General features: G+C 42.6%; 6 protein-coding genes across 6 annotated transcripts; 2 read left to right on the top strand and 4 right to left on the bottom strand.

The window, feature by feature from the left end:
• Positions 1-8,100: 8,100 nt before the first annotated feature.
• Positions 8,101-25,137, bottom strand: foxo3a (forkhead box O3A). Its single transcript, XM_079573491.1, has 4 exons — positions 24,676-25,137; positions 22,539-22,793; positions 10,977-11,360; positions 8,101-9,122 (listed from the first exon to the last, which is right to left on the bottom strand). The coding sequence occupies exons 1-4, from the start codon at positions 24,964-24,966 to the stop codon at positions 8,271-8,273; spliced, it is 1,782 nt and encodes a 593-aa protein (XP_079429617.1). The 5' UTR covers positions 24,967-25,137; the 3' UTR covers positions 8,101-8,270.
• Positions 25,138-30,166: 5,029 nt separating this feature from the next.
• Positions 30,167-39,706, bottom strand: afg1la (AFG1 like ATPase a). Its single transcript, XM_079573524.1, has 13 exons — positions 39,535-39,706; positions 37,157-37,350; positions 37,000-37,051; positions 36,820-36,921; positions 35,657-35,787; positions 35,473-35,572; positions 35,256-35,314; positions 33,835-33,917; positions 33,681-33,751; positions 33,503-33,603; positions 32,406-32,546; positions 32,225-32,335; positions 30,167-30,952 (listed from the first exon to the last, which is right to left on the bottom strand). The coding sequence occupies exons 1-13, from the start codon at positions 39,656-39,658 to the stop codon at positions 30,821-30,823; spliced, it is 1,401 nt and encodes a 466-aa protein (XP_079429650.1). The 5' UTR covers positions 39,659-39,706; the 3' UTR covers positions 30,167-30,820.
• A 592-nt stretch (positions 39,707-40,298) lies between these two features.
• LOC306975781 (sex comb on midleg-like protein 4) lies at positions 40,299-60,527 on the top strand. The gene is made up of 8 exons (XM_079573530.1): positions 40,299-40,638; positions 49,682-49,909; positions 52,169-52,298; positions 52,428-52,628; positions 54,234-54,395; positions 56,655-56,888; positions 56,975-57,120; positions 59,980-60,527. Exons 1-8 carry the CDS (start codon positions 40,636-40,638, stop codon positions 60,103-60,105), a joined length of 1,230 nt encoding a protein of 409 aa, XP_079429656.1. The 5' UTR covers positions 40,299-40,635; the 3' UTR covers positions 60,106-60,527.
• Positions 60,528-69,974: 9,447 nt separating this feature from the next.
• On the top strand, positions 69,975-91,260 carry LOC306975823 (visinin-like protein 1). Its single transcript, XM_079573594.1, has 4 exons — positions 69,975-70,054; positions 80,268-80,434; positions 84,325-84,540; positions 90,289-91,260. Exons 2-4 carry the CDS (start codon positions 80,273-80,275, stop codon positions 90,484-90,486), a joined length of 576 nt encoding a protein of 191 aa, XP_079429720.1. The 5' UTR covers positions 69,975-70,054; positions 80,268-80,272; the 3' UTR covers positions 90,487-91,260.
• A 7,420-nt stretch (positions 91,261-98,680) lies between these two features.
• On the bottom strand, positions 98,681-101,927 carry LOC306975590 (uncharacterized protein). The gene is made up of 4 exons (XM_079573179.1): positions 101,862-101,927; positions 101,544-101,785; positions 99,987-100,042; positions 98,681-99,894 (listed from the first exon to the last, which is right to left on the bottom strand). The coding sequence occupies exons 2-4, from the start codon at positions 101,616-101,618 to the stop codon at positions 98,685-98,687; spliced, it is 1,341 nt and encodes a 446-aa protein (XP_079429305.1). The 5' UTR covers positions 101,619-101,785; positions 101,862-101,927; the 3' UTR covers positions 98,681-98,684.
• A 15,662-nt stretch (positions 101,928-117,589) lies between these two features.
• On the bottom strand, positions 117,590-142,025 carry tmem62 (transmembrane protein 62). The gene is made up of 13 exons (XM_079573469.1): positions 141,262-142,025; positions 131,820-131,931; positions 130,877-131,014; positions 128,455-128,500; positions 126,348-126,489; positions 124,454-124,578; positions 123,976-124,098; positions 122,510-122,665; positions 122,278-122,437; positions 120,528-120,726; positions 120,084-120,179; positions 119,884-120,002; positions 117,590-118,149 (listed from the first exon to the last, which is right to left on the bottom strand). The coding sequence occupies exons 1-13, from the start codon at positions 141,460-141,462 to the stop codon at positions 117,775-117,777; spliced, it is 1,992 nt and encodes a 663-aa protein (XP_079429595.1). The 5' UTR covers positions 141,463-142,025; the 3' UTR covers positions 117,590-117,774.
• Positions 142,026-144,179: the final 2,154 nt, after the last annotated feature.

Here is a 144,179-nt window from a genome sequence, read left to right as displayed (position 1 = left end):
TTACCTTCTACTCTTTCCCCTACTACTACTTCTCCTACTTCTTCTACTCCTTCCCCTACTACTCCTACTACTACTACTACTACTACTACTCCTACTCCTTCTCCTCTTTCTCCTACTTCCACAAGTTAAAACGCCAAAACAATTCAGAATCCTGTGACTCTAACTCCGTTTTTCCCACGATGTAAAACGACATTTAGTGTGAAAGTGTCCACAAAAGTAAGAGCCGGGCTTCAGAGAGTGTACTTCTGTCTGCTTTATTTACATGCATCTTTTCCCAAACAACCAATAGATTTTCATTTGATTTTTACAACTGCTGTAGGAAGGAATGGACATGAGGCGTTTATGGCAGTGATTTGTGGCGCTGAAATTCAACGTGAATGTTCTTTTTAAGAGAACGCTGCTTTGAAATGATTTTTTTTTTTTTTCTTTTTTTTTGCAGGTTAAATCTATAGTTTCAGATAATGCTTGGGGTTCATTGGATAAGACATTATATAGCAACATTTAATAAGCGATAGGGAACATTTGGACTAACGACACTGTAATACTGGACGTAGGCAGTAGAAAGAGCGGATTCTGATTGCGGCGATTTCGTTTTCTTGCGTCTTGAGGTCAGATTTAATCATATAAAATAGAGATTACTAAACATGACTAAACGTAATCAATACTGGCCTAGCTGAGGGGAGGAAAACAAAATCTTTCACTCTTTTTGGCTGTTTTTTTGTGGATTATAAACATATTTAGCACACGCCAATAATGTCAAGATCAAATCAGGTCCATAAGGATTTTGTTTCACAGCAAATTGTCCAGTAGGAGCAAAAAACGGCACTTGTTAGCAAACGTGGCATGAAGCTAACGTTAGCTTCCTGATTAGCATTGTCCATTTTTTAAGTATCTATGGGCCCACCGTGTTTTTGTATTTCTATTTAGTAGAAAAGTATCTTCATAATTGAACATTTGTTGAAGTAATGATGGAGAAGATCAGTGTTTTCTTTTTTGTTTTCCCCCTCTGGCTGCTTCAATGACCATATCATAGCAGGGTTGCCAGGTCTCGGTGGCCAAATGGAATTTTCAACATTTTTTACTCGTTAACAGAGTCCATGTGTTCCTGCGATGATGAGAAACCGCCCCTTACTCCCTCACTTATTGAAAAGTTATCGAAATAGTGATTTTGATTTAAAAAAATAACATATCAATAGCCCATTTTACATTGAAAACAACAAGGCAAAAAAAACACTGACATTTTTTTTAACCCGCAGAATGGCTTAAAGGAACAGGCCACCATTTTTCCATACTGAGATATGTTCTTACCTGAGCTTAGACAAGTTGATGTGTACCTGTCTGGTCTTGGTGCGTGCCCTCCGTCACGCAAACTAGCAAAGATGTTGTTAGCATTTCACCTCTCCCAATGTATTCCTACAGCTCCAAACGAGGGTGAAGTTGTAAAGACCAGACAGGTACGTATCAACTAGTCTAAGCTCAGGCAAGAACATATTATCACAGTATGGAAAAACGGTGGCCTGTTCCTTTAAAAAGTCGGCAACCCTGTTATATAAGATATGGGCAATTCCAAACAAGCTGTCCGTATTTGAGAAGCAGTAACCTTTGGGAATGACAAAATATCTTGCTTCTGGATTGTAGAGCTGCTAATCTATTCATGAAAAAAATCCCAACTGGACGCCATTTTGTGAAAACACTTCGCCCTAAACCGCTCAGTCTACCGTCCACATGCTACTCTTAGACATTTCACGTCTAGCACTTCTTTCAGTCCATATACCAAAGTATCTGTTTTCCGTTAATCTCTTTTTAAACATGGATAAATAATTTCACACATTCACTGCAGAAACATCTTTTTACCTATAACAAACAACTTGTAAACTCAATTTGCAATCCGCCATTTTTGAAGGACAGCATCGTGCAAAAGTTTTAAGCCTTCATTGAAATTGATTTTTTTCTTTTTTCTTTCAAGAACTGGCAAAAGGAAGAGAATTTACCATTTTCGTGTTACAAAACTGATCTAAATTTAACAATGAGTGGACTTTTCTACTCACAGGAACAACATATTAGGCGTCAATATGTTCAAATATTCAAAAATAATTGCAAATACTGTTACTCGTCTTAAGACTATTGCACCACACTGCGCTCTTCTGGCTTCCCAACATGTTACACGGCCCACGACTTGGTCAAAGCAGGCGTATTTTGGCAATATTTAACACTTGAAAGGGAAAAAATGGCTCTTAATGCTCCTCCTTTGACATAGATGGTAACGTTTTTTGTCCCGAGCACCGGCGACAGTCAGTGCTGATAAACCAAGGGAGGCCTCGTGGACAGCGGACACTCCCCGTTATCTGTAGCTTTTAATAGCACCAGGTTCTCCCCGGAAACGGTTTAGAGGCAGGATTTTTTGCAAATGTGGGTCTTGCAGATAGTTACGGTAAACCAGGGAGGAGTGGAGAGTGTGAGATTTATACTTTCAGATGCATGGTCCATATTTAAAGCAGTAAACTACCAATGATTGCTCATAAACCTGACTTGCAAAGTGATAAACATTAAAGGGCGGGTATTATACTTTTTGCTGGTATTTGGTAATAATCTCAAACATCTTACTCTTTGTTGGTTAGTTATCCATTAGTTTCTCTTCCTGATTGTCAAGCGATCTCACTGTAAGCACCTCCTCTTTTTGCTCCCCTTTGCTGTGCAGCTTGTAACATGGCAAAAAGTCGATTACGCACACCACCCGCCTTAAATATTCTGTATTTTGTGAGATTATTCTACATTCTTTTGATATAATGTGCGGTTGTGCTGCATAAATAGGCACCGATCCACAAGCCCCTTAACACAGGGGTTCCCAAAGTGGGGGTTGCGAGATGTTTTCAAGACAATATTCTTAAAATTCACAACAATCAATTTGATGTATTTTTGATTGAAAGTAGTATGTTTCAGTGAAATCAAGCCACATATCAAAACAAACGTTAAAGCAGTACTAAGTAACTTGTTTACCTTGATAAATCATATCCCTCTGGGGGGTAATACAAGTGTTAATGGGATGATTAGGGGGGTCTTTCATCTCCCCCTGGTGTCTCTGGCCAGAAAACCACAATTGCACCAATACCAATAATGGAATCATGAAGAAGAAGCTAACAGGCTAACGGGCAAAGCTAACTGCGGGCTAGCGCCACTTAAACAGTATTTACAGCCAAGTTTGAGTGAAAAAAATGATTTCCATTGTGTAATTGGATGTACAATATCCCCCTGTCTCTTTGTCTTTTCTGTCAGCGTAGTATTTACTCTCACGGACAATTAATAAGTAAAAGAAACATAACAAAAAACGTACCATGCTCTGACACCTGCAGTGGCGCTTATGGCCTCTAGGGGCATGATACGATACGGTATACTTTATTAATCCCGAAGGAAATTCACTACTGAGTTTCCTTCGGGATTAATAAAGTATATCGTATCGTATGAGTTACTTAGTACTGCTTTAATAAACCAGATTTTAAATATGCGACTGAATTCATTATAAATACTAATTATATTTGACAGAGTTGTTTGGGAACCCCTGCCTCAACATACTCCAAAAAAGTTTCCCAGACCCATCTGATTTAGGTTTTATGATACAACACTGATTAACTTTGGTCATACTTACTTGCAAGATTCAGCAGACAGAAAAAAAAAAGTCAAAAAGTGCTATAAGGCCATCAGTGCTATAGTTTGTATTTGAGCCGTTTACGTCTCCACTTCATTTATTACCTTATATCTCCAAGACCCACTTTGCCAAAAATCACTCCCCTTTCCCTTTGATTCAACATCTCTATAGTGCAGTTCATATGCTTAGTACCTTTATATTTAAATCTAAAGCTAAAACACACGTAACACTGTCCTTATGTCCGACCTAAACTCGACTAAAGTACATAATATTGCAGTTCGTGGAAGAAGGAAACACCATGTTCTTACTTTGTCCAAAATAAAACTCACAGTCACCAAATGCAACAGGGGTAAAAAAAAAAAAAAAGAAAAAGAAAAACTCACGTTGGTAATTCACAAAGTTGATCATGATGACCTACGACGGGTTTTAATGAGAAAGGAGAAAGATATACTCAGAAACACGCAAGTTTGTTTAGGCTACAATTGTTCTTTTTTTTTTGCCAAAGTAATATAGAAAACAAAAAAGCTTCTTGTCAAGTATGCTCCACTGTAATGCGACATTCTCTGCAGCGATTTTGTAAACACGCCGTTGACCGCGGAGGGTCAAAAGCTGGTTTGGCAAAAAATGTGGATGTTTTCAGGATGTGTTCGGGCTGTTTACATGAGAACGGAGGTGGAAAAGTCGAATTTACGATTAAAGCGGCCTTGTGAAGGAGTGAGAGGCCGGACTGGAAATCCCTCTGCAGGCGTTTGTGGGAATGACATGTGGAAAAGTGTGGAAAAGAGTGGGTATTATGCTTTTCGCTGGCATTTAGTGATAATTGCAAACACATCGTTATCATTATCGTACACTTTGCTGGTTAGAAAATACAATATTGATCCAAAAAGGCTATAACAAAAGTAGTTTCCCTTCCTGGTTTTCAAGAACTGTCCCCATAAGCTCCTCCCACATCCTCTTCTTGCTCCCCTTCGCTGTGCAGCTGTTTCAACAAAGAGAAAACGGGGGGAAAAAGACTTGTGTGGCTGTTGTGAAGCTATGGCAAGAGTTTTCACTTTGCGATGAAAGGATTAAGGCGAGACATGGCAGGTGAATAGGGAAACAAATTAAGAGATGCCAAATTGAAACCTTTCCTGAACATTACTGATATAAATATGAGGGAAATAATGTATTGCAAGTTTTAGAAAGTTTTAAAAATTTAAATTTTCAGTAATACAATTTAAATAATGGATGGACCCAGATTTACATTTTATTTTGTTAATATATTTGAAACAATGTTTTTTGTTGTTTTTTTCAGATGGGATTTTCGATCTTGTTTTTCAATAATCATCAATCATAAGAGAAAATTATATTTTTTGGTGGTTTCAAAGCTCACTAATTCAGGCAGGAATTAGATATTTAAAAAAAACTACCTCTGGAAAAAACCTTCAAAAAATATTGTTACGTCCAAGACTGAAACGTTTGTAGTCTGTAGGAGCGACTAAAGTGGAGAAGTTGGTGCAAGAGCGGAACGAAAACCTAGTAGCGGGTGCCTCTCACAAAGGAAATGACCATATTTGGATCACAGCGTCATTTTGAGCACCTTGTGAAAGACACGTGGATAATATAATATGTGTCAACACAAGTGGGAACCCGGCTTTTGCAGCGCAATGTGTTGGAGCTACTTCCTGGATATGTCCAGCTCCTCACGGACAAAACATCAAATAAACAGTATCATACGGGGTACGTTTTCTCCCCTATTCTGACATAAAACTAAGATGTTATGGGAGAAAACTAGCCAAAAATCTCCACAATCAATATTTCATCTGCCATGTCTCGCCTTAAAGGGGCTAGATTCAAGTTTGCCATTTTATACTCACTACTGCCACCTCTGGTCACATGCTTCTACATTAAGTGACAGTGCAGGATTTTAGAGGCAGTTGTGGTGAACAGGTCTGAGCTCATTCTACACATTAGGCCATGGCTGGAACATGTAGGGGGAGGAAAATACTTAGTTTTAACATTTTTAAACTCAGTGTAGTCCCTTTAAGCTTAGCAAGAGATGAAGAGGTGAAGTGTTTCCTGGACACATAGGACCTCAGGGGGAGCTTTTTTGGAGTTGCCACTGCCAAGAACAGCTTCTGGGTAAGATTCAGAGATGACTTAAAGATGCGCAAGTGGCTCAAAATACCAACACCAGGTCTGTTTTTGACGAGAGGTTTTTGCAAGCGGTAAAAAGCTTGATTTTGCATAACACCCACCCTTTAAGAATGTTTTGTGTTCCATTTGTGACACAAAGAAATGCAGTGAATGAAGTAGGTTTGAAGTTGATTGATGGATCGATAAAACTACTCCAGGTTAAAAGCTCCAACTCCTTAATTATTATTTTTTATCATAACTTGTGTTGTTGTTGGTGTTGTTCAGAAAGAATATTTTGGCTGATATGGAAAAATACATCGCCTTTTCCGGTAAATAAGTAAAGCCATCTGCTTCATCCGAGTGTCCACTGATTGGTTAAATCCTCCTGTCACTCACAGATCATCACAGAGGCGGATCATAAACCACTAACGTCGTCTGATCCTCATGTAAGCAGCCCGTGCATGGTTCAGGCAATCGTCGTTGGAAAATGCGGCGGTTTCCATCTGTAGACTGTGTTTATGTGATCCCTGAGACGAACGAGTCGATGCAGTTTTTTTTTCATGTAACAAAAACCGTTTGGAGTTCTTTTTTTTTTCTTCTTTCTGTACAACAAAAAGGCCTTGAACTGTTAAAAGGTTAGTCAGTTCGCCCCGCGGCGGAGACGGCTAAAATACAGTACGGTAATACAGAGTAATGCCGAACAACAGTAACAACATTAATACGAGATTCACATGTAGTTTATTTTCCCTCCCGTTCTCAGAGCAGCGGCGGCCGGGCCAGTTCAACCCCGTCTCATCAAGTATTATTAAAAATGATAAGAACTAAACTACTAATGTGGGTTTCATGCATTTTGTCTTCATTTTTGTGTTGTTTCATGTTTAGTTTCCTGTAGCCACAGCTGCCCTGGAGTCGACAGACAGAAGTAGTGTCGCCTTTAAACATAATGCTGCATTTCAGGCGACGGGGAACTCAGATTTTTCCCACACTGGAAAAAAAAATCTATCTTATCTTAAGCAAAAATGACTAAAAGTGCTTGAATGATCAGAATTAGTGCTGGTTTTGAGTTTGATGATTCTATTGCCAATAGAACGGGAAGGATTTTTCTTGTCTAACATTTTTTTTTACTAATTTAAGGTGTTTGCTTTAAAGTAGAGATGCCAAAACGGCTATTTTGTAAGTATCGATATTGGGCAAAAATATTGATACTAATTTGCATATGTAAAAAGAAGGTGTGGCAGCAATTTTAAACATAAAAGGACTTTTTACATCTTTGTTCTGAGCCAAAACAGTCCACAGCAGCAGAAGATTGAACTGAGCCACATCATTCTGGTCTAGAGTCTGTTTGCCATTAAAGTATTAATTTTAAACTTTATGTATTTAATTTCACATTAACGTTGTTTAATAAACCAGTTAAAGTAATATAATTATAATTTACCTTTTATTTATATAAAACAACCAGTTTTAGAAATGTATATTGATTGAAATACATTCACCCATATAACATTACCAATATAGGTATCGACAAAAATGACTCCAAAAGTATCGGTATCGTATCGATTCCAAAAAAAGGGGTGTCGCCCATCCCTACTTTAAAGGAGCTATACCTATTTCTTTTTGTAGGATAACATTATATTTGCTCCATAAAAGTAGTCTAAAAAGTATTTTGTGAATAATAGTAGTAATATTTAAAGATCATGTTTAGTGGCCACTCGATGTGTATCCGAGCCACAAAAGGCTGAAACTGAGGCTAAATTAGAGTTAGCATTTAGCTTAGACGACACTTTTAGAAAATCTCAAAAGATCTGTACATTCACTAATGATTTCTAACGAGGCTTTGACCAAAATGTGGTCCATGGTTGAAAACAGCAGCAGCTGAAAACATTTGGATCGTTCTTAATTCGCAGTGTTTAGTGGCAATGCTAACGGCTAAAGGAAAAACACGTTGACTCTGAAACGTATCCCGGATTAGCCTACTTGCTAATTCTCCGCATATGTTAGAACGCTGCTTCTCATTTTTATTTGTATGTTTCCACCTACATAAACACGTATGTAAACAGAACGGCTAATGCTAACGGCTAAAGGAAAAACACGTCGAGCAAGCTAACGGACTTTGAAAAGTATCCCGGATTAGCCTGCTTGCTAATTCTCCGCATACGTTAGAACGCTGCTTCTCCTTTTTATTTGTATGTTTCCACCTAGATAAACGCGTATGTAAACAATACGGATAATGCTACAACAGTTAGCTAACAAGATGCTAAAGTTACGTATTTTTGTTTCATGGAAAAACTGGCAAACTCAATTTATTTGATAAGTTAATGATTATTTTCTTACTGGTCTAAACGAAACAATTAGAAGAAGCCATTTTGAGAGCAACTTTGTACCATTTTAACTTTTTCTTACGAAAGGAGGATAATTCAGGAGGAACTGGCCCGGCTCGCTGCGTTATATCCGTTACTCCTAATGTACACGCACGCCACTCATCATCGCTAGAGATTTTTTTTGAACATGCTTCTCAGCTTGGCACCCAGCTCTGAGGCGACGTCTGCTTCGACCCCGACAGCCCCCCGGACTTCCTGTTGGGGGCGGGGTCGAAGCTCAGGTCCAGGCAGTCCGCGTCCATGAGCTCGTTGCGAATGATCGAGTCCATGTCGCACTCGTTAAACACGTCCAGCTCCAGGTCGCCGCCCGCGAACCGATCCTGGGACAGCCCCGAGATGAGCTGCAGGGGCGCGGCGGCGGAGGCCATTTTGGTGGGCGACTTCAGCCGCTGCTTGGGGTCACTTTCGGCGGAGGGCGACAAGCCAGCTTGCCAGCCCACAGGCACCGCGGAGCTTTGCGTTTGGCCTCCGTGATTCAGGTGATCTTTGCGCAGCAGCATGGCGTTGCGGCGCGAGTTCTGCAGGGCGACCGCGTTGCTGGCCTGCGACATGAGCGGGTCGGACTGGGTGAGCAGCACGTTGCCCGGGGAGTCCAGAGACGCCAGCATGTCCTGCAGGCCCTCGCCGAAGTGCGTGGAGAAGGTGGCCGGCTTGTTCTCCTGGATGGTCTGCATGGGGGACTGCCGCAGACTGGTGATGGACGTCGGGCTGAAGAGGTTCCCGGGGCCGTAGCTGCCGGACGGGCTGCCGCAGGTGAAGGTGAAGACTTGCCCCGCCCCGTTCGGACTGCCGTCTTCTTCCCCGGGAGGCGGCTGCTGCGACGCCGTCAGGCTGATGTTGTCCAGGAGGTCGTCCATGAGGTTGTCGGACAAGCCGTCGTTTAGGTTCATGGTGCCGAGGTCGGACAGCCCGGTCGGACCAGTAGAGGGCGACATGCTGCTGGGGCTGGAGTAAAGCATCGGCGATAAGGGGTCGTCATCTGGCACCTGAGGAAAGATAATCGTAATATTAAACAGAATCTAATCAATGAAGAATTTTTTTTTTTGGGGCACTTTGGGCACTGGAAGGTGGAGTTTCACATTTGAACCTCAGGTGAAGAATGGCATCAGAGCAAGAGGAGAAGGTGAAGGAGAAAGATGAAGATGAGAAGGAGCGAGAGGAGGTGGTGGGAGCGGAGTGAGCTGCGCAGGAGGAGGAAGAATGAGGAGGTGGAGGAGCTGACCAGTGCAGGACGCCACGCTCTGAAACAGGGACAAACCCAGGAGACGGTGCAGAGGAGACTGAAGGCTGGGGAGATTACTTTGAAATTGTATTAAGTTACTGAATACAGAACACGCCTTAAAATGTATTTAGTGACGTAATCCGTTACTTTGTCTCCTGAATACTGTATTCTGAATACTTTTTGAATACGATCAAATTGATTATCGTTATATTTATGTATATATATGGCGTATACCAGGGGCGGACTGGGACTAAAAAATGGCCCTGGACTCTAACAGCCCGGCCCAAGTTAGTGTAAACACACTCGTCCACAAAGACATATTTTGACATCAATTTACAATAAGCCTAATTTTTATTGCGCAATTGTGTGACCAATGAACAACAGACCAGTTAAACAAATAGAATAGAGATTTTTTTCATATTTTTTTGCTGCTTTGCTGTGCAATTGCAAGGCCGGGCAGCAGAACCCCCTTACAGGCTGATGGCCCTCAAGCCAGCAGCCCTTCTGTGCTCCTCCAGAATGGACCTATGGCCAGTCCGCCCCTGGCGTATAATGTTGGGCGATATGGAGCTAAAATTGAATGAGAGATGTATTTCCTTGATATTTAGAAAGTACTATTCTAAATACTCTCAAATGAAAACATAACTTTACCCGTTACTCAAAATTAGTATTCTAAATACATGTATTTAGTTGCTCCCCAACACTGCTTGTAGTTCTATTTTTAGATGACTGAGAAAGGGTTGTGTGAGCAAGATTGTCCTGTGTTTAGTGTTTGCCTTTTTTGTTTCTCTGTATTATGTCTATTATGTTGTGTGTTGTATTACATGTTTGTGAAATTATGTGTTGTACATGTTTTATGTTTTGGTCCCCCTTGCAAACGAGATATGTCATCTCAAGGGGTTTGCCAATAATGAATTGAATTGAATTGAAGGCAGTACTCATGGCCACACCGCCTTTGCTCTGCCCAATCCCGTCAGACCTCGGAAGCTCAGCAGGGAAGGGCCTGGCAGGACTTGGATGGGAGACCGTTTGTTAACACCAGGAAGCCTGGGCGAATGTAGTGAGTGAGTGAGTGAGTGGTTGGTGGTGGTCGGAGGGGCCGATGGCACAGACTGGTTGCCTCGCTTCCCCAGGGCAGCTGTGGCTACAATAGTAACTTACCACCACCGAGTATGGAGTGAACGAATAGTGCAATGTAAAGCGTCTTTGAGTGTCCAGAGAAGCGCTGTATAAAACCAATGCATTACTATCATTATTATTATTATTATTATTACTCGGGTTTCCCCTGCCTCCAAAAACATGCTGGTCAGGTTGGCCCACATTGGCGCCGCGTTCAGTCCCAGCGGCTCAGGATTAATCCAACACATTGACATAATTTTGTTGTACGATTGCACAATGAATTAGATGCAGGGGACACTTCTAAACTACATCCAGGAATTGCACATTAAAGCACTTCAGCAGTAAAAGAAAAGCTCAAAATGGAATAACATGGCTTTAAATTATGTCACACTGCTACAGAGTAAAAAAAGAAAATCTGAATCCTGTGTCAGTGTAAAGCTCCGTCACAATCCTCATGCTTTATCTTGATCATTATTATGTGAAAAAAGCAGACATGAACCTCGTCCAGCTCGAGGTTGGCCAGGATGGGAGACAGTCGTCCGCTGAGGGTGCTCGCGTTGGAGTTGGTCCTGGACCTGAAGTCGGTCCAGGCGTCGAGCTCGTCGCTGCTGCGGGACGTGGGGCTGCCCGTCCACTTGGACAGGCTGGAGGAGCTTTCCGAGCTGCCGTCCTGCGCCGCCTGCAGGGACGCCTTCTTCTTGGTGGCCCGGCCCCGCGCGCCCTTGATGTACTTGCTGTTGTCCATGGAGACGGCGCGGCGGCGGGGAGCTTTGCCGCCTTTGCCGCCCTCCGGGTTCACCATCCACCACGAGCTCTTCCCCGTGCCCTCGTTCTGCACTTTGACGAAGCGGCTGTGGAGCGACAGGTTGTGACGGATCGAGTTCTGCAGGAACAAAGTAAAGAGAAGAACTCAAGTCAAACTCAGTCCACCACTCTGATTTACTTTTATTGATGAAAAGATATTTGATTTTTCAGGCGGTCTGTTGATTTACCGCTGTCATACTGGGGACAACAGACGGCTTTCCATGGACTTAAAGTCAGCAGAAACTGATCAATATCAATCTCTGGAAGTTTGAAAGTACACAATAAAATCAAATTGCCTTTTTGTCCAGCAGCACCAAAATTTTACGGCCCAACCAAACTCCAAGACGGGTCAAAATACAGTAGTTTCCCGCCCAAACGGGAGACTTGACAGCTATGCAACCTCTATGCCACTCAGGCCTCTGCAGGTGGCAGTTCTCGCGAGGCTAGTGAGTTCAGTTTGGAGGAGCAGATGATAGGAGAAATGTACAGTATAAAACTAATACGGGAGGCAGGAAAGAGGGGCAAAATACAGTAGAGTTTTGCGGTCAAAACGGCACAGCTATACGTTTGTAAAGTGATGATGTCATCCCTCTACTTCCGGGTCTTAGCCTTATTCACTATGATGGGATTTAGCTGATTTTAACCTGCTGTAGAGCCGACTATAAGGCTATTTTTAAACATCTGATCACAAAGAAATATTACATTTACTCTGGATTTTCATTATGCTTTTCAATGAAGGCTTATTTTAGATGTAAAAATATCTCCATTTCACCAGGAGAAATGGTGAGTATATTGTTCGAATTAGGTGTAAAACAGTTTTTGGCCTTTTACATAAAGCTGCTTTTGTGCTGTGTTTATCAGTGTAACTCTCAGCAGTTTGGACCAGGAAGTAACTCAGTAATATATGGGTTGTGATGATGATGATGAATAACAGTAATGCTAACATGGTAATAAATTAGGCATACGAAACAAAAATCATCCACTTGTTATAAAGTGTAACATACTGTGAATGTTGACTTAAAGGGGCTGGATGCAAGTTGGCCATTTTATACTCACTACTGCCACCTCAGGTCATACGTGTAACTGCACCTTCTATATTAAGCTTGTGCATGACGGCAATTCGGACCCGAATTAACACAATTTTGAGTGACAATGCAGGATTTTAGAGGCAGTTGTGGTGAACAGGTCTGAGCTCATTCTACACAATAGGACAGGGCTGGAACATGTAGGGGGAGGAAAATACATCATTTTAACATTTCTAAACTCCCTAGTCCCTTTAATGTAAGGCATTGTTGCATTTGTTGTAAATGCGTAACCAACTTAACCTAATTGTTTAGTAAGACAATAAGAACTAAACATTGTTATTGTTTCAACCACATTATTATTTAAGTACATGAACGGGGATGGGAGTCAATAAGCTTGTCTTCTTCCCACTCCTTTTCGAGCTAGAATGTTATTTATTTTTTTATTTTTTTCCTCGCTTTTGTGTCTGTGTTGTGTAGCTCGAAATAAAATATTCAATCAATCAATATGTCTGATATCACACTGAACAAATGTATGAGCAGCACTACTTGCCACCAGCACACACACTGGAAGTTTAAAACATGTACACGCCATCTTTCAGTCGCCAGAAGACTGTATATATTTCATTATGTTAGCTAATAATCCTTAGGTTATCTGATATCATAGGTTATATATATATTAGCTGCTTTTTGTGCAGTCCTGTCCCCCATAGATACAGACGGCAACGTGTCATACAAGGGGGCGTGGCCTAGTCGAGGAGGAAGAAAACACAATTTTTCACTCTTTTTAGCCGTTTTCTATAAACTATAAACATATTTATCTCCCACAATTAAAGTCAAGCCAAAATCAGGTCCACATGGATGTTTTTTCACTGCAAATTGTTCAGTAGAAGCGAAAAACCACACTCAATGCTAACGTTAGCATATGCAGCTTGTCCATTTTCATGGGCTTTTGAACCACTTTGCTCCTCCCCACGTCTCTGCCGCTTTCTTGAGCAGAAAAATATCTTCACAATTCAGCATTTGTTATAGAAATGGTGGAGAAATGAGAGAAAGTTCAGCTTTTTCTTTTCGTTTTCCCTCTGGCTTTGAACATGACATATGGGCAATTCCAAAGATTCCGTCTGTTTCCTCTCTGTGACAGTAACAGAGTGAGAAAGGCAGGATAGATGAGCCGTTCGTAGCTTTGTGAGGTCAATTCAGGTTCAGCTTCACATTATTTGCACTAGAAACATTATCCAATACATTATCCAATACTAATCAAAGCTAAAGGCGCTACAATATTAGCGCGTGTGACCTTCTTTTGTGCAGCATTTCCGTTTGGTCAGGCAGGGTTTTTGCAAAGAGAAGTCTTGCTGAAGGACACTGGCAGCTTCTATCGCCAGAATTAGTAGCAGGGCTTGAACCAATAACCTCTGCATTATTTGGCAACATGTCAACCCCCTGAGCTCAAGGGAAAGTGTTTGGATAATCCGATGCTTTGATATCTAAAAGGATTTTGTAATTTATTTTTTTTTCCTCCGCGCATTATAATCCGAAAGACTTCCTCCGCTCCTAAAACCTCGACCTATTTCCAGAGGATTTCCCTGGAGATTCTCCCAACACTGTACGGATTTAAACAGGCTCCAAACCACAGCGCTGTCCATTAATACTTGGCCCCAGAATGTGCGGAGATCTCGGGAACATTGTGTGGGGAAAAAATGACCATCTTAAATTTGTGTGTGTGTGTGTGTGTGTAGCGGCTCTTTGTCCTGAGCAAACTTAAACTAATCCAAACATATTAATTCCACTTATGCTACGTCGAGGGCGGGCTTTAGGCAGTTCAAAGGTGCTTGACAAGTATGTAAAATGTGTCAGTGTTGGACTGTGACAGCAGGGGGCGCTTTATTAGAGGCATAGGGCTGATTTATTCAAGACCTCTTCCCCTCTTTAGCCAGAAATCCCTTCTGCAAAATGAGCAGAGCAGGAACAGAAGATTCAATGATCAAGCTCCTCCCCCTCCTCTCCTGATTGGACAGGCTGGTTCACAGGAAAAGCTCGTCTCATTGGTCAACGCTGAGATACAGGAAGGAGGGACTTTACAAAAATAATACATAACATTAAATAAATAAAGGAACAGGCCACAGTTTTTCCATACCTGAGCTTAGATGAGTTGATGCATAATATAACCTTAGGAGTCGAAGTGCTCCAATATAGTTCACTTTTTATCCGCTTAGAAAATCGACATGTTTAAATGTGTGTAACTAGACTTGGATCGTGTAGCTGCTCACGTAATTGTATTTAAATAGGGGAAATGTGAAAGAGCTTGGTCGCTTCTAACTTCACCCCCTCCATAGAGGAGATGAGGAGAGGCTAAATGCTAACAACATCTTTCATCCTTTTGCGTGACTGACTAATAATTAGTAACGTATCTCAGTATGCAAAAACCGTGGCCTGTTCCTTTAACATCAAAATGCAGGACCAGGTGGTGAATTGTGTAAAATTTGTGAAACATTTAGGGCCCGATCTTGTGCATCAAAACGGAGACGATAGCGTGACATTTTGCGCTCAGTAGGAGCACTTTGTGATCTTGCCACTCCAGACTTAGCGCATTTAAGTGGGTGGAGACACACACATTTTCCTCCAACCAGATCGACTCCGCGTCCAGGAGAGTGGTTGTGTGGGTGAACATGTGCTTTTGTTTTGCTTCGCGTTCACGCCGAACGCGGGCCGATCCGCGCCACAGTGGACGCTGTAGCTCTTTTTCTCTCGAGACGTGGACATCATTTAGCTCACGATGGGGTAAAGTTTTTAGTTTGACCTGTGAGAGCCTAAGGCTTAAGAAAGAACGCAAGACAGCGCAATGTAAACGAGGAAGTGAATGTCAGCCGTGTTTCCATCAGTGCAGTCGCCTCCTCTTGTGACGCCCCCTCACAGGTGGCGGAGGCGAATGGCACATATAGCGCCGCCACTCGGAAAATAATTCGCCAAGAGCCTGCGCCGCCCCGTGCGCCGCCACAATATCTGGCCCTTAGACTTTCAGACTCACGTTAAAGCAGTACTAAGTAACTTGTTTACCTTAATAAATCCTTTGTAGTCCCTTTGGGGGTAATACAAGTGTTAATGGGATGATTGGAGGGTCTTTCATCTCCCCCTGGTGTCTCTGGCCAGAAAACCACAGTTGCAACTTGACTGCCACCGGACCGGAGTCACCAATACACACTAATAGAATCTCGAAGAAGAAGCTAACAAGCTAACGGGCAAAGCTAACTGCGGGCTAGCGCCACTTAAACAGCATTTACAGCCAAGTTTGAATGAAAAAATCCAATCACACAATGGAAATATTTCCATTCGAAACAACAAAGCAACAAAAAAACAACATCTCCATCTCTTATGTTTCTCAAATTATAAGCAAAGGTTTGCAACACGAACTTTATGAAAGTGTAAAAATGGGTGAACAAACTTGTGACCGATTTTCACAGTGATGTTTCTCAGCTCCTCTGAGGCCTGAGAAGTTACGGTTCCACTGATATCGACATTAGATCGGCCAATAGCTGATATTGTAAAACACTCAAATGTCTCCTCGATACATCCATGTATTATTGTGACCTGGCAAATAGGGCTGCACAATATATTGCAAAAAATATTGTATTGCGATACTAGCTGAAGAAAGTAGAATATATCGCACAGGGCTGGACTGGCCATCGGGAGATTCGGGAGTTTTCCCGATGGGCCGAAGTACTTTTGGGCCGGTCAGACCGAGATAAGGCCCATTTTACCTTACACCGGCCCACAATTAACGGGAAAAGCCATCAGAAGTTCTATCATTACACTTAGGCAATTACACAACTCCTTCACTAGTGGGATGTGACGCCTTTTATACCCCTCTAGTGGCGCTTCCTTGAGTCATGGTTCCCAGATAATCTCGTATAATGAGCGATGGGCCTCTGGGACATTCCCCTCACATTGCGAATATAAGAGGAAATAGTTTATTGTAACTCCCTCCAGGACCCACAGAACCTTAGACTTCTATTTTTTGTACATTTTAGACAAATGTTTGCAAAGAAGTGCATGCTGGGAGTTGGCCAGGTGACTCCGTCTTGCCCCTCGTCGTCAGTGCGCGCAGTTTGTAAATCTTCTAGTTTCCATTGAAAGGATTTACAATGTTTGGCCTTTTTTGGACTTCTATTTTCACTCAACACCTCCATAACTCCGTGGTGAGTTTTACCGTTTCATCTTCATCTACAGTGGGATCATGTGGTTGGTTTTGAGAAGTATATTTGTGTTGCAGTCACGAGTGGAACTTCATTAACGAAATGCACATTTTAAGATTGTTAAGTAGTTTTACAAAAAATCCTTCAAGTTATAAATGACAAGATGAAAGTGTTGAGTGCTATGACGTGTTAGCTTGAATTCGGCAGAAATAATACATGCAACGATTGTCCTCGATTCGTAGCTTATACTGTTTTAGCTGCTCATTGTTTTGCTCATCACCTCGACTATTGCATTGAACATGACTGTTTTTTTTTTTAGAGGGCCGGTCTTAACCCAAAAGTCCCGGGCCGATTTTTTCTGCCAGTCCAGCCCTGATATAGCAACATCACTAAAGTCTCATCTGACTGAGATCGACACATTTTTTGCAAAGTCAGCAAACAATGCGGTGAATATAAATATGTAAAAGTTCAGTTTTAGTTCCAAGCTTGACCCTTGTTTTGGCTACTTATGATTTGTGTTTAATTACAATGGAACATATCATTCTGTTTTGTAGAATATCGCAATAACATCATTCTCTTATTTCAATATCATTCAGCCCGACTGGCAGGGGTTGCAAAGTTGGTCACACCGTTGACGTTGGTTAATTGGCTGAGCGCTGACTTCAAACCCGGGGTAAAGCCTCCGCGCAAAGACAATTAGCGGATCAGGAAAACAAAGAAAACAATGTGATTAAGTGACGAGAAACCACAGACGAATAAACGACATACGCTAAAGTCTGAGCATTAAAAACCTGGTATTTCCCATTTCACTGCATAGTTTCAAAACATTTTTATGATCCTGAAGCCATTGCAAGAGACAATAAATAAAAATAGACAGTAAAAAGTAATCGACCGATGCTTCGACAAAACTCTCCCTGCCTTCCTCTCCCCTCAGGCACAAAATACAAGGTCCCGTTCGCAAAAATAAAAATGTCTGCCTCTGCGGGGACAGACAATAAAGACGTTGCCCATTTTATCTCCTTTTCTTCTGCGCTGGCACCAGCTCAGCACATTTTACGGCACGGACCCGACCGGAGGATTAGCTTAAGCTTTTTAAAACGGTGCCCATGCTGAGACTTGAACCTTTGACTTCTGCGCCGTCTCACTGAGTCACTGACGGGGAGGCGACCGCCCGGATATTGGGACTTGGGACTTGGGGCTGGACTCAGGACGTGGGCTTGATTCCGCTCTGGACCATCGTGTGTGGACTATGACGTCTCACTCACACGTTCACTCCAATCCACTTCCTAAAATCCAATTGCCGCTTAAATATTTACTCACAGTGGACAAAGTAACAATTATTTTTACTCAAGTAAGAAACAGATCAAATGTACTGTATGGCAAAACTACTCTAAGAAGAACAATTTCTTCTCTTGGGATCAGCAGAATGGCTCTAATGTTATTATTGCTGATTGAAGAGTAACTGGAATAGGACAAAATAACTGTGTCATATCTTCTTGATTATGCAAAGTAAATGAATGTATCTGTTTCTTAAAGGGAACAGGCCACCGTTTTTCCATACTGACATATGTTCTTACCTGAGCTTAGATGAGTTGATGTGTACCTGTGCGTGCCCTCAGTCACGCACAAAGACCAAAGATGTTGCTAGCATTTGGCCTCTCCCAGTATATTCATATGGCTCCAAAGGGGGGTGACGTTAGAAGCGACCCCGCCCTTATATGGGCACGCACAAAGACCAGACAGGTACACATCAACTCATCTAAACTCAGGTAAGAACATATCTCAGTATGGAAGACCTGTGTGCCCTCAGTCACGCACAAAGACCAAAGATGTTGTCAGCATTTGGCCTCTCCCAGTATATTCCCATGGCTCCAAACGGGGGTGAAGTTGGAAGCAGCCACGCTCTTCCACGGGCACAAAGACCAGACAGGTACACATCAACTCATCTAAACTCAGGTAAGAACATATGTCAGTATGGAAAAACGGTGGCCTGTTCCCTTTAAGTACAAAAGGGAGTAGGCGCTAACAAGCTTAAGCTTCTGCCTACTCCTTTTGAGCATCATATCCACGTTATTTATTTATTTACTTATTAACCTGCGCATGCATCTTTCTTTGGTTTGATGACTGAGCTGAACTCTGTTCCTAGGTACTTTCTGGAACTCAGAAGCTCAAACATAAAAAAATGAATTGAATTGAATTCTTCTTGCAAGTGCTTGAGTAAATGTAACTGAGTATAACCCGCCTCTGCTTGCGACCCACCGAAAACGGTTCTGCGAAACACCAGTTGAAAACCACTGGTCTAGTCCTCCTATTTGGTAACACTTTATTCTACAGTACCCTTGATACATTGTACCTAACCAAATTTAGTACAATGTAATGTTTTAAGGAAGCCTAAAAAGTAAATAGGAAAAGAGACTGACAGTACTTAAAAGGGGTGGGAATAAATAAGTGTTTACTTCCCCCCACTCCTTTTCGGACAGCCTAATTTAAAATGTGCAAAAGGTAAAACAAAATTGTTTGTACTAAGATGTAAATGTATTGAGTTGCACGTCTGAAACTGAGCTCACAACTGCCACAATCATGGCAGGTTGTATTTTGAGTTCGTATGAGTTTGTGTTTTTATGTTTTGTTTATAGTCCGAATAAAGATTATTCATCATCATCATCATCATCATTAATGTGCTCTGTATCAATGTGTAATAACTTGTACCTATGGGTTAGATACACAATGGAATGATAATGTATTACATAACTGTAAGACATAATTCTAGCCCCAAACCTAACCTTAAAGGAACAGACCACCGTTTTCCATTCTGAGATATGTTCTTACCTGAGCTTAGATAAGTTTATACGCACCTGTCTGGTCTTTGTGCCTGTGGAAGAGCTTGGTAGCTTCAAACCCCCGTTTGGAGCCATAGGAATACACTGGGAGAGGCCAAATGCTAACAACACCTTTGGTAGTTTTGCGTGACTGAGGGCACACACAAAGACCAGACAGGTACGCATCAACTCGTTTAAGCTCTGGTAAGAACATATCTCAGTATGGAAAAACGGTGGCCTGTTCCTTTAAGCTCTAAAATAAAGTGATACCTTTTATTTCATTTTTTTAATGAACCACAAGTCCGTAATAAAGTTGAATTGAATTGAATATTGAAACTATACTTGCATTCATGACGAGCCTCAAGGATTCACAAAATGATAGTGTAGATGTTTAACCTCTTACTCTCTTAATTGAGCACATTTTCTCCAGTTCGGCTTTACCCAAATCTAAAAGCTTCTCAACAGGAGAGCAACAGTGTAATGCCTCTTTCGAAAGCCAAAGCTTCAAAACTGATCATAACGTTTTTTTGTTGTGATGTCACCGTGTTTTAAGAGTTTTTTGTTGTGTTTTTGTATTTTTGTAGTTGTGTATTCGTTGCTTTTCCAGCAGGTTTTTTTTAATCACATTTTTCTTGAGTTTTTGGCAATTTTTTGTGGCTTTTTCATCCGTTTTTTGGTCGTGTTTTTGTCACATTTATGTCACATTTTTGTTGTTTTTGGTAATATTTTGTGGCTTTCTCATCGCTTTTTAGTTGCGTTTTCATCCTCGTTTTCGTTGCTATTTTGACCCTTTTTTCCCCACAAAGCTTTTAGATTTGGGTAAAGCCAAACTGGAGAGAATGTGCCCTCTTCAGGTGGGGGTTAAGAGGTGGAAGGAGACTTGAATAGAGCAGAGTTGTGTAAAGCTCTGTGCTCTGGAGCCACTGGAGGAAGTGCTTCAATGGACGATAGTGCAGCCCCTGAACAAGATCATTGACTCTGTGGAGACCAATCCATCTCATGCTCCCTGATCCACTCTTTCACAATGTCAGGGAAGAAGAATCCATTGAAGGAATAACCTTATCTATCTTACTGCCCAATATAAACAATGTGCTTTTGTCATTATAATTTACAAGAGAAAATCCACACATGTTGAATCGGATCTTTTTTTCACTAATCCACCCCTGCAACAAAAAGCTGCTGCTGAGTATCAATGGACAAACGCTACAGCAGTGAATGAGACCGAGTCCAAACGTCCAAAAGAACAGTCCTGGTTCGTTTTCTCGCTGTCTCTGCGCCGCTCGCTCTCCGGCCTGTGGGATTACAAACCTATTCCGCTGCGGTTTCTCCCTGATCTAAATCCTTCGCAGATGAATTGGTTTCGAATCCTAATCCTTAAACTGGAGCGGTGCTGGGGCGAAACGGGACGGAGCCTCAGACGCGAGCAGCAGGAGGTTTGTTTGTAGAGCTCTGAACTACAGAGTCAGCAGGTTTCAGGCGTAATGAGACCCCAGGGGGACGCGGGGACAGGCTCTTTACAGTGATGCGCTACAGTCAATGGCAGTCAATGCTGCACCGTGTTGCTTGACCAGCCTTTGTGCAGGGAGTAGCAAGTCAAATGTAATGCTTTTAATGCCTCAGTAATACATGTTTAACGCCACAAATGTATTTATCATTACTGAATATTTGTGTCCATTCAAATAAACGGAGGCAGCATGGGGGAAAAGCAATGTGAAAGCAAATTGGACTCGACAGGAAAACCAGAAAACAATCCTGAGGGTTTGTACACCTTGGCTGCCAGCATTGCCAATAAGCCTCCCGGTACGGCTTCATTTGTGCACAAAGACGTATCGACCTCCAGAGGGAGCAGAGGAAGAATGGATCACAACCAAAGTGCAAGACCGTAGATATAATATACACGAGATACAATATACAGCCATTCAGCCCCATTCACTGTAATGAGCTCAAATGTTCCTTAAAAGAGCAAAAAGGCAGGAACTGAGCCACAGTGCCCTAGAGCCTGTTAATCAAACATTTAGGCTTAAACTTAGACTCTTGCTGCACAAAAACTAAAGATGCACCAATACCACTTTTTCGAAAACCAATATGAGTGCGAGTACTTTGATTTGAGTACTTTCCAGTACTGAATACTGATACGAGTACAAGGCATTTTCCTCTAAATTACTTTTTGAAGTGTATATAGATGGTCAATAGACAGACATTTTGCAGCAGATTGGTTAGTAATTAGTATTCACCTTATTCTGCCCCGCCCACTTTTGCCACTTTTTGCGTTGTCTCTGCGCTTCATTGTCCAGACACTTCCGGTCGAGCGCGAAGCCCGTTCATTTTAACGGAGAACGAGGGAAAATATTCTCCGCTCAAATCTGATGTTTAGTCGATTGATTTGTGTAAAATGGCCCATGTTCATTTGCACCGACATGTCGACACTGCAGCGTTTCTCTGTGCGGCCTGAAAACAGCTTTGTTTTCGTGTAGTGACTGATTTTATGTGGGCTTTTCCAGTCCCATGTTAACACATAGGAGAAAAGGGGCGGGCACAATTCATGGCGGCGTCCACGCGAACCTCCTGAATAAGGTGAATATTTTTTATTTATTTTAATGTAGTTGTAGTTAGGCCTCTTTTTGTCTTACTACAACTGTGTGGATATTCCCATACGTGAGTTTTGAAGAGGAACTTAACAATAGACTCATTGATTATTTTTGCTGCCGCCAAAGTAAATTCTTTGGAGCTAGTCTTTAAAGCAGTGCTAGAGAGGCCCAAAGCTACATAGGAACCCTGTTTTACCAAGGGTGTTTTGGAGTTGCCTCAGCCACCAGGGGGTGGTATTGCAGCATTGTCTGCTCGCTGCCATGAGGACCAAAGAGAAGCGCACTACTTGCTCCTGGTGCGAGACACTACCTTCATCAACTACAGAACAAGCCCCTGGCTGCCGACTGGCCCCGTCTTCACCAACCCCCTGTAGTCTCTGATAACTTACACATGTTCCTATTTCATAAGATTTGTAAACATTCCAGAGGAATTTTATTTTCCCCAACTTTTTACCTCTATTTTTTCCCAATTTCTTGACATTGGACATAAACTCGATACTGTGAATTTGCATATCTTCCAAACATCAATCCCGGTATTATCGTGTAGACGATATATCGGCCTCCTCTAGTTCACCGTCTCCATCCTCTTTATGGTGTAATGTATTGAGTCTGGAGCCGCGTGTGGTCCTTCTCACCTTCCATCCCGCCGAGCTGTTGCTGTCGCCTTTGTCCTTGAAGTAGGGCACTGAGCGCACCATCCAGTCGTAGATCTGGGACAGGGTCAGCCTCTTCTCGGGGGAGCTCTCGATGGCCTGGGTGATGAGGTCTGCGTACGAGTAGTTCCCCCAGGCGTTCCTCCGCGCCGACGACTTCCTGAGCTGCTGCGCCGCGGAGCCCTGCGCCAACGCCGAGAACTGCACCGACGAGGGCGAGCCGTCGGCCGTGTCCTCCTGAGGCAGAGAGGGAGGGGCTCAGGTCAGGGTTCACACACAAGTCAGATCTAACACTTTTTTAATGCTCAAATACAATAGTTTGCATTCACATGACGTCACAACATTGTAAACAGCCGAAAACGTAAAACTGAGTTGGTGCAGCCAAGAATTCAATTGTGGAAACTATGGTAACGGTCAAAATGCAGACTTTTGACTCTGTTTATGGTTAATATCTCTGTAACAGCTGAAACTATCCACATGATGCCCAGCCCTACTCATACATCGACCCAACGTTTTTTAATGTGATACTAATATTGTTTATCGTGACGTTTTCCTGCTTCGATATATCGAACTTCAGATTTTGTAATCGTGACAGGCCAAGACATTGTCTCTGTTTGGACATTTCTTTCCAAAACGGTGTCTCTCCCATTGAGTCGTATCGACCCCTGAACAAACTGAATACATCACATGACAGAATGCAATCTATAGGCTACTTTTTATTTCCCACAAATGCTAAATTATGTAATCAATTTGGATGTTCAAATTAAAAACTGTATATAGAGTTAATTGGACACAACAGGCTGGTTTTGAGATCAAATGTATGAAAAACGGAAAAATTAACAGAAAAATTTCAGCAACACCTCTCACTGAACTTATAGAGTAAATAAAGTTGAATTCTACTGTTGCTTGTAAAACATAACATGCTCCTTACTACCAGCTCGGAATCAGAATAGTTTTTAACACACCCTGAATTACAAAAAAATATATATCTACAGAAATCAACAACACTGGATAACTAGGAAATGGGGCCCTATGTCAAAAATCCTGAACTATCCCTTTAAGGTCGGCTTAGTTGGTTGGTGGTGGCCAGAGGGGCCGATGGCGCAGACTGGTCGCCACTCTTCTGTCAGTCTACCCCAGGGCAGCTATGGCTACTATAGTGGCATACCACCACCAAGTATGGAGTGAACAAACAGTCAGTGTTCATTTTGACAACATATTTTAGTTTAGTTTAGTTTTAGTCTTAGTCTTTTGACTAAAATGTAATTTAATTTTAGTCTAAAATGATTTTTTCAATTTTAGTCTAGTTTTAGTCGACGGAAATTGCATGTCAATTTAGTCGACTAAATTTAAGACTAATTTAGTCGACTTTGCATTTATAATATTCATTATAATCATATTCAATCAAGCCTCGACTTAATGGAGCTTCTCCCACATGAATAAAACACAGACCTGTTCATTTGGCAGTGAATTTACATGATCTGAGTCTCTTTCAGACGGTCAATAGAAGTTTGGATGATTCTAGTCTCTCCTTTTCATTTTTATTTAGTCTTATTTTAGTCGACCGAAATATCTGGACATTTTAGTCATAGTTTTAGTCTCATGAAAAACTTTTAATTTAGTTTTAGTCCAATTTTAGTCGTCAAAAATATCACTTTGACTAAATTTAAGACTAAATATTTTAGTCGACGAAATTAACACTGCAAACAGTGCAACGTAAAGCATCTTTGAGTGTCCAGAAAAGCAGTACATAAAACCAATGCATTATTATTTTGACAATGACATCATGATAAGTTAAAAGTTGCTCAAATTAAGAGTAAGTTTGATTCTCCAAGCCGGAAAAAAATCTCAGTGGAAGAAGTATTTTTGCACTTGGAGAACATGTAGGTTTGTTGTGTAACTTTAAGAGCTGTCAGATGTTTCCCCCTCATTTCAGTGCAAAAAATAGCCCACGTGTTTCTTCTACTTTCCTCAAATCAAATCCAGGACAAAGGTCAGAATATTGTACTTATGTGGGTCAATAGACCAGCTACTATTTCCCCACTTCTTAGGCACTTTTAAAAGCGCCGTGTCCCTCTGGTTCCTGAACCCCCCCCCCCCTCCCCCGCGGGCTCCTCACCTCGCTTTTCACCCGCGGCTTCACCTCCAGGGGCTGGGACGCGCCGCAGCTGGGGCCCCCCTCCCGCGGCTTGGCGGCGCGTTTCTGGGCAGAGCCTTCATCCTCTTCCTCGTCGTCCTCCTCCTCGGGGATGACGTCAGTGTCGTTGGCCCCCCCCGCCGCCGCCTTGCTCGCCCCGGACTCGGGACGGGGCAGCGGCCAGGTGCAGGAGCGCGGCCGCTTCTGGGGCTCGAAGTCCGGGTCGATCTCCAGCGGGGGCTCGGCAGCGGCGGCTCCGGGCGGCTCGGACATGGTAGTTTGTTTTTGTTTGTTGTTGCTTGTAAACTAATGCAAAGCCATGTATGTCTCTGGTCACTGTTTAGAATTGGCGTTTTGTGAATGGGCTTATGAGGAAAAGGGTTCTTGAGGCACCATTGTTGGCTTCCTACTGGTTTGGAAAACACCTATGCTGTAGTATTTTGATAATCTCACCCTCAACAGACATTAAGAGCTTCAAATGAGTGCGTTTTAGATGAATTCCAAAAAATGGCAGCCTTTATCCACTACAGTCCTTGCTATTTCGTGTGACAATATCAGTCTTACTTGGGGCCAAACGCGCAAATCTCGGCTCCTGCTTGGCTTGTGATGAACTGTCTTTCCCTCCCTCACATCCAGGCCTCATCAGACACAATAAGTGAGATATTTCAAGCGTTCACTTTCCCCCCCAAGGAAGGCCGTCCCCCCCTCCGGGCACCGTGCTCCGACACAAACCGGTCCCACTCCCCCCACACTGGTCACTCCGCGTTCTCCTTGCGCGCAAACGCCCGGGCGCATTCCGTCGATGTCCTCCCCGCCGCGAGCTGACCAGCCAGGCAGCATTAACACAACCCCGTGTCCTCTGCTGCTGCTGCTGCTGCTGCTCCTGCTGCTGCTGCTGCTCCCTCCGCGCGCACACCCTGGACAGCGGCAGCGTGCATCCTGCGCCCTAATCTCTCTCCCCCCTGCGCGATGCTCCACAAAGAAAGGCAAAAAAGCACGTCTGAATCCTTTCTAAAAATCACAAGAAATCTCGCGTGGAGCTGCCATCTTGCGCAATTCCTTTCCCCCTCCCTCCCTCCCCTCCTCTCCTCCTCCCGTGAAGTTCTTTATCATCCACGGAATCTGTCCCGACTCCCGACTGTCCGCGCTCGCCGTTCCTCCTCCTCTTCTCCCCCCGCGATTCCAGCAGCCACCTCCGAGAGAGAGAAAAAAAGGCCTCGGCGCTTCAGAGCTCTCTCCGCGGCTGCAAACGCGCGCCCGCACCGATGCGCGTACTGTATCTCCCGGCGTGCATCTCACCGCCTCCGAGTGTCCACCACCACCGCCACCACCACCACCAGCAGCGGGGATTTCATTCAGTCCGTCGCTGCTTGTGCCGCCGCCGCCGCCGCTGCTGCTGCTGCTGCTCCTGTGTGTGTGTGTGTTGGCTCCTGGCGCAAAGAAGAACCGTCCCCGTCCGAAAGCACTGCCCACTGGCCCGGGCGCTGCGCAGGATTTAAAGCGACAGCGCCGGGGTAAAAAAAAAAAAAAAAAAAAAAAAGGAGAGGGGAAAAAAAAGAAAAAAAATCACCCGCAAAAACACTGCATACGTCCACGGATACAGTGACATCATCCCTTCTAGGTCCGTGGAAATGCGAGATTTGAAGGATGTAGGGGATGGTCTTACAAAATCGTGGAGGTGTTTTGTGATAAGACGTGGCTTTAGGTGTTTTTTCTGAACCTCTGAACCAGAACGCAGAGCCCAGTGCAGAAGTCAGAGATGTTTTAATGAATGCGTAAAGGAACAAAGAGAGGGTGATTGCAACAACTGGGGAGGACCTCTTCCAAGGCCGTACGCGTCGGTTATGAGTGGAGCTTTTCTCAGAAGGTGGAGAGGATGCGAAAGAGAGGGTCAAGGGCACAGTGTACCCGGATCCTGAAATGTCCTGTTACTCACTACACACCGTCCCACACTCGTCATAAATACACCGCGGCGCTATTAGCGTTTTGCACCGTATGCCACCGCCAACATCTCACCAGTTTCGGTTACAAACAAACAGGGGCGGACTGGCCATATGTCCATTCTGGAAGAGCACAGAGGGGCCACTGGCTCTAGAGCCACCGGTCCCGCCTTAACCGAGCTTTACCCAAATCTAAAAGCTAAAAAGAAAAGCATCAAAATAGCGACAAAAACGAGGATGAAAACAAAACAGAAATGTGCCAGAAGAGCAACAAATAAAGTGACAAAAAATGTGATGAAAAGTCAACAAAAACACGACAACAAAGCAACGAAAAGGCCACAAAAGCATAAGAAAAAAAAGTGACAAAAACACAACAAAAAGTAATGAAGAAACAACAAAACTATGACAAAAAATGCGGCGACTTGACAAAACGTTACAATCACTTTGTAGGTCTCAGCTTTCAAATGAGGTGTTACACTGTTGCTCTCCAGTCGAGAAGCTTTTAGATTTGGGTAAAGCCGAACTGGAGAAAATGCGCTCCGCTAAGGCGGGTGGTAATTTGGGCCAGGCTGGTCAGAGTCCAGGGCTGTTTTTCAGTCCCAGTCCGCCCCTGCAAACAAAGTGGATTTAACTAAACGGTGCCGATCAATTGTTTCTGCAGATCCAGGTTAAGCAACATTAAAGGAACAGGCCACCGTTTTTCCATACTGAGATATGTTCTTACCTGAGCTTAGACGAGTTGATATGTACCTGTCTGGTCTTGTGCGTGCCCTCAGTCACGCAAAACGACCAAAGACGTTGTTAGCATTTGGCCTCTCCCAATGTATTCCTATAGCTCCAAACGGGGGTGATTTTGGAAGCTACCACGATCTTTCACGGGCACGCAAAGACCAGACAGGTACGTATCAACTTGTCTAAACTCAGGTAAGCCTGAGCCCTGGGTCTCTATAGCCCGTGCGTCCATGGGAGTGGATCTCTCCTTCTGTGGTTCTCCCCAAGGTTTCTCTTTTCTCCTGCCGGGTTTTTGAGTTTTTCCTTGCTGTGCTGGAGAGTCTAAGGACAGGGGACGCCCACGCCGCTCGTCGCCACCTCCTATTGGACATTATATTTGCCTGGATTCACCTGAACTTTTAATTGTCATATTTATTGCTCTGTTTTTTTTTGCCTTAATGTTTGGTGCAACCCGGTGAGGCGACTTCTGTTGTGATATTGGGCTATACAAAACCATTGAACTTGAAACTTGTAAGAACATATCTCAGTATGGAAGAACTGTGTGCCCTCGGTCATGCAAAAAGACCATAGATGTTGTTAGCATTTGGCCCCTCTCAGCATATTCTTATGGCTCCAAACGGGGGGGAAGTAAGAAGCGACCAAGCTCTTCCACGGGCAGAAAGATCAGACAGGTACAACTCGTCTAAGCTCAGGTAAGAACATATCTCAGTATGGAAAAAACGGTGGCCTGTTCCTTTAAGAGCCCAAAGAATGAGATCAGCTGAACGACCAGGTTATTCCATCAATGGCACGAGCATATTCCAAGATGACAATGGGGAAGATTGGGAAAGAGTGATTCAGGGAGCATGAGATGGATTAGCAAACGCAGAAGCCAGATCTGAACCCCATTGAGAAACTTTGGGGTGTGCTGGAGAAGGTTTTACACATTGGTCACAGTCTTCCATCATCAATACAAGATCTGGGTGAAAAATGAACACAACACTGGATCTTTTGACGTTGCAGAATCTTAATATTATTTGCCAAAGTGCCTGATTTCACCTTTTTATTCAACCACATGAGATTAACAATAGACACTTGACCTGCCCCCATCTCAAGTAAACAATACAGAACCGCTGTGTGTGATAAAGTCATCTTAAACTCAGCAGCTTAAGTTTGCTTGAACAGAACGTCTCGCCTTTGTCTGTTTATTATTATGAGCAACATTATACACTATAGCTTTCTCTTCTCACCTCCCACACTCTGCTTCTGCTTTGTGTTTTTGTAAGACAATAAGGCGCGTTTCTAAAGGGCAGCAACGTCCAGATACTTGTTTTATGCCTCATTTAGATCATCTCTACCAAGTTGATTGTTTCTGGTTCTTTTAGAAGACATTTGTTTTGGAAAAAGCTGCTAGTTTTACCTCACGTGCCTCGACATTTGCACAGCAACAACTCGGGACCCCCTTCTGTAAAATGTCATCAGCATTTATAATAATCTAAGGTGCAAAACATTGACAATTTGGTTTAATGGTGTTACTCTGGACACTGTGTTTTCATATTTGGCTTTATCACTTTATGCTGTTTTCAATCAAAAATACATCAAATTCAATGTCAGAAATAAACAATGGTCTCAAAATCATCTTGCGACCCCCACTTTGGGATCCTCTGGTAAAGATTATTTTCTTTGTTCCAATCCAGCAAAATTACAATAATGTTCCAAGCCTGACTGTAAATTAAAAATGGACTAATTGTGGCCCACTCCCTCCTGAAGCCACAAGGAAGTGGGCGCCGGCTCCGGAAGTTCCTGGCTTCAATGGACTTTCCCTTAGAACTTATTTGCCCCTATGTAAGTCATTATGATTGTGATTCATACCTCACCGTGTTTGTCTCAGCGGTAAGTACCGGCAATTACCAGTAAGTACCAGAGTTTGCATGTTCTCCCCGTGTCTGCGTAGGTTTCCTCTGGGTATTCCGGTTTAGTGATGGGCTAAATGAGCCGAGCAGCCGCCCTGTAGGCTAGTACGCAAGCACATCGTCATGCAGTTCACGTAGCTCTGTGAGGAGAGCGTCCGGTGAGTAATCACAGGGTCGTGAGTTTGAGTCAGATGATGGGCGATGATGGTTTAGTCATTTGACTTGGTATTCCCTAGTACAGTGTTTCCCAACCAGTGGTACGGGGACCCCTGGAGGTACTCGAGGACTTAGCAGGGGGTACTTGGAGCCATTTCAGATTGAAAAGAGGGGGAAATGTAACGTAATTTTTATAGGAAAAGCTTTTTTTTTCAGATGTTTTTCATGTGTTTCATGTGTTGCTTTGGGAGAATTTTAGGTTTATTTTGACTGCAACATTGTCCTTTTTCTTACAAATACCACCTTTATGTAATTACTTTCTAAATAAACTGTAACACCCTTGAGGTAGGGGGTACGCAGTTGACCACTGAAAGGCTAAAGGGCTACGAAAGACAAAAAACGTTGGGAACCACTGCCCTAGTAAACAAAACCAAGATATGTTTGGTGCCCTGTTATTACCACAAGCACTATCCTTCATTAACTCTTGGTCAGTGACTTCATTTTTAGACGGTTGCATCACTGATACTTCTCTCATTAATTATCATTCAATTGTTTCTATTTTCATTATCCAGAGCAGTTTTCCTCTCTCTAAATTCTCACTCTCAGCTCAATCCTGGTTCATATTTCTGAACGAGAATAAATGAGCGGAGTTTGCTTTTTTTCAGGCTCACTGCTGCAATGCTTTTACACCACCAGATGGCGCCTATGAGCCGACCAACACAGTGGGATACAGTGTGATGCTTTTTTGAAAGTGTGAGGCATCATTAACCCATCACTACTCCAGTTTCCCCACCACTAAAAACATGTACAATAGGTGAATCCTCCAGCCAGGTGATACTGACCATCAGCCTGGCTCTACATCTGGAAACTGCTCCTTACGAGTGGCGTCTAAGGATGGGTCAAATGCAGAGGACAAATTTCCCTACAGGGACAATAAGTATACCATAACCTTATCCTAACCTCAAAGCACAAAGTCGTCCTAATTTTATCCTTTCTCTCATTTTTATTTTCTCCATATTCTAAGTATTGGAACTGATTGCTAGCATGAACGGGCTTCAGTTAGCTCACGCACCTTTAGTCCATTCTTAATTTACACTTTAAAACAAATAAAATCCAGTTTTTCATCCATGTGCGTATTATAACAAGTCAAACATCTTGATTAAGTAAATAAATAAATGTAGACCAGTCAAAATATGCTGCAGTCAATCCCTTTTTGCAGTTTATGTTAAAAGTCTCATATAAAGTGCGGCTTAAAATTCAAGGCGATAAAATCTTCATAAATACAGTCTGTACAGCTTCAGGTTTGAGTCCCATTCAGTTCCTCTCGGAGTGATGTTCCCGGCTTGTTTTGTTGGAAGCATATTGGCGTTTACGGATGATCGAGTGTTAAAGATATAGTTCTGAGTGTCACTGGTTTAGACTGCGGTCTCCCTCGGTCCAGTACTCCTCCGTCTGCATCTCCGTGAGGCGAGACACCGTCCTCTGAAAGGCGAACATCTCCTCCTCGCCGCTGAAGATCGACAGGCTGCTGGCTTCATCCTGTTGGGGAAAAAAAACCACAATCGTCATGTAGTGTGAGTGTTTAAGCTACTGACAGGAAGTGACATAGATAGAGGTAAAGTTCCATCGCAGTTTGACTCATTTCCCATTGACATAACACGGTCGGCACGGCAACAGTTTCGCCTCTACAAATTTATGCAGTAAAAACAGTTGAGCAAAGTCATTATTGTCCAAGAAATTCAGACTTGAGGCCAGTTTGAATTCTATTTAAATATTTTTCTGTCCTCCAGTTCATCCAATAACTTTTAAAGCAGTACTAAGTAACATGTTTACCTTAATAAATCCTTTCTGCACTCCAGGGGTAGGCATGTTTGAGTCATTGGGGGGCCGATATTCTTCATTGCCAAAACACCAAGGGCCGAAACACACAATTGTAGCTTTAAAGTAAAGTATCTTTTTTCTACAAATATACGTTTTGCACATAATATATGACCTAATGGGTTGTTTTGCTGGGATTTGTGAAAAAACGGACAACATTTTCCACATTTTAGTGTCCTTTTCATGTATTTGGCCTCTGATTTATGAATAAATGTTTCTTCAAAATTCTCTTGGGGGCCAAAGGTTTTATGCTGGAGGGCCGAATTTGGCTTGCCTACCCCTGCTGTACTCCCACTGGGGGTAATACAAGTGTTAATGGGATGATTGGGGGGTCTTTCATCTCCCCCTGGTGTCTCTGGCCAGAAAATGGAATCACGAAGAAGAAGCTAACAGCTAACTGCGGGCTAGCACCACTTAAACAGTATTTACAGCCAAGTTTGAATGAAAAAAGTTATCTCCATTGTGTAATTGGATGAAGAATATCCCTCTCTCCCTTTGTCTTTTCTGTCAGAGTAGTATTTACTCTTACGAACAATTAATGAGTAAAAAACGCAATATGCTATGACACCTGCAGCGGCGCTTATGGCCTCTAGGGGCATCTTGATAATATTTTTATTTCTGTTTTATTTGTTTTTTGTGGCTGGTTTAGTCAGGATTCATTCTCTTGGTTTAGTCATAATTTTGTTTCGTCAAGATTCCGTCCTAGTTTAGTCATAATTTATTCTTAGATTATCCTGATATAGTCATAATTTAATCCAGGCTTCAATACAAGTTTAGTCATTATTTAGTGCTGGTAGATGTTAAAAGTACATAAAAAACGTGGTTAAAATGTGAGGAGATTGTTGAAATTTCCAGCACCTTATCTACAGAATATGACAAGCTTGAAAGTAGATTTTATTTTATTTAGTTGGTTGTGCAGGGGCAAAGACTCACCCTCTTCAGCCCCAAATCGTCCATGAGAATGTGGCTCTCGTCGTGGCCGTGGTCCCCGGCGTGAACAAAGATCTCCTCCAGTGGGTATTGGGCCAGAATCACCACCCGAACCTGAGCGAACACAGGATTCAATACGTGAGACACGAATAAAGACAGAAAACGCCGGTGTGTCCGGTGGTACCTTGTGGTCGTAGAGAGCGTCCACCAGTGTGATGAGCCGCCGCGCCTGGGTTTTCTTGTTCAGCGTCAGCAGAGGAATGTGTCGGATAAAGATTGTGTCAAACAGCACCGACATCTCCAGGTAATCGCTGGCCCCTAAAGGCTGCGAGAAAACATGGGATTAGGAAGCACCTTTCTGTTAAAAGCTTTTCTGACTCACAAGGAAGAGGCTACAGAGGGTGAAGTGCAGTTCTTGTGTTTTTGAAGCTGCAAATACATCAGTCCTTTCACTTGAGAAATAATATGTCAGAGCAACTTTTACTTTTGACCTATACCTGTCCAGTAGTATCAAGTAGGGCTGGGTGATACTGACAAAAATTAATTTCAACATTTTTTAGGGAAACCATAATAAGTATGCGAAAGGTGCTGCTCTTGAAATTGTTTTCCTTATTTTCCCTAATTTTATCTTTTTAATTTTTCAAAATTTTCGCCCTATTTTTTTTTTTACATTTTCCCCTATTTTTCCTCATTTTCCCCACATTTTCCTAATTTTACCCTATTTTTATCCACATTTTTTCTCGTTTTATCTTTTTAATTTTTCCCAATTTTTTCTTATTTTTTCCTAATTTTCTCTTTTTAATTTTTCCACAATTTTCTCCTAATTTTTTCCCTAATTTTTCCTTATTTTGCCCTCATTTCCTTAAAAATGTTCCCCTATTTTTTCCTCACTTTTACCCCTAATTTTTTCATTATTTTTCTCATTTCATCTTTTTCCAAATTTTCCCAATTTTTTTACCACTTTTTCCTCATTTCCCCATATTTTTCCCCTCTTTTTTTCTCCCACTTTTCCCTCAAATTTTCACCTATTTTTTCCCATTTCTTTCCTCATTTCTCCCCACATTTTTCTCAATTCTCCCCCATTTTTTCCACTCTTTTCCCCACATTTCTTGATGTTGGAGACAAACTCAATAGCGATTTCGATATCAACATATATCATCAATATGTTTCCCACCTCAAGTATCACCTACTTTTACCACCACGATGTTATAATGAGTGAATAATGAGACGAGCCTCTGCCAACCATCAGCACTGTTTGTAAATCCGTAACGTTTGACTCACTCGGTCGCACAGCTCCTCAAACGTACAGTCGGCGATGGTCCCGCACGCTTTCTCCAGACGCACTTTTCTGTTGTTTACGTTCAGGATCCTCGGACGAGTGACTGCGATGAGAAAGCTTTAAAAAACAACTCCAATTCTGCTCGTAAGGGAAAGAAATAAACGTAAAGGTTTGTCTTACTGTCGTTCTGCTTGAAGGCCAACTCGTCGAACATCTTGTCCAGCGTGGCTTCTGCGTCTGGTTCACTGGTGCTGCGGAAAAGAAAACAAAGCACAGATTAAAAAAGCGGAACTACAATCATTGGAATATTAAAGTGTTGTGACTATTTTCATACAGGAAGTAGAGTTTCCCCGCTGACGGCCTGTTCCTTTTCCTGTAGTCGATCCCAGAGTCCAACCGCAGAGTTTGGCAATATTTCTGCAGATAACAGACAATATTAAAAAAATATATATATAACCATATACAACGAGAAATACAATGAAGACATGCTTGCCGATATAAATGACAAAATATGTGCTAAAGCTATTTTATTCTTTTTAAAATGTCTGTAAAAAGAAGGCATTTTAAAAAGAAAAAAAGGATAGCATAGCAAAATGCCACGGCAACCAAGAGCACGCGGTTACGCACACACGCAGAAGAAGAGAGTGAGGAAGAGGAGTTCATCTTCAGACTTACGTGAGAGCGGGATGAAGACGCCGCAGATGAAAGGGATATTAGCTTTAACCACTTTTATATATTGGTTTTGTTTACCGCGTTGTTGCTAGCGCCGCGCTAAGGATTGATAATAGGCTAAGCTACAACATCCAAGACGCAAAGCCCGAGCCTTTTCATGGAAAGATGATCTACTCATTAGCCTATAGAGATAATTTGGTTCATTTTGTGAAGTTAATTTGTGTCGCGAGAGGAACATCCTTAACGGAAAGCGCACTTTAAGATTAAGTAATTTAACAAATGTTCCATAAAGTTGTAAGCCACAAGATTAAAGTGGTGAATGCTATGAGGTGTTAGCTTGAATTCGGCACAAGATTCGAGATTCAAGATTTTTATTTGTCAACCCATGTGACTGATTTGAAATGATCTTTCTCTCATCCTTGATTGTGGAGCGGCGGGTGGGGGAAGAGGGGAGGGAGGGCATGGAGTTCAGCTTGCCAATGGCCTTGTGTTTGAAACTGTTCTTCAGTCGATTGGAACTGGCCCGTAGATTCCACAGTCTCCTCCCTGAAGGCGTTACCTTGAAGAGACGGAGTGTGATGGGTGCGAAGTGTCCCTGCGGGTGAGACGGGTGGAGTAAATGTCCTTAATAGAGGGGAGAGGGGCTCCGCAGATGTTCTCCGCTGCTGGAGGCTCCTTCAGCAGGAGGCAGTGCTGGCGCCGTGCCACACAGTGATGGAGCTGGTCAGGATACTCTCTATAGTCCCTCTGTAGAAGTTGCTCATTACGGAGGCTGGGACTCTCATGGGTCATGGGTCAGCAGAGTGAACAGGAGGGGGCTCAGCACACAGCCTTGGAGAGCCCCTGTGTTCAGTGTGATGAACGTGTGATGGTTCTGGAGGACTTGCCGCCGACACGTACAGCTATTGTCCTCGGTTTTGTAGCTTATACTGTTTTAGTTCAAGGGCTTATTGTATTGCTAATGGCCTCGTCTATTGCATTGAATATGGCGGATTTTTTAGAGGGCCAGTTGACCCAGAAGTACCGGGACGATATTATCAGTCATTATCTGCCCTATTCAGAATTTCCAGACCCATTTCTTACCTGTAACACGGCAATAAACGGTACAAAGTTGACCCGCTGCAGGCCGTTCTTATACAAATCTAAAAGAAACACACACAAAAGACATCGATTATTGGCCAAATCCATGACAATGTCTGGAAAGTTGGTCAACAAAAAAGCAGAACGATTTATTTCAGCCCATACCTAGAGTGTATAAACAAAAGATACATTTTTATTTACGTTAGGAGTCGATGCTGACCTTCTGGAGGACGATTGGAAGTGGCCACGACGACGACACCGTGAATGAACAGGTTTTCAAAAAGCTGCTTGAGGATCATGGCGTCAGCGATGTCTGTCACCTGAACGACATGAGTAAAGGGTAATTACTTTGTAGTGGTGATTGTAGGGACTGTTCGATTAGCCGTAAAAGTTATCATAGAAACCTGGAACTCGTCGAAGCAGAGCAGACAGGCCTCCTCGCTGATCTCCTCTGCGACTGGAGCGATGGGGTCGTACGATTTGGCCATTTTCCCGGCTTTTCTCTTCGGCATGCTCTGCTTTAACCGGTGAATTCCTGCAAATACGCACTTTATTAGAGCGATTCACAGTGTACTTCCTGTTACAGCTGATTAACTTTGATGAAGGAGGGACGTCTGCAAGAGCAAAGATGGAAGGCAGAACTCCCCCCACCTTAACCGAGGGCTTCATCCAAATCTAAAAGCTTCTTGATTGGAGTTTACAGCCTACAGGCCAGTGTCGTGCCTCATTTGAAAGCTAAGACCTGCAAAACTCATCAACATCGTTGTTTGTGTTATCTGGTTTAAGTCGTTGTTCTTGAGTTGCTTTTTTTGCCACATTTTTGCCACATTTTCTTTGCTGTTTTGTCACATTTTTGTCACATTTTCTTTGCTTTTTTGTCACATTTTTGTCACATTTTCTTTGCTTTTTTTGTCACATTTTTGTCACATTTTCTTTGCTTTTTTTTTGTCACTTTTTGCCACATTTTCTTTGGGGGTTTTTTGTCACATTTTTGTAGCATTTCATTTCCACATCACAAAAATGTGACCAAAACATAAAAAAGCAACAAAACGTGACGAAAACACAACCAAAAGGTCAAGAACATGTCAATCATAATGAGGATGAAGCCTAGATGAGCTTTGTGGTTCTTAGCTTTCAAATGAGGCGTTACACCTACAGGCTGTAAGCACAAGTCAAGAACCTTTTAGATTTGAGTAAAGCCAAACTGGAGAAAATATGCTCGGTTTAGGTGGGCGTTGCTTTTTTGTTGTGTAATTCTTGCTTTATTATCACTTTTGTGTCACCTGTTTAGTTGCTTTTTGTTGCGTTTGCCGTTTTTTGTTGCTTTTTTGTTGGGTTTTTTTGTCATTTTTTGTTGCATTCTTGTCTTTTTTTTTTTTTTTACATTTTTTGTTGCTTTCCCATTGTGTTTTCTGTTGCTCTTCAGATGCTTTTTTTTTTTACTGTTTTCATCACGTCTCCTTTTTGTCACTATTTTGAAGCTTTTAGATTTGGGTCAAGCCGAGAAGTAAAACCCTAACATGCATTTTTCACTGTTTTGTAACGTAACTCATCATGACAAACGTACTTTTATGGACGTCCAACATAAAGCCGTGAAAGTGGACCCTCTTTTTCTTCTCCGTCTCGACATAAGAATAAAACATGTCCATCACCATCGTTTTCCCAGTGCCTGAAACGAAGATCAGAACAAATTACAAACCCCAGAGTATAAAGTATCTTACAAGTGTGTATGTTTTGTGTGACTCACCCACGTCACCGAAGATGTAGTAACCATTTGGAGGCTTTGGTTTAGAAAAGAACTGTCAAGATACAAATATAAAAGGCTGTTAAAGAAACTGAGACACGTGCAGAAGATTTGCCTTTGTCTCTGGTCCAGCTACTTATCAAAGTATTGTACCCTGCACCTTGGAGAAAATGGATGTCGGGGTGTTGCTGTAGCCCCGCAGTCTTTTGTGGAGCTGGTCGAGCGTCTGTAACACTGCCCTCTGGTGGTCGTCCTCCCGCAGTGTCCCGTCTCTGATCAGGCCGTTGTAGTGATCCATGGGCCCGATAAACCTGGGGCTCTCCTCCGGCACCGGCGCCGCTGTCACCGCGTACTCTGAGAAAAGACCATTTCAAAAAGGTGAACAACAATGTCAATCTAATTTTTAAGATTGTATCTAACTATGGATCTACCTGATTAGTGGAAATCCTTGACATAATCCTAAGAGGAGAGACGAGCCACAAACCATGATAGTAGCTAAGAATTAGAATGGCTTAATATTGACGGTTTCTAAAGGTTATCTGTGATTAAGTGAACAATAAAAAGATAATGTTACTTAAAGGGACTATACAGAGTTAAAAATTGTTCAAATGAAAGCCACACCGCGTAGAATTTTATCCAAAAAATAAAATTGAAATACAAGCTTTTATTTTTTAACAGATATTTTCAGCATCGAAAAATACCTCAAATAAACATGTGATTTTGCTGTGAGCGGCTCAGCTCTCCTAAGACATGACATAACTCCAGCTCGTCTCCATGGAGATGTCGACTAACGTCAGCAGAATTTGAGATTTAAACAGGTTAGGTTCCCATCCAAATCCATTCTTTGATTTCTCACTGCAGTAATAGCATTTTCTGTGTGGAGCTGGTCATTAGGAGCATGTTTTGTATTGATGGCAACAGTATAGTCCAAAATGTTACGCAGTGTACCTTTAAGTATTTTCCTCCCCCTACATGTTCCAACCATGTCCTAATGTGTAGAATGAGCCCAGACCTAAAACTGCCTCTAAAATCCTGCACTGTCACTAAAAAAGGTGTTACTTTTGGTTTGAAGTGCCGTCATTTACGAGCTTAATATAGGAGGTGCAGTTACACGTATGACCTGAGGTGGCAGTAGTGAGTATAAAATGGCTAACTTGCATCTAGCCACTTTAACAATGACAAGTGGTTTGGGCTTTGAACTAACAACATATAAACCAGTAATAACTAGGGCTGGGACGATCCGATACTGCGATACACTAAGTAATTATGATTAGTGATGTGTTTACCTTAAAATGTGTACAAGAAAACAGTCCAAGGTTTATAAACCAAATGCCATTTGATATTTATTGAAGTGTTAACATTGAAAAGTGCTTTAAAAGGGACTGTACGGAGTTGAAAAATGTTGAAATTAAGTATTGTCCTCCCCTACATGTTACAGCCATGTCCTAATGTGTAGAATGAGCTCAAGCCTGTTCACCACAACTGCCTCTAAAATCCTGCCCCGTCACTCAAAAAGGTGTTAATTCAGGTCCTAAGCACCCATGCACGAGCTTAATATAGAACCTGTAGTTGCACGTAAGACCTGAGGTGGCAGTAGTGAGGATAAAATGACCAACTTACATCTAGTCCTTTTAACACAAAACGTCACAAACAAAACTGTTACCGGAAAAACAAAGCAGTGCATGATAAAAATGCCTCTAAACACAAGTATTGAAAGGCAAGGCAAGGCAAGTTTATTTGTAGAGCACAATTCATACACAAGGCAATTCAAAGTGCTTCACAGTTGAAAACAAATAGAATCAATAAAAACATCAACATAAAATTAATCAATTACAGTAAAAGGCGAGAGTGCAGATAAAATACTTTCAGTCATATGCATTGGTAAAAAGAACTGTTTTTAGCCTGGATTTGAACATTGTCAGAGTTGAGGCCTGTCTCACATCCTCGTGAAGACTGTTCCAGATTTTAGCTGCATGAAACTGAAACGCAATGAAATTGAAAGTATTGCGATACTTGATAAAGTGGTATTGCGATCCAAATCCGATCCGATATTTTGTCGCAGCCCTTGTAATAACGTGTTTTAACGGAAACTGACAGAAAATATAATAATCAATAGCACTTGCATAAAGATAGTGGATCAGCAGCTTTTGCCTAACTCAGAACATTATCTCTACGTTATGGTAAAACTGTACATTAACTACTGAATGTAAATTAATCTAACGTAATTATGAAGTTGATTTACAGGCTATGTTGAGGATCATGAGAGTGTCCAGGGAAAGACCAAAGGTGAGACTTCTAGTCCGTAAACTGTCTGTCTGTCAGGGGAAAACCGAACCAAAGGCGCGCTCAGCAGAAACATGGATGGGAATTACGAATCTAAAATGTTGTCTTTGGTTTTCCAGACAGATGAACGCTGGAAAACAGAAGTGTTTAAAACAGGGAGAGGTCGGCTAATGCTAGCCCCCTGTTAGCTTTCAGACGAAACAAACGTCTCAGGACTCCTAAAATAAAGAAATGCAAATGAACAAGTGGCCTCACCTCGTCTGCACTGCTGCGTCACAGATCGTAGCAGTTTTTCGGGAGAATACTTCTCTGTTAAAAGCCTGAAACGGGGTAAAGTTGAGGGTGACATCTTCACACCCAGCGGTATGCACGCCGCCATCTTGCTTTAAATGACGTCAGCGTAACTTTATTGACAACAGAAAAACAGACACAATCAGTTTGACTTCAGCACCAGAGGGAGACATTTACTTAATTAATTTTAATAAATACGTTTTTTTTTGTATTTATTGTTTGTGCATTTCTTTCTTTTTCTTTCTTTCAAGACAATTTATTTATAGTGTTTTTAAATCTTACGAAAATGTACAATGAAATCAAATTTTAAATCATTAGGCTATATAAAATATATATTATTATTATTATTATTATTGTATTATTATTATTATTATTATTATTATTATTATTATTATTATTATTATTATTATTATTAGTAGTAGTAGTAGTAGTAGTAGTAGTAGTAGTAGTAGTAGTAGTAGTAGTAGTAGTAGTAGTAGTAGTAGTAGTAGTAGTAGTAGTAAATATAAAATAATAATAGTAAGAATAATAATAGAAACGACCCCACGGTATTTCCAGCAGAGCTCTGGTTTGCGTGCCCAGCTTCGGTTTCTAAATTTATCCCGGTGCCGCAGACAAAACACGGCCCCGTGCACAGACAGAGGAGGGCAGCTTACGGGCTTGTTACCATGACAACAGCGGAGCCCTTCTCTTCCCTCCTTCCGCTGTCTCCATAAAAAAAAAAAAACGCACCGCACTCACACCGCTGCCCTGCGCTACTACACACCGCACGGGCGACGCGCGCACGCCGCTGTCTGCGCGCTTCGACCCACAGCAGCGCGCCGCTCACACACCGCCGTCTCACCGCTGTCTGCCGCGCGCCTCCACGTTCATACGGGGACTCGACAGCAGCAGCAGCGGCAGCGGCAGCAGCGGCGGCGGCGAGGATTGCCGACGATTGCCTTGACATCTCTTACATCTGGAGGCTGTGCCAAAAAAACAGACGAGGGGGAGGAAAACAGGGCACGGATATCCCAGCGGCAGAAGCGGCAGCAGGGATACCGCTCCTGTCCCTATTTGTTTTGGATGGTGAGTCGCGTTATTAATGCTCCTCCGCGGTGTTAGCTTACAGTGCGCGTACAATAATATCCAATACGCGCTTGCCTTGCATTTTTCTGCATCTGGAAGGATTCTGAATAAATAAACGCGCGCGTGCTTTTCCGCATATTGTGGATGTTTCCCACCCCCCCACACCAACCGCGTATTCTTCATGTTAAATTTTCTATCTTAAATCATGTGAAGGATGCTATGTTTTGTGACGTTAGCATTGTATATGTGCGTTAGCTCCGCGTCTGGCCGCCGCTTTACATCTGTCTCGTTTTTATGCAATTTTTTTTATTTTTTTTTTATTTTTTTCTTTTGGGGGGGAAAAGATCGGCGTGTGGAGGAAAAGGATGAAACTCTGTCATCGCCATAGTTATTCATGCAGCTGTACAGTGTAGCCATGGTGAAGTCGATTCTCCCCCCCCCCCCCCCCCCATCTGCCTCCACGCGCCGCTGAATGCATTAGGTTAATGAGATACGTCTGCAGACTGTGTGGTAGCAATATTGCAAGGAGTGGTTTCTATGTATATATATCCGAAATAGCCATACAGATTTCCTTTATCTACCAGCTATTCCGCCACCTTTTACTCACCTTTTAGACTCCAGGGATTTAAAACAATAGCAGGGCGTGCACAGTTTAAGATCAGACAGGTAATTATTAGAGCTTCCCCTTGTCCTGTGTAGAGATGCTTTTATTCCCGTGCTGTTTTTTTTTTTTATTACCAGTGTGTTCATGTGTGTTGTTAGAGCTGCTGCCTGCTCTATAGGTCAGAACACCGCATTGCACAGAACAGCACGCTGCAGTCCATTTTAGTGTCAGGATGTTGCCAAGCCATTGTTTCCAACACATGATTGACACAACTAATACTGTACGAACCGTTTACTCGTCTCACAGGGTTTGTCACACATCATTTTGCAGGTGGCGCATCCAGTAATTTGATTGTCATTCTCATAAAATGGTTGATCACATTTATGTTTAGTAAAAATGATTGTATTCAGTTTCCTGCTATTGTCATCCGATATATAAACTAGGAATCTTCTGTTATTTAGTTGAGCCTTGGTTATGTCCTTGTCTTAGTTCTGATTTGGCTTTGGTGGTTTGAACCCGAGCTTTCTGGTTTAAAATACAAAATTATACTTTCAATACTTGTGTTTGGAGGCATTTTTTATTATCCTGCGCTCCTTTGTTTTCCAGTACATTTTGTGTTGATGCACTTTTCAATCTTAAAGCTGCACTATGCAACTTTTTATGGGAGAAAAAAAGTTGATAATTTTGCGTGTTTGACCTTGTAGTGACCCGGCAGCTGTGTGGGTGGAAAGCATAGACACAGACGGCATCTCTGGAATCGCCCATATATGGTCATTTTTGAAAACAGTTAAGGGGGAAAACAATTAGGCCTATTCAAAAACTACTTTAAAGCAGTACTAAGTAACGTGTTTACCTTAATAAATCCTTTCCTAGTCCCTGTGGGGGTAATACAAGTGTTAATGGGATGATTGGAGGGTCTTTCATCTCCCCCTGGTGTCTCTGACCAGAAAACCATGTTTGCAACTTGTCTGCCACCGGTGCGGAGAAAGCAATACACACTAATGGAATCACGAAGAAGAAGCTAACAGGCTAACGGGCAAAGCTAACTGCGGGCTAACGTCACTTTAAACAGTATTTACAGCCAGGTTTGAGTGAAAAAAATATTTCCATTGTATAATTGGATGCACAGTAACCCTCTCTCCCTTCACCTTTCCTGTAGTATTTACTCTCCAAGAAAATTAATAAAAATCGTAACTTGCTACTTCACCTGCAGTTGCGCTTATGGCCTCTAGGGGGAAGAGTTACTTAGTACTGCTTTAACAAATGCTGAATTATGAATATAGTTTTCTACTAAATAATGATACAAAGACATGGGGAGGAGCAAAGTGGTTCAACAGCCCATAAATACATGAATAACGGAGGATGCTAACTTGATGCTACATGTTAGCATCGGGCTAATGCTAACGGTTAGCTAGCGCTGGCTACAACTGCCGTTTTTTCACTTCTACTGAACAATCTATCCATCCATCCATCCATCCATCCATTTTCTTCCGCTTTATCCGGGGCCGGGTCGCGGGGGCAGCAGTCTCAGCAGAGATGCCCAAACTTCCCGATCCACACACACCTCCTCCAGCTGTTCTGGGGGGACCCCGAGGCGACACCAGGCCAGCTCGGAGACATAGTCCCACCACCGTGTCCTGGGCCTTCCACGAGGCCTTGTCCCACTAGGACATGCCTGGAACACCTCCCGCGGGAGGCGACCAGGAGGCATCCGAAACAGATGCCCGAGCCACCTCAGCTGGCTCCTTTCGACGTGAAGGAGCAGCGACTCTACTCTGAGCTCCTCCCGGGTAACTGAGCTCCTCACCCGATCTCGGAGGGTGCGCCCAGCCACCCTGCGAAGGAAACTCATTTCGGCCGCTTGTATTCGCGATCTTGTCCTTTCGGTCATGACCCAAATCTCATGACCATAGGTGAGGGTGGGAACGTAGATCGATCGGTAAATCGAGAGCTTTGCCCCGACTCCGCTCCCTCTTCACCACGACAGACCGATACAGCGACCGCATCACTGCTGACGCCGCACCGATCCGTCTATCGATCTCACGCTCCATCCGTCCCCCACTCGTGAACAAGACCCCGAGATACTTGAACTCCTCCACTTGAGGCAAGGACTCCCCACCGACCTGAAGAGGGGAAGCCACCTTTTTCCGGTGGAGAACCATGGCCTCGGATTTGGAGGTGCTGATCCTCATCCCGGCCGCTACACACTCGGCTGCAAACCGCCCCAGTGCGTGCTGAAGGTCCTGGTTCGTTGAAGCCATCAGAACAACATCGTCCGCAAACAGCAGAGATGAGACCCTGAGGCTCCCAAACCGGACACCCTCCGGCCCCTGGCTGCGCCTAGAAATTCTGTCCATAAAAGTAATGAACAGAACCGGTGACAAAGGGCAGCCCTGGCGGAGACCAACACGCACCGGGAACAGGTCTGACTTACTGCCGGCAATGCGAACCAAGCTCCTGCTGCGGTCATACAGGGAACGGACAGCCCTTAGCAGAGGGCCCCGGACCCCATACTCCCGGAGCACCCCCCACAGGGCACCACGAGGGACGCGGTCGAACGCTTTCTCCAGATCCACAAAACACATGTGGACTGGTTGGGCGAACTCCCACGAACCCTCGAGTACCCGATGAAGGGTATAGAGTTGGTCCAGTGTGCCACGACCAGGACGAAAACCGCATTGTTCCTCCTGGATCCGAGGTTCAACTATCGGCCGGATCCTCCTCTCCAGCACCCCGGAATAGACCTTACCGGGGAGGCTAAGGAGGGTGATTCCTCTGTAATTGGAACACACCCTCCGATCCCCCTTTTTAAAGAGAGGGACCACCACCCCGGTCTGCCAATCCAGGGGCACTGTCCCCGACCGCCACGCGATGTTGCAGAGACGTGTCAGCCAAGACAGTCCTACAACATCCAGAGACTTAAGGTACTCAGGGCGAATCTCATCCACCCCCGGAGCCCCGCCACCAAGGAGCTTTCTCACCACCTTGGTGACTTCAGCCCCGGTGATGGGCGAGCCCACCTCCGAGTCCTCAGCCTCTGCTTCCTCATTGGAAGACGTGACGACGGGATTGAGGAGGTCCTCGAAGTACTCCTTCCACCGCCCGACGACATCCCCAGTCGAGGTCAGCAGCCCCCCACCCGCACTGTACACAGTGTTGGTGAAGCACTGCTTCCCCCTCCTGAGGCGCCGGATGGTTTGCCAGAATCTCTTCGAGGCCGACCGATAGTCTTCCTCCATGGCCTCCCCGAACTCCTCCCAGACCCGAGTTTTTGCCTCTGCGACCGCACGAGCTGCAGCACGCTTGGCCTGCCGGTACCTCTCAGCTGCCTCAGGAGTCCCACAAGCCAACAAGGCCAGGTAGGACTCCTTCTTCAGCTTGACGGCATCCCTTACTTCCGGGCGCCACCACCGGGTTCGGGGATTGCCGCCGCGACAGGCACCAGAGACCTTACGGCCACAACTACGAGCAGCCGCATCGACAATGGAGGAGGAGAACAGAGTCCACTCTGACTCCATGTCCCCCGCCTCCCCCGGAATCTGGGTGAAGCTCTTCCGGAGGTGGGAGTTGAAGACCCCACTGACAGAGGGATCCGCCAGACGTTCCCAGCAGACCCTCACAACACGCTTGGGCCTGCCAGGTCTGACCGGCTTCCTCCCCTGCCAGCGGATCCAGCTCACCACCAGGTGGTGATCGGTTGACAGCTCCGCCCCTCTCTTCACCCGAGTGTCCGAGACACGCGGCCGGAGGTCAGACGACACAACTACAAAGTCGATCATCGACCTCCTGCCTAGGGCGTCCTGGTGCCACGTGCACTTATGGACACCCTTGTGCTCGAACATGGTGTTCATTATGGACAAACTGTGACTAGCACAGAAGTCCAACAACAGAACACCACTCGGGTTCAGATCGGGGAGGCCGTTCTTCCCAATCACCCCCTCCCAGGTCTCACTGTCGTTGCCCACATGGGCGTTGAAGTCCCCCAGCAGAACAATGGAGTCCCCAGTCGGAGCACTATCTAGTACCCCTCCCAGGGACTCCAAGAAGGCCGGGTACTCTGCACCGATGTTGGGCCCGTAGGCCGAAACAACGGTGAGAGACCTGTCCCCGACCCGAAGGCGTAGGGACGCGACCCTCTCGTCCACCGGGGTGAACTCCAACACGTGGCGGCTGAGCTGGGGGGATATGAGCAAACCCACCCCAGCCCGCCGCCTCTCCCCGCGGGCAACTCCAGAAAAATGGAGAGTCCAGCCTCTCTCCAGGAGTTGGGATCCGGAACCCAAGCTGTGCGTGGAGGTGAGCCCGACTATATCTAGTCGGTATCTCTCCACCTCCCGCACAAGCTCAGGCTCCTTCCCCCCCAGTGAGGTGACGTTCCATGTCCCGAACGCCAGAAGCTGTGCATGTGGACCAGGTCGTCGAGGCACCTGCCTCTGACTGCCACCCAGTCCTCTCCGCACCCGACCCCTACGGATCCCTCTGCGGGTGGTGGGTCCACAGGAGGGCGGGCCCACGTCGTCCCTTCGGGCTGGGCCCGGCCGGGCCCCGTGGGCAGAGACCCGGCCACCAGACGCTCGCGTTCGGGCCCCAACCCCAGGTCTGGCTCCAGGGTGGGGCCCCGGCTGCGCCATGCCGGGCGACGTCACGGTCCTTGTATAGTGTACGTCCATGGGGGTCTTCTGAACTGCTCTTCGTCTGACCCGTCACCTCGGACCTGTTTGCCATGGGAGACCCTACCAGGGGCATAAAGCCCCAGACAACATAGCTCCTCGGATCATTCGGGCACTCAAACAACCCCACCACGTTAAGGTAGCAGTTCATGGGGTTGACTGAACAATCTGCTGAGAAAATATCCATATGGGCCCGATTTACACTTGACTTTATTTATGTGATAAATAAGTTGATATTCCACCAGAAAATGGCTGAAAATTGTGTTTTTTTAAAGATTCTATTTTCCCCCTCGGCGAAGCCACGCCCCCTTCTATGACGAGATGCCGTCTGTATCTATGGCGCCTTTCCTTTTGATCACGGTGGTCTTGTTTGGAAGGTTTTCTCTGCTGACGTACCCTCTTACTAGAAAACCTACAAAACAATTGATCCTGGACTCTTGTAGAGGCCACCGTGATCGAAAGTAAAGGCGTCATGCTGATCACACACTAGGTCGCTGGGTCACTACAAGGTCAAATACGCACAAATATCAACTTTTGTTCCTCACATAAAAAGTTGCATAATGCACCTGTAAAGGGAAATCACAGGGTTTTTGACATAGGGCCTCATTTCCTAGTTATCCAGAGTGTTGCTGATTTCTGGAGATATTTATTTTTTGTACTTCATGCAGTTCCTATATTTGAAGAGTTTCGTGGCGCTAGGCTAATGCAAGGCTAGTGCATGTCTATGGTATCAGCTAGCCTGCATTAAAAACAGTCTGACCCGCTCCACAGTGCACCTGAGGAAAATCACTTATAACACCAGACTAACCATATAATTGTCTGTGTCGATAGAGTAATTTTAACCATTTTGCATTTAAAATAACTTATATTTGAGCAGCATCAGCTTCGTGGTTGTATAAGCTACGCAGCGGCGGAGTGATCTGCTAGAAAATAGTCCCTCAAAATGCGATCATTCATGTGACGCAACTTGGAAATGAGGTCCTATGTCAAAAATCCTGAAATATCCCTTTAATGCATTTGGTTTACACATTTTTGGACTCATGACTGTTTTCTTTTTACACTCAAGGTAAACATATCACCTTCATAATTAGTTACTGTATCGTGATATGTATCGGATCGTGACAAAAGTGTATCGTCCCAGCCCTACAAAATACTATAGTCAGTGTCTAGTTGAGGGTTGGGTGCACATTGGGTATCGCTGGTATTTCTGCTAATGATTTAACGGAACAGGCCACCGTTTTTCCATACTGAGATATGTTCTCACCTGAGAGCGTGGCAGCTTCCAACTTCACTCCCGTTTGGAGCCATAGGAATACATTGGGAGAGGCCAAATGCTAACAACATCTTTGATCTTTTTGCGTGACTGAGGGCACACACAAATATCAGACAGGTACGCATCAACTCGTCTAAGCTCAGGCAAGAACATATCTCAGTATGGAAAAATGGTGGCCTGTTCCTTTAAGTTCAGTTATAGTTATCTTTGGTCCACAGTGTGGCTTTAAATGATATAACAGGGTTTCCAAGAGTCTAAAAAAAAGACATTAAATGAATTGTGCCTGAAATGTCATTGAACGCACCAAGTCTTGATCTCAGTTCTGCCCCTCAGGCCTTTCCCTCCGTTTTGCTCATGACAGACAAAGGGGTGTCCCAGTTCTGTTTTGCAGCGAGGGGTCGGGCTACGGGGAAGGGGTATAAAAGAGAACTGGGATTCGGCCTAGATCAGATTCAAGCTGGAAATCTGCTTTCTTTAAAAAATAAGAATACTGCTCAAATATTTTCCAAAGCATAAGTTCATCAAAAATACAAAAAAGAAGGGTCTAAAACACTGAAACTTTATACACACTTTGCCTCAAAAGTTGCCCGTCGTATCCTATGGACTTTTGAATATGAAAAATATCTTCTCATTTCTCTATAGCAGTGGTTCTCAACTGTCACCAGCCTTTCTAAGAGAGCATTTATTTCAATATTTTCCTTCTGAAAAAGCATAAGCACGATCTGAGTCTGATAAAGTTATTGTGCTGGGTTCTTTTGATCATAATTTCAGCTTTAAAGGCTCAGCTAATGCTTGTTCAATAAATGATAGTGTGGATAATACTGTATTATACTGTATTCGGGTTATGGGTCATCCGAGGGAAAGGATGGTCCCGAAGCCAAAACACTTGAGAACCACTGCTCGATATGATGAAATAAACAAGAAGCTGCTCATCCTGGCCTGTTGGAGGGGAGAGTGGGGTAGGATGAGCCACTTTCTTGCTTTGGCTGTTGTTGTTGTTGTGTAAAAACAGTACACAATAGATGCGAAATTGTGCTATTTCTACACATTTTGGGATGTTTTCTATTCTTTTGCATCCTCAAAAATGATATGTAAAGTATACGTTTTTTAAGTCTTCAAAAAATACTTACGTCTTATGGCTCATTTTACCCCCAGAGTGGGGTAAGTTGAACCAGATCTTGGGGTAAATTGAACCACCAGATTTAAAGTTGAAATGAATAAAGTCTATTTTTTTTACAATTCAGTCTTTCCCATTAGCAATTTTATTCCCAAAACATATTATAACAATGTTTTTCTTTTCATACTGTTTGCTCCTTCTGCAGATTATGTAATATCTCATTTTAATTTGCTTGTCTCTACTAGACCCAGAATCACTAATAAACAAGGAAAAAACTATAGAATTGTACATTAAAAAAATCTTTCTTATGGAGTTTCTTAATTGTTTCAAGTTACCCCAATGTTTTTGGGTCAATTTACCCCATTATTTCTTCTTTGAGAATACCAAGAGAGTTGTGTTTATTTAAGAAGAAATCTTCCTAAATCATTAATCTGCTTTTATATCGAATTTAATGACCAACTAACATCAGGAAAAATCATTGACCTGCATGTTTTTGTTTGTTTGTGACGTTTTGTTATCGTTTTTTGTGATCAGGCCAAAAATGTATTAACCTCTTACCACCCGCCTAATCCAAATGCATTCTGTCCTCTTTTGGCTGTGTAACACCTCATTTGAAAGCTAAGACCCACAAAACTGATCTTTTTGTTTTGTGACATTTTTGTTGAATTTTTGTCACTTTTTGGTTGAGTTTTTTGTCACTTTTTGTTGAATTTTTGTCACATTTTTGTTGAATTTTTGTCACATTTTTGTTGAATATTTGTCACTTTTTGGTTGAGTTTTTTTTGTCACTTTTTGTTGAATTTTTGTCATTTTTTGGTTGAATTTTTGTGACATTTTTGTTGAGTTTTTGTCACATTTTTGTTGAATTTTTGTCACATTTTTGTTGAGTTTTTGTGACTTTTTGTTGAATTTTTGTCACATTTTTGTTGAATTTTTGTCATTTTTTTGTTGAATTTTTGTTGAATTTTTGTCACATTTTTGTCACATTTTTTTTTGAATTTTTGTCACTTTTTGGTTGAGTTTTTTGTCACTTTTTGTTGAATTTTTGTCATTTTTTTGTTGAATTTTTGTCACATTTATGTCACATTTTTGTCACATTTTTGTCACATTTTTGTCTCATTTATGTTGCGTTTACATCCTTGCTTTCTTCTTGTTTTTTGTGGCTATTTTGGTGTTTTTTCCCAAGAAGCTTTTTGACCAGGGTAAAGCCAAACTGGAGAAAATGGGATCCGTTCAGGTGGGAGTTAAGAGGTTAGAAAGCATTCAACTTGGCTTTCTTCTATAATCTCAGAAGAACCTTCTATACTCTCAGATCTACCTGTATAAGCCTGAATAATTAATTCAGTGCTAAAAGTCTGATCCACTGCCTTTCCCCTCAGCTCCAGATGAGTGTGTCTGCCTCGGCTCAGAAGGACAGTAGTGAGATGCAGTCTGCCGTGGCGCCCTCCTCCTTCCTGCCCGCTCAGTCCGGAAAGATCCCGGGACGAAAGAGGGGCCGGCCTCCGCTCCTCCGAAACCTGGTCAAGATGGACTTCGCCAACCGCTACCCGGACTCCCTGCCCCCCATCAAAGTGCCCAAGAAGAGGGGCCGCAAGCCGGGGTTCAAGGTCAGGCCTGTGGAAGAAATCGACTTCATAACGAGAGCTTTAAGCAGAGCCAAGAGTGTGTGTTTAAAAATGCATGCGACGTGGAGACTCCGCGGCCGTCAGAGTTTTGTGGGACCCCAGTGTAACGCCGCAGAGAGCCTTAACATCTGCTGCTGCTGCACATTATGTTGAAATACTGTTATGTCTTCGGCAGTTCAGGAAGGACCCAGCTGTACAGAAAGACAGGCGCTTAAAAACTATTGACAACGTCCTTAATCATTCCAGATACTCCAGATTGTCATGAATAACTCACATTAATCAGATTGTTTACTTGGTTTAGTCATGGCAGAGACCTGGGGTGGACATATTTGAAGGGAATCCTCGGTTAATCCGCTCTGTACGTGCAGCTCGTGAACCCGTACTGCAGAATGTCACATCTTGATGAGTTAAAATGAGTAGAATTAAGAATATTTTATAATTATTAGACAAATTCTGCCAATGGAATCAGTTTTATTGTCCAAGTTGAAGTGCAATATGTATTATTAGCCAAAATACTTGTTCCATTAGCAGATCATTTTACTTTCCTACTCATTATGGGCAAATATATTTATTTCTTGAAACATCTACTTACATTAGATTACATTAAATTTGCCTGACACTGGATTGTACCAAGTCTTAACAAACAAACTACTGTTCATTTTTACTACTGTTAATTTTAAGGCTTTTAAATAAACAAATGGACAAATTTCCATTTTTACTTTGGAGCCATAAAGCTGCTCTTAAGTGATCTCGTTGTGCCGGTCCGGCACCGATGCATTACCGATAAGCTCCTCTAGATGTGCCACCTTGTGCTCCACACACGCACACAGCAGAAGGAGACCAGCGCTGCACCTGCACTTCCCTCACCTGTTTATTATAATAGATTCAGGCCCTCACCTCACAGCACCCCCCCAACACACGCCTCACCCCCCACGCACCATGAACAAGAGATGTTCGAAGCAGAAGACGCAGCAACAGCTAGTGGCTAACAGTTTAGCATGATGACAGAAGTTTACAAAAAGATGGCGAACTGACAAACATGACACCGACCTGCTCTGATGCAGCTGAAATCCTCCTGAAATGTCAGTTTGTTTATTAATCCAATATCTACAGGAGCTGTCAGGTTTTTTTCCTCCTTTTTTTCTTTTTTCCTCACAAAGCAAGTAGGCACGTTCAAGGGTTGCGGGGGGGAAAAGTACTGCACTGTAAACTTAGTTTTAAATAGAACTATTATGTTCTAAATGTCCAAAAAGTTTTCATGAAAGTTTCAGTTTAGCAAATGAATCTCTAAATATTTACTTTGTACATATCTTATTTATGTGGATGAATGTGTGTTTCACACAAGATTGATGAGATTTCCGTAGCTCATTGAATGCAATGAGAGCAGCGTCTAAACAGTGTGACGGGGAGTGAGGGGCGTGGGCGACGGGGAGAGCCAGGTGAGGGGAGGGGGGTGGAGCAGAGCAGAGTTCACTACTCCACCTACTGATGAAAAAAATTCAAAAAGACATCGCTTAAGGCAGCTTTAATAGAAGAAGTAAAAGTAGTCAGTTCTCAAGAAAAACATAAAGTTACTTTGTTACCAACCACCTCTATACTGTACCAATGGGCTACGAGCTAACCTATTTTCCATGTCACTATCTGTCACATAGTGAGAGGGTCTAGAACATAAAATGTGTCACTTTTCTCAATGTTTCTTCACCAAATTGCACTTCACTGGTGTAAAAATAGTTAATTCTCACCACAGTTATGCTCCCATCAAAATAAGTTATATTCGTAGAACTGTCACTTAAAGGCACACTGTGTAACATTTTGGACTATACTGTTGCCATCAACACAAAACATGCTCGTAATGACCAGCTCATCACAGACAATGCTATTACTGCAGTGGGTGATCAAAGAATGAATCTGGATGAGAAGCTATAACCTGTTTACATCTCAAATTCTACTGACTTTTATCACATCTCCATGGAGACGAACTAGAAACATCCCCACTCCCAGTAAAGTTACAGTCATGTCTTAGGTAAACTGAGCCGCTCTCAATTTTATCTATTGAGTCAAATTGTATGCGGTGTAGCTTTAAGTATGGAAACAGCTTTGAGCGTGTTCAATATTATATCAGGACGATGCAAATCTCTTCCTCAAAACCTGGCGGATCGTTTGGCCTCAGTGCTCGAGACTCTTCTGTGTAAACATCTAAAGTCTGTGCAGCTGAGGAGGATCTCGTGTGTGTTTCTGCAGCTCAAGCCGCGGATGGTGATGACGCCATTGGCCATCTCTCCCCCGAGCAGCACCCCGGAGCCCGACATGAGCTCCATCCCACAGGACGCGGCCACGGTGCCCCACTCCGCCACGCCGCAGGTCCTCACAGGTGCGCCCCACACTTCAGGACAAATAAATCAATAAAAGTGATGCTTGTGAAGTTAAAAAGACTGAATGAACCACCTGTTTTTTTTAATGCTTCTGTTCGTAAATCTGTCCCTGTGTGGCGTCCCTGCAGTTTGCATCTACATCAACAAACAGGCGAACACCGGGCCCAACCTGGACCGTAAGAAGATCCAGCAGCTGCCGGACCACTTCGGCCCGGACCGGCCCTCCGTGGTGCTGCAGCAGGCCGTGCAGGGCTGCATCGACTGCGCCTTCCAGCAGAAAACGGTCTTCACGCTCCTCACGCAGGGCTACGGGGGAGAGAAGATATCAGGTCTGAGTCACACAGTCTGTACTCACACAGCTTCATACAAAAATGCAGAGTAACTTAAAAAGGTGCCGTTTTAGTCACGATTTTACTCATTTAGCTCCATCTTAGCCTAGTTTTGGTACTTCTTATTATGAGGATCCTGGATCAAAATGAATATGAATGAATATGAGCAATGAAGCAAGGGGAAGATTAAATTGTCTCAAAATAATATAAAAAGGAAAAGAGTCCAGAGCAAATGTTTGAATATTTTCCAAGGGAATTAACGGTAATAAATAGTTATATAATAAACACAACTGAAGATTACTTCTTTACAGAGAGATACAAACTGAAGCATAAAAAATGTATCACAGCAGAGATGAAAAGCCACAAATAAATCATCTTCATTGTCAGTGACTGCAGGGTTTAAAGCAGTATTAAGTAACTCATGCCCCTATAAGTGCAACTGCAGGTGTCGTAGCAAGTTGCAATTTTTTTACTTATTAATTGTCCGTTAGAGTAAATACTACGCTGACAGAAAAGATAAAGGGAGAGAGGGATATTGTTGATATTCTCACTAAAAACTTGGCTGTAAATACTGTTTAAAGTGACGCTATCCCACAGTTAGCCTAGCCCATTAGCCTGTTAGCTTCTTCTTCGTGATTCTATGATTCTATTAGCGAAGTTGCAAGGGTGGTTTTCTGGCCAGACACACCAGGGGGAGATGAAAGACCCTCCAATCATCCCATTGACACTTGTATTACCCCCAGAGGGACTACGGAAGGGATTTATGAAGGTAAAAAAGTTACTTAGTTCTGCTTTAAAGAGGACAGTGTTTTAGATGGTGGTCAATACAAAGAAGAGCTTTTGGAAATGGAATCGACTCATTCCATGTTTATGTCCATGTTACATACTGTATATTCATCAAGTGTCTGCAGCATTACAGTATTATATTGTTTTAATGTCCTGTCCTGTTTAATGCCCCGCCCACTCCCCCTATTGGTCAACGTTTGTGATGATCTGAGTGAGTTTGAGGTTAATTTAACCAATCACAGTGTGATTAAACAAAATCATGATTTAAAACTATGCCGTTTGTCCCTACGCTTATAAGGAGAATCAAGCAGAATGTAGGTTTAGGAAAGTTGTGTTATGTTTTGGACGACATGGCCCTCACACTCTTGTACAGGTTGATCATTTCATCTTTCCCTTGAGTCATCGTTAACAATAATAGACATTTTGATCTGGCGTGCCTAAACTTTCAAAACCAACCATTATTGTATGCAATGGATAAAACACTTAGAGGGGAAGGAAAATTATAAATAAATCATATAATAGAATAGAAGAATAGAAGTTGGCAGTGCAAAGAAATAAGATTGTTGATGTGATCGCCATAGTGCAATCAGGAAAGTCAAGAAAATCCAGTTGTTTTGATTGATTTCACTTATTTTAACACGCTCAAATGTTGGATCTCACTGTTCAAGATAGTCATGTGAGCGAATATCACAAGAATGTACAGGTCTAATAGCATTGTTGCTCTTCCCTGCAGTGACAGTAAAAGCATTAGTGTGAGCCTTGTTAAAGTGTGATCTCGGGGGCTAACGGGGCTAATGTGTCCCTGTCGTTCTCCTGAAGCTACGTTCGATGGGAAGCAGCACCTGCTCAGCCTCCCTGTGGTCAACAGCATCGACTACGTGCTGCGCTTCCTCAAGAAACTGTGCCGGAGCCTGCACTGCGAGAACCTCTTCAGCGACCAGCCCATCGGCCAGCACAGCGCGGGGCAGTACCAGTCCGACGGTACGTTCTCTGTGAGCCACGGTAAAGCCACGGTAAAGCCACGGTAAAGCGGGACTTTCCAGGTCAAGGAGAGACACTGCAGGAGGAGGTGGAACAGAGATGTCACTTATGCTGTAGATTACGGACAAATATACAGTTTTCTTTAATTCTCAGGAAGCAGGAGTTTTTGAATAAAGTAGTATGGCGCCTTTCTGTGTGGGGTTTGTGCAGGATGTTCTTCTATGTTCTGGCTTTGGAGTTTGGACGAGATAATGGAAGATTATTGTGAGTTCAGTGATGAGCATTTGTTATTGTTTGAGCTGATTCTGAAGTCTCTGTTGGACTTTCCTAATTAAGAAGTGGGCAAATAAATAATATATACGTTCTGTGGGAAAAACTTGGGGGAGAAATGAATTGTGCCTTGTTGTTTGGAGCTCACAACTAAATTTTGTATGATCACTCTGAACAAAGACTGGAAATTGTGTTTGTTGGAGCTACTGCTGTTGTTTTTGGCAGCCCATTTAGTTTTAGTGTAGTTTTAGTCAGTTTTATTATAAAAAGTAAAGTAAGTAATCGATAAATATTGGGAAATGGGATAAATAATAATAATCTCTTGGCTTTAGCTTTTGACAAACAGAAACCACAATAGGCACTGGCATTAGTGTCATTGTAAACACGACATCCTGCTCTCCTCGTCCTCTGGTCATCGCCTCGAGATTTTTTTTACTAAACAGCCGCGTCTGCACATTCGTACATCAACATGTTTTCTGCTAGGACTGCCATGATAATTACTATATCCTCATAAAAAACAGCTTACTTTGACGCTTGTACCTCACAGCTTCAAGGTCCCGGGTTCGATTCCCACCTGGACGGGGCCTTTCTGTGTGGATTTGTATGTTCTCCCATGTCTGTGTAGGTTAGTGGTAAAAAACATGTGCAATAGGTGAATCCTCCAGCCAGATGTTTCTGACCACCAGCCTGGCTCCACATCATGGAGATTTCTCTACAGAGATTAATAAAGTATAACTTAACTTAAAGGGATATTTCAGGATGTTTGACATAGGGCCTCATTTCCTAGTTATCCAGAGTGTTGCTGGTACCTGGAGATATTTTTTTTGAAGTTCTTGCAGTTCTTATGTTTGAAGAGTTTCGTGGCGCTAGGCAAGTGCTAGGCTAGTGCATTTCTATGGTATCAGCTAGCCTGCATTAAAAACAGTCTGACCCGCTCCACAGAGCACCTGAGGCAAATCACTTATAACACCAGACTAACCATATAAATGTCTGTGTCCATAGAGTAATTTTAACCATTTTGCATTTAAAATACCTTATATTTGAGGAGCATCTGCTTGTGTTTGTGAAAGCTACGCGGTGGCGGAGTGATCTGCTAGAAAATAGTCCCTCAAAATGCGATCATTCATGTGATGCAAGGTCAGTTATATTCCAAAAAATTTTCTATGGACACAGACATTTATATGGTCAGTCTGGTGTTATAAGTGATTTGCCTCAGGTGCACTGTGGAGCGGGTCAGACTGTTTTTACCATAGAAATGCACTAGCCTTGCATTAGCCTAGCGCCACGAAACTCTTCAAACATAAGCAACTGCATGAATTACAAAAAAGATATCTCCAGTTATCAGCAACACTCTGGATAACTAGGAAATGAGGCCCTATGTCAAAAATCCTGAAATATCCCTTTAACTTACACTTGTATTGCACTTTACCAGCCCGTGTCACACGTTTCTGCTAAACTGTAGTCATTATTCATTCACTACACACTTGGTGGTCGTAAGCTACTACTGCATTGCAGCCACAGCCGTCCTGGGGCAGACTGTCCATTTCTCATGAGGCTATAATGTGATGTTTATATCCTATCTCTTATGATGTCAGTTCCTTCTGTTGGACACGAGTGGCTGGAGTGAGCATTCTGGTTATTTCTTTAAAAATCTATAACTCTGGACAGGAATGGGCTCGAGACTTACTTTATTTTGGCATACTCAGGTATTAGCGCTCTACAAGTCAAGGGCTGGATGGAATCATCTTGCGGGCCGGAATTGGCCCACGGGCCGCCTGTTGGAGTCCCCTGGCTTACAGTATGTGGAGAAGATGTTGTTTAACGACATGTAGAAATGTTTGGTCAGTGTAATATTTCAACAACTTATTGAGAATATATTAAATTCTTTGTTTTCAGGGCAAGGTTTATATGTTTTACCTGCAGTGTCTCCCTTTAAATACTGCTATGTCATGTATTCAAACGAGCTGGTGACGTCCCGTTCCCCCACAGCCGAGGCGTCGCTGCAGGAGGACTACCACGCGGAGCCGCCCGAGGGGAAGCGTTACGCGGTGGATCCCGGAGACTCCGCGTTCGGCGCCATCAGCTCGTCCTACTCCCCCAAACCCTCGTACGGCTTCAGACCGCCGCAGTTCAACAACGGCAGCAGCGGCGGCGGCGGCAACATGAGCGCGTGTCGGCAGAACAACGCCAGCCCCAGCGCGTTCTCCGACAGCAACCGGACAGGTGAGGGAAGCGCAGAGGCTTAGTGTGAAAGCTACCGTGGTGTATAAAAGCGTTTGTTTGCTGAGTGAGTGTTTGTTTTCCCGCAGGAGCGTACAGCGCCCCGTCCCAGTCCCTGGAGCGGCGGGTGCTGAGCCGCGAGCCGTCGTCCTGGAGCGTGGAGGACGTGGTGTGGTTCATCAGAGATGCAGACCCTCAGGCGCTCGGGCCCCACGCCGAGCTCTTCAGGAAACACGTGAGAGGCGCTTTAATAAGAGATTTTACACCATATATCAGCAGTTTTACAAACAGTACTGTATATAACTGTACTTTCTACAGGACACTGAAATACAGTAATTATTCTAAAAGGCTGTGTTGTCAATATGATCAGCTAATTTTATTATAGCTGGTTATATTTTTAGTTGATTTTTATTATGTCTCAAGTTCATTGTGCCAAAGAAAATTCCTAGGTTGTGAATTCTATCATTGGCAATGGCATTAAAATCCATTCTGATTCTAAAATTAAGGCCTTAAAGGGACTATACAGAGTTTAAAAATGTTAAAACTAAGTATTTTCCTCCCCCTTCATGTTCCAGCCATGTCCTAATGTGTAGAATGAGCTCAGAAAGGTGTTAATTCGGGTCCAAAGTGCCGTCATGCACAAGCTTAATATAGAAGCTGCAGTTACGCATAAGACCTGAGGTGGCAGTATTGAGCACAAAATTACTAACTTGCATCTAGCCCTTTTAAATGCCATTAAAAAGAAGAGGCATTAAAACTTAATCTAAAATACAAATGTGGTCTCACATTCAGTTGCAGGGTTTGTCAGTGTTACAATTTTTTTGTTTGCCTAAAAGTTGTTTTGTCCAATTATTCCTCTATTCTTCTGTTCACTGGAATCGATACAAATGCTTAAAGATGATAAATGTATAGATTGTTTTGCTTTGGTATTAAAATAGAAGTAGAACATATTGGGAAAGATGATCGTCGTGAAAGATCGGGCCCTCAGTTTGGCTACAACACAACAAAAACACATTAATCTTACTTGTCTTATTATATTTTATCTGTAAAATGCTGATAACTTTCTCCAAGTTGTTCCTGCTTTTACATTTATCATGCTCTACAGCAGTCGTAGCTCGCCAAAGACTTGATAACTCAAAATTTAGATGCATTTTCTGTTTCTTCTGAACAGCCTGTGAAGATTTAGGTCAATATTGTAAAGTATATTTTCTTTGAAATACCATCTTTGCAATAATTCTCCTGAGTGAACTCCACCTAGGTCACATTTACAGTGTTTTTAAAGAAAAGTAGCTCTCAGACGTTCTTGTTGTGTACAAATTGCTCTGCGGGTAAAAAAGGTTAGAGACGTCTGCTCTTCGGTCACAGCAGAGGTCACTAAACGACGGACCTTGGATCCGAACTTTGGACCCGACCGAGAATCCCCTCAGACGAGCGGCTGCATGTGCTCTCTCCCTCTCCCTCCCTGACTGCAGAGCGGTAACTACTACAGCCCAGAGGAACAGAAGGAGAAAGTCCCACCTCTGAGCTTCAAAACACTTTTTATATTTTTAGAAACGGCAGCGGCACGACTGAAATACGGCTCGCAAAGTTTTCAAACAGAAAACACATTAAATATGTACGCACGATCGTCAGAACCTGGACTAAGCCAGGACTAAACCAGGACTTAACCAGGACTTAACCAGGAATAAACCAGGGCTAAACCAGGAGTAAACCAGGACTAAACCAGGAGTAAACCAGGAATAAACCAGGGCTAAACCAGGAGTAAACCAGGAATAAACCAGGACTAAACCAGGAGTAAACCAGGAATAAACCAGGAATAAACCAGGAATAAACCAGGACTAAACCAGGACTAAACCAGGAATAAACCAGGACTTAACCAGGACTAAACCAGGACTAAACCAGGAATAAACCAGGAATAAACCAGGACTAAACCAGGACTAAACCAGGACTAAACCAGGACTAAACCAGAAGTAAACCAGGACTAAACCAGGGCTAAACCAGGAGTAAACCAGGACTAAACCAGGACTAAACCAGGACTAAACCAGGACTAAACCAGGACTAAACCAGGACTAAACCAGGACTAAACCAGGACTAAACCTGGAATAAACCAGGAATAAACCAGGAATAAACCAGGACTAAACCAGGACTAAACCTGGAATAAACCAGGAATAAACCAGGACTAAACCAGGACTAAACCAGGACTAAACCAGGACTAAACCTGGAATAAACCAGGAATAAACCAGGACTAAACCAGGACTAAACCAGAACTAAACCAGGACTAAACCAGGAATAAACCAGGACTAAACCAGGGCTAAACCAGGACTAAACCAGGACTAAACCAGGACTAAACCAGGAATAAACCAGGACTAAACCAGGGCTAAACCAGGACTAAACCAGGACTAAACCAGGGCTAAACCAGGACTAAACCAGGACTAAACCAGGACTAAACTAGGACTAAACCAGAACTAAACCAGGAGTAAACCAGGAGTAAACCAGGACTAAACCAGGACAAAACCAGGAGTAAACCAGGACTAAACTAAGGCTAAATGAGAACTAAACCAGGACTAAACCAGGACAAAACCAGGACTAAACCAGAACTAAACCAGGACTAAACCAGGACTAAACCAGGACAAAACCAGGGCTAAACCAGGACTAAACCAGAACTAAACCAGGAGTAAACCAGGACTAAACCAGGAGTAAACCAGGACTAAACTAAGGCTAAATGAGAACTAAACCAGGACTAAACCAGGACAAAACCATGACTAAACGAGAACTAAACCAGGACAAAACCAGGGCTAAACCAGGACTAAACGAGTACTAAACCAGGGCTAAACCAGGACTAAACCAGGACTAAACCAGGTCTAAGCAGGGCTCCGTGTGTTGAACTGAGCAAAGAGGAGAAACACTTCACTGTCACATGTGCACATCGTGTATAATCGAGGCTTCAGTATCTTTAGGAGTAAATAAATACTTTTAGAGCAAAAAAACAATAATAACAGGATTCAATTAATTGCATTCCTTTTAAATCACAGTAATAGATTTAAAAAGGCTTTAAACTCCTCACTGAATTCTTTATTTTCCGTGTTTTGTGCAGGAGATCGACGGGAACGCGCTGCTGCTGCTGAAGAGCGACATGATCATGAAGTACCTCGGGCTGAAGCTGGGGCCGGCGCTGAAGCTCTGCTACCACATCGACAAACTCAAGCAAAACAAGTTCTAACTTATTCATTTATTAATTTCAGACACTCAGCTTTTGTCCCACACCGTCGCGCGCTCACACTGGCCTGGCTCGGCTCGCTCCATTTCAAGCTTCTGCTGATTCACATTGATGATGAACTTCACTTTCAAACTGCTTACTTCGTGGTAAAAAGAAAAGCTAAAAAACGCAGAGAAGAGCCAGTGTGAACGCGACCTCAGCTTCTCTTATGTTTTTACATTTATCTTTAATTTATTTGGCATCATTTATTAAAAAAGACAAAGGCTGCCCACTAGACAAAAGCTGTTTTTAGTCAACTGCATGCATTTCTCATCGAACTGGGAGCGAAAGGAAACTCCCCAATAAAAGATGTATTGACAGACGTGGGTAGAGCAGCCATAACATTTACTGCAGTACTAGTAGTGACACTTTTAAATATTTTTACTTGGGAAGAACGAGTGGCCCAAAAGTGAAGTGGTGGTCGGGAAAAGTTTGAGTGTAAAGTAGCCACAAAATCCAACAAACAAGACCTAAAATGAGGTGAAATGTATGATATTTATATTAATTACAGCAAAAACAAAGCTTCAAAACTTCAGTCAAGCTTTTTTTGTCCACATTAAGTTTCTGTCACTAATAGAAATGTGAAGTAGAAGTACAGCAGGGCTTCACAATTTGAGAAAAGACATCACTAACAGTGTTTCTGCTTTAAAAGGCATTGAACTGGATCAAAACTGGCTTAAAATCTACATTTCTTGGAAAAAATGACATTTGCTCGACTCTTTTCACTGCATAAATAAACAAACATACAAAAAATATGGTCTGAAACACGTTCAGCTGCAGTTTTGGTTGAAATTGTGCCTTTTTTGGTTAAAAGTTGCCCGTTTGGTCCAATTTGCTTTTGAAGAACAAAATCTTCCTTCATTCCTTTGTTTGATTTAATCTTAAAGCAGTACTAAATAATATGTTTACCTTAATAAATCCTTTCCTAGTCCCTGTGGGGGTAATACAAGTGTTAATGGGATGAATGGGGGGTCTTTCATCTCCCCCTGGTGTCTGTGGCCAGAAAACCACAATTGAAGCCACCAATACTTTAATGGAATCACGAAGAAGAAGCTAACAGGCTAATAGGCAAAGCTAATTGCGGGCTAGCACCACTTAAACAGTATTTACAGCCAAGTTTGAGTGAAATAAATCATCTCCATTGTGTAATTGGATGTACAATATCCCTCTGTCCCTTTATCTTTTCTGTCAGCGTAGTATTTACTCTCACGGACAATTAACGAGTAAAAAAACGCAACATGCTACGACACCTGCAGTTGCGCTCATGGCCTCTAGGGGCAAGAGTTACCTAGTACTGCTTTAAAACAGCATTAAAGAATCATAAAATGTTAGTTGCTGCGATAGTTTTCCATCTAATTGTGTCAAAACAAGACTTAAAAAACACCAATTCAGAAGGAAAAGGAAGATGAAACTAAAATAGGAAAAAACTTGTTTGTATCTCAAAGACCTCAGTGAATTTAGGATATATTGCAATACCGATATCATGACAACGATACAGTAATTAACGAACTATAAGCTGCTACTTTTTTCACACACTTTGTACCTTGCCGCCTTTTCTTATTCGATTTTTACGGCAATTTATCTACCGTATACACCTAATATTTGGTCCTCACCTCTGCCCTACAGTATTGACACTCATAAAACTGCAATTTCTTCAGAAAGTTACTAAACTGCGTGTACTTGAGTAAAGGTAGCTGCTTCTACCCACCTCTGCATCACAACGGTGCATTTTAGAGACTTTTTATAATTTTTTATACGTTTTGCATTTTTATTAACGTCCAAAAATGTGTCATGCTTTTTTATATTATGATTTCACCGATGTATCTAAGACTACACAGAATACTCTAAAGACGTACTGTAGCTCTTTTTAGACGCGGACACGAACAGTATTGTGGACATTAAAACTCCTATTTATGTCTCGATATGCAAAGGCCGACGTTTTATAAATCATTCTAGAAAGCCGCACATTTCAAAAACATGGTATAAGAGTATTATAAAAACGTGGATGATATTTAAGAGTAGTGCTTTTGTATGCCGTAGGGGCGTGCATTTCATCTTTTTGTAACCGATTTCTAAGTGACCGCCGCTGCTGATGTGAAGCCATGCCTTTAGAGCGCTGCTGAAAACGAGATCCAGGTGGACGGACTGATTCGTTACGTCTGACTTTTATTATGCTCTGTAGAACAGGTTTAATAAATCCTCTGTTGGTAGTAGCCTTAAAGGGATATTTCAGGATTTTTTACATAGGGTCTCATTTCCTAGTTATCCAGAGTGTTGTTGTTTTTTTTAAACTCATGCAGTCCTTATATTTGAAGAGTTTCGTGATGCTAGGCTAGTGCTAGGCTAGTGCATGTCTATGGTAACTAGTAGCCTGCATTAAAACCCTCTTCAAAATCATGGGGTCGTCCTCCAAACGTTGCCATATCTGATTTGTCAAAAGCTCCTTTGTGAATGTAATAATGCCGTAAACAAACTACTGTAGATCCGGTAACCTAGCAGATCACTCCGCCGCCACGTAGCTACAACCAGGAAGCTGATGCTGCTCAGATATAAGTTCTTTTAAATGCAAAATATTGATATTTCAAAGATTATTCAGTCAACACAGACACTTATATGGTTAGTCTGGTGTTATAAGTGATTTGCCTCCAGGTGCTCTGTGCTTGGGTCGGACTGTTTTTAATGCAGGCTACTAGTTACCATAGACTTGCACTAGCCTAGTACCACTAAAGTCTTGTAAATATGAGGACTGCAACAATTAAACAAATACATATCTCCAGAAATCAACAACACTCTGGATAACTAGGAATTGAGGCCCTATGTCAAAAATCATGAAACATCCCTTTAATTCCATTTAAATCTAATAAAGCTGTTAAAGGAGCTATCCTTGATTTTTTTAATTTCTGTTATTGGAATAAAATTTGTTTTGTCCTTTAGTATGTGGCATTTATCCAAAAATACTGGTTTTAAAGCCTTTTAAACAGTCACAGGCTTTTTTTTTTTTTTTTTTTACAGTGAAGTGACAGTTTAAATCCCTGAAAGTGTGAAAAGTTTTGATGCTGTTGGTCCTTTGCCAACATTAAAGGAAGTGACTTGGTTGTTTCAGCTCAAATAAATGATACCAATGTAAAGGAAATGGTCTTTTATGCACACGATTCTTTCTTTCTGGTTCTAGGTGACCAGTATTTAAGTATAGGTATCGAAAACCAAGTATTAGTAGTTAAAGTACCGGCATTGAAAAAAAATGTAACGGTACCAGCTCTAAAACTGCTGCAGCCACAAATCGACTTAAACGCTGATCTGAAATGCATCAGCTTTTTGTTTTATTTTCTCTTTTTTTAAGAACGTTATATAGATATTTAACCGTTAAAATGTGTTAAGAACAAGATCGGTAGCAAGTCTGTGTTGCCGAAGTAAAAGATTCTCGTTTTCAGCAGTGCGTAGGACGAAGGTACTTGATCCAACGCTGGTGCTAAAGTTAATATTCCGACAATGTATTTAATGTTTGCTTTGTGTCTGTGAGATGTAAAGGACAATGTGTCAAATGTACTGTATGTGACTATTAAATTAAGGAATAATCAGACCCGCCGGAGCTGTCGTGTGTCTTCTTCTCTCTTTCTGCCACCGTGAATATTCAGCTCCTTCTGCTCACGTCCGGTAAATCTATTCAATCATTCATCAACCGAATTGTGCAGCCATTTGTCCGGGTTATTTCGGTCTCCGAGGCGGCGGACTCCAGCGACGAATGTGGGTTGTCTGCGATGTGGAGCTCTTTGGCTCCCAGCCCTCTGCGCTCATTGACCAGACTGACCCACATCTGCTCTGTCCCGGGACGTGCGGACTGTGCCGGGACTGAACTACAGCGATGTGTTCGAACAGCAACACTTTTCTGCTAAAGGGGAGACACTTTTTTCCTTTTTTTTTTTTTCAAATTTTCAAAAGACAAGATGAAATTTACATGTTTACCCTCTTATCCACCACCATCACAAAGTTTTGAAAAAAGCTCTCATTCCTCACATTGATGCCGTGTTGCCATCACTTTTTGACTTTTTTGATCGTCTGTCACTTTTTGTCACTTTTTTGTTGGTATTTTGTGGCTCGTGTATCACGTTTTCATCATCTTGAATCTTCATTTCCCCAGAGGAGACATTCTTTTCACACAGTCTATGGTTAACAATAAGATAGAAGAAACGAAATAGAAGAAGAAGAAATAGAAGGAGTAGAAGAAGAAGAAGAAATAGAAGAATAGAAAAAGAAATAGATGAATAGAAAAATAAATAGATGAAGAAGTAGAAATAGAAGAAGAAATAGAAGCAGTAGAAGAAGAAGAAATAGAAGAGGAAATAGAAGAAATAGATGAAGAAAGAGAAGAAATAGAAGAAGAAAAACAGAAGAAATAGAAGAAGAAATAGAAGAAGAAATAGAAGAATAGAAAAAGAAATAGAAGCAGTAGAAGAAGAAGAAATAGAAGAAGAAAAAATAGAAGAGGAAATAGAAGAAATAGATGAAGAACAAGAAGAAATAGAAGAAGAAGAAATAGAAGAAGTAGAAGAAGAAAAATAGAAGAGGAAATAGATGAAGAAGAAAAAATAGAAGAAGAACTAGAAGAAATAGAAGAAGAAATAGATGAAGAAGAAAAAATAGAAGAAGAAATAGAAGAACAAGAACAAGGACAAGAAGAAGAAGGTTTGCGGGAGGCGGGAAGCTAGATTCGATTAAAAAAAAGTCCATCCGCTGTTAGAAATATCAGATAAACCTTATTTTATCGTCTCAAATGTCGTTCATCTTGTTCTTGCGCGTTAAGTCACAACAGGACCACATTTTTTAGATGTACTTTCACACTTCTAATCGCTAGTTTTAGTTTGATCTTATTTCTCTTGATCACTTCCTGCCCCCAGATGATGTCACTGATGATCTAGCAGCGAAAGGGTCTAGGGAAAGACTGATAGAAACACACAGAAGAAAAAATAGAAGAAAAAATAGAAGAAAAAATAGAAGAGCAAGAAGAAGAAATAGAAGAAGAAGACGACTTAGCTGGAGGCAGGAAGCTAGATTCCTATCTATTTGCATTGTAGCTGTTGTCATAGTCACGATAAACAAATGTCCAACCGTTGCTAGAAATATCAGATAAACCTTATTTTATCGTCTCAAATGTCGTTCATCTTGTTCTTGCACCTTAAGCCACAACAGGACCACATTTTTAAGACGTACTTTCACACTTCTAATCGCTAGCTTTAGTTTAATCTTATTTCTCTTGATCACTTCCTGCCTCCAGATGATGTCACTGATGATGTCAGCAGTTAAAGGGCCTTGGGAGAGACTGATTTGACATTGACTGACATTTCAGTCACTTTGTCGCTCTTTTGTTGCATTTTCATCCTTGTTTTCATCTCCCTTTTTCTTGCTTGAAGCTTTCAGATTTGGGTAAAGAAAAACTGGAGAAAACGTGCTCTGTTCAGGTGGGAGTTAAGAGGTTAAGTCCGTGACGTGTTGATCAAAGTGCGTCGTCTATTGTTAGTCCGGGATATTTAAAGCTGTTGGGCAGGATACTGGACCCACCCGGCTCAAAACACTCTCTCCCCTTTGCCGATGTGAAACAAGTCATTGGTTATTGTTGTTTTTTCAGATGCTCCGGTTTAAGTGGTGACCAGAGCGCCGGGATCAAACCGCTCCATCAGCTTGTTTCGATTTCAGTGGCAGGTTTTGGTTTAACCCCTTTAGCCGCGGGTGAACGAGCCTCAGGGACCCGTTATTGCTGCAGTGGAAGTGTCACGTTACCGAAAGCAGTGACAGCCAGTGTGAAACGAATGAAAAGGCACGAGAGATGAATATCAGGACGGGAGGGGCGAGTCAGGCGAGGCGAGAGGGGCGAGCGAGGCGAGCGAGGCGAACGGGGCGAGCGAGGCGAACGGGGAAGTGAAGGCGAAACACTGCCAGTGAATAGGGAAACTTTTTGAATATAGAGATACCAATTTTAAACTTTTGCTGTAGAAAACTGACATAAATATGAGAAAAAAATGTATTGCAAGTTAAGAAAGTAAGTGCTTTATTTGTCATTTGTCACGAAATAGTGTTCAGCTGTTAGTCCTGAGCCACTGCCACTGAGCCAGCATATTTCTGGAGGTCGAGGAAACCTGACTGGCTGCCATCAGTCTCCTCTGTTCCTCTGAAACAGCGCCTCCTGGGTTTGTCCCTGTTTCAGAGCGTGGTGTCCTGCACTGATCAGCTCATCCTCCTCCTTCCTCCTGTGCAGCTCCCTCCGCTCCACAACAGTCCTTCACCATCTTCTGGGAACAGCTTTGCAGTTAATCTGTTTTATTCTCCAGTGAACGTCCATTAGCCGGAACAATAGTAGGGACAGAAGGTATGTGTGACTGTCTTGTCCGGATACCTCCTCGTTTGTCCCTTTTTTGTTTCCTGTAGCTCCTCCTGTGACTCCTCCACTGTGCTGCAGGTGTGGGGGGGCTCTTGGTGCCTCTTCAGTGTCTCAGAAGACGAAATGTGTAGGTATCAAATGTCTTTCGCTCATAGATACAGACGGCATCTCTTTGAAAACAGTTAAGGGGGAAAACAATTTTGAAAAAACGTTTTCTAATATGCAAAAACTACTTTAACAAATGCTGAATTATGAACATAGTTTATACTAAATAAAGATACAAAGACATGGAGAGGAGCAAAGTGGTTCAACAGCCCATAAATACATTAAAAAACAGAGAATGCTAACATGAGCATCGGGCTAATGCTAACGGTTAGCTAGCACTAGCTACAACTGCAGTTTTTTCACTTCTACAGAACAATCTGCTGTGAGAAAATATCCATATCGACCCGATTTACACCTGACTTTATTTATCTGATAAATAAGTTCATATTCCTCCAGAAAATGGCAAAAAAATAGTGAAAAATTGTGTTTCTCTAAAGATTCTATTTTCCCCTTCGGCGAAGCCACGCCCCCTTCTATGACGAGATGCCGTCTGTATCTATAAGCTAGCTGTTTGTTTACTTTTAAAAAGCTGCTTTCTTCAGGACCATTGTGGACTCTCAAAGTAAGGAATCCACTGAAACACGGTAACAAAAGCATCCAGTAAACCAATGTGGAACACAGGAACCACAAATGCAGCTCATGGGAAAAGGGCAGCTGTATCAAGAGAGAGGGAGGTTGCTGCTTGTTTACACGTCGCCATGAAGTTTTCATTCATTTTATGTTTTCATATAAAAATCTGAATAATGGATCAAACCAGGCTTCAATTTATGGTCTTATCTTGTTGACATATTAGTTACAAAGACTTTTTCAGAGGGGATTTGAGTTATCATGTTTGGATAGCTGTTTATTAGTGGAAAAATCTGTTAAAAAAAATAATATTTCGGCTCGAATTTTGAAATACAAAACTCAATAATTCAAGCGAGGAATTAGATGTTTAAAAATCCCACTGCAAAAACCTTCAACATATTGTTCAGTCCAAGTCTGGAGGAGCTACTGTGTTGGAGATATCCTCCAAAGTCACTTATTCATTCATTCTTCACACGCAAGTTGGATTAGATTGAGATGAATTGTGTCGCCTTCATGAAGTCTCCGTTGATTTGAAGAACGTCTCTTTAACCCACTGTCTCCAATCAATCGGTCAATAGATCGATCGATGCTGGTGAATGGCTTTAGTTGGGCCTGTTAATGAACAAGCAGAAAGTAAATGAAGGCTATTCAGGAGAGACACTGCAGGGGAACAGGGAGAGAGTGACTGATTACAAACTTTTGCTATAGATTACTGACGGCAATATACAGGAACAAATTTATGGTGAGATTTATATATTATGTCCTCAGGTGGAATATAAGGAATTTCTTTGTATAAATGGTCTTAATTGCAAATGTTTTGAGGCACAAATTTATGGAAAGAGTCAGGCTTACATTTAGAAGTTTAATGACAGTCTGCACCTGCGGGATTCAACCCCCCGACTTTCCTAATCATGAGACGACCCGTTCTATCAACTACGACACTGTCGTAGAAGAAAACGTAATGGCCCAAGCAATTACTCAAGTAAAAGTAAAAAGGTATTTGGAGAAAATGTTACTCGAGTGCTGTGAGTAACTGAGTAACTGTTTGAACGATTATTAATTTTCAATGACGCCATAAATGGTGTGAAACAAAACATAAACAACATATTTTCTACTCACAGCAGAAGAGTACAGATACTTCATTACAATTTTACTCAAGTAGAAGTAAATGTACTGTGATAAAACTACGAAAATGTTATTTAGGTACATGCACATGAGTAACTGAGTACCTGCCTCTGCACTTAATAACTACTTAACTACAGCTAATGCCGAACTCCTAAGAAACAGTTCTTCACGTACTTCACTTATTCATTGTTAAGCAGTTATTAAGTGTTAGTTACACTTAACTAATGAATTGTTCATGATGAATTAAGTGTTAACTCATCGTTTCTTAGGGCGTAGTTATTCTAAAGTGTTGCCAAACGTTATGTTGTTCCTAAAAGGTTTTTTGAGAAAACATCTGCACTGATGTTACTATGAATTGAGGCTGCAACTAACGATGATTTTGTAATCGAATATTTTTACGATTAATCGATTAATTGCTTGGCTGTGAATGGTGTAGGAAAATTCTACTTTTTCAACAACAAAAAAAATCACATAAAGCCAAAGTGGCGACACTTGAGGACGTGTTGGAGTAAACTTAAAGTGATAGTCTGTAAGTTTGCAAAGGGAAGAGAGAGAGAGTGAAATTTGAAAGTAAACAATCAAAATCCTCCCCTCTTTAAACAGAAAGCCCCTCTTGCAAAATGAGGAGAGCAGGCACATGATTTTCAAAGGTAAATGATCAAAGCTCCTCCCCCTCCCTCCTGATTGGACCTGAAAGGCTGGTTCCCCTCGTCTCATTGGTCAACGCGGGAGGAGACTAGACTCTGATTAGTTTCTTGGATGTGGGAAGTTGGGACTTTACAAAAAATAATAAATATATGTTATTACTTTCTTTACCATGGGTGGTTGATTTGGCACATTTTACAACATTTATAAAACATTTAGACTTACAGACTATCACTTTAAAGTAAATGTTTGTCGGAGGCTCTAAGCGCTAATTCGCTAATTCTGCTTCTGATTGGATGAGACACAGACGGATATTCATGAAATTTGGGTCTGCGTGAACCAGAAAACGATTAATTGATTACTAAAACAGTTGTCGACTATTTCAATAATCGATTAGTCGTCGATTAATGGATTAGTCGTTTCAGCCTACTATGAATAGATGTTTAATTAGGCTAAAAGCGACAGGCTGCACTATTTCTTTGTTTCCACTATAGGTCAAAAACCTGAACATGTCGCTTTTCCTGCAGTGTCTCCTCTCATGAACATGAAGCTAATCCTCTTACAGCGGGGCATTTTTAGTCACCAAACACGGAATATCGCCAGATTTCCGACGCGAAGCTGCAGGACCGTCCTCTCTCCCCTGCCCTGCGCCTCACTACGGTCTAATACTCTGATGCATTGATTATAAAACACCTCCCTCCCCTCCCCTCCCCTTCCCCTCTTCTCTCTCTCTCTCTCTCCTCCTCTTCGGGATGAAGGCAGCACCGCGCGCCCCAGTCTAAAAAAAAAAAAAAAAAAAAACAGAAATCGTTGCCATCGTTTTACAGTCGCAGAACTAAAAACCCCGGGACCATCTCCTCCTCCTCTCCCGCATCCTCTTCTTTCATTTACGCGCAAAAAAAAACCCCAAACACCGGAGCAAAAGGCGACTGGGTTTCTTTCTTTCTCTTTTTCTTTTTTTTTTTTAGCGCCACGAACCAGGAGGCGAGCGCCGCGCCGCGTGTGTGTGTGTGCGCGTGTGTGTGCGACTGCGTGCCTTTGACGCAGGTTTCCCCCCATCTTCTGCTCAGCGCATCGGAGAAAACGCCACACAGCCAGGTAAGACAAGCATCAATTCGTCACGTCTACGCCCGCGTACCACACTGTGTTTCCAAATACCAACATCGCGTAGGGGTGATGGACAACGGCACCGAGGGAAACGTCCCCGCGTTTTGCCTGGAAACAAGCTGTAAAATGAGGAAAAAAAGAAAGCGGGGAAGGGGAGGGGGGGGAATGGAAAACGCATGTCCACCGCGTCCCTTGCCGTCTATGCGGTAAAAAAACAGACGCGTCATGCGAGGGGGGTTTCGCGGTCGCGGCGGTACGGACGGTGGTTTTTTTTGGTGTTGTGTGTATGTGGGGGAAACGCTCGACCACTGCGTAGTTTCCATCGGAATGCGCGCCTCTCCATCCCCTATCGCGCTTCTCTCCGTCTCCATTTAAATGCCATCATCTCGCATGACATCTGCCCCCCCCCCCCCCCCCCCCCCTCGACGCGCGCAATTAAACGCGGCACATGTTTTTCGCAAACGAGCCGTGCGCGTGTCTTCAATCTGTCGCAGCGGTGCCCGTGGCGTGTGGACCTTTTTTTTCTCTCTCTTTTTTTGGGGCTCAAAACGCCGCATACACGTATAATCTGTGTCTTCTTCCCGCAACAACAACAAAAAAAATCTCCTCAAGGTCATTCCGCGATAGGGTTTTTAGGTTGCCCGTGCGTCCATACTGCACGCGCTGACAGACGGACGCGCCGTTTCCAAGGATTTGGCGCACGGGGTGGTTCGGGATAATGGGGGGTGGGGGGTGGAATGATGTGTGTAGCGCGCGTGCGGCGACGTGAGTTATGTCGGGGTTTGGCTATTGTGGCGTTTGTTGTGGAGGCCAACGCAGTGCAGTGTCCAGCCTTTCCTCCTCCTGCCGCCGCCGCTGCTGCATAGATGTGAAGACCCCCCCATCTATCCAGCCGAGCGTCTCCCAGTCAGACACAGCAGCAGCAGCAGCAGGAGCAGAAGGAGCGGGATTGAAAATAGTCACAAATTCGTGCTCACTCCCATGCGCGCGCTTTCAGATTTGGCTAAATTATGCATCGGGGGACTGACGCATTCCTGGCCGCGATGTGCCACACGATGAGTCAATAATTAATGATGTTGGAGGCTGCTCAACTTGTGGTGATTGCTGCTGCTGCTGATGATGCTGCTGCTGCTCTAGGCCGGGGATGACCAGCTAATCCGAGGCTGAGATCAGGGCTGGGTTTTTGAAGGGGATTTCTGTAGTGAATGGCCAAATGAGGCTCGAGTCACGCAGACTGAGCAACTTTACATTAGGTTTACAAGTCTCCACCCCAGGTCCTTTAAGCTCTTCTTTGGGTCTGTAAGTTCGATTCGAGGTGGAGTTTGTAAGTTCTCCCCGTGTCTGCACTGCGGATCCTCCAACAGCTTTGAACGTTGGGGCAAATGCAGGGACTGTAAAGTACACCTCGCTTACCTTGACGTTAGCCCTCGATCAAGAAGTATTTGATCGAGGAAGAACATTATGATGATCTTAAAAAGCTTCTTTACCCCCCCACCTGAACCGAGCACATTTTCTCCTGGCTTTACCTCAAAACTGAAAACTTCTTGGGAAAAGCGTCAAAATAGGGATGAAAACGAGGATGAAAAACTCGACACAAAAAAGCAGCAAAACGTGCCGGAAAAGCAACAATGACAGAGTGAAATAGCAACAAAGGAGCGACGAAAAACGTGACGATGAACTGACGTAAACACGACGACAAAGCAACGGAGAAAAAGCAACAAAATCGCTTCAAAAATGTGATGAAAAACAGATTTTGTAGGTCTTTGCTTTCAGATGAGGCATTACAAGTCTGTGAGCTCCAGTCGGGAAGCTTTTGGATTTGGGTAAAGCTGAACTGGAGCTGAAATGTGCTCAGTTAAAGGGGGGGATAGAGGTTAACCACCTGCCATGGACCACAAGTTGTGTTTTACTCACACAGATCTTACAGATGTTTTCAGAAACTACAAGGTCCTAGCTTTCAAATGAGGCTTCACTGCATTCCGCCCCGCCCACTTTTGCCTCTTTTTTCCGGCACTTCCGTTGTATTGACACTTCCGATCGAGCGTGAAGCCCGTTCATCTAAATGGAGAACGAGGGAAAATGTTCGCCGTGAAATCTGATGTTTAGTCGATTGATTTGTGTAAAATGTCCAATGTTCGTTTGTTTTCGTGTAGTGACTGATTTTATCTGGACTTCTCCAGTCCCATCTTAAAGGAACAGGCCACCGTTTTCCCATAGTGAGATATGTTCTTACCTGAGCTTAGACGAGTTGATGAGTACCTGTCTGGTGCCCTCAGTCACGCAAAATGACCAAGGATGTTATTAGCATTTGGCCTCTCCCAGCACATCCCTATGGCTCCAAACTGGGGTACGTATACGTGGCCTGTTCCTTTAACTGATAGGAGAAAAGGGGCGGACACTCCGAAATAAGGTGAATAGGCTGTAAACAAAAACATGACAAAAAAAGGGCACGAAAAGCATAAAACAAGTGATAAATGTGCAACAAAAACACACAAAAAAATTGTCAAAACGCGTTATAATAAGCATCCAAAAGCGTGACATAAGCACACATTTTTGTTTTGTAGGTCTTCGCTTTCAAATGACGCGTTATAGGCTGTAAGCTCTCCCATCGAGAAGCTTTTAGAACCGGAGAAAATGCGCTCTGTTAAGGTGGGGCTATACCTTACCTACCTTGAAATTAGCCTTTTGCATTTCATTGTTAGGGGGAAAAAATGCCTTTGATGGAGTAAGAATCAGAGATGGGATTTACTGCTCTTCACTGAGACCGGAATCTTTGGGATCCATTAATTTCAAAGAGCCGTTCAAAAGACTGGCTCTTTTTAGTGCTACATTAGCAATGCCAGTTTCACAATATCTAAGACGTGATTATATGAAAGTTACAATGGGGCTGATATTTACGCTTTGAAAAAAAACTTGCTAGTGAATAAAATCTTGCACCACAACCAATGGCCGCTGATGACACTAGGGGCCGCCATTGCTGTAGTACCTCCATATGGCCGCTAGTTCCCCATTGGAAAGCATTGGACTTTAGACACGCTAAAAACAATTTTAAAGCCTGGTCCCAATTTTTTGGAATCTAGAGTCTCTAGAGCTAGATATTCCATCCATCCATCCATTTTTCTTCCACTGCTCCATTTCCACATGGTTCTAACCGGGCCTATTGGTCTCTCAACAAGGGCTTAAATATAATAAGGTGCTTCTGAACCGTTCTTTGTCTGACCTGTCACCTATAGGACCTGTTTGCCATGGGAGACCCGACCAGGGGCACGAAGCCCCCAACAACAGAGCCCCCAGGATCATTCAGGCCCTCAAACCCCTCCATCACGTTAAGGTGGCGGTTCCAGGAGGAGGCTGGATATTCCTCCTGTGATAACGCTGGGTTAGTTACAATTAAAGAGACCAGGCTGGTTTTCGAAAAAAAAATAGAAATCTCGTACTAAAGAGGGCCGGACTGTCACGTAAGGACCGAGTCTACAGTGAAGATCCCGCCCTTATGCCCTTTTTAGGAACATGCCTCGTCAGAGCTGGGGAGGGAGAGTCTGTAAACCTGCCATGAATTCCCCCTCGAGCGTGGTCATTGTGGTAAACGGGGAGGAGTGAGGAGGAGACGTCCATTATATTTACAGTCTATGGCCACAACTAGTAAAATGAAAAGCTTTCACTTATGCTCCATTGTTTGGCTGTTTCTCGTGTTCGTTCGGGGGAGTTCTGGGTAGAAATCGAACCGTTCCCCTTAAAGAGGCGGCTCACGAACGGTCACATCACCTGTAAGAACATTTGTGAAAACCAACTGATTTTGTTTTGTGTATAGGAAATGACAAAAGAGACTGAATGGGAAAGTGAGAGCAACTTTTTTTCGCCATATTCAAGCCGGGATCTTGGCCAGGGAGTCGCTTTCTGAAGGATTAGCCGACCGTGGATGGTTGAGATTAACGAGTGAAACTTCGGGAAACCCACAAAGACACTATACGCGCATGACGGAAGCTACTTATCAGCTGTCACGCGTTAAAGCTCATTTTGATGTCAGGAGAATGAATAAAACTTGTGATTACGATCAAGCCAAAACCATTTTAGATCAATGGAGATTCCCCCGCTCGTGCCGCCATTGCATTGTTGCACATTCATGCTCGTACACACAGCGGCCTGTAGCTCGGGAAAGATGCTATCTGCGGACAACTTAATCCGAGATAAGGGCGAGAGATGGAGAATGAGATGATTTAAATGTCTGGTTACATCTTATCTCGGCTGACGTACTCCCGCCCCGATCAGAGCGATGGATTATGGGAGCTTGTGCGCGAATCGGGTGAACTTTAAACCACGTCACGGAGTAGAGAAGAAGAAGTATATGTCTGTTTTCCCATCGACCAAAAACGTGTACAATGGTCAACACTGAAGGTCAAATGCAGAGGGCAATAATGTAGCTATGCCTTATTATTACAACCCAACAACACTGCTTCTCCAAAACAAAAAACCATTACGAAACAATTCTGACATCGACATTTTAAAGCAGTACTAAGTAACTTGTTTACCTTAATAAATCTTTTCCGTCGTCCCTCTGGGGGTAATACCAGTGTTAATGGGAAGATTGGAGGGTCTTTCATCTGCCTCTGGTGTCTCTGGCTAGAAAACCACAATTGCAACTTTGCTGCCAGCGGGTCGGAGCCACCAATACACACTAATGGAATCACGAAGAAGAAGCTAACAGGCTAACTGGAAAAGCTAACTGTGGGTTAGCGCCTCTAAAGCAGTATTTACAGCCAAGTTTAAGTGAAAAAATTGTGTAATTGCATGTACAATATCCCTCTCTCCCTTTGTCTTTTTTGTCAGCGTAGTATTTACTCTAGCGAACAATTAATAAGTAAAAAAACGCAACATGCTATGACACCTGCAGTGCCGTAGCTTCTAAATATCTTCTAAATATTTCCAGGACTAATGCATGTTTTAATATAGGCTGAAATAGACTTTACTTGGACTAAATTCTGACAGAATTGAGTGTAAACCAGGGCTAAAAGGCAAACTGACTTTAAAATCACTGCTTGACCAACTGAACTGTTCTGATCTGACGTTGCTGCAGTTGTTCAGGTCTAGGTTCAGCAAAACTATGAGCTCAATGAGATCAGCTGAACGTCCTGAATGATCAGGTGATTCCGTCTTCTTCCCTGATGACACAGGCATATTCCACAATGACTATGCCAAGATTCATGGGGCTCACACTGTGAAAGAGTGGGTCAGGGAGCACGCAGCATCGTTTTTTCACACGGATTGGCCCCGATAGAGTCCAGATCATAACCCCATTGAGATTCTCTGGGATGTGCTGGAGAAGGCTTGGAACACTGGGTCTTTTGACATTGCAGAAGTTTTCAGCTAGAGCGTGTGGTGACTTGATTTTATGGTAAGGCAGTGTAGCTTAGGGCCTAAAATCGTCGGAAGATCTATCAGGATTTTTTTTTCTCGTTATTCCTTTAAAACCGCGTTACGTGTTTGTTGCAACTTGTGTGATATTTAAGACATGTGTCGCAGCCGAAGAGCTTCTCCACTCACAATCTATACACTGAATAATTAAATGGCTTCCTGTACATTATAGGATAAGGTTTAAGTTCTAACATATTGTTTTTAAATCCAACAAATCCCACTATAATGCACACTGTCGTTGTGTCCTTGGGCAAGACATTTCACCCTACTTGCCACCAGTCATTGGTGTATGAATGAGAGAGGCAATGATTGACTGGTTCCTTATCGTAAAGCTGTATAAGTTGAGTATATGAAATGTCTCCATGGCGCTGCTCCTCTGTATTTGTTGCCCCTGCTGAGGCTCTGAGATCTGCTGCTGTTGTTGGAGGTTCCTCGCTCCGTGCGTGTGACCAAAGGGCGACAGGACTTTCTCTGTTGCGGCTCCAAAACTGTGGAATGACCGGCCTCTCCACGTAAGAGCTGCACAGACCTTTGACCAAACCCTGCTTAAGACACATTTCTAACTTCAAAGTTTTTCACACTGTCTGGCACAGTGAGTCTGTCTGAGATTTGGGTCATGAACGAAAGGACGAGCGGCCGTAATCAGCTTCCTTCGCAGGGTGGCTGGGCACACCCTTAGAGATCGGGTGAGGAGCTCGGAGTAGAGTCGCTGCTCCTTCCCGTCAAAAGAAGCGAGCTGAGGTGGCTCGGGCATCTGTTCCGGAGTCTCCTGGTCGTGTTCCAGGCATGTCCGATTGGGACAAGGTGGAAGACTCAGGACACACTGGTGGGACTATGTCTCTGAGCTGGCCTGGTGTCGCCTCGGGGTCCCCCCAGAACAACTGGAGGAGGTGTGTGCGGACCGGGAAGTTTGGGCATCTCTGCTGAGACTGCTGCCTCTGCGACCTGGCCCCGGATAAAGCGGAAGAAAATGGATGGATGGATGGGTTTATTTAAAGGCACACCGCGTAGAATTTTATTTATAAACAAAATTGAAATACTAGCATTTATTTTATGATAGATCATTTCATCATTGGAAAAATACCTTATAAATGTACAAACAAACATGTGTGTTTGCTGAGAGCGACACAGCTCTCCTAAGACATGACTGTAACTTTACCAGGAGTGGGGACGTCTCCAGCTCGTCTCCATGGAGATGTGACTAAAATCAGTAGAATTTGAGATTAAAATAGGTTAGGTCCTCATCCAAATCCATTCTTTGATTATTCCTTGCAGTAATAGTATTTTTCTATGTCGAGGAGCATATTTTGCACTAATGGCAACAGTATAGTCCAAAATGTTACGCAGTGTCCTTTTAACTTTACAAAAAGCAATTTATTTTTGAATCAGTAATTCAACTTCTCTCCAGTTTGGCCTCGACGAAACCTAAAAGCATCTTGAAAAAAGCATCAAAATAGCAGCAAAAAATTAGACGAAAAGTGACAAATATGCAACAAAAAAGAAATAAAAAGAAAATTCAAAAACGTGCCTACAATGCGGCAAAAACGCGAGGAAAAAGATCTGTTCAGATGAGTTTTGTCGGTCTTAGCTTTCAAATGAGGCTTTTTACACTGGTCTATAGGCGGTAACTTTTAGCTGGAGAAAAGGCACATTGTTAAGGTGGGGTTTCGGGCACCCTATGTAACACCACACAGGGTTAAGTGCATTTAGAACAAAGGTTTAGCATCACTTTATGTTTTGGAATGTGGCATTAAATGATCTTCGATTTTACCGTTCAGATATTTTCCCGCCTATAGCCAGAGGTCACGTGACAAGGATAAAGGTGTGCATCGTGCTGTGAGGAGCAGACGTGGAGCAGATGTGGAGGTGTAGTATATGGAGTACGTGGAGCATATACACCCACCTGGAGCATCAGCCAGCGGTGCATGTTTCCGCTTGTACACACAGCAGCAGTCGTTGTACTCGTGTTTGGTGATGGGAGTGCGGCGTCGGCAGCGGAAACTTGATCGGCGCCAATCGAACAACCGTACTCGGGGACAGGGATTCAGGTCAGAGCTGCACGGGGCGGCGAACAGGAGCCGTGGAACAGAAATAGACTGAGAGTCAGAGAGAGGGAGAGAGGGATGCAGAGCGAAAGAGGGTTTCACTAAGACGAGATTTGAGCAGTGGGAGCGAGCTGGGGCCGTTATGCCGCTCTCGGGGATAAGGGCTTCTTCTGCATGGGACCAGAGCGGCTAAAAGTAGATGTTGTGAAGCGGCTGAGCGCACAAACTATCATTTTTTTTCATGAAGGAATTGGTTACAGCCCTGTTCGTTGTTCCACAGTGGGGAATCGGTCTCACAGCAGGAGTATTTTTGCGTAATCCCCTCTCTGCTCAAGGTGCCCCTCAACGGTTCACACTCACAGACGAGACAAAGACGAAAAACACCCAAAGATCCACATCTGGCCCTTAAGCTTCTCGTATAATTGAGAGATGACTCTTTTTACTGCATATGTATTAATGATTCTGCATTTCTGTGAGACAAAGCTGCATTAACCCGTTTCCTGCCGTCTTAGGGTTAAGCTTTACCAGGTTTCATCAGGAAAACGTCCTTGACAACCTTCATGAGTGACGTCCAGTCTTTGCTAAATATAAATTTCCTGTCTTTGAACAAAAGCAGAACAGGGATCGCCATATTCGGAAGTTGTATCCCCTTATTAAACTTTAATACAGACAGTGTTATTGGGCCACTTGTTTCCTTTATCCGCCCCACTGTTAAAAATCTTGGAGTTTTGATGCATGTTTGAAATTTGGAAAACCCACTGGATCTGTTGTAAAGGCTCAGACTCAAATTAAACGCTACTTGCCACAAAGAGAGAAAGCGATCCTTTATCACATCAACGTTGGATTACTGGAACTCCCTTTACGCAGGGCTGGACCTGAACTCTCTCCACCGCCCGCAGGGAATCCAAAATGCTGCAGCCCGCCCGCTGACCGGAGCACGTTACTCCCAATCTGTCCTCTTTTCCAGTTCTTTTTCGAATACATTTCAAAATTGTGCCTAAATTCGCTGGCACAAGAGTATTTGCAATTCTTCTGTCCTCCCAGAGCTCTGAGGTCCAGGTCTAAATCCAGGCTTGTGTCGAGAGGTGACCCTTAAACTTCCCTCTACACGTGCGCTCGGCTCAGTCTGTGGAGGAGTTCAAAACCAAATTAAAAACTCAGATTTTTGCTTGCGGTCGATGTAGACCAGACGCAGTTGTCACAGTTTGTGCCTTTTTATATTACCTGTGGTTAAGTTTTATTGTGTATCTTATGTACTTATTGTTAATGTGCCTGAACAGGTTGTTTTCAAATGTGCTTTATAAATAAAACTGACATTAACATTGGGTTAACAATTACACAGATCCACATTTCAAAGCTTATGAACAGGAGAGTTTCCGGTCCATATGCCAGTCGATGCCTCATTTGAAAGCCAACCGTGTTTATGTCGTGTTTTTGTTGTTTTTTAGTCGTGTTTTTGTTGCTTTTCCTGCACATTTTTGTCACATTATTGTTGCATTTTTTAACACTTTTTTGTCACTTTTTTGTTTTTGTCACATATTCATAGATTTTTGGTCGCTCTAAAGTCGCTCTTCGGTCACTCTTTGGTCGAACTTCGCTTGCTCTTTGCTTGCCCTTCAGTCGCTCTTTCATCGCTCTTCGGTTGCTCTTCAGTTGCTCTTCGGCTGCTCTTCGGTTGCTCTTCGGTCGCTCTTCGGTCGCTCTTCGGTCGCTCTTCGGTCGCTCTTCGGTCGCTCTTCGGTCGCTCTGTCATTGCTCTTCGGTCGCTCTTCGGTCGCTCTTCAGTTGCTCTTTCATCGCTCTTCGGTCGCTCTTTCATCGCTCCTCGGTCGCTCTTTCAACGCTCTTCGGTCGCTCTTCGGTCGCTCTTCAGTTGCTCTTTCATCGCTCTTCGGTCGCTCTTTCATCGCTCTTTCATCGCTCTTTCATCGCTCTTTCATCGCTCTTAGGTTGCTCTTCAGTTGCTCTTCGGTCGCGCTTCAGTCGCTCTTCAGTTGCTCTTTCATCGCTCTTCGGTCGCTCTTTCATCGCTCTTTCATCGCTCTTCAGTTGCTCTTCAGTTGCTCTTCGGTCGCGCTTCAGTCGCTCTTCAGTTGCTCTTTCATCGCTCTTCGGTTGCTCTTCAGTTGCTCTTTCATCGCACTTCAGTTGTTCTTTCATCGCTCTTCGGTCGCTCTTTCATCGCTCTTCGGTCGCTCTTTCATTGCTCTTCGGTCGCTCTTTGGTCACTCTTCAGTCGCTCTCTGCTCTCTTCTTTTTTCACTTGCTCTTCGTCGCTCTTTCCTCATTCTTTGGTCACTCTTTGGTCGCTCTCTGCTTGCTCTTTCATCGCTCCTTTGTCATGTTTTCTTCACTTTTTCGTCACTTTTTCATTGCTCTTTTGTCACATTTTAGCTGTGTTTGTTTACAGCCTATAGGCCAGTCCAAGACCTTGTAGTTTCTGAAAATATGTGTCGAAGAAGAACTTTCACAGACATAGTCACAAAGCGCTTTACATGAGACAATGGTACATTCATGGATGGCAGGTAACTGGTTCAATGCATCCAGTTGAACGTTTCACTACTTTGACCACTGGTTCGTGTCCCTCAACATCGTATAACATGTTAAATCGTTTTGCATGTAATAAGTTACTATGCGGATACTGATTATGTTTTTGTCTATCAAAGAGAACAGGCCATAGAAACCAATGGCAGTCTGTTTAAAGTCTTGTAAAAGAGCAAAATACTCACTGTGTGGTTCTGTTGCAGTGACCATGGGAAAGCAGAACAGTAAGCTGACCCCGGAGGTGATGGAGGACCTGGTGAAGAACACAGAGTTTAACGAGCACGAGCTGAAGCAGTGGTACAAGGGCTTCCTGAAGGACTGCCCCACCGGACGCCTCAACCTGGAGGAGTTCCAGCAGCTATACGTCAAGGTAACGCTGCAAATACCCCCACTGCTGCTGCGTTTGTTCAGGACACGTCAAGATAAAATACAGCCACCATTACGACCACTTCTACTTCTGAAACTCAAAAGTCAGGTTGAAGATCTCTCAGTAATAATGATCTCAGACCTGAACTGAAGATAGATCTTTGTATTTTCCTACATTCTTGTGGAGATGTGAGGCCAGTTTGATCATTTCAAACACTTCAAAGACAACAGCTGTTTGACATGTTTAACAGGAAAATTGTTTTTGGCGTAACGGGATGTTCGTCTCTAAGCACTGTCTGCAGGAATAAGTGTCTGTCACATTTGTACATAGATATAAAGCAAATCAATGTGTTCTAAGTATTCACAAGATACAGTTTCAGTATTCTATCCATTCATCTTCTTCCACTGCTTCCCCCAGCAGCTGGTGGGTCCACAGGAGGTCGGCCTCACGATTAAACGGGCCTGTTGGTCTCTCATAAGGGGCTTCTGATCCGCTCTTAGTCTGACCTGTCACTTAGGACCTGTTTGCCATGGGAGACCCAACGAGGGGAACGAAAACCCCCGACAACAGAGCTCCAGGATCATTTGGGTGCTCAAACCCCTCCACCACGTTAAGGTGGCAGTTCCAGGAGGGGGTATTTAGTATTCTGTATCTAAACTGTCAACACTTTATCTCAAATATAGTTCTCATCACAAAAGCGCACACAGCAGGAACAATAGAGTTCCTAAGACGTTCAGTAGAGCACCAGGGCAGCGCCACTCTCTCACTGAAGAAACTTATAAAACAACACACTGGCCACAAAATATGATGAAGACATTGAGGAGCTTCCTGTCAATGGTTTTGTAGAGCCCAATATCTCAACAGGGGTTTACTCACAGGGCTGCACCGAACATTAAGGCAGTAAAACAGAGCAATAAATATATAAAAATATAAAGTTCAGGCGAATGAAGTATCCAGGCAAACATAATGTTCAAATAAGCGTTAGCAGCAGGTGGCGACGAGCGGTGCGGGTTTCCCGTCCTTAGACTCTTTTCTTCTCACGGAGAGGAAAAGCTCAACCCCCACGGGGGAAAACGGAAAAACCTCGGGGAGAACCACAGAAGGAGAGATCCACTCCCATGGACGAACAGGCCATAGACCCAGGGCCGATGGGAGTCCCTGGGTCTCATCAAAAGATTAGATAAGATAAGATAGCCTTTATTGATCTCACAATGGAGAAATGTACTTGTTAGATTCAGCTCTTAGAAAGACTCAGGGTGTGCAAACAGGCAGGAAATGTGAGGAAAAAACAATTAAAATAGTAAAGATTTACTTTAGAGCGTTTCTGAACACAGCTTTACTGTGGAAATACGATCAGTCCAGTGCTCAGGTCTCTGCACTGGCTTCCTGTCGCCCAGAGAACAGACTCATGGTCTAGAACCAAAGTGCATCTCTGACAGACTAGAGCCATGTGAATCTCAGCTCTGAGAACCTCAGGGAGTGGTCTCCTGCTCTTCCCAGAGTCAGGACTAAACACGGTGAGGCTGTGCTTCAGTTTGCGCGGCCCGAGTCTGGAACAGTCTTCCTGAAGATGTGTGACTCGCCTCAGCTCTGACACTGCTCAAATCCAGGCTGTGAACAGTTCTGAAATAATACTATAGTCTGTGGGCGGAGCTTAAACTTTAGTGTTACTACAGAATACAGAGAGTACAGAAGATGACTCAAGAACCTTCACTGAAAATAACTGAAGATGTTTTGATGTTCACAAAAAAGAAAGAGTGAGTAAATGATGTTGTTAGCTCTGATCTAAACTCCTAAACTTTCATCCCAACTCTCCACAGAGACGGTTTATGAGTTTATTTCACAACTTGCAGGGTCACCTTTCAGGGTCACTGTCACAGAAACAAAGACGAGTCGGCAAGTTCAGGAAAGTGATACAAACGCTTTAAAAATGAATACAGGGGCAGTTTTTTCTGCAAATGCCTGAGTTTCTACTGGGGGAGGACAAAACAGATTTCGCTCGACATTTAATATTGTTTTTAACCTCAAATACAGCTTTTTCTACTTTCAAACAGTGACCAAACTCAAACCGGCACAAATCCTCATAAACCGATTTGCTTTTCCATCAAATCTCGTAATATTCCTCCAGTTTTAACACATTTCACAGGCGACATATTTTTGCCGTTGTGTTAAATAATCCCTTTGTTTCTCTTTTGGACATTTTAGCGCTGCACCGGGGCATCTCCTGAACCCTGTGATTTAACAAAGACCTTTCTTATGCAATGGACTTAAAGAGAAACAAATCCTCCTTAAAATGAGGCTTTGTTTAAAATGGCACAGATGATGTTTTACTGTAATCCTGCCTGTGGTTTTGTGCTGGATTTGAGGATGTTTTTAATGACGGACGTTTTCAAAGTTGAGCAGGTCATAAAAACGAGCTTTGACCCTGGGAAAGACAAGTCAGCGGAAAATAAAAAGGACAATTGCAAAGGTTTTTAAGCGAAATGAAACAGGCCTAATGGTGTTTGACCCAAAGTAGTTACATCTCCTCCCAGTGTTGCATTCATTCCTCACCAAGATCTTGTATTGATTGTGAACCCCATGAATCCGGGCATTGTCATCTTGGAATATGCCTCTGACATCAGGGAAGAAGGAATCCATTGATGGAATAACCCGGTCATTCAAGATGTTCAGGTTCATCTCAGTCTTTGCATGAGATCAGGGACAGCGACATGAGTGGCTCGGTCAGGGGTTCGAATCCCAGCTCCCGCAGATGTAGAATGTTGTTGTACATTAGTGTATGAATGACAGTGTGAATGGGTGAGTGGTTTCTTTCCTGTAAAGCGCTTTGAGCCCGACGAAGATAGAAAAGTGCTATTTAAGTTGAGACCATTTACCTTTTGCACACATAGGTCTTGTGTTTCTGAACGCAGAATTTGTTGCTTCCAGCTCCAGACGTGGCTCATTAACTCATTGACTACCAATGAAATTGAAACCCAAACGTTGACTGCCAATGACGTCTATAGATGTCAATTTGTTTTTTCAATGGGAATGGCTGCAGCAAAGCCTTGAGCATGTCTGGTGTTAAAATCTTAGATGTAGTTCTTTTATTGAGTCACTAGGTGGCGGCATTGCTCTTTGGATGCAATCACAGTCAATGTTTTGCTTGATTGCCAAAAGCTAGTTTTCTCAGCTTTTTGGACAGACACCTGCATTTTGGGTGATTTCACCTATTTTTTTTTACAGACGATTGCTAAAGAATTGAAAGAGGTATAAACAAACTCTTTTTTAGATGAAAGAAGATAGTTCTTGTTGACATAGACCTAGATCTACATTTTCTGTGGGTCTTGAAAAAACAGTCAAAATCCTGAAAAACCTCTGGCAGTGGGGAGCTCTCTTATTTGAAAATGGCTGGCAGTCAATGAGTTAAGTGGGCTGTACATGGGCTGGACAGACACCCACGGCTTTGTTATGTAGAACAACCTTTTTCCTCCATCCAGAGTCTTTTGCAGTGCGACATAAATGAGGAAAAGATGTGAGGCTGCCCTAGGAGAGCGTAGAGAGAGTAATAAACCACGCCTCAGTCCACGTCTTTTAAAAAAAAAAAAAAAAAGCAACGCTCTATCATCAGTGGTGCCGTCACACAGTGAAAGGCTGTGCACATGCAAGATGACCGTCTCATTTGGAGCAATGCTGTCTTTGTGCCAGGCGAAAGATTGGGCCCATAGTGTTGCTGAACCTAGACCTGACCAACTGCAGCAGCCCCAGATCAAAACATACAGTTACATCCAGGAGGCCACTTTATTTCTTAGTTTCTTTGTTCCTTCATTTATAAAAAAGTGGGAACGGCAGTACAGGGGACCCTCGCATTTGCCACAAACCAATATATTAACATGGTGTTCTCTCCTCCGCAGTTCTTTCCTTACGGCGACGCGTCCAAGTTCGCGCAGCACGCCTTCAGGACCTTCGACAAGAACGGGGACGGCACGATCGACTTCCGAGAGTTCATCTGCGCTCTGTCCATCACCTCCAGGGGGAGCTTCGAGCAGAAACTGAACTGGGCCTTCAACATGTACGACCTGGACGGCGACGGCAAGATCACACGGGTCGAGATGCTGGAGATCATCGAGGTGAGCGCCGTGACTCCTGTAGAAAGTCAGTCGTCCAGGGACTTTCCATTTTGACAAAATATCTCAACTCAAGGCAGAGATGCTGCAGGTGAATAGGGAAACATTTTAAATTAAGAGACATCAATTTGAAACTTTTTTGTCATTTTATGTTTTCATTTACAAATAAGGCCTTTTTTCCTTAAAATGGCCAAAATATCCCATATTTTCAGCATCAAAACCTGAATCATGGAGCCAGGTTTAAAATTATGAATTTAATGCCACAGTGGGACTGCCATAGTTTATCTATTTCTCTCGAGACCTTGTCTAGTTCACAATGGGGTTAATAAAGCTTTTAGTTAAACCTGTGAGAGCCTATAGGGGCTAGCAAGTTGCAAGTTGGCCATTTTATACTCACTACTGCCACCTCAGGTCATACGTGTAACTGCAGCTTCTATATTAAGCTCATGCATGACGGCACTTCGGACCCAAATTAACACCTTTTTGAGTGACAGGATTTTAGAGGCAGTTGTGGTGAACAGGCCTGAGCTCATTCTACACTTTAGGAAATGGCTGGAACATGTGGGGGAGGAAAATATTTAATTTTAACATTTTAAAAATCCGTATAGTCCAGGGGTGTCCAAACTACGGCCCACGGGCCAACTGCGGCCCATGGCTCACTTTTAATTGGCCCTGGCTGAAATTAAATGAAAATCCATTAATAGAAAGCTGTGAGGAAGGCTGTTTTTTACTTTACGCATATTTAATTAAAATGCATAGATAACATTTTATTGAGTTTGCTAACTAGTAGAGGTGAAGTTATATATCTGACCTCTACTGAGTGCAGCCCAGTTGTCTGTATATTTTTCTGTACATTTTTCTGTATGTGGACACCCCTGGTATCGTCCCTTGAAGGAGGAACACAAGGCAGCGCGATGTAAACGAGGACATGAACGTGAGGCTGATATAAGAGGCCGCTCTCAGTGCTGCTTGTAATAAACCACGCCTCTGTCGACCTCTTCTCTTTTTTATAGAAAATAGCCATCGAGTTAGAGTTGGCGCAGTCCTTGCACCAAGCACAAGATCTGGTTATGTTAAGAGACCAAAAAAATAAAATAAAAGGTTATGCTTTTTAGTGTCACTTCAAACAAAAACAAAAAAATCTGTGTAATGTTCCTTACTTCAGTAAAACAGAGGAATGAGGAACGCTTGTACAATTTCAGCAGAAACTTGAGTGTCTTTTCGATGCAATATTTTGTATTTTTGACAAACTTATGCCGAGTATTACCATTAAAGAAATGTAGATACTGTATAAAGCCAGCAGGAATCCAATTTAACGCTTTTACTGAAATTTAAGGCCTTAATTTGGGCTCAATATATTTACACAAATCCTGCAACTCAGCCTATAGTCGAGGATATTTGAAAATGTCTACTGCAATAACTCTAGTATGATACATTTCTCTTTTAAGAAAATAAGAAAATGACATAATGACCTTTACATACAGTATTTACACTGCCTTTCTTTGGATCCTGCACAGCTTTCTTCAGATTTACCTTTTCATCTCGTCTCATCCAGCGCTCAGAAAAGGCAGAGGGCGTGTTATAAAAATACGCTGCAGTCGTATCTCGTTACACGGCTCTATTTGCAGCAGCACAAAGGCCGTAGTAGAGTGAGAGCGATACTGGAGCATTCTGACATTTGTCGTATTGATAAAGTCAGGGCGCAGTGACCGACCGCTCCAAGGGGAACGAGGCGGCGGGACCTGAACTCGAACGGTTTTAGACTGACTGGAAGCTTCACTGTTTTTGTAATGCTAGTGAAGAGATTATCCGGAATGCAAGGTCATTTTTCATATGACGAGTTGGAGACTAGTTTCCGATGGTCACAGAGATGTTTCCGAAACGTCCTCTGAAGAAAAGGCGAGTCCCCAAGTAGGACTGGACTGAACAGGTTTGATTTCAGCAGAGACTGTATGGAGACTGGGAGAAGTCTCTTTGTGGTCTGGTCTCCGCATGGTCTCTGAGAGGTCAACATGGAGGGTAACAAATAGTGTTCACAACATTGCCACAACTGCTTGAGACCATGTTGACCTCTCAGAGACATTGAGTAGATGCCGCTGAAATCAAACCGGTTCATTTTCATCAAGACGACCTGGAGACCTTGGCGACATCTCCGTGACCAAGCATGATCTCAGCGATTTCCTGGTGGGCGTGATTGACAGACGGCATCAACCAATCAGAGCAATGCTAGATACGTCGCAGCAACGCTTCGAACGCCGTTTCTTGTTCCGGTTTTAGGGATACATTTCTTTTAAAGTTATTTAAAGGAGCTATATCATGCTATTTTAGCCATTCCAAAGTTAAGTATAGGCATTTATATGATATATTGTACCTCTACCACTATAGAGCACTCATTTTTGTGATAAATATAAGTGTTTTCTGGAGGTATTTTTCAAACCCGGAAGACACAACGCTTCGATTCAGTTAACTCCGCCCCCTCTCTCCGCACATACTTTACCGTAATATAAATAAACAGCAATAAGTAAAGTTACTTCATGATGCAGTTATACGGAGTTGACATCTGCAACACAGCTTCATAAATGGCTAACACACACGCTAATATGCTAACACACAAGCTAACCCGCGTTTGGATTGACTCACCGCTCTGGTCCATCGTTGTTTACATTATGGGACTTGCGTTGGTTATAAAAGTTAATCCACTTTGATACTGGCGAAGGTTCCCCAAATATCCATCAGTGACAGTCACAGAAAAACAATATTTTGGTGATAGTCGCCGAATCCCGGAGAAAAAAACAGCTAGACGAGTGGCCTCTCCTTGAAAAAAGTTGAATAAACTCCGTAGCCAAACGCGCTTCTTTTTCTCCGTGACATTATCGTTAGTTAAGAATAAATAACAGGTGTGTCCAGAGTAGGAAACGAGCTCCATCTTCAGCTGCAGCGCAAACATGACTGATCTGTTCAGACACTCAGGGGATGTGTTTGTTTTGGCCACAGCTTCGGGCTGCAAGCACTTCGGGCACATCCTTTTTATTTTATTTTTTTTAATTTTTTTTCTTTTCTCTTTGTTTCTCTCTTACAACAGAAATAATGATCAAATTAAAATCCGTCCGTAAGCATAGAATTAAGACATTGCATTACAGACGTCGAGCACTTCCGTTCCGCTGTTACGACACAACTGAACACTCAGTCGTTCACCAGGAGAGGGAGGAGCCTCAGAGAGCAGGATTCAGGAGGATTACTGAGAGCTGCGTGAATGAAGCCACAAACCACTCTGGGGGTGTTTTTGATAAGGAAATAGCATAACAACATGGCTAAAAGCTCCAAAAAGTCGATTTTGCATGATATAGGACCTTTAAAACAGACAAAAGAGCAGAAGAAGACATCGTATCACTCGCCGCACACGCCATCTTTAATGTTTTGGTAGAGTGTGGTGACGGCTTCCGCCTCTTGGGTGAATGAAGTCCCGCCTCTCGGTGCGTGATTGGACCGATGTGAGTAAAATCGTGAAATGATAGGCTGCGAGGAGCTGTCCAGACGGTTCTTCTTTTGAACAGAAAGGAGGAGTGTCCGGCAGGCCAGGCAAGGTTGTATGCGTACGTCTGGGTCTGATCTCAGTGGCCGCGTTACATCGATTGAATTTTAACCTACCATTCAGCGAGAGGGGGGGGCGGGGCTTGTAGGTGACGTCAAGCATTTGCGACACATTTGCTGGTTTCTAGTTTGGCAATGGCGGCGGATACGAAAGTAATGGAAGCTCTTCAATCCGTTCTGGCTCGGCTCCCAAATGTCCAGAAATTGAAACTGAAGACTTGGAATGCGTAAGGAATGCTCCCAAGAGTTATGATAGAGTTATGATGCTGCTTCACTCACTCGGGCGCATTACATACCTCACGACCAAACGCTAGAGAAAATCAGATCCAATCGTTTCAAAGGAGTTCACCCCTCCCACCTGATAACAGAGCTCAATTGCGAAGATCCATTGTATGAAATGAGTACGAGGGTATGGTATGAACCAGGCTACGTATTTCCCTGTATTGGGGAAAGGTACGACCTTAAACTTGTGATTTCGGATCATATGGACAACATGTGCTGTTAAATGCTGCACAGTTGTTTATAGAATTAAATCCAGAAAACCCCACAAAAACAAGTTAATTTTCAGCTGAAATTAGTCATCCACCTCCCACTTTAAACTCCTATATCCGCTCTCTGAACCACTTTGATGAACGTGTGTAGGCTTCACTCCATTATATAACATCAACAACAACTCAAACACTGCCATAAAATATCAGAGACACTTAAACAGGCACCGACAAAAGCACGGACAAAAGAGTGAGCTGTATTGTAGAGCTTTGTGATTAGATAAACTCTGGTGCTGGATCCGTGAATATTATAGAGCTATATGTGAAACTGTCTCACTTAGGCCCAAATACTGATGGTAGTAAAGAGGAGGAGATGGAGAGGCTGAGGCTGCCAATAGTATTAAAACCATTTGGGTCTCGTTGTATATTATGTTTTTGTTCTATGGAAACCAGAAATAGGAGAGAAGATTTATTTGTAGTCTGTCACACCTGACCCCATCAGATTCCAAAGGTTTTTCACATATACTGGAAGGCAAGTGTGTTTGGCGGAGTGCCAGTTTTCTTCATTGTATAAAGGGGACAAACCTGCCAATTTTAGCCCAAAGTAAAGCACCATTTTCTTAAACGCTAGTGCTGTACATAATATATGGTCTAATTGGGTGATCTGTTTGGACATTATGAAGTAATTGACAGTATTTCTCACATTTTTACTTTAACTCTAGAATGTTAAAAAGTGAAATTCTCCTTTGTGAGGTCAATAAAGGCTTATCTTATCACTCTGATTTGAGTAATAACATTTCTCAAAATCATCCTGAGGGCCAGAGGGTCTATGCTGGAGGGCCGGATCTGGCCCGTCGTTGCCTCACAAGAGATTCATGCTTTTGTGACAGATGACATTGAGGATTAGTTAAATTAGTTATATTAAGGCTAAAAATATAATTTTTTTTGCGCACCATTCCAGGTTATGTGCTGTTGCTACATCATAAAACAAGAGTAACCAAACTTGTAAAACTCTGATGAAATTACATGCCTAATGCCTACCCTTTATGTCAATACAACTGGGGGACAATAACATTTCAAGAGTGACATTGGCCACACCAAAGGCACTGGGGCAGTAGCTCAGTTGTCGCAAACAGATTCAAATGTCTGTGGATTGATCTTGTCATTGTGTTATTGGGCAAAATACTTCACCATATACTAACCCACCTCCTTTGTCCGTGTTTACAGGTGTGTGAATAAGTGAAAGGGTGCTTGATGCTTTTTAAAAGCATTGAAAATTTTGACTGCGATGCTTCAGCCCCGCCCATTTTTGTTTTTCAAGCATTACCTCTTTGTGCAAGCACTTCCTGTGAGTTGGGTTTTCCAATGTAATAAACAGCAGATTGTGAAGAAAATGAGAATAAACAAAACACTCACAAAGAAAGCTCTAAGTTTGCTTCACCTCCAGCTAATTACAGCTGGATTGATATATTCACACAGCGGTTTGTCATATTTGTTACTGAATTCAGGCCCTGCAGTTTGGCCGTGAAAACAAGATGGCGGGGCTCTTAGTGAGTTCCTGAATAAGGTGAATAAAGATGGAAAAGCACTTTAGGCCATTGTGAGCTTTTCATTCATTGACTTTAGTTTTGTGACGATGATTATAAACTTCCGCATTCTTACCTTGTTGCAGGCGATCTACAAAATGGTGGGCACTGTGATCATGATGAAGATGAACGAAGACGGCCTGACACCGGAGCAGCGAGTGGACAAGATCTTCAGCAAAATGGATAAGAACAACGACGACCAGATCTCGCTCGACGAGTTCAAAGAAGCGGCCAAGAGCGACCCGTCCATCGTGCTCCTGCTCCAGTGCGACATGCAGAAGTGAAGGCCGCTGTCTCGCTGTTCCCATTGTAAAATCCACACTCCAATCGACTACGGACAGCAGCACACACACACGATGGTTTTAAATGTCTCATACTATACGATATATGATATTATAGGTTCTCTGCCATTTCCACGGGAGAAAAAAAATAACGAAAAAACACAACGACAAAATGCTTGGACTATTTTTCAATGGACTCGCTTCTTGTGGTCGTATGCATGAGAATGTCTAAGCTGAAAATAATTTTGAATATAGCTATTCTGTACATAGGCCTGTCGAGTGTGGGTATAAGCGGAAACCGCCGGCGTATTTGGTAAAAGTTTGGGGGAATGTGTGTTTGAAATGACGAGTTAGCATTTAGCCTCAAAAAATGTAACTAGATTGTGACTAAGTGGCGTGGTTGACTGGCTAAACGAGCTAGCATTGCAGTAGCTAACCAAAAATGCTTATCCGAAAGCTACATAAGCAAAACCTGCAATTTAGCAATAGCAATCAATGTTGCCTGTACAAACAACAAAACCTTGGGCAACTTAATAATCAAACTATAGAAATATAGGTCGTAAGAGTGTGATGCTAATGACCAGATAGAGGATATTAGCACGTTTTGGCTACATGCTACCAGAAAAAAATGCTACTGGATCATAGCAAAGTACAAAATGTTGTGGTAAATGTCGACACCATGCTAGTTCGGGAAAATTAACTGTTACCATGGAGATCTGCAATGTGTGTGGGTGCTAGCAAAAACGAACTAACATTACCTAAAAGCAGTATAAAGTGTTGTAATGTAAACAATAGCTGCAGTATTTTAACTTCTAAAATGTCCGTTGGTTTATTATTGCTGCAAATCCCAAGATGCTTAGCGATATGACATCACAATCCTGAACTCTAGGGAAAGCTAGCATTAGCGACTGAAAGAAATCCATGTTAACGTCGAAGGGGTTAGCTTTAGCCTGATAATTAGCCACTTACAACTGGCTATATTGTGTAATGTGCATAATGTGAGTGCTAGCGAGCGTGTTTTTATATGGGCTTTGACAACTATCAGGGCTATCGTTTCATAAAGGCAATACATTTCCTGGGGGTAAATTAGCCATTAGCGAGGCTACACGCTAAGCTAATGGCTACTTTGTGAGATCGAGTGAATGTTAGGAAGTCAGGGGAACCGGGGCGCAGTGAAATAGTACGCTAACCCTGGAAGATCCGTGCGGTTCAAGGCTTCCTCGTCAAAGCGAATGATAAAACGTGGTTGCCGCGTTTACAAAATGCGCTAGCGGTTTCGACGAATGCCTCGCTAAGGGGTCTATGATATCATACACATTTCTATCTCCGAAACATGCCAGTGTGAATCGTGCACCTTTCCTTATAGACACGCCCCGTTCCCTCGCTTGTACAAATCGGTGGAGCACTGCGTTTAAACTATTTAGGACACTTCCCCCCCCCCCCTCTTCTTCTTCTTCTTCCTCCAAGCGTTCACTGCTGCAACTACTGTACGACTTACTGCTTTAACAACATTACTAGACAATAATTCCTATAATAATTGTAAACAAATGTCTCTATACTATCCACGCTGGAGATAGAGAGTTTTCTCACACAGTGGAACCCAGATGAAGTAGGTTCTTTGCATGCATATACTATTATGTGTCAAAAAAAATAATATAATATTATACCTTTTTTTTTGCATCTTTAGGTGGTTATCAAAAGAGAAACCCTCTTCCCAAATGAAATGGTTGATTTATTTATCGTTGCATGGGATGTACAGTGTGTGAATTCACCCGTTCACCTCCGTAAAACGCGCGGGAGCATGCATCCCGCTGTCACCTGTTTCTATGTCACACTTTAATGCAAATTATTTGGGAGTAAAAGCAACTAAAGGCAACACGTATTTGCCAATTATCGCGGCTACTGTGGAGTTAGCTATGTTACGGTCCAGAAGGTTTGAAGCAACAAGCTAAAAATCCCCAATGTTTGTCCGACCCAAAAGTAACTACTGCCAACTTTTCGTTACGTTTGTCGTCAATAAAAAGGCTGCACCTAGAGGGGTGTAGCGCTAATTTCTCAATCATTAGCCGTAGCGGGTTTTGGCTTGCTAACTGTTACGCAAAATCAAAATGGCCCCCCAATATAGATGTATTCGATTACTGCCAAAACTGTACATTCCTATTTAGTTCTCTGTGCCATTGATATCAAATAACAAAGATTGAAGGTGGTAAATTTGGTTTCTATTGACAACATCGAAACTATAGAATAAATTGACCAATCTGGACAGCCGTATAGCTTCGAATGTATAGGCTACAGAGTCAAAGAAACTGCCAGCGCCCCTTCTACTTCTTCCAAACTGCACGGCAAATCAATAACGTTTTTATTTGGGCAATATTTAGACCAATTACTGTAAACGCAGTTGGTTATAGGCTGCAGAAAGAGCATGAAACATAGCTACTGCCAAGTTTTGTTCCCAAAATTAGGACACATTGCTCAATTTTCGGAAAGTTTTGAGCAAAGTCTCAAGTCCCCGAAAAACAAAAGTCGACCCAGATATTGCAATTACTGCCAACTTTCTCTTCTTATTTGCCACGATTCATTTTTTTTATTTCACCGTTTTGGGCATCACGACCAATATATGTTTGATTAAATGGACAATAATGTCTTGTAATGTGACCAACAGAATTTAGAAGTTAATTAAAGGTATGCAATAAATCGAGCTAGCTATTAGCAGCACCCAAAGCTGCTAATTAATGTTGAAAGTTGTATTTCAAGCTCAGAAACGACTTGTCACAGGCTCTTCTGGGACAAGGCTGGATGTACTTAAGACTTTTGTTCCCGTAGGATTTTATTGCACTCTCTCCCTCTCCATCTAAAGGCCAAAATTACTGTAATTGGTTTGGTAGATGTCGCATAATAAATGGGTGGTCGTAGAAGCTACATATCAATGTTTACAGAAATTAAAAAGCACTACTGAATAACGATTTGTGTCTTTTCGACCTTATAAATGCTGTGAGTTTTGATTTTCGAAGCCATTTCCGAAACTACTTCCATAGCAGCATTACACGGATAAGGAAGAAAAGTGTATGTTTACTGGCATTGCATTCCTGTTTATGTTGATTTTTTGTACGCAAAGTTTTATTACGTCGCGAGGTTGCGGGCGGCCATCTTGAAAATGTTGAGAGCGGGTTAGGGGCGGGTCAGAAGTACAACAGTATCTTGTGTAAAGAGGTCGATGGGATGCTTTGGGGACATGTCTCTAATGGAAAGGCACTTGAAGGTTGGAGAACTTTCCTATTTATTGCTTTTTTCCAACATTTTGAGCGCTTTTGACCAGTATTGGATGGTTATTGATATAGCCATGGCCCTAATTTGACTTGAAATCCATGGACTACACCAACCGAGTGTCTTCCGTACAAAGGATCAAGTCATAATCTGACATCCAGCAGGTAAAGATACGTTTTTCACAAATAAAAACTAATAGAAACAAAATGGCAACTAAACATTGCACCTGTTTTATGCAACTCTACCAATAAACAACAACGTAGCGACCAAAAATGCTAAGCTACATGATTTTAGCCTCCCCAAGGTGCTAGCATCAAAACCTTCTAAGCAGGAATGAATGTCCTTTAAGTATTTCATGGACTCCTTTATACAAGATGCTGCTTCTCGAGCTAGTTAGGGGGTAAATTCTGTCTACCAAGTCTGTTTTGCTTCCCTGTCGTTTAGGCTATGCAAGCACGAACCGAGCGTGTGCTTAGTCCACTGCGTAGAAGCTTCTCGCTGTTTTCTCAATCATCACTATTTCATATTTATTGATTTCATTCATTATGTTTTTTTCACCCCCCTCTCCTCCTCCTCCCTCCCCCTCCTCTGCTGGGCCTCTCTCTGTCCCACTCTCGTCTCGTAAATGTTTATAATAATATGAAGACCATGAAACCAGTGACTGTACTTTTTGTTTTTTCTTCTATTGTTTTTTTTTTTTTTTTACATGTGGCATGTGTTGCACCCAAATTAATTCTGTCGTGACAAAAATAAATAAACCATCAACAGGCTTTTTCAAAAGAATCCGCTGTGTCTCATGTAATGTTTTCGTCAGACGTAGATTCATGCTTTGGGTCTCAGGGTTCACCCATGTCTAAGAAACTAATGAGAAATTAACTTGAGCCTTGAATTTCAACGTTCTGATAAACAAGCCTGCAGGAGTTTGTGCTTATTCAAGACCATTTCCCCAATATTTGTAATAAATAGTAATATCGATTTGGTGAAAATCTAGAGCTGCACAATATATTGCAAAAAATATATCACTGTATTAGGTGATGCAATATCCGTATCATTACAAGTCACAATATATCACAAAATCACTAAAATCTTCCATCAGACTGAAATTTACAACTTACAACTAAACTCAGCCTAAAACGAAAAATGCCAGGATCTTATGAATGTGCAAAAGTTCTGCTTTACAGGAACAGGCCACTGTCTTTCCATTCTGAGATATGATCTTCCCTGAGCTTAGACGAGTTGACACGTACTAGGGCTGGGACAATCCCCTTTTGTCACGATCCGATACGTATCACGATACTCAGGGGCCGATCCGGTACGTATCTCGATTCAATAAGCAATATGTTTATCTTAAAATGTGTAAAAAGAAAACAGTCATGTGTCCAAAGTGTAGAAACCAAAGTCCATTTGACATTTATTGAAGTGTTAAGACTGAAAAATGTGCTGTTGCTGGAAAACAAAGGAGTTAATGATAAAAATGCTTCCAAACACAAGTATTAAAAGTATTGCGATACTTGATGAAGTATCAGATATTTTATCCCAGCGCTAATACATACCTGTCATATCTTTGTGCCCGTGGAAGAGCGTGGTAGCTTCCAAGTTCACGCTTGTTTGGAGCTGTAGGAATATGTTTTGAGAAATGGCCAAATGCTGATAACATCTTTGGTCGTTTTGCATGACTGAGCGCACACAAAAACCAGACAGGTACACATCAACTCGTCTAAGCTCAGGTAAGAACATATCTCAGTATGGAAAAACGGTGGCATGTTCCTTTAAAGGTCTATCTCACCAGAGAGAGTTACGGAAACTTCCAGTCATGGCAGTCTCCACAAGTCGGACTGATTGTGCGCATACAAAGGGCCCATCTCACCGGCCTGGAGACTAGAGTCACCGCTAGTCAAGGCGAGTCTCCAGGTTGTCTCGGTGAAAACGAACAGGTTCGATTGCAGCAGAGTGTAGGCATGGTCTCAAACAGCTGTGGCAATGTTGCGAACACTACTTGTTGTCCTCAACCTGTAGTGATGTCTCTACAATGTCTCTGAGACCTGTCAGATACCAAGGAGATCTTAAAGGAACAGGCAACCGTTTTAACATAGCTTAGACGAGTTGATGAGTACCTGTCTGGTCTTTGTGCGTGCCCTCAGTCACGCAAAACGACCAAGGATATTGTTAGCATTTGGCCTCTCCCAATATATTCCTATGGCTCCAAACGTGGTGAAGCTAGAATCGACCACACTCTTCCACGGGCACAAAGACCAGACAGATACGCATCAACTCGTCCAAGCCCAGGCAAGAACATGTCTCAGCATGGAAAAACAGTGGCCTGGTTCTTTAAAGAGTCGTTTAGGAGTCTCTTCTCAGTCAAGTCTCCATGCAGTCTCCGCTGAAATCGAACCTGTTCTTTTTCACTGAGACTACCTGGAGGCAAGGCATGTTCATGTATACTACGCACTTTGTACACAAGGCATTTCACTGTGCCTTAAAAAAGAAGATATGCGAAATTCCAATCAGGCTAAAGTCAAGGCAAACCACATACATACAAAAGATCAAGGCATGGGAAATACACCAGGGCAGGCGCTGGAATGTTTTCTTGAGGACTGGAAGGACAACCGGCCATTGACCGAGGGGTGGGGCTGAGGAAACGTGTTGAGGCAGACGCAGAACGACAGGGGCGTGGTTAGGGGGGTATGTGTGTGCAGTTGTTTACAAGGAGCGAAGGAGCTCAGTCCTTATCTGGTTTAGCTCCTTGACTTGGCCTTGAAGAGCTTGGAGACTCGCATTATTCTCCAGGGTGACCAGCTGCAACTAGAGTCTCCAATCAGGCCGGTGAGGTATATTTTTCCAAATTTAGCATTATTTTTATTCTATTTAAGCTTTGTTTTGCCGCTGATTTATTGTTTTCTGGAGTCTTGTTTTGACACAATTTGCTGAAAAAAGAATGACTTATGATTTGTGTTGAATTTGGAACATACAGCGTCAAAACAGCACGGCCAAAGCCCACGGACAGCTTTTACACTTACAGAAAATCACTCGATTCCAAACCGAACCCTTAATGGCTGCATTTCAAAACAAATACATTTCCCAACTCCGCTTTCACACTCATTCGGTCGCCGTTTCTCTGCTGTAACTGTAACATCATCAGCAGACCCTCTGTAACTGTAACATCATCAGCAGACCCTCTGTAACTGTAGTTCTCCGGAGCTGCTCAGATGTGCTTTTCGTGCTCTCTCTGTGATCTGGCTTCTGTCCTGGATTTTCTGAAGCAGCGAATCAGGGGAATTTCGGCCTAAACCAGTTTTCAGTCCTCATTAGAGGCTGCTGGCACCGCGCACAAGAGAACGGCCAAGTCCGAGATCTAAGACGCTTCGGCAGACGGGCGAAAAAGTTACAAGGACGGTGTTCAAATATTCAGCGGAAATGTTGAAAATTAGGATACTGCATCAAAACAACCGCACAGCTTCTCATTAAACTACAGACTATACCAGATTTAGTTTGATGGGAGATGTTTCTTTGATAGTGTACGATATTGATTGATATCTGCAGGAATGTTGAATTGCAGCGTCCACAAAATGTTTAATCTCTTACCCCAACCTGAACCAAGCACATTTTCTCCAGTTTGGCTTTACCCAAATCTAAAATGTCAAATAGAGACAGAAATGAGACGAAAACAAGGATGAAAAAGCCACAAAAACGCCAAAAATATCCTTTTAGATCAGTTTTGTAGGTCTTAGCTTTCACATGTGGCTTTACTCTGGCCTATAGGCTGCAACATTACAGATTTGGGTGAAACTGAACTGGAGAAAATGCACTTGACTATGGCGGGAGGTAGGGCTGCTCGATCATTGAAAAAATAATAATCACGATTATTTTTGTCATAATTGAAATCACAATCATTCAAACGATTATTTGTTGCCTTTAAAAAAAGTCTTTATTTTATTTATACATTCATCAATTAAAAAAACTGCTGAATATTTTCTGTTTTCTGAACAGTCATGAAAGTACAAATGATTTCAAGTTTGCCTCGATTAAGGAGAGGTCTCTGTTTCACACCTGCCCCCTGCTGGCCAGCCCTCACACCTGCGCAAGTAAACTGAGCAGCGCGACCAGATGACGTCATCACACAGCGCTGTTTGTTTTTATGTCAGGCAAAAGCACGAGCCATGGCCCGTGAAATGCGAAGGGGAAATAATCCCAGCGCCATGAAATAATGCAAGTCTGCTTTGCAAAAAAATAAAATAAAATAAAAATTCAATAAAAATAAAAAAACATTTTTTATTTTTTTTTCTGATTATGCTAATTTTGTAATTGTTTAGTGTAATAATCGAAATTGTAATCGAATTTCAATTAATTGCACAGCCCTAGCGGGAGTTAAAGCCTTACTAAGTAACTCTTACCCCTAGAGGCCATAAGCGCAACTGCAGGTGTCGTAGCAAGTTACGATTTTTGAACTTATTGTCTGTGAGAGTAAATACTACGCTGACAGGAAAGGCGAAAGGAGAGAGGGATATTGTGCATCCAATTATACAATGGAAATAATTTCTTTCACTCAAACTTGGCTGTAAATACTGTTTAAAGTGACGTTAGCCCGCAGTTAGCTTTGCCCGTTAGCCTGTTAGCTTCTTCTTCATGATTCCATTAGTGTGTATTGGTTGCTCCGGTCGGTGGCAGTCACCAATCATCCCATAAACACTTACCCAGAGGGACTACGAAAAGGATTTATTAAGGTAAACCACGTTACTTAGTACTGCTTTAAGAAGCTAAGAAGAAATATTTTTTTTATCGTCTTTACAAGTTGAAAGTGTGCTCTCTTTTTGTCACGAGTACAACAATGTGTGCAAAAATACTTTTAGGCAGACTTTATTTACTCAAACCAAGGGCGAATAAACTTATTTCAAAGATATTTTACTTATGTCTAGATTTGTCTTTTTCAAGGTGAAGTTTCAATTGAACCCCAACATTGGCTCGGCCTCAGCGTGGTCCATCAGGCTGGCCGCCCCATAGCTCTCCCTTTGCGCTGGCTGCTCTTCCGTCTGGTGCTGACGCTTCATGTGAGTCTTCAAGCAGTGGCTCTGAGTGAACGCCTTGTCGCACAGCGAGCACTTAAAGGGTTTATGCCCCGTGTGGATCTTCATGTGGTCCTTCAAGTGTCCCTTTCGCCGGCACGTGTACCCGCACACGGCACAGGTGAACGGTCTGACGCCCAGGTGGCTGTTCATGTGTTGTCTGAGATGTTTACGTGTTCCAAACTTCCTGCCACACTCCGTGCAGCTGAATGGCTTTTCTCCCGTGTGGATCTTCATGTGCACCATCAGATCTCCTTTCAACGTCTTATCACAAACGGGACACGTAACGTTGAACGACTCATCGTGTCTTTTCTGGTGATGCAACAGAAGAGATACAGTGTAGAACGACTTGCTGCAAACGTCACATAAGAAGTTTTTTTCTCGGGCGGAGTGGATTTTCTCGTGGGCTTTCAGACTTTCTTTAGTAGCCAACATCGTCCCGCATGTTTTACAGCCGAAGTTCCTCTGTCCGGTGTGAGTCAGACGGTGCCGGCAGAGAGATCGATAATCCGACAGACATTTACCGCAAACATCGCAGCAGTACTTCCGCTCGCCCGTGTGCGTCCTGTAGTGGACCCCCAGTTGTGATTTATACTTAAATAACTGAGGGCACATGTCACATTTGTAACGCTTGTCCTGGTCCTTCTCCTCAACGCACTTCTTCTCCATCATGTGTTTCTTACAAGTGTAAAAGCTCAGGAAATACCGCCCGCACGTGTCGCACTGATGCAGCTTTTGGTGAGTTTCCAGGTGACTCTTCAGCTCCTCCGGCGACTCCGTGCTCAGGCCGCAAACGCCGCACAGGCTTTTTCCGGGATTGTCGAGGTGGGTCAGAGCGTGTTTGGTTAAGATCGTCTCGGAGTTGAATAACTGTTCACACACTTTGCAGGAAACGGAGTTCAGCTTTTGCGTTCGCCTTTTCTTTCTCCTCCTTGTCTTTGGAGCGGGGTTGAACTCCTCATCTTCACTGTCCGAGTCATTATAGTCTTCGTTCTGATCAGGGGAGTCTGCAGAGGACGCGCCGTCTTTCTCGTCGGTTAATTCACTGGGATCTCCCATTTCCGATGGCGCTTCAATGACCGGATCCCTGCGTGAACAAAGAGTGGGTCAAATTAAATAAAACATCTCACTTCACTCTTCTTTATCATGAATTGAGATATTTCATTGTGAAACTCTTACTCTGTAGTGGGTTTCTCATCATGTAATAATGGAGTGTCACAGGTCTCTTCATGTCCCTTAAAACAATGTATAATGATTAGCCATCGGGTTGCACGTTTACAATATGAGATTATACAACTAGGGATGCACTGACACTGCATTCGGATATCGGACACAAGACTGAACTGATACTTGTTGTGCATCTTACCATTGTAAAAACACAACTTTCACCAACTTAACATAGGTGAATATGGCCGCGCCATATTTAAAAGCTATTACCCTGGAGGATCCAAACACTGAGGTAGTTTGACAACCTCGACTTTATTCAATCATTTGACAAGGACATTGCTAAGCAAATGTGTTGCACAAACCAGAGATAGTGTCAAGGTAGAAGCTATGGCTGGATCACCTAAAGCAGTGCTTCCCAACCAGGGGTACGAGTACAATTTCAATACTACTTTAAAAAAAAAAGAAAAGCTAGTTTTACTTCTGGTTGGTACTTGGATGAGAGAGTGTTTGGGAACATCAGGAAGCCTAGGGGAGTGGAGTGAGTGAGTGGTTGGAGGGGCCGATGCCGCAGACTGGTTGCCTTCCGTCAGTCTATCCCAGGGCAGCTGTGGCTACTATTGTAGCCACTCCATACTTAGTGAATGAATGAATGCAATGTAAAGCGTTTTGGAGTGTCCAGAAAAAGCACTTTATAAAATCAATGCATTATTATTATGATTATGAATATAATTAAAACCTTTACCTAGAGTATTTTAGCTATATTTTTATGTTATGGTCGCAACATTGAACATAACACTTATAAATACTGAATAATCTGTTTGTAATCAGTAATCACTTTGTTAAAATGTTGGCAGGATACTCGAGTTAGGGGCTACTCGGAAACAAATGCCTCAAGGGGAACGTGGGACAAAAAAGGTTGGGAACCACTGACCTAAAGCACAAAAATTATTCTGGCCACAGTTGAAAGTCTCAGTGTTTGTATTTTAGTTTATGAAATACTTTAGAATTTAGACTTTTAGAATTACTGGTGACATATTTATAATGCACAAGAAATTTAATGATCAGATGACTTTATGTTGGAAGTTGTATATGAATGTAGCCTACTATATTCAGTGTAGAAAAGGCCAGGGATCTTAATTGAATTATTTCATTAATATAAAACCCTTGATATGCAATGTCTCCTTTGCAAAGAGCCACAACCTTTTAACTCACGGAAAGTCACTTTTAAGAAAGTCTCATGGTATCGGTTGGTATCAGTAGATACTCAAACCCCAAGTATCGTATCAGAAGAAAAATGCTGCATCAGGGAAAATGGAGATTGGGACTAAAATTCTGACGCATTTTCAAGTTTCCATGTGTTTTTGATCTAGTTTGTTTAGTCAGTCAGATTGAGGACCTCAGTGCGTTGCGATAACAATAGTTTGGCAAAATATTGTACAGCCTTAAATATCCAGCCACTGTACTTTTTGTTACATCCATCTTCTTACAATTCATCCGATCACGGAGAGTGGAGTCTGAGTATTCTTTATTTAATTCAATAAATGACATAAACAATAATATTAAGATTACCTTGAGCTGAATGTAGAAATCAAACTGTTCTTGTTTTAGAGTTTGAAAGGTGGCGTAAAGCTCTGTCGCCGTCATCCTGTTTGGTAGATGAGATGATCCTTTGCTGCTGTCGGCAAAACTGGCTTCAAATGTTCTGTTTTCTCTGAGCTCAGGAAAGGTGGATCTCAGCAGGTTGATGAAGTCTGACTCGCTTAGGTTTTGTTGACACAGGATCGTCTCAACCGGCTCCTCCAGCGGCAAAGCTGAAACGCCAGTTGTTACCACATTAGAAGCAAGTTCACAAAGTCAGGAAGGTTCATGTTTTTCAATAAATTGTACCATTGTTTGATAAATCAGTGTCTGGGCTGTTCTTTAATAAACCAACCCTCAGTTTAATCAGAAGCTTTTTCTTCTCATCTGAAGAACGTTGTTTTTTCTGGCTGGGCGTCCTTTCATTTTCATTGTCACTGTCAGTCACTTTATGGTCTGACTTGGATCGTCCTGGCAACCGCCCTCTTCTTTTAACCTTTTGGGCATCGTTTATTGTGTCTGCTCCCAGACCCTCCTCCCCTGTGTTGGCAGGGCCGGACACAGCGGCCAAACTCCAATCACTTTCTTCATGATCCAACAGCGTCTCTTCACGAAACAAGTCACCTTCATTTTCCTCTGTGCTGTGAAAACACACAAAAAATATGTTGTTTTGTATTTCGGAATTGAAGAAAATTACATAATTTAGTGGAATCCTAACCATTTATCAGCTGCTGCACAGACTTTGAACTCCAGTTTCCATTCTTCTGCACTTGGATCTGTAAATAATGAAAATTACCAGACAGGAATTACCAGTAATATTATATGCAATTCTCTTTACTTTCACGATTGGTTTCAATGAAACTCATAGATGGTATTGTGTCTCAGGGCTCATTGAATCACTGACATCAATCTCAGACAGCTGTGATTAGTTGTCAGATAAGCCCAGTTAAGTGAAAAAGACTGAAAAAGGGTGTTCCACTTTATTATGCAGATCATCATTTTCAAGCAATAAGGGAAAGAAAAAGGATCTTTCTACTGATGAAAAGCGTGAAATAGTTGAATGTCTTGGTCTAGGTATTAAAATCTTCGATATTTCATGAAAGATTAAGCGTACTATGTTTGGAGATTAGTGGATGATTCAGACACACACGGGTTTGTGCAGATAAAGGCACAACATGGACGGTTTCTGCCAGACAAATACATCAGATTAAGAGAACAGCTGCTACAAAACAGCAGCTACAAAGGAGCAAACAGGTATTTGAAGCTGCTGATGCCTCTGGAGTCTCCCGAACATCAAGGTGTAGGACCCTCCAGAGGCTGCAGTTGTGCATAAACCGTCTATCCGGCCTCTCCTAAACTGTTCATTGAAGCTGATGAACAGAAACGGCTGCAGTGGCTCAGAAATACATGAAGATTCATTTTCAAACAGAGTTCTTCACTGGTGATTGCCATGCAACCCTGGATGGTCAGAGGGATGGAGTAGTGAATGGTTGGTGTTGGAAAATGGTGGCCATAAATACTGTTATCATTGGGAGCTTTTTTCAATCACATTCAAATTATCCTCTAACAGTGTTGACTTGACAGACTTGAGTCATTTGACAAAATCCGAGAAAAATATAATTTGCATAATAATTTGGAACATACTTTATATCGACTATGATGAGGTGGGTGAACCGATCAGAGCAATGCATGGTCCGTCCAAATCAAAACAAACAAGGCGGCTCATGTGAGAAAATAATGAACAACAGTTAAATAACGGAGCGAGGGCCTCACAGCAAGAAGGTCCCGTGTTCGAGGCCTGAACGGGACCTTTGTGTGTGGAGTTTGTATGTTCTCCCCATGTCTGCATAGATTTCCCCGGTTTCCCCTACCACTAAAAATGTGTACAATAGGTTCCCCTTGGGGGCCAGGACTCCCCCGAAAAAGAGATTCTCAATATAAAAGGGACTATCTTGTTTAAATAAAGGTAAAAAAGGTAAAAAAAATATATATATATAAATCTACAGATGGGCAAAAAAAGTATGTGGCCGAAAAATCCAAGGAAGTCTATATAAAATACTTTTTTTGGTAGGTAAAATTGGTAGGTATCAAGGGTAGTATCAAATAAGTGCACAAAACAAACGTTGAGATATTACATTACTATCAAATTAAACACAATACTTAAAAAAAAAAAAGACTTGATAAAATAATTAGTAAAATACTAAATCGCAGCTGAAATTGAACTAAAATAGGAAAGTCATGCATACATTTTTAAGGGATTTTCTGTCAGGTTGTGTTTCGCAAAAGAGGAAAAGTCAGATGAACAGATTTTATGATACATTGTAGAGATTTACAGGCTTGTTCTAATGTACAAATTGTATATTTTCTTATCTATTAAAGAAACCACAACTCCACCGGACACAAACAGTGAGGATGCGCCACAGACCTGTTCTGTGGAGCTGCAGCCCCGCGTCCTGTTGCTTCTTCCTGCTGTGACTTAACTCTCGCTTCAAAAGCAAAACTTCAGCCTCGTATCCGGCGACTGTCGCCTCCACCGCCGCCAGGACCTCCCGCATGGCCGCGGTCATTTTATCGATGACCAGCCGTCTCAGAATCTCCACTTTAGACTGTTTTTGGATATCAGCTTCCATCTCTCCACGATAGTAAACAAAGCTTCTTCTTCTTCTTTCGATTATTGGCGGGCGGCAACCAGTAAACAAAGCTACTTCCGGTATTGTGTATTATCCTCTTTACTCCGAGTAGAACACCGATATATTCCATATTTGGTTCCGGGTATTCATTTTTTTATTATTATTATTTTTTTTTACTATTTAAATCTTTTTGGTTTTAGTCAACATTTAGTCAAACAATTCTATATAACTTGAGTCCATTCAGTAAAAAAAAATAATAAAAAAATACTGGCGATAAGAAGTACTTTTTATTTGCATGTTATTTATCTAGTCTTTTTTTTTTTAAAGCCACAACATCATACATTGAATCCAATCAGCAGAATAAAGTCGCCCACACGCATTTATTTTATTACAGTTATTTTTATTGATGAAAATGCCCAATCAGACATCTCCAGCTCGTTTCCATGGAGATGTTGACTTAATATGAGATTTAACCTCTTAACCCCTGCCTTAACAAAGTGCATTTTCTCCAGTTTGGCTTTGCCCAAATCTAAAAGCTTCTCGACTGGAGCTCACAGGCCAATGTAACACCTCATTTGAAAGCTAAGACCTACAAAACTAACTACATCATTCGTGTTATGATTGTCACGTTTTCATCACATTTTTGTTGAGTTTTTTAATGTGTTTTGGTCAAATTACATTACATTATAAAATGGCATCAAAATGCTATAAAAAGGCATCGAAAAGGTGACAGAAATGTGGCGAAAAACGAGACTGGACCTCAAATGGGAGCCAACCACCAGCTCCCTCATCAAGAAAGCCCAGCAGAGGATGTTCTTCCTGCGGCAGCTGAGGAAACTTAAAGAGGGGGTATTATGCTTTTTTCAATCACATAGCACCAGTCTATATCACACTACAATGATGACGGAACCTTCTGTTGGTTTGTAAATGCAGTAAATTAGAAAAACTGCCTTGTATAATTTGCTCTCTCAAAATGGCTGTAGTGAATGTCTTGAAATAGGCCTCTGTCTCTTTAAGAACCTCTGACTCTTTCCGACACGCCCCCTCCACACGCTGTCTGTGGCATCAGTGGGGAGGGGGCTCTGCTGAGGGGCAGTGGTTGGTTAATCGGCTGGTGACGAAAGCTCGAGGCGTCTCCAGGAGGTGGGGGCGTTCCTAGGAGGACTCAGGCAAACCTATCCCTAAAATGGCCGCCATCAGAGTTTTTACAGATTACTCAAAAATACATGAATGTGCCAAGGCAACACTTCAGGCATGTTTTTAAATGAGGGAATGACATAATAACATTATGTAGAGCTTGAAAAAGTCGATTTTGCATAATACCCCCCCCTTTAATGATGATAAAAACCTGACCTCAAATGCACTGGACTGAGTAGAACATGGAGAGTGTGGTTTGTCCGTGATGCCTGACTTTACCCAGACTCTGCTCTACCCAGAAACGCTGGTCTTTGGTTTGTTTTGACGGCGGGAAAGCGACAGACCGCAGTGACTCACCTGAGGCCGGTCTGCAGCTTGTCTTTCATTCCTTTCTCTTCGAACTTTTCTGACTCACGGCTGCACTTTTCTCAGCGGCGCCTTTTCAACAGGACGTCAGCGAGCAGCGGGGAGCGGAGGAGAAAGGTTCCACAAGCCAAATGGACCCTCTGTATTTGCATTTAATGAATAGGATTAAATTATGAACCGCCGGCGCCGCTGCGGTGGAGCCTCGGTGAAAATCAGCGCCTGCAAAATGAAGTCTCGTCCACAGGATTGTTCTGTACTGTAAAGATAGGAGAAAGGCGCGGGAGGAGCTCGGACTAAAGCCGCTGCTCCTCCTTATGATGGTGAGATGGATTTACATGCAATTGAGTATCCAGGTTGTTATTTTAATAATCCTGGTTTTGTTTTTGTCCATGTAAATGCTATATCTTGATTTCCGCTTTCTGGATTAGCCAATGTCAAGGTTATAAGAGACCAGGAAAGTCTCACTAGATATTCCTTTTCTCCAGCGATTGTATCTGGAGGCTAAACAAAACACCACAGTAAACGTTACGAAACACTGCAGTAGCTTCAGTGTCTGTCAGCGCTGCTCTCAAACTAAACTGTCACTTCTGCATTATGCACAAAACTACACTGCATTATGATTTATCAGCTATTTATCAGTGACAGTGTTCAGTGCTTCTTTGGATAGTTCTTGTCACTGTCTTTAAAGAAATGCAAAAAAAAGCTTCTTTGCGTATTTGTCATTAGCCCCGCCCCTTTCTGGAGCCTAAACATCCGGGGTACTGCAGTAAATCATGTAAACAGGGAGTTGAGAGTTCTGGTTTCCCTGATGAATGTAAACAGTATGTCCACCATATTACAAGCAGAGGTGGATGGTAGACCTACTCACATTTACACAAGTAATTTCTGATTTTTTTTAAATGTGCTTTAATAAAAAATAAATAAATAAATAAAGTGCATTGGATACATGTTACCCTCCTGGAACTGCTACTTAACGTGGTGGAGGGGTTTGAGCGCCCAAATGATCCTGGAGCTCTGTTGTCAAGGGCTTCGTGCCCCTGGTAGGGTCTCCCAGGGTAAACAGGTCCTAAGAGCGGTTCTGAAGCCCCTCATGAGAGACCAACAGGCCCGGTTAGAACCATGAGGCCGTCCTTCTGAGCCATAGGGGCTGGTGCAGCTCCAACAGCCCCCATGACTTGGAAAAAGGAAAGTGGAAGAAAATGGATGGATGGAAGCAACTGTACTTTTGCAATTAGTTTTTTCATATAGCAATTTTTATTATTATAGTAAAAAGATAAATAAATAAAACTGGTGACACTGTCGTAGATCTGTCTCGGCTCCGGTTCTGCAGCTTTCTATTATTGACCTTATCCCAGAATCCAAATTACAGTATTTTACTGTAATTGCAATTTACAGTATAAAATAAACTGTTGATATTACAGGAAACTACTGCTGAAATTGCAGAAACCCGTCAGTGTAGCATCACAGTCTTCAGCCCTAACTGTGGAGGAACCCCAGTCCAACAGGGTCTGGACAATCAGAACTGAAGCTCCAACAATAACTGGACGTTCTTGGCCCGACTGCAGAGAGACTCCCATCAGCCCAGGGTCTATCCACAGCCTGTCCGTCCATGGGAGTGGATCTACCTCTCCTTCTGTGGTTCTCCCGAGGTTTCTCTTTTCTCCCACTGGGTTTATGAGTTTTTCCAAAGGACAGGGACATCCGCGCACCATGATTATTTGGACATGACCTCTGTTTAATTGGACACTGTGTTCGCCTTGACATTACATTTGCTTGGACTTTACATTATTGTTTTGTTTCATTGTTTTAATGTGAGGCAACTTCTTTATGATGCAGGAAAGATTTTGCTGAGGAAAAACCCTCAAATGGTTATTGTCATTACAGCATTAAAGACCGTTATGGAAAATCTCCTTTTCTCTCTTGTTCCACAGGCACAAAGGGACACGTAAATGCCTTTGTGGATGTGGACTGACTTCAGGAACTCGACTGTCAACTTTTACGCCCAGTTTTTATGCGAGAATAAATCAGTGACATTTATGGAGGATAAAAATAGTCGGCGCTGCTCTCAAAGTAAATGAATGACGCAGCGGCACCGCGTTGTAAAGACCACGCTTTATATACAGAGAAAGTATCAGGCAATTTATCTTATATGACCATCTTTTAATCAAAGAATCAAGAAGAGAATTCGAGAGACAAATACTGACTTACTACACTTTAACTTTAGGTTTAATCTCTTAATTCAAGTAAATGTACTGTATGCCATTTCCTCCTTAAAATGATCATTGTTTTTACAGTGTATATGAACTTGACCTTGACATGTTTTTTTGTTTATGTATTTTTCAACTATCACAATATAAAACTATATGTGTCTATATCTTGTATTTTATTCTATTTATTGAGAGACATGTGAACGTCTTAACCCCCTGAACTGAGCACATTTTCTCCGCTTTGCCATTATTCAAAACTAAAAACGTCTTGGAAAAAAAAGCCACAGAGAGCAACAAAAGAGAGATGAAAATGTGACAAAAAGCAGCAAAAGAGTAAAAACAAAAAAAGCCACCCAGTTTTGTCATGTGACTTACACAAAAAGCGACAAAACCGCACCAATAAAGCAACAAAAATGCAAAAAAAAAAGCCTCAAAATTGCAAAAAAGTGACCAAAAATGCAAAAAAAATGAGACAGAAAAGTGACAAAAATGAGGGGGAAAAAAGTGGAAAAAAATGTGACAAAAATGTGACAAAAAATGAGGGGGGAAAAAATGTGACAAAAATGTGACAAAAAATGAGGGGGAAAAAAGTGGAAAAAAATGTGACAAAAATGCGGCAAAAACGTGACAAAGAAGTGACAAAAATGAGGGGGGGAAAAGTGGAAAAAAATGTGACAAAAATGTGACAAAAATGTGGAAAAAAAATGCAGCAAAAACGTGACAAAAAAGTGACAAAAAGTGATGAAGAAGAGACAAAAATGGGACAAAAATGAGACAGAAAAGTGACAAAAATGAGGGGGGAAAAAGTGGGAAAAAAATGTGACAAAAATGTGGCAAAAACGTGACAAAAATGGGACAAAAAGTGATGAAGAAGAGACAAAAATGTGACAAAAATGTGACAAAAATGAGGGGGAAAAAAGTGGAAAAAAAATGTGACAAAAATGCGGCAAAAACTTGACAAAAATGTGACAAAAAGTGATGAAGAAGAGACAAAAATGGTACAAAAATGAGACAGAAAAGTGACAAAAATGAGGGGGAAAAAAGTGGAAAAAAATGTGACAAAAAGTGATGAAGAAGAGACAAAAATGGGACAAAAATGAGACAGAAAAGTGACAAAAATGAGGGGGGGAAAAGTGGGAAAAAAACGTGACAAAAATGTGACAAAAATGCGGCAAAAACGTGACAAAAATGTGACAAAAATGTGGCAAAAACGTGACAAAAATGTGACAAAAATGAGGGGGGGGGAGTGGAAAAAAATGTGACAAAAATGTGGAAAAAAATGCAGCAAAAACGTGACAAAAAAGTGACAAAAAGTGATGAAGAAGAGACAAAAATGTGACAAAAATTAGACAAAAATGCGGCAAAAACGTGACAAAAATGTGACAAAAAGTGATGAAGAAGAGACAAAAATGTGACAAAAATTAGACAAAAATGCGGCAAAAACGTGACAAAAATGTGACAAAAAGTGATGAAGAAGAGACAAAAATGGGACAAAAATGAGACAGAAAAGTGACAAAAATGAGGGGGAAAAAAGTGGGAAAAAAATGTGACAAAAATGTGGCAAAAACGTGACAAAAATGTGACAAAAAGTGATGAAGAGACAAAAATATGACAAAAACGTGACAAAAAAGGGACAGAAAAGGAACACAAATGTGCAAAAGAAGCCACAAAAAAGCATTAAAAAAAAGCACCATGGCATGTGTGGACAAAGATCCGTTTAGATCAGCTTTGTAGGTCTTAGCTTTCAAATAAGACGTTACACACTGACCTAAAGACTCTCGTCCAGAAGGTTTAAGATTTGGGTATGGCTAAACTGGAGAAAATGCGCTGTTAGAGGTTAACCAGTGTGGCTTTAAAACACATTAGCTACTAAAGTATAAAAATGTGTAAATGCAGATTATCCCAGATCTACCGCCTCAGTAACTAAAGTGCACAAACAGAAGAAAAAGACCGACCACAAATCATCCGTATTATGATTATTTTTATTTTTCACATTACTATAAACCTTTAACAAAATAAAAACTTGGTCGGCTCGGACTGCTGTTCTCTCAAGTGAAAATCCATCAGTGCTTTACACCGTCACGTTCACACTGTGAGGTAATGAATCAACGGGAACAAAAGGTTTAGGGTTTCATGAAGAAATCAACCAAACCCAGCGTTTAAGTGGAAAAAGGCTCATCATGGCACACAATGGATTTGACAATGTGCTAAATCTGTTCAACACTGCCTCCTGGTGGACAAACACCGGGCACTACAAGTCAGAACAGCGTGAAAAATACCTGTCATTATAAATAAGCTCTGTTTTTATGGATCAGTCAAATCATCTGTGAATCCTATGAGAGAAAAATACAAGTTTAAAAGACTCTCCTACTGAAACTCCATCATTACCTCAGTCAAATATATTTCACTGACACAACCGCCCTGCTTATAGTGGAAAACACCCACATCTCCAGTGCAATAACGACACATTCAGGAAATCAATCACAACAACAGAATTAAAAGAATAAATTAAAAATACATAATTTAACTGGATTCCACCGAGAAACATTCAAGATTTCATGAGCTCGTAGTCACTGCAAATGGAGGTCGTTCCTGAGACACAAAGGACTTCTGCGTTTAGGGTGGTCTTTGTCTTTGAAGTGGTGAACGAACGTGGCAAAACTGAGAGGAGAAACTGTGGACACGCGGTGGTGAAGGTTGGCATTAACTCGGAAGTAAGGCATCTTTCCCGGATTATGAGCTTCAAGCGGTGTGTCCTCTTCAAAACAGACCTGGAGTTACGTTTTCCTTCATTCATGCATGTATGAATAATCCCGATTACAAGTCTCTGTCCTTCTCAAGAACTTAAAGGGGACACATCATGCGTAATGTTCTGCTTTGAGCCCACAGCCTGTTATTTGTTTTTGCTAAAGGCGCTAGAACATCGGAGAGAGATGCAAAGGGTCCATCTCACCAGCCTGGAGACTAGTTGGAGACTCGAGTTGCTGCTGGTCACATCAGGGGCGGACTGGCCATATGTCCATTCTGGAAGAGCACAGAAGGGCCACTGGCTCGAGGACCACCAGTCCCGCCTCAACCGAGCTTTACACAAATCTAAAAGTTTAAAAGAAAAGCATCAAAATATCGAGAAAAAGAGGATGAAAAAACAACAAAAACGTGAGAAAAACACAACAAAAAAATGATAGAAAAAATAATTAAAAAAACAACAAAAATATGACAAAAATGACGTGACGAAAAGTTTCCATCACTTTTGTAGGTCTTGGCTTTCAAATGAGGCGTTGCATTGTTGCTCTCCAGTCGAGAAGCTTTTAGATTTGGGTAAAGCCCAGCATAAAAAAACATGAATCTAAAAGGAGTTCCGTGGTGTATGGTGTGCCACAAGGTTCAATTTTGGGACCATTATTATTTATTATTTATATTTATGATTTTGCTTCTGTTTTTACGACCACCTTTCCCGTTCTTTTTGCTGATGATGCCAATCAAAAAAATAAATTAAAAAAAAGCCGAAATGGGGAAAATGCACTCGGTTAAGGCGGGGGGTAAGAGGTTAAAATATGTATTTGTGGAAGTGTCACAATTACGCTAATTTGGGCCAGGCTGGTCAGAGTCCAGGGCTGTTTTTCAGTCCCAGTCCGCCCCTGGGTCAGGTAACAGGTTCTATTACAGCAGAGTCTCCTCATGGTATCCGAGAGATCCACCTGACCTTTTGGTTTGGGTGGTTGGTCGTTTGTTTACTTTATTGTCCCCGTAGAGAAATTTGTCCTCTGCCTTTAACCCATCCTTCGATGCCGCTAGGGTGTAAGGAACAGTGGTCGACGGCAGTGCAGCGCCCGGGGACCCATCTCCATGATGTGGAGCCAGGCTGATGGTCAGAATCACCTGGCTGAAGGACTCACCTATTGCACATGTTTTGTTGTGGTAGGGGAAACCTACGCAGACACGTGGAGAACATGCCACACAGAAAGGCCCTGTCCTGTAGGAATCGAACCCGGAACCTTCTAGCTGTGAAGCGGAGGCACTAACTGCTTGAGTCCGCGATGACCTCTCGGAGACCATGCAGAGACAACATGGAGTCTTTTTCAAGTCTCGGTCTGTCAGTCTGTTTGTTCGTTTTCACTGAGACTACCACGGGACGTCTTCGAGAGATCTCCGTGACCAGCGGCGACTCGAGTGGGATAAGAACATATCTCAGTATGTAAAAACGGTGAACTATTCCTATAATAACTTCTCTCATCAGCAATTAAAGGAGTTTAGATCAGAAACAGGAAAGTGTGGCTCCAAAAGACCAGGGGCCAAACCTCCGCACTGAGGCGTAGCAATATTACTACGCCTTGCAATATAGTTCCCCTTTTTATCCGCCCAGTACATCGACATGTTTTATTGGTAGCAACTAGCTTCAGCCCAGTTTGGAGCTATGCTTATGCTGGGAGAGGCTAAATGCTAACGGCGTCTGTGCTCTGTTTACGTGACTGAGGGCAAGCGTAAAGACCAGACAGCTACACATCAACTCGTCTCAGCTCAGGTAAGAACATATCTCAGTGTTTAAAAACGGTGGCCTGTTCCTACAACGGGGCTTCTGGGGGATGTACTGGAAAAAATGTTTATGATTGTGGGTCGGGACCCAAAAGTGGACGAGCCTTTCAAAAATATCTATTTCATTATTTTGATCATGATTACAGACATTTAGTCTTATTAGAGGCGTATCAAAGAAATATTTGTAAAGAAAATGCACTATTTTGCATTAGGGCTGGGACAAAATATTCTATAGTATTGCAATACTTTGTGCTGCAATACCAAGTATTGTTACTTTATCAAGTATCGTAATACTTATCGTAATACTAATGTAGGTGGAAATGCGTTATATAAATTGAGACCATTTACTTTCAATACTAGAGTTTGGAGGCATGTTTATCATGCACTTTGTTTACCAGTAACAGCATTTTGAAAAGTGTATTAACACAAAATGTAACTAGACTAAACTTTTTCCTTATCATAATTACTCACTGTATCACAATAAGCATCGGATCGGCCCCTGAGTATCGTGATGAATATCGTATCGTGACAAAAGTTCATCGTCCCAGCCCTATTTCACATTACATATAGCAAGTTAAATTCTGTTTTGGCTCTTTGTGATCTTATGGAGACGACGTCTTCGTAAAGAACAGGAAAAGCGTGTAAGGCTGGATTTCCTTTCCACTGCACACATTTCACACTTATGCATGATGTGTCCACTTTAAAACACGACTCCTTCCTGATTTCAAAGTTCTTACACCTTCACCAGACTCTTCGTGAAACTAGGTTGTATTGGCCGTCACATTTACCTGAACATCACCAACAAACTCCCTTTCTCTTCATTCATAAAAAAAAACATTGTTCAAAACTGATACACAAAACGTTGCATTGACTCGGTGGGAGGACAGCGAGAGGAAGCGTCGATATGGTTCGGACTGGTTTGGCACGGCCCAGTCTTCGTTTGTCAGTGAGAAACACATGATGGTCGTCCGTGTTCAGCCTGGCAGTGGTGAAGGCAACACTCCTGGAGAAAAGTGCTCGGAAACAGCATCACGATTAAGTCCGTCCACCGTCGACTGCGGCAAAAAACGTCAGAGAGAAGGTTCATGTGCACAAAGTATTTATGTGGCTGGAAAAGGCTGCGTTCATGGGCTGGACTTCGAGCGGAAACCTGAATCTTTGTCAGGTTTGAGTCAGAAAACTTGCAATGCTTTCAGGTTTTTGGGACAATTTGGTCTCTTAGCAAATAAACTTTCACCTGGAGACTAAAGAATACCTCATCTTCACAATAACATGTTTCATTATTGCACTGATTCAATGTTTCGCCGTAGATTTATTTGGGAAATTGCAATTTCAGGGGCCATTTTCTCAAAATGTGTTTTTCGGAGGGATTTTTTTTTTTTTACATCTTCTTTCTCGCCTGAATTACTGAGTTTTGAATTTCAAAAAACAATCCATGATCCCACAGCATTAACACTTATAATAACTACACATTATTTAGCCTTAATAAATGATGACTTAACACTTAATTCATCATGAACAATTGATTAGTTAAGAGTGATTTAAAGCAGTACTAATGGTGCGTTCCAGGCAACTGGTAAATTTACCACTTCCCCACTTGGAGAAATGCCTTGGAACGCCGCGTGAACTGGTACACTACAAAAAGTAAATATCAAGCATTGGCTTAAATGACTTGAATTGAGGAAATGTATCTTGTTTTGAGCGGTTTTAACTCATTCAGACACTTTTCCTGATCGGACCAAGTTTATTTTGCTTGTTTGAGGACATTTCAGACCAGTTCTAGGGTAAATCTCGCTTGAAATAAGAAAGTAAAATTGCCAATGAGATAAGACCAATTTTCTTATCCCATTGGCAAAGAAAATGACCTGAAATAAGGATGAAATGTATTGAAACGAGTCAGAAACATCTCAGAACAAGTGAAATAATCTTGGACAAATGCCCAAGAACTTCTTAACTCGTCAAAACAACTAAAATTTGGATTATTGTGCTCAAATTGAGATGTTTATACTGATCTAGTTAAATACTTTTTGCAGTGTAATTACAACTTGTAAACTCGGACACCTAAAGACTGCTACGAGTTCGTATACGAGATGAAGACAGTAGAGGCGCCCCCCAGTGGAACAGTGCTGCTAATGTTAAAACTCACAGCTTTCACCATAACGTTATGTCGCATGTTTTTAATTATATCTTGTTTGGAGAACCGTTCATAAAACGTTAGCATCGGATGAACTAACTGTTGTAGCATTAGCATTTTTGTTTACATACAAGCTTAATCACCTGGAACCAATGGCCGCTGGCTGCCCTGCTTTTTGACCACAAACGTGGGGGCCGCCATTGCTCCGCCGTTGCTGTAGTACCTCCATATCGCCGCTAGGCCCCCATTGAAAAGCATTGGACTTTAGACACGTTAAAAACTACTTTAAAGCCTGGTTTCAATTGTTTCAACGCTAGACTAGGCTAGATCTTCCTCCTGAGATAACGCTGGGTTAATAACAATATATGAAACGAGGCTGGTTTTCGTAATATGATTTTTTGAAATCTCGTACTTAATGAGGCTCTGACTGTTAGCATTGGAGCAGCGCGAGCTACACGTCACACAAGGGCCGAGTCTACGGTGAAAATCCCGCCCGTATGTCCTTTTTAGGAACATGCTTCGTCAGAGCTGGGGAGGGGGAGCCTGTAAATCCGCCATGAATTGCCCCACGGCCGTGGTCATTCTGGTAAACGGGGAGGAGTGAGCATAAGACGTCCATTATTTTCTACAGTCTATGCCTGGAACGCACTGAGGTCATAACCGGTAACTTTAAAGTGGGAAAAATACCATTTACCATTTGCCTGGAACGCACCGTAAGCAACTCATGCCCCTAGAGGCCATAAGCGCCACTGCAGGTGTCGTAGCAAACTACACTGACAGAAAAGACAAAGGGACAGAGGGATATTGTTCATCCAATTACACAATAGAGATACTTTTTCCACTCAAACTTGGCTGTAAATACTGCTTAAGTGGCGCTAGCCCGCAGTTAGCTTTGCCCGTTAGCTTCTTCTTCGTGATTCCATTAGTGTGTATTGGTGACTCGTACCCGGAGGCAGCTAAAGTGCAATAGTGGTTTTCTGGCCAGAGACACCAGGGGGAGATGAAAGACCCCCCAATCGTCCCATTAACACTTGTATTCCCCCAGAGGGACTACGAAAAGGATTTATTAAGGTAAACAACTTACTTAGTATTGCTTTAAAAAACAACTACAAGAGGTATCGCTCTCTAACTCCTGATGAAAAGTTCTTCACGTACTTCACTTATTCATTGTTAAGTAGTTGTTCATGATGAATTAACCTCAGTATAAGTCACACCTGCAATGCCTAATGAAGAAGAAAAAAACAGATATAAGTCGCACCAGCCTTGGCAACGACCTGGGCATGTTTTTTTCCCCCCCAGTGGTACAGGAGTAGCTGATACTGGTACACAAGCCTTGAGCGCCCTCTAGTGGCTGTCAGTGTGAAAATATGAAACATGTGAAATTATATATTTTGATATACAAGTCGCACCTGAGTATAAGTCGCACCCAGAGGCAAACTATGAAAAAAAGTGTGACTTATAGTCTGGAAAATACGGTAGGCATTCATGTGTAAAAATGCCAAAATGGCCGACGTTTGTGGTGGCAAAATCTGAATAAAGGATAGAATGATCTTTGAGTAAACCAGTAAAAAAAAAAATCTAATTTCGCCTTGTTTTGGGGATTCAAAGCTCAATAAATGATTTATATTTAATGCATTTTAATAGCATTTAGGCCTTGATTTCGGCAGAGTTCAATGACTTTTGATGCTTTTTTTTTTCATGGGTTCAAAGCTCAATAGCTCAATGTAGCATTCTAATTCTTTACAGGGACGAGTATCGGCACATTTCACAACTTGCAGAGTCACTTTTCAGCGTCACAGAAACGCTAGAACAACCAGCAAGTTCATGAAATCGCTGCAAATGCTTCATAATCACAGGGTTTTTCCGCTCGAATGTCTTCCCGACGTCGTCACATGAACGCAGCCTGTGATGTGCTCCGAGAAGTGCTTTACAAAGTTCATGCATAACGAGTAAAACCATAAGTGGAGGCTGTCGCTGGACGGTGAAGTTGCTCCAGAAGAAGAGAAGGAAAGTTTTGTTTTTGTGGAGACTCTGCGACTTTTGATAGAGGAAGCTGAAGGTGGGCAGAGAAGAAAGGTTTCATGATAGACACTAACCAGGAAAAACTCAAAATACTGTCAAATTAGTGCTGGTTGGTGGTTTCTGATCTGATTCGAAGGAGAACTAAAAGAAATTCTATACTTTAAGGACATAATCTCACGCAATAAAGATATAAGAATACATGATAATATAACTAAATTATGTGTTAGAGTAGTTTTGATTGGCACTGATTCTTGACTGATTGATAAACTGAATAGCTGATGTTCAGTAAGAAGGCAACTTTACATTTGTATCACTGTATTCAAACAAATTCCATCATCTGCTTCAACTTTCTTCTCCCACATGAACAAAGCTCAGACCTGTTCCTTTGGCAGTGGATTTAAATGGCTCTTTCACACTGTGACACTGAAGTTCATGTGTTTTTAGTCCCTTCGTTTTCATGAGTCAAAGAGAGGGAATGGATATTTTATACCTAGTTTGGTAACGCTTCAGAATACAGCCGGCGTTCCAGGTGTAAGTACGGGGTAACAAGAAAGTCATTACACATGTACACTTTGATAGTGTGATCATTTTTGGAGACTTATTTTTTCTCTGTTCACTCTTGTTCCTGCTTGTTACAGGCAACGGTGTCAACTATAGAAAATAAACAACAATCAATAAAAATGCCTGGAGTCATGTCTTCACTTTCACAACAGTAAAACTGTTCTCCTGAAACATTAAAGTTAATGCATAATTTATAATCCCACAATCCCTTTTGTCACAACTGTGTGTTCGCTCAGCACCATTAACTGCTCTTGGAACATCTTTACTACACCTTGACACGTAGTTACACTTTGTACTGCCTTGTTACACTTTGTTCCCCCTTGATATACATGTACCTGTACTTACATGTGTAATTACTTACTTGTTACCCCGTACGTACACCTGGAACACGGGCTGTATTCTAAAGCGTCACCCATAGTTTTAGTCTCATTAAAAGTCTCATTTTAATTTAGTTTTAGTTTAATTTTAGTCAGCAAAAACATGATTAAGTCTAAACTTAACACTGGTATGACCTGCTTCCACTGACCCACGTCCAGCTCCCTCTGCAGAGCTCACGTTTAGGAACTAGTGCTTTTTCTTTCTTACAGTGGCTTCAAAACGACGTGACTCGACCCTGCAGTGCGCGGTCACTGTCAGGAGGTGGCGCTGTTCCCTTTGCTGTGTTCCCTCAGTGCGGGCAGGGGGCATGTCCAGGCTCTGTGCACCAGGGCTAAGCCCATGGCGAGCGCCCAGGTCCGGACGGGGGACAGCGCGAAGGCCATGGGCCCGTACGTCTCCAGGAGGAAGTAGCAAGACTGGACCTGCCAGCACAGCAGCAGCAGCATGAAGAGGTGCACGGCTAACGTCCCGCAGCGGGAGCCGGGCGGAGGGGGCGGGGGCTGCTGGGGCGGGCCGGGGCGAGAGGAGCAGGCCCTCAGGCGGAGGTGCGACCTGAAGGAGTGGCCGCAGCAGCGATGGTGCAGGCTCCAGCACAGGTACAAGGTGAGGGGCATGTTGAAGAAGAGCATCTGCGACAGAAAACAACAGTTTATATTAAAGCTACAGTTAATCAAAGGCATTAACTGTGAGCAGCAGCCCTGACTCGTTTCTGGCTCTCACAATACAACATCCTGATTCTTCTTTTCTTCTTAATTAAATGCATTTGTAGGTAGACAAAAGTAGACACACTATCCATCCCTCACTCACATGGCAATAGGGGAGAAGTGACTAAGGGCATTTGTTATGCCCATAGACTGATTAAATGATATTTATATAGCACCTTTCACAGACATGGGAAAGCAGTACTAAGTAACTCTTGCCCCTAGAGGCCACAAGTGCAACTGCAGGTGTCGTAGCAAAGTTGCGATTTTTTAACGTTTTAATTGTCTTGGAGAGTAAATACTACGCTGACAGAAAAGGTGAAGGGAGAGAGGGATATTGCACATCCAATCACAGAATGGAAATCATTTTTTTGATTTTGTACTACCCCCACATGGACTATGAAAAGGAGTTATTAAGGTAAACACAGTACTTAGTACTGCTTTAATATTGTTAGACCTATTGTGCTCACTCCTCCCCATTTACATTAATTACTCCATTTGAGAGAAAATCCCTGATGGCAGCACAGGGTGAAGCCATTATGGTGCCCTAAGCGGACATTTTCCATGGTTCCCCACCACATAAAATAAAATAAAATGTAAATTAATGAAAATTAAACTCATGCTCGAAACTACACCAATGTGCAGCTGCGGCGCACAGACCTCTCTCTCTCTTCTTTCTCTTGCCCGCTATGAGCGCAGGCTGCAGAGAACTCTACATGACCCTGAGTTTTGTCAAGATCTGAACTTAAGTTTGCAGCAAATATACAACGTTTGTAAGAACGGGCCGTCTGTGAAGTCTCCTCACACGGTACAGAGATTCCTCAGGATCATCGGTCGCATTGGCCATGACTCTTCTTCCTCATCGCTCTCGTTGAATGCGGACGTTTTTTTTTTTTTGTCAGCTGCGTTAGTAAAACAGTAGTGCACATACATTACAGTGCCGTTCAGTCATAATGACCTCAATGAGGAGCCACTCAGAACATGCGTGTTATCAGTGTTAAAGAGACTATACAGAGTTTAAAAATGTCAAAATTATGTATTTCGTTCCCCCTACATGTTCCAGCCATGTCCTAAGGTGTAGAATGAATTCAGTTCACCACAACTGTCTCTAAAATCCTGCACTGTCACTCAAAAAGGTGTTAATTCGGGTCCGAAGTGCCCATGCACGAGCTTAATATAGAAGGTGCAATTACACGTATGACCTGAGGTGGCAGTAGTGTGTATAAAATGGTAAACTTGCATCTAGCCCCTTTAAGGAGCGGCGGCACTGACGGAGCATGTTCCAAAAAAAGGACAAAAGGGCGGGAAGCCCCACCCTCGCGGGTCTGGCTTCAGCGTTCCAGAGCCTGTCAATCAAAGCTTCAGGCTGAAACTTTTTATTTATACAGCACAAAAACCAGTGTGGTTAAATATGAAACTTTGCCCTTTTCTTTATCTTCGATAAAGAAACTCTTTGGAGCCATTCTTTAGAATCCATTGGAATCCTGTTTATCAGGTATCTTTTGGAGTCGCCCCGGCCACCAGGGTGTGATATAACAGCAATGTCAGCTCCCCGCCATGAGGACCAAAGAGAAGCGCCCAGTGAAGGCCTCTTCTCACAGTTCACGAGTGCAACAGCAAAGAAAAAGAATAAGTGTGAGAGTAGTCGAATTTATTTCTTACTTGTACAACTCCGACCACATAAGTGAGACTGCCCTCCAGGAAGTGCCCGTCGATGAAAACTCCAAAGGAGAAACAGGCTCCGCTGTGTCCGTCGATCATCTCCCCGATAAACCACGGGCCTAAACGACAGGAGAGGGAGGACATTTTAAAAACATGACTCTCTGGAGCTGTGCAGAGATCGTGTCAGGACGTGGACTCACCGAACGCAGTGCACAGGTTGAAGAACAGCAGCGAGTAGAAAAACATGTTCATTTTACTGACCAGCTGCAGAGACACACAGGCTTTGGAAAACAGACCTGGAAAAGAACAAAAAGATTTAAAGACAACATGGCGACCACGACAACTACTCATTTCTTTACAACCAAAGCTCCTTCTTTTTGACCTCGTAGTGAGTGGTCAGAATGATGCCTTTACTTTCGATAACATTGTGTAAAGAGAGACTGGGCTGTTCAAATTGGCCTGGAGCTCCCTCTGTAGGCGGTGGTGGGAACGGCACGTCACAAAACAGTGAAAACAAGCTTTCAAATCGATGGCGCCGCGATGAACACACTATGAAAAGTCCGGTAATGGATAATAGGCTTTATAAATGTGTGAATATTAATTAAAAAGAGTTTAATAATAAAGTGTCAAAGTGAAGTCCTGACCTCTCCCATTGTAGAAGGTCATCCACCTGAAGAGCATGAGTCCTCCGATGTTGACCAGGATGGCGAGGAAGAAGGCGGCTCTGCCCAAAACGTAGTGATCCGTGAGGAGGATAAACGACTGCACGAACCCGAAACTCGGCGTCAGGCTCTCCTCCAGAGAAAACAGCTGCTGCTTCACGGTGGACCGACCCGCGGCGTCCTGAGGAAGACGAAACGTGTTAAACTGTGGGAAACTATTTTATTAGAAGTCAACTTTGAGCTCTTTTTAACCTCTTAATCAAGCACATTTTACAGCCTACAGCCAGACGACAAAATGTGTGCATCTTCTAGCAAATTATTATTATATTATGAGCAATGTCATTATTTTGTAAATGTAGAATTTATTGCCCAATTAGATCTAAATGAATGATTTTTAATAACATTTAAAGCCTTAACCCCCCTTAACCAAGCGCATTTTCTTCAGTTTGGCATTAATTTAAAAGCTTCTCGACTGGAGGAGAGCTTAAAGCCTATTGGCCAGAGTAACGCCTCACTTCCCTGTGTCTTTGTCTCTCTTTTTGTCGTTCTTCATAGTTTTTTTGTTACATTTGTGTTGCTTTTTGTTGCTCACTCATCACTTTTTTCATTGCTTTATTGTCATGCTTTTGTCACTCTTTGTTTTGTTGTTGTTACTTTAATTTAACTTTTGTTGCTTTTTCATTGCTTTTTTGTCATATTTTTGTCTCTTTGTACATTGTGCTATTGCTGCTTTGTCACTCTTGTCACTTTTTTTGTGTGTTTCATCCTTCTTTTTGCGTCTTGACGCTCTTTTCAAGAAGCTTTTAGGTTTTGGGTAAAGCCGAACTGGAGGAAATGTGCTTGGTTCAGGTGGGGTGAGGAGGCTAAACTTAATTTAATTTAATTATTCACTTAACATTTTAACCTTTTACTGAAGTAGGTCATTTTGATTCACTCGCCTGTAAAATGACGCCTCCAAATTAAAACCATTGCTGTTAATGTCCCTTATGGAATTTACATAATACTCTTGACTGTGAGTCTCTAGTTGTCGCCACAACAGTCAGTATGACTATCAGATCCACTATTGGCAAGTTATCAACTACAGCACTGAATAAAAGAATAATTTTCTTTATCCTCGCCTACATTTTTTGATGAAAATAAAAGGTCCACAGCTGCAATAGACAGGTGGAACCAAAACACACTCTGAGCCTTTAAAAATACTACCACTTGTACATATATTTCAAACAGGTCAACAATATCTGTAAAAATTTACATTGCACATCCATTTTTACATGGATATGTCCATTTTATAGGCGGACCTTTGTCTTACCCAAATCTATCATTTTGACTAGTAACATGTGGGGCAATGTGACTGTGGCGCGTATAGGAATGCATTTAATGGTGCTCGTCACGTCGGCGGGACGTAGCTTCCTATTTCTTTAAAAATCTCTAGTAAACTGTTTTCTCCTTGAACCTTAAAGGGACTATACTGTGTTTATAAATGTTAAAATGAAGTATTTTCCTCCCCCTACATGTTCCAGCCATGTCCTAATGTGTAGAATGAGCCCAGTCAAAACGTTGTTACTTCGGGTCTGAAGTGCCGTCATGCACGAGCTTAATATAGAAGGTGCAGTTACACGTATGACCTGAGGTGGCAGTAGTGAGTATATAACTTGCATTAAGCCCCTTTAAGAAGCCACAATATATTACAAAAACACTCTTCCAAGTCTTCCATCTGACTGAGTTGCAGCACCTGGACTGTGACGGTGATGGTGTGAACTCCGCTGACGTAAAGCGAGGCGTCCCACTGCAGCACGAACAGAGGCCCTCCGGCCGAACGCGCCCGGCCCAGATCCTGCCCGTTCACTCGGACGTCCACAGAGGAGACGGCGGCGTCGGAGAAGGCCAGCACTCTGCGGCGAGAGGGAGGGGCGTGTGAGGCGAGCCTTACAGACCAGAGAGACCAGAGCAAGACTCAAAAATACCTGATGTGAGTGGACCTGCGGATGCGTCCCAGCGGCTCGGCTCCGGGGTGAAGGTACTGCGCGTCTTTGGGGTTCGTGATGACGACCGCGGGCCACTGTTCGAACGTCAGGTCTGAGAAGCTGAGCAGGTCGTGGTCCAAAGCCAGAACTCGATATCTGAGGTAAGAAACAGACACAACAAACTCCAGTTACAGAGATGTACATTTATTCTACCCCACACTGCAAAAAGAGCTTTCATCAAACAGCATTCATGAAGATAGTGTGTCTTTAACTGCTCTCTCTGCACTAAAAACATGCACAATAGGGATGAATGATGGTGGTCAGAGGGACTGTTAGCGCAGACAAAATCCATAAAATAAATATAATTAGAATCAAGTGCTTTTTTTAGTCATGAATCTGATGATGTAGGGAAAACACTGTTGTTGTATCAGTCTGGATGGACCGTAGCCTCCTGCCTGAGGGGAGGGGGTGAATAGTCCATGTCCAGGGTGAGAAGGGTCGGCTGTGATCTGACCTACACGTCCCCGGGGCCTGGAGATGTACAGAACTTCGAGAGGAGGGAGCCCACAGCAGCACGCCTATAGTGCTGGAGGATAGTTTTGCACTTTTGCAGGTTATATTAATAAATAGGAAATAATCACAGAAAATGTGGTTAATTTTGTCCCTCAGCACTGCGTAACCAAAATATCTTTTCACGGGTCCACCAGTGAACCACATGGTGACGGAGGAGGTGAGGATGGACTCGATGATGGTCCTGTAGAGCTGCACTAACCTGACTCTACTTTGACCATAAAACTAAGATGTAAAGGAAGGCAGCTGGGCAAACCTCAAAACAGACCACTGGATTGAAAAATCTTCATTTTATCCCGCTGTCTCACCTTAATCATTTATTATTAGGGGCTGACCGATATGGATTTTCGGGGTCCGATACCGGTGCCGATATGAAGGGGGTTGGCATGGCCGATATACAAGCTGATATTTTAAGCAGTTTATTTGATGTTGTAAATCTCTCAAAAAGCCTAAAATTAAACATTTATTATTATCGCAAAGGTTTCAATCATAGAAATATATGGGTTTTTCTAAGGCTGAGGCCGATTATCGGGGATTTTGATTTTGATTGGCTGATGCCGATATGCACCACTGATATTTTTGGCCAAATTGTAGAAACGTCTCGTCTAAAATCCGGTGCATGAAATCTTCTAAATGTGTCAGTGTTGAACAGTGACAGCAGGGACTGCTGAATATTCCTGTTTAGTAGGTGCTTCAGTGGGAGCTTGTTTAAAAGACAAAAAATCTATTATGGTTCTGAAATTATCCGCAAAAGTTTATAAACTATTTATAATAGGTGTACAAACAATTTTCACTGAAATGTTTCTCCGCTCCCCTGAGGCCTAGGAAGTTATGGCTCATTTTAAAGCTTGGAAAGTCTATATCACAAAAAATAAACAAAAAAAGTGTGTATTAACCGTCTGTTGTCCATCCAGTCTCCCAGCTCCAGCTCCAGCGTGCCCTGAGGGTGTCTACTGTGGAGCACCGGCATCAGGCCTCCCAGAGTGTGGAGGTGCCCACAGAGGTACGCCACCGCCGACCTGAGGCAGAGAGGGGCGTGGAGGTATGAGGTACTTTAGAACACGCAATATGTATTTTTGTGCATCATTATCTTCTTTCTTTTGCACGTCAGCATCTAAACACGGTTTCTCTTTGGTGTGTAAGTACTCTTTAGTTCTGTGATGGTTCTTTTGATCTTAAACAGGAAGTCATTGTCTTAAAGAGGAAGAGAAACTCCAACACAACGTCAGGGTCATGTGATAAACTGTGTCGTCTTCAGGCTAAAGTCAGTGGGTTCGGCTCGTGACTCCCCCCTGACCTCCGCTCCATCAGGTCACGCGTCACGGCTGCTGCTTCGGAGGAGTTTAAAGTCCGTGAAGGGTCAGCGGTTCGTACCTCATGAGCTGCCGTACTCCCGGAGCCGGCGACACGATGGTGGAGGTGGTGTAGTGTCCAAACCAGACGGACTGGTTCGAGCGGAGAGACTCCAGCCTGAAGGAATCCAGCAAATCCATCTGAGTCTGGGATGAGAAAAATGAAGAATAAACCAGGGAGAACATTACGATAAAGAACATAATCACTTGATTCATGAAACAGCTGAGTGTACATGCCTTGACCATGACTGTCTAATGCTCAGATTATTTGTTTAAAGCTGTGTTCATTTTGTATTCGAACATACCCTGCCTGACCAAAGAAGAAAGTTGGGACCTGGATTGAACTGTTCTGATCTGGGGTTGCTTCAGGGAGTAGAGTTGGATTGTCCTCCACAGAATCCAGATCTTAACCCCATTGAGAATCTTTGGGATGTGCTGGAGAAGGCTTTGCGCAGTGGTCGCACTCTACCCATCATCAATACAAGATCTTGGTGAGAAATGAACGCAACACGGGATCTTCTGACGTTGCAGAAGCTTGTTGAAATAACGCCACTGCGAATGTGCTGTAATCAAAGCTAAAGACGTCCAACAAAATATGACAAAAATATATATTTGAGTTACGCAGGAATTTTAAGGAAGAAATGTTGGGCAGAGAAGTTTCTTTTTATTTGAATGTTTAAGCTACTGACAGGAAGTGACATAGATAAAGGTACAGTTTCATAGTTTGACTCACTTTCCATTGATAAAACATGGTCGGCACGGCAACAGTTTCATGGTTTACCTTGATCTATGTCAAATCCTGTCAGTGTCCAATAAGGAAGTGAAACTATAAGCATCACAAAAAATGGTCAAACTGAAGAAAGCTGAGTACAATATCTTTAGCAAAATCTTGAATACATTTATGTTAACTATCCATCCATCCATTTTTTTCTGCTTTATCCGGGGCCGCGTCTCAGCAGAGATGCCCAGACTTCCCGATCCACACACACCTCCTCCAGCTGTTCTGGGGGGACCTCGAGGCGACACCAGGCCAGCTCGTAGACATAGTCCCTCCAGCGTGTCCTGGGTCTTCCACGAGGCCTCCTCCCACTAGGACATGCCTGGAACACCTCCCGCGGGAGGCGACCAGGAGACCTCCAGAACAGATGCCTGAACCACCTCAGCTGCTCCTTTTGACGTGAAGGAGCAGTGACTCTACTCCGAGCTCCTCCCGGGTAACTGAGCTCCTCACCCGCAGCCACCCTGCGAAGGAAACTCATTTCGGCCGCTTATATCCGCGATCTTGTCCTTTCGGTCATTAACCAAATCTCATGACCATAGGTGAGGGTGGGAACGTAGATCGATCGGTAGTTCAAGTATTTCAAGGTCTTAAGAGCAAATTAGCTGAGACTGGCTTGTAGAATAGCTTGTGCTAAAGTAGCGAAAGCAGTCAAAAAAGCAATATAAAGTCCAAGGCACTCGAGTCATATAGCAAAAATAAAAGTCCTTTATTAGCAATGGACCAGTCCTTTATTGTAATACTAATAAAGGTCTTTTATTTTTGCTACACGACTCGAGTGCCTCGGACTTTATTTTGCTTTTTTGACTGCTTTCGCTACTTTAGCACAAGCTATTCTACAAGCCAGTCTCAGCTAATTTACTCTTACGTAAGCTCAGCCCAGTCTTTGAAGAGCACCGGTCTACCTTCTCACTTTTTCCCAGACCATTGATGCACTCGCCCTCTTCTATTTTCATTATTTCAAGGTCTTGTTCACGAGTGAGGGACGGATCAACATGTTAACTATGTTTCATCAAAATTGTGTCTAATGTGTCATAATGCACTTTAAGTCTCTTGATGCACCTGTTCTCTCTTGCCCTTGTTTTCTGGGGAAATGTGGAGTATTACTATTACTATTCCAGTATCCTGCTGTTCGTACCTGGTTGAGAATGCCAAAGAAGTTGTACGGTCTCTTGGGTCCCGGCGTCAGGGTGGCGTCGGCACAAACGAACGAGTAATTACCGAAGGCAGTTCTGTGCACGTAGTGGAACGAGCCCACTTTCTGATTCGCTGAATACTTCCTGGAAAGATAAATGAACAGACAAATGAGCAAGAAAAGCAACAACTGAACAGAAGTCAAGGTTTAAGTTCATCAGAAGAAGCAACAATATCTGGCTTTTCGTCTCACGATAATCTCAAGTCTTCATTTTTTTGTGAAGTCGCTGTTTGATTTGACCGTGAGAGCAGCTGAGAGTGACGTGTGTGACACTGTAGTCTTGTTTAGGTTTGAACGGTTTGAACCTGGCTGGTCCCTGATCCACTTTCTATTTTAATCCACAGATACTTCAGATGACTGGGATTATTGACAATAAATAGGAGCCGCTATAACAGCTCCGGTTTCAAAGCACAGAGGTCTGTTTCTTCTATAGTCTCCGCAGCACTTAGACCCACTACAGCGCTCTCTATAAGCAGCTGACAGGAGCTATTGATAGTGACATTCAAAAATAACACGTAAAAAAAAAGACGCTTTGCCGAGAGGTGTTTGTAGACGGGACTCGCTCGTAACATTGCACTGGAAAAAACAATTGTTGTAGATGAGAAAATGTCTTGAAAGTGCTTTGATTGTGAGAATTTACGCTGGTTTTGACTAGGCTTCGACAACCTTTGAGGGTTGTTTTTCTTATTTAAGTGAATTTCCTTTGTTCTAAGCAAAATAAGTTCCATTGGCAAACTTATTTCAAATTAGAAAAAAAACATAATGAATGTGTCAATTCTTGAACTTCTTAAGCCATTTTTCTTACTTAAGGAGAGGCAATACAGGCAAAAAAGGGAAAACAATTGAATTTAGAGATAAATTTGAAGTATACATGCCTTTCCAATGACATCAGGCATAGTTCCGGCTTGCCATTTTGAATACTGAAGTAGCATTATGCAGTGCTACTACATGTAACAATGTCTACTTGGTATGAAAATGAAAGACAACTGCTCCTTACGGGTCGCCCCAGCGGCATCGAAGGATGGATTAAATGCAGAGGACAAATTTCCCTACAGGGACAATAAAGTATACAAAAACAAACAAAGATCTGCTTCACTCCTCAGACTAAATGAACACATCAAAGAGGAAACAGAAAACCTTTCTCTGTGGTTTTTAGAGTTTGTCATGTCAACAGAGTCTCAGTCTGAGTCTGTTTAAGCTGCTCAAGACGTTAGCATGCTACCGGTTAGCAACTGACAACCATTATGGCTTCAACACGATAAACACATGTGTGGCTCACATCTATGAACACTCAGGAACAGAGCCGTGGGAACATATTTTAGTTAGAGCGTGCTGAGGGACAAAATTTACCCCAAAAACGCTTTTTTTGCGCATTTCCTATTTATTAATATTGCATGCAGTTCCCAAACTATCCACCAGGGGGTGCTGCAGCCCCCTCAGCACCCTGGGTTCCCACGGCCTTGCTCAGGAAATACTACAGTAACAGCTCAGCTCTGACCTTTGTCACATGTTGTATCCAAGGTTTGGAGTGTGGACCTCTTGGAGAGGTGAGAGCTGAGCGGTTGAAGCTAAATGCTAACCAATAGCATGCTAACATCTTAAACACTGACTCACATAAACATGTGTCTCTGGGGTCGTGTTTTAACTTCTAATCTTCCTGAGCAATGATTTTGAGTACATAAAAATGCCACTGTCAATCAGAGAAGAGATATTGTTACATGTTGTAGTACTGCATAATTCCATTTCGGTATTCAAAATGGCCGCCAAAACAACAAGTCACATGACTGAAAGGCATGTATTGCAATTGTTCTGTCTTTTCATATTTTCACATTAAAACAATATAAACTAAAGACATTTTATGCTAAAATGCTAAAAATTGCCAACATTTTCAGAGACAAAATCGAAATAAAAGAAAGATCCGGGTTTAAATTTGTTGTAATATTAGCCATAAAGATCAGTTTTACTAAGACACAGTATTTATACATGGAAAAAGAATCTGTAAACATTTAAAATTTGCCAAAACAAAACATTTTTTTCATGGAATACTGACCGGAAATAGTTGTTGACACTTTCCAGGGACATAATATTGAAGGCATCTGAAAAAGAGAAAGTTCACACAAAGTTACAAACTGCAGCATTGGAAAACTAGCATCTCGTTTAGTTCTGACACTTTCTGAGGAGTTTGAAAAGCTTTGCATCCCTCCTCTCTTCCTTACGCAACAATCCCCACCATCCCCGACTTCAAGGTACAACCCCAATCATTATAATCTAAACGAGCGACGTCTCAAATGTCCAGCGTTTCTCCCTCTCGCAGAAAAACATGGCTCTGATTTCACATTAACGGCCTGTAATTCAATCAGAGAAGGCGCTTCCTGGATGTGGTTAAAACAGGCCACAGTTGAAGAGGAATAAAAGACTCTGTTCTAGACGCAGCAGAGCAAAGTGGAGGAGACTGGATTTAAGTGATTAGTGCAGGTCTAAACCGAGGCACTACAGCCCCATTTACAGTCTATTTATTTGAGACCCTTTCAACGCTGAACAATAGCTCGATATATTATAAAAGAAAAGTCCCCCCTTTTTTGACTTCTTCTCCTGTTCTTGTAGAGCACATGAGTCGAAAAAGCCTGTGTTATTTCGGGATTTTGCCGATGAACAAATGAGCATCTGCTGCTGCTCCGAGTGAAGAAGAGGGAGTGACAAGAGCGGGGGATGATGCTTTAACGGCGGCGCCACCGACTTGCAAACTGAAGCTGGAGAAGTGAAGAAATGAGCAGCTCTTCACAGTCATGCTGAAAAAATGCGGATATTTTCACCAAACATCCCCGATCTAGCGTGGCCCTAAACCACACAGACAAGAGTGAAGCTACAGGAGTTGTACAAGGACTGTGTACAGAAGCAGCTCTTGTTGAATAAGAAAACCATTAAGCCGTGTGATGTTGCGTGATTGTAAAAGGCTTATGTCTCTTTAAAGTGCATATGACACATTAGACACAATTTTTGCTAAAATATAGTTAACACGATTTTGCTTTAGATTGTACTCAGCTTTCTTTAATTTGGTAATTTTTGTGATGTTTATAGTTTCACTTCCTTATTGGACACCGACAGGAAGTGACATAGATAGAGGCAAACAATTGAAACTGTTGCTGTGCCAACCATGCTATATCAATACAGACGGCATCTTGTCATAGAAGGGGGCGTGGCTTCTCCGAGAGGGAAAATGGAATCTTTAGAGAAACACACATTTTCACTGTTTTTAGCCATTTTCTGGTGGAATATCAACTTATTTATCACCTAAATAATAAAGTCCAGTGTATATCGGGTATTTGGATATTTTCTCACAGCAGATTGTTCAGTAGAAGTGAAAAAACGGCAGTTGTTACTAGCGCTAGCTAACCGTTAGTGTTAGCCCGATGCTAACATATAAAAAACTACTGTAGCAAATGCTGAAATGTGAACATAGTTTCAACTAAATAATGATACAAAGACATGGGGAGGAGCAAAGTGGTTCAACAGCCCATAAATACATGAATAACGGAGAATGCTAACTTGATGCTACATGTTAGCATCGGGCTAATGCTAACGGTTAGCTAGCGCTAGCTACAACTGCCATTTTTTCACTTCTAAATAACAATCTGCTGTGAGAAAATATCCATATGGGCCCGATTTACACTTGACTTTATTTGTATGTGATAAATAAGTTGATATTCCACCAGAAAATGGCTAAAAAGAGTGGAAAATTGTGTTTCTCTAAAGATTCTATTTTCCCCCTCGGCGAAGCCACGTCCCCTTCTATGACGAGATGCCGTCTGTATCTCTATCAGGCTAGCGCTCTCCGTTATTTATGTATCTATGGGCTGTTTAACCACTTTGCACCTCTTTGTATCTTTATTTAGTAGAAAACTATGTTCATATTTCAGCATTTGTTAAAGTAGTTTTTTGAATAATTAAAGAAAGTTTAGATTTTTCTCCAACTTGTTTTCCCCCTTAACTGTTTTCAAACATGACCATATATGGGCGACTCCAGAGATGCTGTCTGTATCTATCTCGTCATAAAATCTTAAATAGAATCTTTAGAGAAACACAATTTTCCACTCTTTTTTTCCCATCCATCATGTCCGTTTCCGGGTCAAATCACATGGCACCAGCCCCTTATGGCGCCTCCTGAAGGTGGTGGGTCCACAGAAGGACGGCCTCATGATTAACCGGGCCTGCTAGTCTCTCTTAAGGGGCTTCTGAACCGCTCTTTGTCTGACCCGTCACCCAGGACCTGTTTGCCACGGGAGACTCTATCAGGGGCACGAAGTCTCCAACAACAGAGCTCCAGGATCATGCGGAAACTCAAACCCCTCCACCACGTTAAGATGGAGGTTCTAGGAGGGTACAATTAATTAATCAAGCATTAAAAAGCTACATCCTGCACAAAAGGTTGATCCTCCTGACTAACATATTTAAAGCACTCGGGGCCGGTTTACCGTGGTTCCCCCTGATGTCGATCCACTTGGTCCTCTGCAGAACCCGGGACCTCTTCAGGACGGAGTGATAGGCCTGCCACTCCACCTCGTGCTGCAGCGAGCCGATCTTACTCTCCGTCTTCGCGTCCGTCAAGTCTCCTGCCGAACACAAACACATTCCAGAGGTTTTCCAAGGCAAGGCAACTTTATTTACACACAAGGCAATTCAAAGTGCTTCACAGTTGCATAAAATTACAAGAAAACATAACATAAAGTCAATCAATAACAGTAAAAGGCAAGAGTGCAGATAAAATACTTTCAGTGTCATATGCATGGGCAAAAAGAACTGTTTTCAGTCTGGATTTGAACATTGTCAGGGTTGAGGCCTGTCTCACATCCTCGTGAAGACTGTTCCAGATTTTAGCAGCATGAAACTGAAACGCAGCCTCACCGTGTTTAGTCCTGACTCTGGGAACCACCAGGTGAGGAGGCCCCTCCCTGAAGTTCTCAGGGCCCGAGATGGTTCATACGGCTCTAACATGTCAGAGATGGGCTGTTTTAAAGTCTATTCTCTGAGTGACAGGAAGCCAGTGCAGAGACCGGAGCACTGGACTAATATGGTCGTATTTCCTGGTTCTGGTCAGGACTCGAGCAGCAGCGTTCTGGATGTTCTGAGTCCATGATTACTCCTAGATTTTTCTAAACCTGATTTAAAGGGGCTAAATGCAAGTCGGCACTACTGCTATATATACTCACTACTGCCACCTCAGGTCATACAAGTAACTGCACCTTCTATATTAAGCTCGTGCATGACAGCACTTCGGACACGAACAGGTCTGAGCTCATTCTACACCTTAGGACATTGTTGGACCATGAAGGGGAAGGAAAATACTTCATTTTAACAGTTTTAATCTCTGTACAGTCCTTTTAATGACATTTAGCTGTAGACGCCTCTTCTTTTTACCTGTCGCCAGCACCAGAGCGGGTTTGATCACATCCACCGTGTCCGTGCAGAACTTCTCAAAGTCCGGAATCCTCTTCGGGTCGTGGAAGCGGCTGATGTGGATGTCGGACACCTGCAAAAACACAGAAATGAATTATTGCACAGTCTATCTCCTCTTTATGACACATTAGCAAGTGTTGTGCTTTTAAACTCTTAATATTTGAATGGCATTGCTTCCCTTGCGCTGCCGCAGATCGACATTTTAAAGCACATCTTTCGAGGCCTGGATGTGTCGTGGTCATAATGTTATGGCTGTGTTTCCTCCCTCGCGTGTAAACCAACCATCCTCGCTCTACTGTCAGTGTAGCGATTTCTAAAGCGTGGACAGTGAAAACTGAATGGGAGCAAAGTCTCCGCTGCTCCCTGATCCATGTTTGACCCATTTCTGTCAATCATTCATAAAAAACCGGCAGAATCAGCCAAAGGTTTGTCGCGTTACATCATCCCATGGCCCATAAACAAAAACACTGCAAGAATAACAGTGCTTTTATTCACAGTTTGTGCAATTTGGGAGGTGATGAGTAGAAAAAAGAGCACAGGATGCGTTTGTTTTAATAATGCAACACCCTCTTTATGTGATAACAAGTCCAAATGTGCAAAATTGGAAAACGTGCAAGATATGTGTTCAATCAATGCTTCTAGACACATTTATCGAGACGAGACAAAAAGAAACTATTAAAAAAACTAAACTAAACATGGACTAGTGAACAAAGCAATTAGGGAATAGTGTCATTAAAAAGCATTAAATTTGAGCTGCTGCCCCTGTAGAATATAAAAGATATAAAATAAAAGCAGTATCTATTATTACCATAGTTACCACAATAGAAGTCTTCGCTGCACCGACTCTTTTTGAAATGACAGGTTGTTTACAAAGTTGTGACGCCGCATGAACGAACGATTATTTAATTCATGCTTTTGTAATGCGTTTAAGTCTGATGTTTATCTGGTTTAGACATGATTTAGTCCAATTTGGATCCGCTTTACACTATTTTTAGACCTGGGTTTTGACTTGATTTGATCTCGATCTCGGCCTCGCGCTGCATGGAAGGTCACGGTGGCACAGCAGTTAGTGCACGTGCATCACAGCCAGAAAGTCCCGGGTTCAAACCCCCGACGGGGCCTTTCTGTGTGGAGTTGGCATGTTCTCCCCGTGTCTGTGTAGGTTTCCTCTGAGTACTCCGGCTTCCCAAACCACTAAAAACATGTACAATAGGTGAATCGAACGGAGGAACCCGGCTGAACGGCGGAACCCTGCATTCTGGAATCTGAGGACTGGACGGTCTGTGATCTTGGCCCGTCTGCTGAGGGATCCTTCGGCCCTGGGTCTCTATAGCCTGTCCGTCCATGGGAGTGGATCTCTCCTTCTGTGGTTCTCCCCAAGGTTTCTCTTTTCTCCTGCCGGGTTTTTGAGTTTTTCCTTGCCGTGCTGGAGAGTCTAAGGACACGGGACGCCCACGGCGCTCGTCGCTACCTCCTATTGGACATTATATTTGCCTGGATTCACCTAAACTTTAAATTGTCATATTTATTGCTCTGTTTTATTGCCTTGATGTTCGGTGCAGCTGTGAGGCGACTTCTGTTGTGATATTGGGCTATACAAAACCATTCAACTTAAACTTAAACTTAAACTTGAATCCTCCAGCCAGGTGTTTCTGACCATGAGCCTCCACATCTGGAGATGGGTCCTCACACGGTGCACTGTGGTCGCCCACTGATCGTTACGGGTCACACACTGAGCGGCATCAAATGCAAAGGTCAACTTCTCCTACGGGGACAGCATATCTTACCTTTAAAGGGACTATACAGAGTTTAAAAATGTAAAAATTATGTATTTTCCTCCCTCTACATGTTCCAGTCATGTCCTAATGTGTATAGAATGAGCTCAGACCTGTTCACCACAACTGCCTCTAAAATCCTGCACTGTCGCTCAAAAAGCTGTTAATTCGGGTCTGAAGTGCCGTCATGCACGAGCTTAATATAGAAGGTGCAGTTACACGTATGACCTGAGGTGGCAGTAGTGAGTATAAAATGGCAAACTTGCATCTAGTCCCTTTAATAGATTAAAGAAGTCACAAAGGGCACGATGCACGGCCACCAGGTGAAGCTGTTTCCCCAATAATGGCCCTAGACGGCAATCGATAACCTGGCTCTTTCATTTTTCCACATTAAATAAAATAGCTCGAGATCGTTTTCTGAAGTCTGTGAGCACTGGCCTCTTTCAGATTTCTCGTCCTGGGGATTGATGAGAAATCCTCCCCGATTTCTGATCTGCCGTGATACTAATTCTCCCTTTGTTTTCACCAGAGGGGGCGGGGACTCTGCAAAAGTGCCTGGATGTTACATTTGTCACAAAGTTCAACGTCTTCTTTCTCAACATACATGAACTAAGGTCACATGACTGTCTCATAAAGGTGTCCATAAGTGGATATTCATAATGATGTGCCTGATGTTGGTCAGATGAAAGGACTTTCAGCCGTACTTTGAATGTTTGTGAATCTAATCTCTTCCAAATGATGATCATGGAAAACATTTGGTAGATTCTCTGCTCCGGGTCTGACTAACAGAAACCTGGCAACCAATCGAGCAATGACTTTATTTCCAAGTAAATTAGATTTAATCCCAGTTAGGGACTTGTTTATCTGAGATCTCTTTACCATTGCACAAGAGGATCATCATCTAATTTTATATTTTATTTCTCCTGACACTGTCCATTTCCATCAGCTCTGAACGACCTCACGGTCCTCACTCCATCTCTGTCCATATGTTCCACTTATGCAGCGCTTGTATAATTATGTATTCATGAATATGTGCCTTAAAACGCGGGAGAACCTCTGCATCTGAGTACCCTCTCAGTGCGCACACAGAGGCTACTCTCATGAAAGTTACATTAAAGCCACACTGCAGAACATCTCACACCATAAAGAGAGTAGAATATCAGCAAGTATTTTGTTATAAGGTGAAAAATATGTTAAAAAACAACTATCTTTACTGTGAGTGGATTTGCCTCTCGTTATCACCCTCACCAGATGTTCATTTATTCCATAAGTCTATTTCTTTTATATTTGTATCATTTATTTTTAGCAGAAACAACCAAATCACTTCCTTTAAAGGGATCAGATGGAGGTTGACATTTTTGTACTCACTACTGCCACCTCAGGTCATACGTGTAACTGCAGCTTCTATATTAAGCTCGTGCATGACGGCACTTTGGACCCGAATTAACACCTTTCTGAATGACAGTGCAGGATTTTAGAGGCAGTTGTGGTGAACAGGGACTGAGCTCATTCTGTAGGGGGGAGAAAATACTTAATTTCAACATTTTTAAACTCCGTATAGTCCCTTTAAAGCTGTCAACTGACGTCAAAACGTGGTCTCTAAAAACGTATTTTATTTTTCGATACCTGCTTTCGATTTTCTTATTTTTCCGACACCAGTATCATGTAAACTTTTTTCTGATACCATATTTGTATAGATTAACGGACTCGCTGCTAACAAAAACCAGTGGCAAAGAAACAAAGATCACTCAAAGATGTGCTCGCGTCTCGAAACTCAACTCCAGATATGCTTTTAAAGAGAGAACGAAATTGTAGTAAAAAGCTCTGAAAAGTCGATTAAGCATGATACATCACTTGGCTGATCATTAGGAGCATGTTTTCTATCTGAAATACTTTTTTTTGGTTACTTTTGGTTACTAGTTTTATGATATAAACTCGAATGTTCCGCAGTGTGGCTTTAATCACATTGCCTTAATTGTCTGCTTGTTATTACCCATTCCAAAGCTATATTTTTCCACTGATATTGGAATTGCCTTCAGCATTGGACCAGTCCTTCAGTGCCGCTGAGGTTAAACCTGTCAGGAGCAGTGACCCATCTCCGGATCTGAACCAGGATCTTGGTCACGAGTTCGTAACTGGCATGTTTTGAGTTATATAAGGGTTAACAATTTGTACGTCCATGTTTTATGCTCTGACTCCTCTTTTTCTGAGCAAATACAATCCACTTGATGTATCAGCTTAGCTTGTTTTTATAACTCACTTGATGCAAAATTGGGACTCTTTGAGAATCATTTATAGTCAGTGTTTGGTCGATATAGTTAAAGCAGAACTAAGTAACTTGTTTACCTTAATAAATCCTTTCCTTAGTCCGTAATACAAGTGTTAATGGGATGATTGGAGGGTCTTTCATCTCCCCCGGTGTCTCTGGCCAGAAAACCACATTTGCAACTTTGCTGCCACCGGGTCGGTGTCACCAATACACACTAATAGAAACACGAAGAAGAGGCTAACAGGCTAACGGGCAAAGCTAACTGCGTGCTAGCGACACTTAAACAGTATTTACAGCCAAGTTTGAGAAAGAAAAAATATCTGCATTCTGTAATTGGTTGTACAATATCCCTGTGTCATCGTAGTATTTACTCTCACGGACAATTAATGAGTAAAAAAATCGCAACTTGCCACGACACCTGCAGTTGCGCTAGTGGCCTGTAGGGGCAAGAGTTACTTAGTAGAGCTTTAAGAGAACAGAGCTGCAAAATTCTGTACCTTTTATTATTTCTGAGAGAATACTCATAGGGCTGCACAATTTTGACAAAAAAAAACTAATTACAGCTTGCGATTTTTTTTTAAATTTAATTTAATTAATAAATAATAATAAAAAATAATAAATCTAAATGATAAACTGCTAAAATCATGGGTGAAGAAAGTCATGTTAATTTTAGACTTTAGTCAAACAACAAACAACCCCAACGTTAGAGCAATACACAATAATCTACTTTCAAAACTATTTGGTTTTATGTGGACCGCGCCATCTTCTGGGGGAGTTTCCCCGACATTCAGAGAGTACCTCTGGGGGACAGCCACGTGACTAAGCCCGTAATGGAATCACAAAGCGTCTATGTAAACACTTAAGAATCTGCTTTAGGGAAACTCAGACCTTTTATCTGTTGCAGCTGAACCTGAGATCTGAGGCGCCACAAGTCTGATCGGTGACCACTGAACATCTATTACTGAAACGCCTGAGACAGAAGGAGAATAAAAACTCCGCCTCTTGAGGTTTGTTTATTGCAGTCGTCAAAACCTCAATTGCGATTCGATGTTGATAAACCTTGAGGCCTTAGATACTAGTTACGTTTCCTTGTGATTTAAATGGATAGTTCAGGATTTTTGACATAGGTCCTCATTTCCTAGTTATCCAGAGTGTTGCTGATTTCTGGAGATATTTTTTTTGTAATTCATGCAGTTCTTATGTTTGAAGGGTTACGTGGCGCTAGGCTAGCGCATTTCTATGGTATCAGCTAGCCTGCATTAAAAACAGTCTGACCCGCTCCACAGAGCACCTGAGGCAAATCACTTATAACACCAGACTAACCATATAAATGTCTGTGTCGATGGAATAATTTTAACCATTTTGCATTTAAAATAACTTATATTTGAGCAGCATCAGCTTCGTGGTTGTACAAGCTACACAGCGGCGGAGTGATCTGCTAGGAAATAGTCCCTCAAAATGCGATCATTCATGTGATGCAAGGTCAGTTATATTCCAAACATTATTCTATGGACACAGACATTTATATGGTTAGTCTGGTGTTATAAGTGATTTGCCTCAGGTGCACTGTGGAGCGGGTCAGACTGTTTTTAATGCAGGCTAGCTGATACCATAGACATGCACTAGCCTTGCATTAGCCTAGCGCCACGAAAGACTTCAAACATAAGAACTGCATGACTTACAAAAAAAATATCTCCAGGTACGAGCAACACTCTGGATAACTAGGAGATGAGGTTGTGATCCACTGTGACCACTTTGCAGTGAATATTTCCATCCTATTATCATGATATTACTGTGTCTTAAAGTACATTTTCATATGCCATAATTCCATAATATGGCATGTTCTCATTTCATTTTTGCAGAATAAAAGTAAATGTTGCCGATTCATGAACTTAGACATGTCTTTTATACAAGCCTCAGCTCAACAAATAACAAATGCTTTCCTCCTGTGTCATTTCACACAAAAATCTCCAAAGAAATACCAAAGAACCAAATAAATGTCCGTTAACTCGTCGATTACAAAGCCCCTCTACGAACAGAGATCATAGACCAAAGTGGGGATGGCAATTTCGATTAATTGCCCGGCTGGAAAATTAAAACCACGACCAGCTGTGACTCTCCACGCTTCTCACTCGATCGTCTCTACGTCGCTCAAGGACCACATCCAAATTGGCACAGACGCAAAGATTAGGCAGAAACATGGAAGGCTATTTTCATCCAAAAGACGAGGCCGAGCATCGCGGAGCCTACGCATCGTCAGGCAGCACACACACCTGCTTTGATGGAGAAGATAGACGTGAAAGCAAGTCCACAGCTCTGCTTTAAACCAAGGGGAGGAAAGAGGGACCGAGCTTCCTCCTTGTTGCCTCTACAGCTGCAATACCATTTTCTTCAGAGATCAGAAAACACTAACTTACTTAACTTAACTACTTACATAGGGCTGCAACTAAGGATTATTCTGTAATCGATTGATCTATCGACGAATTTTACGATTAATTGATTAGTCGCTTGGCTATGAATGATGTAGGAAAATGTTATTTTTTCTATTTTTGTATCACATAAAGCTAAAGTGAATCCGCTTGAGGACGTGTTGATGGAGTAAACGTAAAGTAAATGTTTGTTGGAGGCTCTTGGTGCTAATTCTGTTTCTGATTGGATGAGACACAAACAGATATTTATGAAATTTACAATGTACAAAGTGTACTACATATACTTGCTATAAAAACAAAGTAGGTTTTCATCAAAAATACTATATTTTCATGTCATTTTTGCTCAATTTGAGTCTGTGTGAACCAGAAAACGCTTAATCGATTACAAAAATATTATTTCAATAATCGATTAGTCGTCGATTAATCGATTAGTTGTTTCCGCCCTACACTTACAGCATAAGGCCTCATGTCTGATAATAAAGATGATGTTAGTGACCTATTGCCCTCTCTGTGTGCACCTTTGAAATAGCAAATTAAAGCAGTACTAAGTAACTCGTGCCCCTAGAGGCCATAAGCGCCACTGCAGGTGCCGTAGCATGGAGATCCTTTTTTTCACTCAAACTTGGCTGTAAATACTGTTTAAGTGACGCTAGCCCGCTGTTAGCTTTGCCCGTTAGCCTGTTAGCTTCTTCTTCGTGATTCTAATAGTGTGTATTGGTGACTCCGACCCGGTGGTAGCGAAGTTGCAATTGTGGTTTTCTGGACAGAGACACCAGAGGGAGATGAAAGACCCCCCAATCATCCCATTAACACTTGTATTACCCCCAGAGGGACGACGGAAAGGATTTATTAAGGTATACAAGTTACATAGTTCTGCTTTAATATTGCATCTTCATCTAATCTACATTTTAATTTCTCATGTCTGTGCTGCCACAACACTAAAATATTTGTTATTGCTGATGTTATATCATAATGAAATGTATTATTTGAACCACTATTGTGCTGTAATCTCCACCTTTACACTCAAGGTAACTAGGTCAACTTCAAACTTTGACATAATGGAAACTCCTTCACGCACTCACACGTCCCGTTTAAAAAAAAAACTTTTTCGACACTTGGTTTACGGTAACGATAATGAAATATTTGTCATCAAGAGCCAGAAAGCAGAGCAATAATGTGTGGAAGATCCGCAGATTTACAATACCGGGTTCGTCGAAGAAATGTGTGAAAAATGGGGAATATTTTTGGGGGAAATGGGAGAAATTGTTGCAAAAATAAGGAAGATTTATGGGCAAAAATAGGGAAAAAATTGAGAAACAAAATGAGCAAAAATGAGGGGGAAAATGAAATAAAATTGGGGCAAAAAATTAAAAAATAGTTACTTTGACAACACATGGTTTACGGTAACGATACTGAAATATTTGTCATCAAGAGCTAGAAAGCAGAACAATAATGTGTGGAAGATCCGCAGATTTACAATACCGGGTTCGTCTCAAGAAATGTGTGAAAAATGGGGAATAATTTGGGGGGAAATGGGAGAAATTGTTGCAAAAATAAGGAAGACTTATGGGCAAAAATAGGGAAAAAAATTTACAAACAAAATGAGCAAAAATTAGAATAAAACGAGGTAAAATTGGGGTAAAAAAAAAAAAAATGTGTCAAAAAATTGGGGGGAAATAGGGGGGGGGAAAATAACTGAAAAAATGTGAAGAGAAAAAAAAATTGGCTAAATTTGAAAAAAAAAAAAAAAAAAAGAAGAAGCAGAATTTGTAACAACCAAGTCACTTCCTTTTATGCTGTCCCTGGACCAACATTAAAACTTGGATCTGAAGATAAAATATTATTTTTTCGGGTCCTATATACTTCGATACCCCACACTGGTTTCGTTTAAAGGGGGGGTATTATGCAAAATCGACTTTTTCAAGCTTCACATCATGTTATTATGTCATTCCCTCATTAAAAACATGCCTGAAGTGTTGCCTTGGCACATTCACGTATTTTTGAGTCATCTGTAAAAACTCTGATGGCGGCCATTTTAGTGATAGGTTTGCCTGAGTCCTCCTAGGAACGCCCCCACCTCCTGGAGACGCCTCCGAGCTTTCGTCACCAGCCGAGTAACCAACCACTGCTCCTCAGCAGAACCCCCTCCCCACTGATGCCACAGACAGCGTGTGGAGGGGGCGTGTCGGAAAGAGTCAGAGGTTCTTAAAGAGACAGAGGCCTATTTCAAGACATTCACTACAGCCATTTTGAGAGAGACATTTTATACAAGGCAGTTATTCTAGTTTACTGCATTTACAGACCAACAGAAGGTTTGGTCATCATTGTAGTGTGGTATAGACTGGTGCTATGTGATTGAAAAAAACATAATACCCCCTCTTTAACGCTGCCTATAGTCCTACAATCCTGCTGAACAAATATATTCCTTAGTCCATCATTATAATTCAATATGTTCCCTCTAGTTCATTTCAGAATACAAACATCCATCAGTCACTCGTCCCACATTCACTACCATTAGAGGTGGTCACCTTAACCAAGGGTGTCTGGAGGTCCTCCCCAAGGAAAATCCTTACAAGTGCTGATTATATTTACAATGATTTAGAGAACTTTAATTGCTCTGCGTAAAGTCATCGTCAAAACCACCCGAGTGACCAGAGAACAAGCTTCACTGTTGAGCCAATCCCTGCTTTAAAACCCCGTATTGTCTATTGGGGTATGAAATGATGTCTTTATGTAGGCCTACTACTGATATTCTTGTCACGAGAGACGCTATCCTCCTCCAGAGCCGCTGTGTAATGCGCAATATCTCGCCAATCTTCACAGAGATATAAAGCCAGCACAAAAACGCAAGGGAAAGCGTGTCATTCCCAGCACTTCGTCCACATAAATGGCCGTAAACGCGCGCGTCGTGAGTGACATCCCCCACCGACCTGGATGAACCAGAAGATGTTGTCCGACTCGCCGCCGGGGAACGGAGGAGAGCTCCCCCTGCGTCGGAGCGCGTCGTCTTCGGCTGCCGTCCTCCTGAGGCTCCGCTTGGGCCACGCCGTGTCGTAGCTCTCCAGGACCCAGGAGGTGATGCACGCCAGGGCCAGCCCCAGGACGAGCACCGCGCCGAAGAGCCGCAGCATCCTCCTCCTGCAGCACCGGGAGAGAGCCACTAAACCCACCGCGCTGACGGCTAGCGACACCCGGGGAGAGAAGGGATGACAAGCGGGGGGGGAGCTAAAGCGCAACAACGACGCGCGACCGGGCTAACTAAAGGGAAAAACAATTACGCACGGGGCTACATGGCTAACAGCGAGAGCTCAGAGCATTTCAGGGGCTGCGTCCGCGACCAGAGGAGGTGCGTCGAGGTGGGAGAGGAGGGAGAGGAGACCCAGGGGCGGTCGGATGGATGGATGAATGGTTGGTTTAGCAGCAGCAGCAGCAGTTAGCTCCAGTCTGCGCTCACCGCGAGAGCAGAGCGCAGGGGCCGGGGGCAGACGTCACCTCCACGGCCCGGACGAGGCACCTCCCACTTCGCTATTGTTTTCCGGAGCTGCGCAAAATCTGAAGCGAGTCGGAATCCAGCGCTGCGGAAGCGTTTTTGAAAGGAGTAAATAAGGGCAATGTTATTTTTGACGATCCTCAAGTCGGACTGGGAGGAAACGTGATTTCGGTGGCGTCATTAAACATCCGAATCCACTATGATGATCTTTTTTACTCTAATGTCTATGGCTATGTCTTATTGTAGCCTATCCAAAGTTTAATATGTTGTTGTTTAAGTTTTAACCTACTTATTTGCTATGATTTAACTAGCAATGACAATGAATAAAGCTACTTTGATTTGATTCTGTCAGAAAATCTTCATAGTTAAACCTCATGTAGCTTATAGCTGCTTTATAGTGTTTATAGTCACTGCCCTCTCCACTTAAAAACTATTACATAGATTTTTATTGGATCTATAATTGTAGATTTTAATTATTAAAGGGCATATGACATTGAAGATTTTGCAAAAGATTCTACCTATAGCTTTCTTTAGTTTGACCATTTTTGTGCCTATTGTTTCACTTCCTTATTAGACACCGACAGGAAGTGACATAGATGAAGGCAAACAGGGGTGGACGGGCCATATGTCCATTCTGGAAGAGCACAGAGGGGCCACTGGCTCTAGGGCCACCGGTTCCGCCTCAACTGAGCTTTACCCAAATCTAAAAGCTAAAAAGAAAAGCATCAACATAGCGAGAAATAGAGGATGAAAACAAAGCAGAAATGTGATGAAAAGGCGACAAAAAATGATTGAAAAAATAATGAGAAAAACAACAAAAATATGATAAAAATGACGTGACAAAAAGTTTCCATCACTTTTGTAGGTCTTAACTTTCAAATGAGGCGTTACATTGTTGCTCTCCAGTCGAGAAGCTTTTAGATTTGGGTAAAGCCCAGTAAAAAAAAAAAATGAATCTAAAAGGCATTCCGTGGAGTATGGTGTGCCACAAGGTTCAATTTTGGGACCGTTATTATTTATATTAATGATTTTGCTTCTGTTTCTATGACCACATTTCCAGTTCTTTTTGCTGATGATGCCAATAAAAAAAATCAAAATAAAAAGGTCGAACTGGGGAAAATGCACTCGGTTAAGGCGGATGGTAAGAGGTTAAAATATGTATTTGTGGAAGTGTCACAATTACGCTAATTTGGGCCAGGCTGGTCAGAGTCCAGGGCTGTTTTTCAGTCCCAGTCCGCCCCTGAAGGCAAACAATGTAAAACTGTTGCCGTGCCGTGCCGTCAATGGGAAATGAGTCAAACTGCTGTGGAGCTTTACCTTTACCTATGTCACTTCCTGTCAGCAGCTTAAAAAATCCATTAAAAACAATAACTAGTACAACTTCGCTAAATTAGAATGATAATTATGCAACTTATGAACTTGCAACTGATGTTTTCCCTCACTTTCTCTGCCGCTGAAACTCTGATTCATGCCTTCATCACATCCAGAATTGACTACTGCAACAGCGCCCTCTACGGCTCAACATCCAAAACCCTAAATAAACTCCAGTACATCCAAAACTCTGCTGCCCGCCTCCTCACACACACACTCGCTCCCGTGAACACATCACCCCTGTCCTTCAGAACCTCCACTGGCTCCCCGTCCCTCAACACATCCAGTTCAAGGTCCTCCTCATCACTTTCAAAGCCCTCCATGCCTCACCGACCTCCTCCACCATCACACTCCATCTCGCTCCCTCTGCTCCTCCGACGCCAACCTCCTGTCCCTCCCCTGGAAGACCAAGCGCCTGGGGAGACTGAGCCTTCTCCATCCCCGCCCCCACACTCTGGAACTCACTGCCCCAACCGCTCCGTGCCTGTTCTGACCTCCTCACCTTCAAGAGAGAACTCAAAACCCACCTCTTTAAAAAGGCTTTTAATGTCGAGTAACTGCCCTCTATTTCAATGTGCTCATTTTATGTGTGATTTTATTCTTGTTTTCTGTAACGCGTCTTTGAGTGTCTTGAAAAGCGCCATGCAAATAAAATGTATATTATTATTATTATTATTATTTTCAAAAAGTCATATGCACTTTAAATACAAACAAACAAATGGAAGAAGAAGCTACTACGTTAAAATGTTAGATGTAGGGCCAGGACGATACACTTTTTTCATTTCACGAGACTTGGGCCAATCTGATTTGTATCAAGTAATAGGCTATGTTTACTTTAAAGGAACAGGCCACAGTTTTTCCATACTGAGATGTTCATACCTGAGCTTAGAAGAGTTGATGTGTGCCTGTCTGGTCGTGCTCTGTCACTCAAAACGACCAAAGATGTTGTTCGCATTTGGCCTCTCCCAGTATATTCCTATGGCTCTA

Source organism: Gobius niger (assembly GCF_951799975.1).
Source record: "Gobius niger genome assembly, chromosome: 16".
NCBI lineage: Eukaryota > Metazoa > Chordata > Actinopteri > Gobiiformes > Gobiidae > Gobius > Gobius niger.
This window is presented reverse-complemented; position numbering and strand designations above follow the sequence as displayed.

Coding starts and splice junctions, on each gene's coding strand:
- LOC306975781 (XM_079573530.1), top strand. Junction 56,889..56,974: donor CTCCGACAGCAACCGGACAG/GTGAGGGAAGCG, acceptor GTTTTCCCGCAG/GAGCGTACAGCGCCCCGTCC. Junction 57,121..59,979: donor CCGAGCTCTTCAGGAAACAC/GTGAGAGGCGCT, acceptor TGTTTTGTGCAG/GAGATCGACGGGAACGCGCT.
- LOC306975590 (XM_079573179.1), bottom strand. CDS start 101,618: ATGACGGCGACAGAGCTTTACGCCACCTTTCAAACTCTAAAACAAGAA. Junction 100,043..101,543: donor ATTTCTACATTCAGCTCAAG/GTAATCTTAATA, acceptor CATTGTTTTAAG/GGACATGAAGAGACCTGTGA. Junction 99,895..99,986: donor GATGAGAAACCCACTACAGA/GTAAGAGTTTCA, acceptor TTGTTCACGCAG/GGATCCGGTCATTGAAGCGC.
- foxo3a (XM_079573491.1), bottom strand. CDS start 24,966: ATGTCCGAGCCGCCCGGAGCCGCCGCTGCCGAGCCCCCGCTGGAGATC. Junction 11,361..22,538: donor ACAGCTCGGCGGGATGGAAG/GTGAGAAGGACC, acceptor TTGTTCCTGCAG/AACTCGATCCGTCACAACCT. Junction 9,123..10,976: donor CCAACCTCGAGCTGGACGAG/GTTCATGTCTGC, acceptor ATCTTTCCTCAG/GTGCCAGATGACGACCCCTT.
- LOC306975823 (XM_079573594.1), top strand. CDS start 80,273: ATGGGAAAGCAGAACAGTAAGCTGACCCCGGAGGTGATGGAGGACCTG. Junction 80,435..84,324: donor TCCAGCAGCTATACGTCAAG/GTAACGCTGCAA, acceptor TCTCCTCCGCAG/TTCTTTCCTTACGGCGACGC. Junction 84,541..90,288: donor AGATGCTGGAGATCATCGAG/GTGAGCGCCGTG, acceptor ACCTTGTTGCAG/GCGATCTACAAAATGGTGGG.
- tmem62 (XM_079573469.1), bottom strand. CDS start 141,462: ATGCTGCGGCTCTTCGGCGCGGTGCTCGTCCTGGGGCTGGCCCTGGCG. Junction 126,490..128,454: donor AGTGTCAACAACTATTTCCG/GTCAGTATTCCA, acceptor TTATCTTTCCAG/GAAGTATTCAGCGAATCAGA. Junction 120,727..122,277: donor CCATCACCGTCACAGTCCAG/GTGCTGCAACTC, acceptor CGTCTTCCTCAG/GACGCCGCGGGTCGGTCCAC.
- afg1la (XM_079573524.1), bottom strand. CDS start 39,658: ATGGCGGCGTGCATACCGCTGGGTGTGAAGATGTCACCCTCAACTTTA. Junction 35,315..35,472: donor TTCCAATCGTCCTCCAGAAG/GTCAGCATCGAC, acceptor TGTTTCTTTTAG/ATTTGTATAAGAACGGCCTG. Junction 32,336..32,405: donor ACGCTCTCTACGACCACAAG/GTACCACCGGAC, acceptor GTGTTCGCTCAG/GTTCGGGTGGTGATTCTGGC.